At 35.8% G+C, this 144,179-nt stretch overlaps 1 protein-coding gene across 7 annotated transcripts; it reads left to right on the top strand.

Annotated features, from left to right (window-relative positions):
- The first annotated feature begins 48,603 nt into the window (after nucleotides 1-48,603).
- Nucleotides 48,604-128,419, top strand: CD36 (CD36 molecule (CD36 blood group)). Of its 7 annotated transcripts, none has more exons than XM_054494803.2 (16): nucleotides 48,604-48,791; nucleotides 86,457-86,628; nucleotides 95,737-95,830; nucleotides 96,301-96,509; nucleotides 106,226-106,386; nucleotides 111,203-111,350; nucleotides 113,120-113,299; nucleotides 114,480-114,571; nucleotides 117,790-117,836; nucleotides 121,237-121,306; nucleotides 122,225-122,412; nucleotides 123,140-123,258; nucleotides 123,956-124,029; nucleotides 124,612-124,666; nucleotides 125,351-125,515; nucleotides 127,786-128,419. In XM_054494803.2, the coding sequence occupies exons 4-15, from the start codon at nucleotides 96,390-96,392 to the stop codon at nucleotides 125,513-125,515; spliced, it is 1,419 nt and encodes a 472-aa protein (XP_054350778.1). In that variant the 5' UTR covers nucleotides 48,604-48,791; nucleotides 86,457-86,628; nucleotides 95,737-95,830; nucleotides 96,301-96,389; the 3' UTR covers nucleotides 127,786-128,419. The 7 variants fall into 7 exon arrangements, with proteins under 7 accessions (XP_054350778.1, XP_054350776.1, XP_054350780.1 ...); XM_063667672.1 differs by lacking the exon at nucleotides 48,604-48,791 and adding an exon at nucleotides 82,948-82,969; XM_054494801.2 differs by lacking the exon at nucleotides 86,457-86,628.
- Nucleotides 128,420-144,179: the final 15,760 nt, after the last annotated feature.

Here is a 144,179-nt window from a genome sequence, read left to right as displayed (position 1 = left end):
CTAAATAGTATATATTGTACCCAATATATCATTTTGTATCCCTCATCCCGCTCCCCATTTCCCCTCTTCTGAGTCTCCAATGTCCATTATATCACTTTGTAAGCCTTTGTGTACTCATAGCTTAGCTCCCACTTATAAGTGAGAACATACAGTATTTAGTTTTCCATTCCTGAGTTACTTCACTTAGAATAATGACCTCCAGTCCCATTCAAGTTGCTGCACAAGACATTATTTTATTTTTATTTTATGGCTAAATAGTATTCCACAATGTATATAAACCACATTGTCTTTATCCATTCATCAGCTGATGGGCACTTAGGTTAGTTCCATATCTTTGCAGTTGTGAATTGTCCTGTGATAACATATGCATGCAGGTGTCTTTTTTATATAATGAATTCTTTTCCATACCCAGTACTGGGATTGATGGACCCAATGGTAGATGATATGCTTTGGCTCTGTGTCCCCACTCAAATCTCATCTCAAATTGTAATCCCCACATGTCAAGGGAGGGACCTGGTGGAGGTGACTGGATCATGGGGGGCGTGTTCCTCCATGCTGTTTTCCTGATAGTGAGTTCTCGCAAGATCTGGTGGTTTAAAAGTGTGGCACTTTCTTTGTCTCTCTCCTGCTGCTGTGTAAGATGTGCCTTGCTTCGCCTTCGCCTTCTGAAATGATTGTAAGTTTCCTGAGGGCTCCCCAGTTATGCAGAACTGTGAGTCCACTAAACCTCTTTCCTTTATAAATTACCCAGTCTCAGGTATTTCTTTACAGCAGTGTGAAAATGGACTTATACAGTAGATCTGTTTTTAGTTCTTTGAGAAATCTCCATACTGTTTTCCATAGAGATTGTACTAATTTACATTCATAACAGCAGTGTATAAGCATTCCCTTTTGACCACACATAGGCCAACATCTATTGTTTTTTGACTTTTTAATGCGATTCTGGCTGTAGTAAGGTGATATCTCATATTGGTTTTAATGTGCGTTTCTCTGATGTTTCATAATGTCAAGTATTTTTTCACGTTTGTTGACCATTTGAAATTCTTCTTTTCAGAACTGTCTATTCATGTATTTGGCCACTTTTAAATGAGACTTTTTGCTTTTTTTCTTGCTAATTTGTTTGAGTTCCTTGTAGATGCTAGATATTGGTCCTTTGTCAGATGCATAGTTTAGAAATATTGTCTCCCATTGTGTGGGTTGTCTGTTTACTCTGATGATCATTTATTTTGTTGTGCAGAGGCTTTTTAGTTTAATTAGATCCCATTTATTTATTTATTTTTGGTTTTGTTGCATTTGCTTTTGAAGTCTCAGGCATAAATTCTTTGCCTAGTCTAATGTCCATAAGAGTTTTTTCTAGGTTTTCTTCTAGAATTTTTATGGTTTCAGGTATTAGATTTAAGTCTTTACTCCATCTTTATTTGATTTCTGTATTTGGTGAGAAATAGGAATCCAGTTTTGTTCTTCTACATGTGGCTATCCAGTTTTCCCAGTACCTTTTATAGATTAGGATGTCCTTTCTCCCATTTAGGCTTCTGTATGCCTTGTTGAAGATTGGTTAGTTGTAAGTATTTGGCTTTATTTCTGTATTTTCTATTCTGTTTCATTGGTCTATGTCTCCACTTTTACACAAGTACTATGCTGTTTTGGTCATTATAGCCTTGTAGTATCATTTGAAGTCAGGTACTGTGATGCCTCCAGATTTGTTCTTTGTGCTTAGAATTGTTTTGGTTATTCAGGCTCTTTGTTGGTTCCATATTGATTTTAAGACTGTTTTATCTAATTGTGTGAAAAATGATGTCAGTATTTTGATAGGAATTGCACTGAATATGTAGATTGCTTTGGGTGGTGTGATCATTTTTATGATATTGATTCTTCCAATCCATGAGCATGGGGTGCATTTCTATTGGTTTGTTTCATCTATAATTTCTTTCAGCTGTGTTTAGTAGCTCTCCTTATATAGGTTTATTACAACCTTGGTTAAGTATATTCCTAGGTTTCTTTTGCAGCTATTGTTAAAATGATTGAGTTCTTGATTTGATTCTCAGCTTGGTCATTACTGGTGTCTAACAGTGCTGCTGACTTGTATCCACTGATTTTGTAACAATAGACTTTACAGAATTCATTTATCAAATCTAGGACTTTCTTGGAGGAGTCTTCAGCGTTTTCTAGGTATACAACCATATAATCAGTAAACAGAGACAGTTTAAGACTTCCTCTTTTCCAATGTGGATGCCTTTTATTTCTTTCTCTTGCCTGATTTCTCTGCCTAGGACTTCCAGTACCATGTTGAATAGAAGTGGTAAAAGTGGGCATCCTTGTCTTGTTTCAGTTATTAGGTGGAATGCTTTCAACTTTTCCCCATTCGGTGTGACGTTGGCTGTAGGTTTGTCATATATGGCTTTTATTATTTTTGAGGTATATAATTTGTATGGCTAGTTTTTTGAGGGTTTTTTAATCATAAAGGGATACTGGATTTCATCAAATGCTGTTTCTACATCTATGAAGTTTGTCATATAAATTTTCTTTTTAATTCTGTTTATGCGATGAATCACATATATTGATTTGTGTATGCTGAAATATCCCTGCATCTCTGGGATGATAGTCACTTGATCATGGTGATTGTTTTTGATGTGCTGTTGGATTCAGTTTGCTAGTATTTTGTTGAGGAGTTTTGCATCTATGTTCATCAGAGATATTTGTCTGTAGTTTTCCTTTTTTCGTTATGTCATTTCCTGGATTTGGTATCATGATGATACTGGCTTCATAGAATGAGTTAGGGAGGACTCCCTCTTTCTCAATCTTTTGGAATAGTTTCAATCAATTGGTATCAATTCTTCTTTGAATGTCTGCTAGAAATCAGCTGTGAATCAGGCCTTCTTTTTTTGGTAAGTGTTCTGTCACTGATTGAATCTCACTGTTTGCAACTGATCTGTTCAGGATTTCTATTTCTCCCTGTGTCAAACTAGGAGGGCCATATGTATCCAGGAATTTATTTATTTCCTCTAGATTTTCTAGTTTGTGTGTACAGAGGTGTTTATAGTATTTTCACATGATTTTTTTGTATTTCTGTGCTGTCAGTTGTAATGTCTCCCTTTTTTTCTAATGAGCTTATTTGAATCTTCTCTTTTCTTGGTTAATTTAGTTAATGATCTTTTGTTTCCTCATCTTCAAAGAACCAACTCTTCGTTTCATTACCTATATATGTTTTTTCTTTCAATTTCATGAAGTTCTGCTCTGATCTTTGTTATTTCATTTCTTCTGCTAGCTTTAGATTTGGTTTCTTCTTGTTTCTCTAGTTCTTGAGGTGTGATATTAGTTGTCAATTTGTGATCTTTCAGACTTCTTAATGTAGGCATTTAGCACTCTAAACTTCTCTCTTAGTGCTGCTTTTGCTGTATCCCAGATGTTTTGATAATTTGTGTCACTGTTATTGATTCAAATAATTTTTCAATTTCTATCTTGATTTCATTGTTAACCCAAAAATCATTTAAGAGCAGATTGTTTAATTTCCATGTATTTGTATAGCTTTGAGGATTCTTTCTGAAATTGATTTCTAGTTTTATTTCACTGTGGTCTGAGAAGACACTTGATATGATTTCAATTTTTAAAAATGTATTGAGACTCGTTTTTGTGGCCTGTCATATGGTGTGTCCTGGAGAATGTTCTATGTGCTGATGAAACAAATGTAAACTCTTCAGTTCTTAGGCAGAATGTTCTGTATATATCTGTTAGGTCCATTTGTTCTAGAGTGAAGTTTAAATCCAGTGTATCTTTGTTGACTTTCTGCCTTGATGATCTGTCTAGTGATGTCAGTGGGGTGTTCAAGACCTCACTATTTTTTTTTATTTGACAAATTCCTTTTACATTTTATTTGAAAGAATGAAAGACCAAGAATAAACAAACTATTACTGAAGAAGATCAAGGTAGAGAGATATGCCCACACAAATCAAGATCTCATATAAACAATAGTAATTAGGACAGTGGAGTCTTGACATAGTGATAAATAAGTCAAAAAAGAAAATAGAGAATCAATGTTTTTAATTTACTAAATTATGTCATGGTATATGTAACATTTGACAATTATTATTAAACATTGTGTTTTTGAGACTTACCCATGTTGATACATTTAGATGTAGTTAATTGATTTAATCTATATAATATACCATCATGTGAACAGACCTTAATTTTTCCAGTCATCCCATGATGTTCCTTTAGGTTGGTCTCACTTTTCCACTTACACAATAGCTTGATGAACCTTCTTGTTCTTTATGCACAGACATAAAGTCATGTCAAAAATAATGTTGTCTGTAGGTAAGATATATTTGTCTTCAAAATTATGAAGTAGTACTAAGGTGTTTTACAAAGGAATTACAGTAATTTGCATTCTGATGAGAGGTCATCTTAACTTATACCTTCACCAATTTTGTATTTTGAAGATTTTTCATTCTTGGCTGCTTCATGGAATAAAAGTATATTTTATTTTTGCTTTAATTTTATTTATCGGGTTACAAATGCAATTGAGTATAACTATCAATTATTCAGAATTCCCCTTAGTGAATTACCTTATTGCTACCTTTTGCCCTTTTTTCTATCTTCCCTGAATGCATATCCTTCTTGTCTCTCTGGTTTTTTTTTTCTTTTTTATTATAAAATAATCAGATGTAATTTTATTTTTTCTAACACATAAAATCCATGATTTTTTTAACTTTTAATTTTAGGGGATATATGTGCAGGTCTGTTACATAGGTAAACTTGCGTCATGGGGGTTTGTTGTACAGATTATTTCATCAGCCAGGTATTAAGCCTAGTATCCATGACTTATTTTACCTGATCCTCTCCCTCCTCCCACCCTTCACACTTCGATAGGCCCTATGTGTGTTTTTCCCCTCTGTGTGTCCATGTTTCCTCATCATTTAGCTTATACTTATAAGTGGGAACATGTAGTATTTGGTTTTCTGTTCCCACATTAATTTGCTAAGGATAATGGTCTCCAGCTCTACCCATGTCCCTGCAAAGGACATGATCTCGTTCTTTTTCATGACTGCATAGTATTCCATGGTGTATTATGTACCACTGTTTTTTTAATCCAGTCTATCATTGATGAGCACTTAAGTTCATTTCATGTTTTTGCTTTTGCGAATAGTGTTTCAGTGAACATACACATGCATGTGTCTTTATAATAGAATGATTTATATTCTTTTCGGTATATACCCAGTAATATGATTGCTGGGTCAAATTATATTTTTGTCTTTAGGTCTTTGAGGAATCACTATGCTGTCATTCACAATGGTTGAACTAACTTACACTCCCACCAACAGTGTATAATCATTACTTCTTCTCTAAAACTTTGCCACCATCTGTTGTGTTTTGACTTTTTAATAACAGCCATTCTGACTAGCATGAGATGATATCTCATTGTGGTTTTGATTTGCATTTTTTCATGATTATTGGCTACATGTATGTCTTATTTTGAAAAGTGCCTGTTCATGTCATTTGCCCACTTTTTAATTTTGTGGTTTCTTTTTTTCTTATAAGTTTAAGTTCCTTATAGATGCTGAATATTAATATTAGACGTTTGTCAGATGCATAGTTTGCAAAAATTTTCTCCCAGTCTGTAGGTTGTCTGTTTATTCTGTTGGTCATTTCTTTTGCTGTGCAGAAGCTCTTTAGTTTAATTAGATCACATTTGTCATTTTTTGCTTTTGTTGCAATTGCTTTTGGTGTCTTTGTTATGAAATCTTTGCCCATGCCCATGTTCTGAATGGTATTGTCTAGGCTGTTTTCCAAAGTTTTTATAGTTTTGGGTTTTACATTTAAGTATTTAATCCATCTTGAGTTGATTTTTATATATGGTGCATAAAAGGGGTCCAGTTTCAATCTTCTGCATATGGCTAGCCAGTTATCTCAGCACCATTTATTGAATAGGGAATCCTTTCCCCAGTGCTTGTTTTTTGTCACGTTTGTCAAAGATCAGACAGTTGTAGGTGTGCAGTCTTATTTCTGGGTTCTCTATTCTATTCCATTGGACTATGTGTCTGTTTTGTACCAGTACCATGCTGTTTTGGTTACTGTAGACCTGTAGGATAGTTTGAAGTTGGGTAGCATGATGCTTCCAACTTTGTTCTTTTTGCTTAGGATTGCTTTGGTTATTCAGGCTTTATTTCTCCATATGAATTTTAAAATAGCTTTTTCTAGTTCTGTGAAGAATGCCAATTGTAGTTTAATAGGCATAGTACTGAATCTATAAATCACTTTAGGAAGTATGGCCATTTTAATAATATTAATTCTTCCTATCCATGAGCATGGAATGTTTTTCCATTTGTTTTTGTCATCCCTGATTTCTTTGAGCAGTGGTTTGTAGTTCTTGTTGTAGAGATATTTCACGTCCCTAGTTTTTCTAGGTATTTTATTTTTTTTTGTGGCAGTTGTGACTGGGAGTTCATTCCTGATATGCCTCTCAGCTTGACCGTTTTTGGTGTATAGAAATGCTAATGATTTTTGCACCTCGATTTTGTATCCTGAGGTATTACTGAAGTTGCTTATCAGCTTAAGAAGATTTTGGGCTGAGACTATGGGTTTTTCTAGATATAGGATCAATGTCATCTGCAAACAGAGATAGTTTGACTTCCTCTCTTCCTATTTGGATGGCCTCTGTTTTTTCTGATGCCCGATTGCCCTGGCCAGAACTTCCAATACTATGTAGAATAGGAGTGGTGAGAGAGGACATCCTTGTCTTGTGACAGTTTTCAAGGGGAATGCTTCCAGTTTTTGCCCCTTCAGTATAATGTTGGCTGTGGCCTTGTCATATATTGCTGTTATTATTTTGAGGTATGTTCCTTTAATACCAAGTTTATTGAGAGTTTTTAACATGAATAGCTATTGACTTTTATGAAAAGCCTTTTCCACATCTTTTGAGACAATCAGGTGGTTTTTGTCTTCAGTTCTGTTTCTGTGATGAATCACATTTATTGATTTGTGTATGTTGAACCAACCTTGCATCCCAGGGATAAAGCCTACTTGATTGTGTTAGATAAGCTTTTTGATGTGCAGCTGGATTCAGTTTGAAGCACTTTGTTGAGGATTTTTGCATTGATGTTTATCAAGGATATCGGCCTGAAATTTTCTTTCTTTGTTGTATCTCTGCCAGCTCTTGGTTTCAGGATGATGCTGGCCTCACAGAATGAGGTAGGGAGAAGTCCTTCCTCCTCAATTTTTTGGAATAGTTTCAGTAAAAATGGTATCATCTCTTCTTTGTACATCTGAATGTATCAGCTGTGAATCCGTCTGTTCCTCAGCTTTTTTTGGTTGGTAGGTTATTTATTCATAGCACTTTATTGTTCTGTTCAAGGATTCAGTTTCTTCCTGGTTACATCTTAGGAGGATGGATATGTCCAGGAATTTATCTATTTCTTTTAAATTTTCTAGCTGATATGCATAGAAGTGTTCAGAATATTCTCTGATGGCTGTTTGTATTTCCATGGGGTCAGTGGTAATATCCCCCATGTTGTTTCTGATTGTGCTTATTTGAATCATCTCTATTTTCTTCTTTTGTTAGTCTAGTTAGCAGTCTATTTTATTCGTTTTTGCACCAAAAAAAAAAAAGCTCCTGGATTCATTGATCTTTTGAATGGTGTTTTTTGTCTCTATCTTCTTGAGTTTAACTCTGATTTTGGTTATTTTTTGTCTCCTGCTAGCTTTGGGATTTGTTTGTTCATGGTTCTCTAATTCTTTTAGTTGTGATGTTAGATTGTTAACTTGAGATCTTTCTAACTTTTTGATGTGGGCATTTAGTGTTATAAATTTCCCTCTTAACACTGCCTTAGCTGTGTCCCAGAGATTCTAGTATGTTGTGTCTTTGTTCTCATTTGTCTCAAAGAGCTTCTTGACTTCTGTCTTTATTTCATTATTTACCTAAAAGTCATTCAGAATTAACTGGGTGTGGTGACACATGCCTGTAATCCCAGCTGCTCAGGAGGCTGAGTAAGGAGAATTGCTTGAACCCAGGAGGTGGAGGTTACAGTGAGCTGAGATTGCACCACTGAACTCCAGCCTGGGGAACAGAGCGAGACCCTGTCTCAAACAAACAAAAAAACAAACAAACAAAAACAAAAGTCATTCAGAAGCAGGTCATTTGATTTTCATATAATTGTATGGTTTTGAGTGAATTTCTTAGTCTTGATTTGTAATTTCATTGTGCTGTCCAAGAGACTGTTTGTTATGATTTCAGTTCTTTTACATATGTTGAGGAGTGTTTTATTCTGACAATGTGATTGATTTTAAAGTATGTGCCACTGGCAATGAGAAGAATGTATATTCTGCTGTTTTTGGGTGGTGAGTTCTGTGTGTCCCTAGGTCCATTTGATCCAGAGCTGAGTTCATGTCCTGAATATCTTTGTTAATTTTCTCTCTCAGTGAAGTGTCTAATATTGTCAGTGGGATGTTAAACTCTCCCACTATTATTAGGTGGAAGTTTAAGTTTCTTTGATGGTCTCTAAGAACTTGCTTTATGTATCTAGGTGCTCCTGTGTGGGAACATATATATTTAGGATAGTTAGATTTTCTTGTTGGATTGAACCCTTTACCATTACATAATGCCCTTGTCTTTTTTTTTTAATCTTTTTTGGTTTAAAGTCTGTTTTATCAGAAACTAGGATTGCAACCCTGCTTTTTTCTGTTTTTCATTTGCTTGGTAGATTTTTCTCCATCCCTTTATTTTGAACCTATGTATGTCATTGCATGTGAGATGGGTCTCTTGAAGACAGCATACCAATGGGTCTTGGTTCTTTATTCAGCTTGCCACTTTGTGTCTTTTAATTAGGACATTTAGCCCATTTACATTTAAGGTTATTATTGATATGTGTGGATTTGAATCTGTCATAATGATGTTAGCTGGTTATTTTTCAGACTTGTTTATGTGGTTGCTTTATAGTGTCAGGGGTCTTTGTACTTCAGTGTGTTTTTCTAGTGGCTGGTAAAGGTCTTTCCTTTCCATATTTAGTGCTTCCTTCAGGAGCTCTTGCAAGGCAGGCTTGGTCATGACGAATTCCCTCAGCATTTGCTTGCCTGAAAAGGATCTTATTTCTTCTTCACTTATAAAGCTTAGTTTGGCCACATGAAATTCTGGATTGGAATTTCTTTTCTTTAAGAATGTTGAATATTAGCCCCCAATCTCTTCTGGCTTGTAGGGTTCAACGGAGAGGTCTGCTGTTAGTCTGACAGGCTTACCTTAGTAGGTGACCTGGCCTTTCTCTCTGGCTGCCTTTTAACATTTTTTCTTTCATTTTGACCTTGGAGAATCTGATGACTGTGTGTCTTGGGGATGATCTTCTGATGGAGTATCTTACTGGGGATCTCTCCATTTCCTGAATTTGAAAGATGGTCTTTCTAGCTATGTTGGGGAAGTTCTCATGGATGATATCCTAAAATATGTTTTCCAAGTTGGTTCTATTCTTCCCATCTCTTTCAGGTACACCAATCAGTCATAGGCTCAGCCTCTTTACATGATCCCATATGTCTTGGAGGTTTTATTCCTTTTTTTTTTCCACTCTTTTTCCCTCTTCTTGTCTGCCTGTCTTAGAAGGACAATCTTCAAGCTCTGAGATTCTTTCCTCTGCTTGTTCTATTCTGCTATGAATACTTGTGATTGCATTATGAAATTCTTGTAGTGTGTTTTTTCAGCTCTGTCAGACTGGTTATTTTCTTCTCTATACTGGCTATTTGTCTGTCAGCTCCTGCAATGTTTTATTATATCTTTCACTTCCTTGCACTGGGTTATAGTGTATTCTTGTAGCTCAGTGAACTTTGTTCCTATCCATGTTCTGAATTCTACTTCTATCATTTCAGCCATCTGAGCCTCAGCCCAATTTTGAACCCTTACTGGAGAGGTGATGCAGTCATTTGGAGGAAAGGGGGCACTCTAGCTTTATTAGTTTTCAGCATTCTTGTGCTGATTATTTCTCATCTCTGTGGGCTTATCTACCTTCAAACTTTGAGGTTGCTGACTTTTGGATGGGTTTTTTTTTTTCTTTTATCTTATCTGATGACCTTAAGGGTTTGATTGTGATATAAGGTGGATTCAGCTAACTGGCTTCACTTCTGGAGGATTTTAGGGAGTGAACTTTCAGCTCCCAACTCCTGGACTGCATGCTATAATTCTGGGAGACTTGTATTGAGCCCTGACTTTGTTTTCTGGCTCCTTGAGGTTTGAAGTTTACTACGCCAGGGGGACCAAGGTGACCAAGGTGCAGCAGCCACAACCAAGTGCTAGTGGGTGTAGGGGTGCCTGCCTCCTATTCTTGGGCATTCACCACAGTGGCAGATGCAAGGCAGTTGGAGGGGGAGCGGGTGGTACCCCTGATGGAGACTGTGTATGCTGTTGCACAGGATGTGGTGTTGGTTTGGGATGGAGTGCTGGCCACCTGTGTGGGAGGATCCCCTGTTCTCTGTGCACCATTAGCACAAAAGCAGGGTGCTGGCAGGGATGGGGCTTGCTGGCTATATGCCCACCAAGGCTCCTTTTGCAATGCCGGTCCACAGGAGTCAGAGGAAATATTGCACTCCCACATACTGGTGGGGCAACTAAAGCAAAACCCGCCTGTACAAACTTGTGCCAGCAAAGTGATGTGGGGAAATGCCATGGGCACAGGGGAAGCTGCAGTATGGGTAGAAAATGTGAGGGCTGGTGCATGGCCTTAGGGGTTGCCTTGCTGGAACTCTTCACTGGTCAGGCATGGTCCACCGGCACAGAAGCTATGGTATGGGCCCCCAGGGCACCCAAGACTTCCTTGTAAGTAGGTGTGGCCAGGCTGGGGCCCCAAGAGAGGCCAGCAGACTAAGGAGCTCTCAGGTCAGACCAGCCCTATCTGATGTACAAGACTTCCCTGCAGAGATCAGGTTTGATAATTCCCCAAGGGCTAATGTCTTTTATAGAGCAAGTCGAGCCTAGGGGGATGGCCATCCCTGGCCACTTCCCAACTACAGACTCTCCTGCACCAAACCCTCTGGGCACAACATGAGCTGGCTTGCTGATCCATCACTTTACTTGTCTCCTGGGGGCTCAACTCCAGAAAGATGCAGGTTAGCAATTGCTCAGTGTAATCAGCCCTGTTTTGTGCTGTGGGCCCAAGCCAGGGGTTCCCTCTCTGGTGACAAGAATTGTGGGTATATGGGACCCTACTCTGGGAGATGGACTTGCCTTGTCTCTTTGGTTCGACTGCAGCCTATTGGAGGTGTGGACAAGGTACTTAGGGTCTTCGCTCCTTTATTAGTCCAAGGGTAGCAAGAATGTTTCCACTGCAGAGGCAGTGGCAGAGAGGCTTTCACTTGCCTCTAAAGGCTCTGTCTGGGGAGCTGCTGAGTTGCTACTGGCTCAGTCACTCTGGCAGAAAGTGGCTAGAGGCCCAGACCTGGAGGACCTGCCTGGTGAGGAGACAGGGGAACAGGTATCCATGTAACAGTCTGGCCACTTTTCCTTAGGGAAAAGTGCTGTGCTATGCTGGGGTTCTACTCTAGTCCCTAGTCACCTCAGATTTTCTAGTACCCGGAGATATCAATGAAGGCTGTGAAACAGGAAAGATGGCAGCCTGCCCCTCCCTCTGGGAGCTGTGTCCCAGGGAGGTATGGGCCTGTTGTCAGCCCAAACACACATGTAGGAGGTAGCTGGAGACCCAAGTTGGGAGGTCTCACCCAGTCAGGAGAAATGGGATCAGGGACCCACATAAAAAGGTAGTCTGGCCATGTTTTTGTAAAGCAGCTGTGTTGTGCTTAGGGTCCTCTTCAGCCCCCAGTCACCTCAGACACTCTGAAGCCTGAAGGCTGGAACGGCTAAGTCACCCAAACAGCAAAAATAGAGGCCCACCCTTCTCCCTGGGAGCTCTGTCCCAGGGAGGCCTGAAACCTCTGTCAGCTGGAGAAGACTGGTGGGGATAGGTGGAGACCCATTAGGAGGGTCCACCCAGTGATGAGGAATGGGTTTGAGGCCTGCTTTAGAAAGCAGTCTGGCCACATTTTTGTAGGGCAGCTGTGCTGTGCTGGGGTACCACTTCAACCCTGGTCAGCTTGGGTTCTCCAAAGCCTGAAGGCTGGAAAGGCTAAGTTGCCCAAACAGCAAAGATGGCGGCCTGCCCCTCCCTCTGGGAGCTCTGTCCCAGGGAGTTTTTAAATCTCTGTTGGCCAGAGAACAGTGGTGGGGGTGGCTGGAGGCCCTGGTTGGGAAGTCCCACCTAGTGATGAGTAATGGGTTTGGGGACCCACTTAAAGAAGCAGTCTGACTATGTTTTGGTAGAGCAGCTGTGCTGTGCTGGGGGAGTCCCTTTTGCTCTCAGTTGGTTTGGACTCTCCAAAGCCCAAAGGCCATAATGGCTAAGTCACCCAAACAGCAGAGATGGTGGCCTGCCTCTGTCCCTGGGAGCTGAGTCCCAGGGAAGCACAATGCTGTTACCAATGGCTGGCTGGAATTCCAAGACAGCGTGTCTTATTCTGCAACATGCTGTGGAAGCAGAACCTGCAAACCATTACTGCTCAGCCCCTTGGATTCGGCCTCTTTCCTAGGGGTATTTACAGGGGTCTAACCTCCCACTTTGACAAAGTTGCAGCTAATTTTGCTGGGATGCCCAGAAAGCCAGAGTATCTAAAGCTCCCGGGTCTCCATGCATGCATGAGTGGCTCTTTTGCTGAGACAGATAGCTCTGTGTGTCAAACTGAAGGCCCCGGTGGGCTGGGTTCATGAGGGGACCTCCTGACCTGAGAGTTACAAAGATCCATGGGAGAAGCATGGGTTTCCAGGGTCGCACATTCATTTACTGCTTCTCAGGGCAGGGGAGCTTCCCTTTGGCTCCCTGAGTGGGCCTTCACCCACCCTTGCCTTTCTCCATTCTCCTTGGGCTGAATTGTTTCCTTGATTAGTTCCAAAGTGAGTACCTGGATGTTAGGTGTTGTATTTACTTACCTCTTCCGTTCCTCTCCATGAGAGCCACATACATTAACTACTTCTAGTCGGCCTTCTTGGCCACTCTCCCCCAACCCCACTATTATTATGTTGCTGTCTATCTCTTTTCTTAGGTCTAGTGAGTTTTCAAAAAATCACCTCATTAACATAAACTCAGATGTGGTTAAAAAGAGATTATTATGAATAATAGAAAATGCTCCTTTACCTTTATTGCTCTTATCACTTAGGAAATTCTGAGTGTTTTAGAAACTCTGCGCCAGAAATAGGACAAAGACCAAATGTATATTTTTAAAATTACAAATCACAATATCACTGTGTCTAACTAGGCTTAGAATACTTGTACTTTATACTTACCTGGTCCAATTTGCATAATGTTATATTCTCTTTCACTGTAGAAACAGAGTGACATTCTGCAGAATGTAAGGATGATTATGCATCCTGTGTACTGTATTATGAAAGAGACAGAGAGCAAGCAATTTAACATAGCCTGGTCCATGATCATAGCCTGCTGCCCTTCCTATGTAAGAGCATAATGATTTTTTTATTGTATTTATTGATGGGGATTGCCATATATATATATATATATATATATATATATATATATGTCAGATCAATAGATATACACTAAGTACCATATGTTGTGTTCATGTGTTCAAATAAAAACAACACATCCACATTGCAGCTGCATTGGAGCTCACCTGGTTAAGTCTATGGTAGACCATTGCCAGCCATAGTTTTTGCAAAAGCCATTCAAATGAATTAAATGGGAATGTCAGGATAACCATCACACGTAAACTTTTGAGGAGGGTACTAAACCTTGCAATTCTACTCAGAATATGATTTTGTTTCTGAAGTCTCAGAAGTGAGAAATTCTATGGGCCTTCTCTTGTTTTTTCTTATCCTATGCTAACGACTCATTCCACAGGCCAAGGAACCAATATAAAAGTTTTGTCAGTTGCAGAATGTATCCACCCCAGTTTAGCACTTAGAGATCAAGGAAATAACCACAGAGCGTCTTGGACTTGGGCTTTAGAGTCTTTTTCTCACCTGGATCTACTTCAACCCACACCCTAACTGGGGAGTCATGCTTCCTTTTATGTCTCCAGGTTATCAATGACAAATTATATCTTGAGGCCCTGAAAAGGTCTAGGTAATTCCCCCACCTTTTGTACAACTATTCTGGTAAATGGCTTGAGGTCCCCTTGGAGAAAGATTGGTGGAGTATTTTATTGTACATGTTTGCTGCAGCATTGCAGGCTCTCCTTTAAACACAGTCACCTCAGAAAAATATGTCACCATGTTCAGCCCCTACACACGGGAGGAAAGGAATTAATATCCATCTCTTGAAGGCAGAAGTATCAAAAACTTGGTAGGCAAACTTTAAACAAACAAAATGTCTGATTTTAGTTGTTTCAGAAAATATCCCAAAGGTACTCTTTAATGTGTATACTCTCTACTATCCTGTTTGTATGTTTTATTTTTCCTAGAATTTATGGAAACAGCACAAATAAAGTAAACTCCTGACTTTTTTCTTTTTGGCTGGATATTACACTTTTTGTATGTTTAGAATAGATTATTATTTCCAGCAGGATCACCAGATTATTTCAGGAGGAAATAATCTATTTTAAACTTAGGTACTCCAATAACCAGATCAATGTTTTAATATTCTAGTTGTCAAGGTATTTTTTTATTGTTTATTTTACTTTTGTCAATCTCTCTGCAGCACACTTAGCCTACTAAACAGAGTCTCCAAGTAATGACCCAGCCATCTGTATATATATTTTAAAACTTCATACTTAATTTTTGCTGTACTTGGTTGAAAACTGTTAGAGTTTATTAATTTTCTCTTTGTTCTAAACTATCACTTTCAAAGTGTTGTTTTGATTATATTTTCCTGGTTCACTAAAACATGTGAAATATGCATGGAGATGATGGCTTAGGGGCTTTGTAAATAATACTAATTTCAATTTAAGTGATTATTGTTTGTGTAACATAATTATCATCTCTGGGTCTCTGTGGCCTTCACACAGTGAGGTCATCAATTCCTGGTGTTGATTGCTTTACATAATGAAATGTTTTCTGTATTTTGTTCTTAGAATCTAAGTCTGTAGGGGAAAGGAGATAAACGTTACTGAGGGTTTGAATTGTATAAACTCTGTAATTTTAAGTTATGGCTTTTTAGGCCTAAGCTTTTCATCCTATGAATACTTTTCAATATTACCCAGGGTAGTCATAGAAATATTTGAAGCTTAAAAATATGAGTCTGTTGATTTGTGGAGAATCATTTTGTATTTCTGTAAAAGTTTTTGTAAAATTTTTGAAATTAATCTTTATGAACCTAGAGTAGAAACTAGGAAAAAGAGAGAAAATTTGTCATGTATTCTACATTAGGCCAATCTGACTACATTAATATTACTCAGTATTATTCAATGCTTGTAATATCCTGAGTTTTTTTATTATATTTGTTTAAGGAAAATTAGCAAATGTTTAAAAAATAAGATGGCATAAATTAATTAATTAAAAAAAAACAGCATAGAACCTTTAAAACAAAGGTGCAAACTCTGTCTTATTTCTGCCTGCTCCTACTCCCATCTCTCATAGCCTCCTTTAACTATTTCTAGTTTTATTTGTTATTGTAGTTACCCTCACAATTTATGTACAGATAGAATAATGTGATAGCTAATAAAGTGGAATCTGGAACTAAACTATTGGATTCAAATCCTGACTTACCCATTTATTAGCTTAACAATTTTGAGCATAACTTTTGGTGTTTCCATTTTGTCATCAAAAAATAGAGATGAAAGTATCAACTTTAAAAGTTCTAGTACTTTAAAATATTTTAGAATAGTGTTTGACATGTAGAATAGGTATTAGCTAGTCTTATTACCTCCAGATTTCTAAATATTATAGTTATATCACTATTTTTTGAATTATATGTTTAGAATATTTTCTACTGATAAATGAAGATTTAACTCACATAACCCAGCTCGTCTGGCTGCTCCCTGCAGCTATTTCTATGTATATTCAGGGCATGATTCCCCGGGTTCTACTTTATTTTTCTGTAATTTCCTATCCCTTTACCACTTTCCAGAAGTGTGTTGAAACCTTCCATAAACTGAAAGTTCTTATTTTGTTCATTTTATTAGCTTTTAAATAATACGAAATATTGACTCTTTAATGTGTATACCCAGTATCTTGAGTTTACAAGCCATAAATTTTTTTGGGTATCAAGATACCCAGTATCTTGAGTTTACAAGCCATAAATTTTTTTAAAGAAATCAAGGGTGAGATAGAGGGGTAAATGATGTGCTTTAATTTTTTTATTGGTATATAATATTCACACATTTGTATGGATTTGTATGATTTTTTTTACATGCATAGAATTTGTAATGATCAAGTCAGGGTATTTAGGGTATCCATCTCCTAGAACATTTATCATTTCTATATGTTGGGAACATTTCAAATTCTCTCTTCTAGTCGTTTTAAAATTGCTTGAATCATTGTTAACTGTAGTCTTCCTACTCTGCTATGGAATATTAAAACGTATTTTTTCTATCTAACTGTATGTTCATACACATTAACGAACCCTTCTTCATCCTACCTCCTCCAAAGCCCCTCCCAGCTTTTGGTAATTATTGTTTTACTCTCTACTATTGTGAGGTCAATATTTTTAGCTTGGACATATGAGTGAAAACATGTGATATTTGTCTTTCTGTGCTTGGCTTATTTCACTTAACATAAAAACCTCCAATTCTATCCATGTTGCTGCAAATGACAGGATGTCATTCTTTTTTATGACTGATTAGCATTCCATTATGTATCTATACCAGATTTCCTTTATCCATTCATCTGTTGATGGACATTTAGGTTGATTCCGTATCTTTGCTACTGTGAATAGTGCTGCAATAAACAGAGGGAATGCAAGTATTTCTTTGATCTACTAGTTTCCTTTCCTTTGGATACATACCCAGTAGTGGGATTGCTAGATCATATGGTAGTTCTGTTTTTTAGTTTTGTGAGAAATATCTATACCTTTATCCATAATGGTGTACTAATTTGCATTCCTACCAACAGTGTACAAGAGCTCCCTTTTCACTGCACCCTCTTCAGCATGTTATTTTTTGTCTTTTTAATAATAGCCATTCTAACTGGGGTAAGATAATAGTTCATTGTGGTTTTGACCTGCGTTTCCTTGATGATTAGTAATGTTGAGAATTTTTTCATATTCATGTTGTCCACTTGTATTTTTTTAATAAATATCTATTCGTGTTCTTTGCTCAATATTTAAGAGATTATTTATTTATTTTATTGAGTTGCTTGAGTTTCTTGTATATTGTTTATTTTATTTTATTTATTTATTTTTTGAGGCGGAGTCTCGCTCTGTCGCCCAGGCTGGACTGCAGTGGCACCATCTCAGCTCACTACAAGCCCCGCCTCCTGGGTTCACGCCATTCTCCTGCCTCAGCCTCCTGAGTAGCTGGGACTACAGGTGCCTGCCACCACGCCTGGCTAATTTTTTGTGTTTTTAGTAGAGACGGGGTTTTACCATGTTAGCCAGGATGGTCTCGATCTCCTGACCTCGTGATCTGCCCGCCTCGGCCTCCCAAAGTGCTGGGATTACAGGCGTGAGCCACCACGCCTGGCCTATTCTGTTTCTTTTGTTTGTTTGTTTGTTTTTGAGACGGAGTTTTACTTTTGTTACCCAAGCTGGAATCTAATGGTGCAATCTCAGCTCACTGCAACCTCTGCCTCCTGGGTTCAAGAGATTCTTCTGCCTCAGGCTCCTGAATAACTGGGATTACAGGTGCCCAACACCACGTCTGGCTAAATTTTGTATTTTTACTAGAGATGGGGTTTCACCATATTGGCCAGGCTGGTCTCGAACTCCTGAACTCAGGTGATCCACCTGCCTCGGCCTCCCAAAATGCTGTGATTATAGGCCTGAGCCACAACTCCCCGCAAGTTTCTTGTTTATCCTGGATGTGAGCCCCTTGTCATATGAGTAGTTTGGAAATATTTTATCCCATTCAACTGGTTGTCTCTTTATTCTGTTGATTGTTGTCTTCATTGTGCAGAAGCTTTTAGTTTAATATACTCCCATTTGTCTATTTTTGTTTTGTTACTTGTGCTTTTGAAATCTTAGCCATAAGATCTTTGCCTAGATCAATGTTGTGTAGTGTTTTTTTCCATCTTTTCTTCTGGTGGTTTTATAGTTTTGGGTCTTAGGTTAAGGCTTTAATCCATTTTGGGTTAATTTTTATATATGATGAGAGACAGTGTCTAGTTTCAATTTTCAGCAAATGGGTATTTAGTTTCCCCAGCACCACGTATTGAAGAGAGTATCCTTTCCCCAGTGTATGTTCCTGGTGCCTTTGTTGAAAATTAGTTGACCACAAACATGTGGATTGTTTTCTGGGTTCTCCGTTCTATTCTATTGGTCTATGTGTCCATTTTCATACCAATACCATGCTCTTTAGGTTATTATGGAGTTGTAATGTATTTTGAAGTCAAGTAGTGTGATGTCTCCAGCTTTGTTCATTTTGCTTAGGCTTGCTTTGGCTCTTTGAGCTCTTTTTTGGTTCCTACAAATTTTAGGATATTTTTTCCTGTTTTTGTGAAAAGTGTTCATTGGCATTTTGATAGACTCCATTGAATTTGTAGAACTCTTTGGGCAGTGTGGTCATTTTAACAATATTAGTCTGGGTTCATGAGCACAGGATGCCTTTCCACTTGTTCGTATCCTCTTTAATTTCCTTCATCAGTATTTTGTAGCTTTTCTTGCAGAGATCTTTTACCTCCTTGGTCATATTTATTCCTAGTTATTTTATTATTTTTTATAGCTATTATAAGTGGGATTATCTTTTTATTTCTTTTTCAGTTTTATTATTATTGGTGTATAGAATGCTACTGATTTTTGTATGTTGCTTTGTATCCTTAAACTTTACTAAATTTATTTATCTGATTTAAGAGCTTTTTCATGGAGTCTTTAGTTTTTTCCATATATAAGATTATCTCATATGCAAAGAGAGACAATTTGACTTCCTCTTTTCTAATTTGAATGCCTTTTACTTCTTTCTCTTTCTTGATTGCCCTGTCAAGGACTTCCAGTACTATGTTAAATAGGAGTAGTGGAAGTGGGCATCTTTGTGTTGGTCCAGTTCTTAGAGGGAAGGCTTTCAGCTTTTGCCCATTCAGTGTGATGTTAGCTGTGGGTTTTTCATTTATGGCCTTTATTATGTTAAGGTATGTTCCATCTCTGCCCGATTCTTTGAGAGTTTTTATTTTGAAAGGATGTCGAATTTTATGAAATGCTGCTTCTGTGTCTTTTGAGGTGATCATATGGTTTTTGTCCTTCATTCTGTTGATGTGATGTATTATATTTATTGACTGCATATGTTGAACCATCTTTGTATTCTTGGGATAAATCCCACTTGATCATGGTGTACTATTATTTTTTATGGGCTACTGGATTCAGTTTGCTAGGATTTTGTTGAGGAATTTTGCATATATGTTTATCAGAGATATTGACCTGTAGTTTCCTTTGTGTGTGTGTGTGTCTTTGTCTGGTTTGGGTATCAGGGTAATGCAGGCCTTATGGAATGAGTTAGGAAGAATTCCCTCCTCTTCAATTTTTTGGAATAGTGTGAGAACTGGTGTTAGTTCTTCTTTACAAGTTTGGTAGAATTAGAAAGTAATCTAGTCCTGGGATCTCCTTTGTTGGGAGCCATTTTGTTACTGATTCAATCTTTTTACTTGTTATTGATTGGTTTACATTTTATCTTTCTTCCGGATTCAAAACTGGCAGGTTGTATATATCAAGGAATTTATGTGATTTCCCTAGGTTTTCCAATTTGTGAGCATAGAGGTATTCAGAGTAGTTTTGGATGATCACTTGTATTTCTGTCATGCCAGTTATAATGTCTCCTTTTTCATTTCTGATTTTGTTTATTTAGATCTCTGTTGTTGTTTTTTTTTCTTGGCTAGTCTAGTCAGTGGTTTATCCATTTTGTTTATCTTTTCATTTTTTAGACTCCATTTTGTTTAGCTCTGATCTTTATTGTTTCTTCCTTCTATTTCTGAGTATGGCTTTTCTAGTTCTTTGAGGTGCATCATTAGGTTATTTACTTGAAACTTCTCTATTTATTTGATGTAAGCATTCATTGCCATGTAGTTTCCTTTCAGCGCTGCTTTTGATGTATCCTATAGGTTTTGGTATGTTGTATTTCCATTTTCATTTGTTTCAGATTTTATTTTTATTTTTTTCTTTATTTGTTTATTGACCCAGTGGTCATTCAGGAGCATGTTGTTTAATTTCCATGTATCTGTAGTTTCCAAAGTTCCTGTTTTTTACTGATTTCTAGTTCTATTTCATTATGCTCTGAGAAGATTTTGGTATAATTTTGATTTTCAAAAATTTGTTGAAACTTGCTCTGTGTTCTAACCTATGGTCTATCCTGAAGAATGTTCCATGTGCTGATAAAAAGAATGTATATTCTGCAGCTGTTGAATAAAATGTTCTATAGATGTATTTTATGTTCATTTGGTCTAAAGTATAGTTTAAATATAATGTTTATTCATTAATTTTCTGTCTAGATAATCTATCTACTGCTGAGAGATCTCTCCCTTTAGATCTAATAATATTTGTTTTAGGTGCTCCAGTGTTGGGTACATGTATAATTAGAATTTTTATATCCTCTTGCTGAGTTTATCCCTTTGTCACTGTATAATGATCTTCTTTGTCTCTTTTGACTCTTTTTAACCTATAATCTGTTTTACTTGATATAATTATAGCTACTCTTCCTTGCTGTTTGCATGGAATATCATTTTTTCAAATCCCTTTACTTTGTCTATATGTGTCTTTACAGTTGAAGTGAGTTTATTGTAAGCAGCATATAGTTGGGCCATTTTAAAAAATACATTCAGCCTATCTATAACTTTTAAGTGGAAAATGTAATCTATTTACATTCGTGGTTATAACTGATATGTGAGGACTTATTCCTGTCATTTTATTCATTGTTTTCTGGTTGTTTTGTATATCTTTGTTCCTTTCTTTCTGTTTTATTGTTTATAATTGTGATTTGATGGTTTTTTGTAGTGGTAACAATTGGACCTTTCTTTTCCACATTTGTGTGTCTGTTTTGTGGGCAGCGTGCTCAGGCATTGTGGTAAGTAGTGCCAGGCTGGGAGGGCCAGTCTTCAGAACCCCCAGTGGTGTGCATAGGTGGAGGCTGTGATGTGCGGGGTGAGGTGATTCCCAGGACCCCAGCAGAGTACTCAGATGGTAGCAGCAGTGGTAGCAGTGGGTAGGGAGAGCCTTTCCTCAGGGCACACGCAAGTACACTCTGGCCCTGCTGCTGGGGTAGTGGGGCAGGGTTGTTGTTGGTGATAGCGACCATCAACAGGCAGTTCTCAAGTTTTAGGGAACATGTGCCTCGTCCTCTAGCAGTGGTGGAAATGGTGGCAGCTGCAGCAGCAGCAGGGAGAGCAAGTTTCCATGGTATATGTAAGTGTCTGCAGTCCTGCTGATGGGGAGATAGGGTTGCTGTCAGAGGTCCCAGTCCCGGGCAGGCAGGATACAGTCTCTGAAAGAGTATGCGCCTCGGTTCCCTTTCTCTCAGGGTCAGTCTCCCAGCGTACCACACTGTTTGTTACATGGGGTGCAGGAGACTGTGTGTGCCAGAACACTAGAGACCCTGACGCTATGCTGGGTCCAAACATCATTGCGCCACTGCATCCCTGTAGGTGGATATGGGGAGATGTTAGTTGGGCTCCAGGGGTGTGGAGATGCAGAGGCTGTTGACCCCCAAGGGTGTGGAGATGCAGAGGCTGTTGACCCCTACCCAAAGGGCAGGATGCAGCCTGGTGGAGTCTGGGCTTTCAAATGGTGCTGTGTTGCAATTGCTTAGGACTTTGGAGGTGTGTGGGACCCAGCCTATGCTCCCTCTATGAAGTAATCCTATTGCATGGTCTCCAGGAAGCTCCCTAAGCTAGTCTCAGGGCCTGTGAGGATCAGGGCCCTCTCTCATGTCTAGGGTTGCAGAAGTCTGCAATAGGAATGTGGACTGCTGCGGATCTCTCACTTATACTTTCCCTGCACTAGGGAGCCTCTTTGAGCCCCCAGCCAATCACAGGTAAGCTGGCTGTCTCACTTCCATCTCCTTCCATGTCTCAAATATTTCTTGTCACTTCTCTGTTGAATTCCAGTGTCTGCTATTAAATGCTCTATTCAAAGTAGAATTGTCTTCTTGTTCTTTTGGTTCTTCTTTGTGGAGGAGATGAATGCCAGATGTCTCTCTTCAGCCATCTTGAAGCCCTTTCAACGTGTAATTTTAAGTGAATAGGGAAAGATAGAAAAACTTGTGCAAAATTACATTAAAAGTAATTTAAAGTAATTTTGATGCTCAACTTCCATATGTAAAATGAAGTAGTTGAACAAGATGACTTCTAAGATCCTTCAAACTGGAACATTCCATCACTATAAAATGGGTGTTATTTTCCTTATCAACCTCTACTTTTTTTCATTAACTATGGTAGCCTTATCAGTTTCAATAAAGCACAGTCTATGCATACTGCTTTTCCTTTTGTTCCAAACGGAGGGACCGGCTGAAGCCATGGCAGAAGAACATAAATAGTGAGGATTTCATGGACATTTATTAGTTCCCCAAATTAATACTTTTATAATTTCTTATGCCTGTCGTTACTGCAATCTCTGAACATAAATTGTGAAGATTTCATGGACACTTATCACTTCCCCAATCAATATCCTTGTGATTTCCTATGCCTGTCTTTACTTTAATCTCTTAATCCCGTCATCTTCGTAAACTGAGGAGGATGTATGTCGCCTCAGGACCCTGTGATGATTGCATTAACTGCACAAATTGTTTGTAGAGCATGTGTGTTTGAACAATATGATATCTGGGCACCTTGAAAAAAGAATAGGATAACAGCAATGTTCAGGAAACAAGAGGGATAACCTTAAACTCTGACGGCTGGTGAGCCAGGTGGAACACAGCCATATTTCTCTTCTTTCAAAAGCAAATGGGAGAAATATTGCTGAATTCCTTTTCTCAGCAAGAAACATCCCTGAGAAAGAGAATGCGTTCCTGAGGGGAGGCCTCTGAAAAGGCTGTTTTGGGGACCGCTGTCTTTTATGGTCATAGCGGAGGGATGAAATAAACCCCGGTCTCCTGTAGCGCTACCAGGCTTATTAGGACGAGGAAATTCCCGCCTAATAAATTTTGGTCATACTGTTGTCTGCTCTCAAACCCTGTCTCCTGATAAGATGTTATCAATGACAATGCGTGCCCGAAACTTCATTAGCAATTTCAATTTCGCCCCAGTCCTGTGGTCCTGTGATCTCTCCCTGCCTCCATTTGCCTTGTGATATTCTATTACCTTGTGAAGCATGTGATCTCTGTGACCCACACCCTATTTGTACACTCCCTCCGCTTTTGAAAATCGCTAATAAAAACTTGCTGGTTTTGCTGCTTGGGGGGCATCACGGAACCTGCCGACATGTGACGTCTCCCCCAGACACCCAGCTTTAAAGTTTCTCTCTTTTGTACTCTGTCCCTTTATTTCTCAGACCAGCTGACACTTAGGGAAAATAAAAAAGAACCTAAGTGAAATATCGGGGGTGAATTTCCCTCAATAAAGTAGTTGAACAAGATAACTTCCAAGATCCTTCAAACTGGAACATTCCATCATTATAAAATGGGCATTATTTTCTTATAAACCTTTACTTTTTTTTCATTAACTATGGTGGCCTAATCAGTTTCAATAAAGCACAGTCTATGCATACTGCTTTTCCTTTTGTTTCCTTACTAGTATTCATGTCTGTACAGTAAATTTGAAAGATAACATAGCCTTCTACACTGGTATCTTAGCTGAGTCCCTTGCTTCCACTCTTTCTCTTATATTGTCCTACTTTGAAATTGCTTCCAAACACTCATTGGATAAAATCACAACTCTTACCATGGCCTACAAACCTTTTCTAATTTGATTTGTCTTTCTTCTATTTCATCTTCTATCAATCTCTTCTTCTTTACTATATCCTCATAATACTCATCTTCTTAGTCTTTATCCAAAGCTTTTCCAAAGGTTTCCAAAAGCCTTTTCCTGGGTATTAACACTTGTAGTGTCCTCTGCCTAGAATGGTCTCGCAATCTTTCTAATTGCCTGTTGAATCATGATGACTTATTAAGGCAGATGATTTACTTTGTATTAAAGAACATTCTTAAGATAATTCTAAAACCATGCTTAATGCCTTATATTATTCAGTAATGTTTGTACAAACGAAATCAATTTGTATTTTAAATTAACAAACCATACCTTCAGTGATGGTCACCACCCAACCATATCTACTTATGTACTACGTACATATTAATTATTCCAGCTGTGTGTTTACTTTTCTAATACTTCTATTCTTCTAGCCATTTTTAGTGGTTTGTCCTGAATTAAGTTATCCAAATTTTATTTAGTGTAGAAGAACCCAAATTTCAAAGACAGGACAATGAATATGATTAATAGTGTCCATGAAGAAGTTCCTTTATAAGACATTAATTTTCTGCTCACTAATATTTGTTGCAACCTAAGTTTTTTAGAAATACCAAAACACTGGTGATATATAGTATAAGTTTTACCAGAAGCTTATTAGTTGGCAGAAATAAATGTGATAGGTTCCATATTATGCTTAGGGAGATGCACTTTACATTAAAATGAAAGTTAATAACAATATATTGTATCCTTGGAAAATGCAAAAGAGCAGATATTAAGTGTTCTTGCCACAAAATAATCATGTGAGATATGGTGCATGTTAATTAGCTAGATTTAGCCATTCCACAGTGTGTGTGTGTGTGTGTGTGTGTGTGTGTGTGTGCAACATGATGTGCATCATGTAAAACATGATGTTTTGAAGTATATTGATATATATCTATATATATCTCAATATATATATTTTTGAAGCATAGATGTACTTCAAAACATCATGTTGCACATAATATATATAATAACTGTCAATTTAAAACAAACAAAATTGAGAAAATATTTGAAAGTAAAACCAACAAAACCGAAAACCTATGCCTCTATTATTGTTTCCTTTATGTCAATAAATTGTTTTGGTTTTATAGTGTCATCTGTTCAGTTTACAATGCTTCTATGTCACATCAAGTAATAGTAGCAGAATATTAGGAGGAGTGGTTATTCAGTTCTAGTTTCAAAGCTTAGAAGAAAAGACACTGCATTGTACTGCAGGTCAGTATCAAGGAGATCAGGTTGAGTCAAGAGTACAATAATAGAAAAGGCTGGTGGAATTGAGGATTTGAATTGTAGAGCTCTCTGTAGGCATAAGGCAAGACGTGAAAATAGATATCCTGGAAGCAACTGAAATTTCAGGCTATCAATAATTGTAGAAAGGATAGAAATGCACAAAGATTGAAGAAAATAGTGAAGCTCAGGAATGGGCAAGGCTGGTTAGATCTTAATAAACATGACAGTGAGAAGCTTGGACCCCATTATCAAGAAAGAGGGGAACTCTTTATATTCACTGAGGAAAGGAGCCTGAGTTTAAAAGGGGAAGAAAGAAGGAGCCCTTGAGTTATGAGTGATTGGAGAACATTTCATTACTGTCTGGGAGATTTACTTACTAAGTCCTTACCTCCTAACCACCTGGTAGGAGTTAGCAGAAATAGGGCTCAGATAAGGTGCCTTCAATGTTAGTGGGTATGTTTGTAGTAAATATGACCTTACAGCCACAAAACGAAGAATGCAAAGGAGGCCACATTTCTTTATATTAACTCTGATTATATTCTGAGTACCCATGCCCCTGGGCTGGAGGTTAATTCAGTCTCTGTGATCATGAAGTTTCTCTTCCTTCCCGTCCAAGTCATGGATAAGTCCTGAAGTTTAATCTGCACTTAAACCCCTGGAGGCTGCTCTTGTCTTCCCTTCTCACTGATGGTTATTAAATGTTCAATGACCAAGTCTTCTTGGTGCTCTGAGTTTCTGGAATTCTGTTGCCTCAAAAATCCTTTATTGAAACCAGGAATTTTGATACTTCTCAAGGCTCAGCTTGAAACCATTTTGATCCTACCACTTCCCCAAGGCTAATGAAGCTAGAGGAAGGTTTTCTTTTGGGGCCTTTTGGAGTCCTGCCCCTCCACCCTCCACCAAAGTCAACTTCTCCCATTTCCTCTTCATGATATCAGGAATGTTTTCTCTTTGAGAGAGGGCAGTGCTCTTTCTTGCTGAAGACTTTCTCAACCAAGTTTCTCATCTGATTCACAAAACAATTCTCCAAAAGACAGTGTCGTAGAAATACTATTCTAGATGTACAAGAAAGAAATTATCGCACATAATGGATGAAAATCAGGGCTTGATTTTCTCGTGCAACCTCAGGACACTGTGTGTGCCAGAGCACTAGAGATAAAACCTAATAGTCTTTTTCAGGTGCAAAAAGACTATTAGCGATCTGGTGGTTTCTTCCTTTACATCACACTATCTGCACACATCACAGGGCCCCACGTTGATGGAAGACCCAGGACTATGCTTTTCCATTTTAAATCAGTTTCCACCATCTTGGCAGCCTGCTTTCAGGGAGTCTGAAGTAGTGTCATCTCTCTGCCTTTCCAAAGTGTTCAGTGGCATTCAGACTTAACTGTCCAACTGATAGGCCTGAGGCTATGATTATAAAGTTGTTTCCATCAGTGCGAGCCACCACTACCTGCTCCTGTGGTTCTTTTATCTTCTATTCCTTCTGTAATGTGTCTCCCCTTATTAGTGGGAACCCAGGTCTTTGTCATCTTACCAGTCTCATGTCTCCTTCTTAGAAGCTGGAGATTGTTCCCACAATTCTCACTCTTAAAAATATTCCATACTTTTAAAATTTTTCTCCAGGTCATTAGCATCACTTTTTCAGTGAGCATTAGCTTTTACAAAAGACAGTAAGAGCAGTTGGCCTCAAGCAGCTTTTGTTTTTATCCCATAAAAATGAATATTTTTGACAAGGAAATTCAAAGGCCTTAGTATCTACTTGGAAGAGGGATAAAAGGAGATACAGAAGGGACAGATACAAATTAATATCTCAGAAAATTCTGTTTCTACAAAATTTGGAGCTTCATATAGGCAAGGAAAAGAGAGAATATGCTATTCTGTGACTTAGTGGGGGACCAGGCCAGTAATGGGCCAGGATTTTTGAGTTGTGATGATAGAACAGAGAGTTCTGAGTCCTTACATCATGGTGCCCGATGCCAGAGGGCAAATGTTAGAAAATCAGCCAAGATGATTTACAGGTCAAAGTATTATAGTGTGTCTGAGTCTAAGGATTAAAGATAGTGCTCTTAAGAGAAAAATTTGAATGTAAGAACCAAGTAAAACAGATGTCAGAATATTAACAGTATGGTATAGTTGGTTGGAACAAAAAAATTCCAGAGATATAAGGTTAGTGCTGATGAAGGCAGCAATCCCATTTTCCATTTTTATGATGGAAAACATTTTTTAAAGCCCAAGGAGAAGGGAGCCTACTGTGCATTTGTGTCTTGATTTCATAGGGTTCAGAAAAGCAAGTTACCCCATTTGGTTGCAATGTAGGCCCCTGATACCAGGTATATCACAGTGGGTATCAAACATGTAGGTGTTAATGGAGTTGTGAGTCCCTAGATGGGACGTACCAAAGAGTAAGGAACATCTGACTGGTGGATATCAGCCTCAAGGCTTGCTCTCTTGTGTGAGCCTAACAACAGCCCCTACCATCAACTCACACAAGAAATACTCACAAGTATTTGGTTTGAATGGTATTCACTGGATTGAATAAAATATTCCAAATGAGACAGTCTATGTAAAGCCTTCATATCTGGTGCAAATAGATAATCCATATTCTTGTATTAGGCATAGAATGTATTAGAGAATGTGCAAAGCAGCTATCTAAGACCTTGTTAGGAGAAAATAAGTGATTTTTCTGGTACAGAATCTAATACCTAGAAGGATTTATGAAGACAAAATTATGGACCCCAGTACTCAAAACCAGAGTACCAAAGTAAAAGCAACATCAACAGCAAGGCCTGTTATAGAGGCAGCATAATTGCTCCCTGATCCAGAACATGAGACACTCCTGTGACCTAGAGGTGTGAGCCAGCCCAGTCCAGCATATTGGAAGTGACTGAGCCTCTGATGAAATAAGTGTTCCCATCTACAAATGCTAGGGTGACACGGTGTGTGAGAACCTGAAGAACCAATCTAGTCACATATGGTTATTTCAAGGAGGATGGAGAGTATCGCTTGGAGCCTAAGAGTGTTGATATGCCAATTTAAAAATAGGTTTGTCTTACACTAAAAATATCTGGATTCCAAAAGGAGTGTGATCTTACTTCTAATCAGAAAAACTTGACAGTAAAGAGAAACACGCATGTACTCATATACACAATGGCAGCTATGCTTCTGATAATAAAGTCCTTAAAAATTTTTTAACTGAATTTTTAATGTCGTTAACTGAGATAAGTGAACACAATGTGAAATTCTCAGAAAAATATGTTCTTACAAATTATCTTCCCAGACAGTTACATTGAATACATTCATCTTGCACAAAAGTTGCCTGATAGAAATGTTGGGGCATATATAGAGGGCTACATTAAAATGAGGAAGTAATGACCCCATCTTCTAGAGTATTTTCACCTTTACACAGCCACATTTGTTCATTTATACAGATGTGGAATCATGGATTGTCATCTAGCAAAATAGACAATATTTTTATTTATCCATTTATTCTAGAAATACGCAGCACATTTTATATTCCAGGCATGGGGAGTACAAGAATTATAGTCTATATTTTTTGCCTTTAAGAAGTTCACAGTCTGGTGAAAAAAACAGGCCCAGAGAGAGAGAGCAGCATTAATACAAAATAGCATGACAACTGCAGGAACAGAAATACGCACAGGAAGCACTCAGGACAGGAAGATTCCAGTTTTAGGGGTCCAGGAAGATACCTTTTAGGAAGTAACACTTGAGTCTAGAGGGGTTAGTAGAACTACAGCTGGGAAACTAAAGACTCTTTTGCACATCAAAGCATTATTTATAGAAAACAGCAAAATAGCAAACATATTTATATTGTTTTTTTCAATATTAATATTACTAAACTGAAGTCTCTTCACACAACAAATATTCATGGGTGGTTATTACATGCAATCAACCATGCTAAATGATGTTTTAAGTATTCCAAATTAAAACTGTTAAAACATATACATTATTGCTTGGAAAACAGAGAGTCTCTAAGGGCTCAATCTAACAATAAAACTTGGTCATAAATATATAAAGTCACACACTTACTAGAATTATAGAATATTTAACATTGAAAAGAATATAGCAGAAGAAGCAATGAAATGTATGTATTTTGCCTTCATGTTCACTTATCTCAGTTAACCACATTAAAAAAATCAGTTTAAAAGCTAACAATTGAGATGAAACACATCACAATCTAAAGAGCGTGAAAGAGCCTCATTGAAAAATGAAGTTTATGATGGCTTTAGCCAAACAAAGTAAACCTACAGGTAACAATAAAATAATTCTCAAGTTCTTCCAGATAAATAACAGAATACTTCAGCCACCCATGAAGAACATCTTAAAACCACATGGTTCCATTAAAATAGAAAACATTCCAAAATGTGTGGATCTTGATAATATGGGTTAAAATAATTAAAATATAAGTGATATGTAACTCTCAAAAGGTAACCGAATGTCTTAGTTAATAGAAAGTAATTAAATCAAATTTATACAAAATTAATTTACCCACTTCAAATCAAGAATATGTAATTTGTGATATACTATTGAGAACTGTGAGGCAAATATATAATTTTTACTGAAAGTAGTTCTCCTACCCCTGTGCCTGCCTTGTCCCCATTCCCACTCATACAGACCTTAAAAAAAGTTTCCTGGATTTGGGCCTGGGCTGCATCAGGCTTTAAATATTAGACAACCCAAGGAAACCTGAATGCAGAGTCTAGAGTGACATTGTGTCTTGTGTGTGACTGTTTTCCTTCTCTGCATTATAATTCCAGCTCTGTACTTTCCTACCTTGAAATCTTACCTTCCCAGCTTCTTCCCACACAGTTCTCTTTGATCGCTTTTTTTTTTTTTTGCCATTAACACCTGATCTCAGACCCTTTGTCTTCCTTTGAATTGAGCAGTATAGTGCTATAATAATTTAAAACATGGCTTTAGCTATGAAATAAAGAGAGCCCTTTCTCTAAATAAAACTGAGCCTTAACGTACTGATATCTCTATGACCCATGATTAAGCTTTGCCTACCATAAAAATGGAATGAACAGTGGAAGTGTATCTTTTCAAAAGAAGGAACAAATGGAAACGACTCAAGAGCTCCTGGTCGTGGGAAAGAGGAAAGGCCGATAGTAAAATAGTGAAATTTCACAAGAATGGGAGGCAAAGAAGTCAAAATAGACTTCCATTTTTTTCTGATTTCTTCTTAGGAAGAGCCCTGGGTGTTTGAGTCTTGCGAGACTTTAATTCTGGGTGGTCACAGCTGTACTGAGCTCCTGCTCGGTCCCAAGTGTTACAGGCACTGTGCCATGCCACAGTGAACAAGGCTGCAAGATCAGCAGGCCAAATCAGGCCAAATATATTTGTTTCCGTTTAACAGAAAAGAGAACCCAGGGAGCTTGCCCAAGTGATTTACCTGAGGTTCTTAGGGATGGTTTTGACAGAACTGCATCAAGAATGAACTTGTCATTTCTGACAGCACGGATAAACCTGGAGAGAACTGTTAAGTAAAATAAACCAGACACAGAAAGACCAATACTGCACAATCTCACTTACACGTGGAATCTTAAAAAGTTGAACTCGGAAGTAGAGAGAGTAGAAGGGTGATTACCGGGGGGCTTGGGGAGTTCTTGGTTAAAAGATACAAAGTGTCAGTTAGACACCGGGAATGTTTGGGACTTATACAGCATGTGGATGATAGTTAATAACAATGTATTGTATTTTTGAAAACTGCCCAGAGAGTAGATTTTGAGGGTTCTCACCACAAAACACGGATAAGTATGTGCAGTGATGAATATGTTAATAGACCAGATTTAATCATTCCCCAATGTATAAATATATCAAAACATCATGTTGTACCTTATGAATATATAAAATTTAAAAAAATAAATACTTCACTATATACAACAAAAAAATAGAATTCAGAATTTCTCATTGCTCTTTGTGAACAGTAACTACCATTTAGACCTTAGACATATGATTTTTTTAAGACATTGTCATATTTTCTTCCATCTTGTATCCATTTGTCTTTGTTTCTGTTACTGCTTCACCATTTTTCTCTGTCCTTTCCTCTATTTTCAAGCACTTTTTGCACTTTGCTGCTGATATTGTATGTGTTGCTCAATCATTTTAAATACATAGACCCAGTCAGAAATTCCCATGATAATCTCTATCCTAAGCATGCTGGCCACGATGCCAGGAAGGCAGGAGGTGTGTCAGCACATTGCCTAAGTGCCTTGATCATGTGATCAGATACTATGGCACAGGTCAAAGGGAATAGAGGAAGCCCAAGGAACAAGGCAAAGTAAAGGGGAAAGGAAGAACTCACAGAAGAGCGACCACATAGCACTGGAAGCCCAATAGATACAACCATGCTGTTATAGTTTGCTGATAGAAAGAGGTTTCAATAACACTCTGAATCTAATCATGTCAGAAGTTATCAGGCCACTTGATCCATGATCAAAAGCAAGAAATAGATACGTATTTTGCAACATAGAGCATGCACCCTGAAGTGTGTGTGTGTGTGTGTGTGTATGTGTGGAGGTGGGGGCGTTGTCTGGTGAACTCATTGATATCGTTTGTACTTCATTTTTATCTGAAATTCATTGCAGGTTTTATCCCAAAGAATTATAGGAGGATTAGGAAAGTCTTAGAATGTTCTTTCATACAATCTCTGAAATGCCACTTTTAAAAAATTGAAAGGAAAGGGGTTCCCCATTCATATTGGATTTTTCCTATTTTACACACCATTGTCTTCTGATCACCTCCAAAATCACTTTCAATTATCTTTACATATTTGGCAAAAAAAATGGGCAATCAGTACACTCTACTTTTATGTACAACAAACATTAGAAAATGACTGTGGTGAGGGATCGTTGAGAAAGGCACTAAGGTATCTTATCTGTCTCTCGTCAAAGAGCCTGAAGATTATGACATTTTAAAAAATAATCTCTGTTGTCAGAAGCTTTAATGTTATCAGTTACCTGCACCCAAGACTTTGGAAATAGTGTTAGTATTGCAAAAAGAGACATTCTGGGAATGATGTGTACAAAAGATGTTGGAATTTAGGATGTAAGCTCATTCTGTTTATTTACAGCTTGATTTCTCTAGGAAGGAAATGTATTCTCTTTTCATTTACAGAATCTTCCAGATAAAAGACAATTGTTCGTAAGCCATTCTGCTTGCTCTCTTCATCAAGTTCTTGGCCTTTGAAACTAGTTTTTTATCAAAGCTGTATAACTCTTGGATTTTGTAGATGATTTGGGAGAGGAAGGTACAAGAAGGAAAAAAACTGATCCAAGTCTATGAAGGCAATGATTTGAAGTACTGTTTTGCATAAGTCTGTAAGGAATCTTCAGTTGGGTTAATTGGTTAATTCCCCCCAAAGTGAATGAATACTAATTTTAAACTGAAGTAATACTCATAAGATAACTGTAAAAAACAATTTGTGATACAATGTTTCTTATACTAACATATGTAAATAAACATTTGCATTTTTATTGCTATACTCTTACATAAACTAAAAGTGTAAATATAACTCTGGCAGGTAATCTAAAGTGATATTTCCTTGGAATAATATTCAAACCGTTGTCTTTATATTGTGCTTCTAGTCACGATTTTCCATTTTACATATTAATAGTTTTTGTTATTGTCTCTATAAAGCTGAACACACTCTTTATAGATAATTAGGCAAATAATTAAATGGAAAACATATATATATCATGTATTCTGCTATCTAAGGATGATCACTCGATTTACCTTTGTATCTTTCTTTTCAGTGAGATACTTATTATTACTTGAAAGTGGCACTTTGCAAAGAGCAACTATTGCATAGCATCAAAAAATTAAAAAAAAAAAAATGGGCCGGGCGCAGTAGCTCATGTTTATAATCCCAACATTTTGGGAGGCCAAGGCGGGTGGATCACCTGAGGTCAGGAGTTCGAGACAGCCTGACCAACATGGAGAAACCTTGTCTCTACTAAAAATACAAAATTAGTGGGGCGTGGTGGTGCATGCTTGTAATCACAGCTACTCAGGAGGCTGAGGCAGGAGAACCACTTCAACCCAGCAGGCGGAAGTTGCAGTGAGCCAAGATCGCGTCATTGCACTCCAGCATGGGCAACAAGAGCAAAACTCAGTCTTAAAAAAAATAAAATAAAATAAAATAAAATAATAATAATAATAATAATAATAAATGTTATTAAAATTTAAAAGGGATCATAGATTTAACATAGTTGTACTTCCTAAATTCATCATGACAATCTAATCCTCTTCACTCATTTAGTCTTTGCTTCTGCTGGATTCACTTTTTTATTTGGTTGGGGGAGAATTTTTCTGATTTTCCAAATACCTTTTGCTATATTGCTTTTTGTCTGCTATTCCTAGATATCGATGATAGCAAATATCTGCAGAGCATAGTAAAAACTTTGACTCAAATTTCAGGTCTTTTGTGCATGTCAAGTTCAAATTTATATAGTGATGAGTTCAAGGCCAAGTTTAGAATCCATGTAATTACAATCTAACCTTTCAGGGCCCAGGATTCTAACACCTTTCATTCATAGATGAGAAAATGTGGCTTAGGTGCGGTGGGTCATACCTGTAATCCCAGTGACACAGGAGGCTGAAGCAGGAGGATTGCTTGAGCCCAGGAGTTTGAGACCAGCCTGGGCAATATAGTGAGACCCCATATTTACAAAAAAGTAAAAATAAAACTTAGCTGAGAATGGTGGCACATCATGTCTGTAATTTCAGTGATGAGAGTCTGAGGTGGGAGGATCACTTGAACCTAAGAGGTCAAGGCTACAGTGAGCTATATTGCACCACTGCACTCTAGCCTGAGTGACAGAGTGAACCCTATCTGAAAAAAAATGGGGTCTTTGATCTCAAAGGTTAATTGAGGCAGCTGAGTATTAAGAAGTCATTTGAGTGACAGTGTTTGGAAAATATCTGACGGTGTATGACAGATTCATGGATAATCTATTAGACAATTATTCCCCATTCAGAGCTGAAGTTGTAAGGGTAAAAGCAGCTGATAACCAAGATAAGGAAGGATATTACAATCAAACAACATTTTGACCTTTGGTGTCACTTGGTCTGGGAACAAGGATAAAGAATAATACCTGGATAATAAATAAGATAGCTTCCTCATCTAGTCAATAATCTGCACTGTAGTGCTCTTTACATGAGAGATTTAATGAGGCTTAAATGAAATGGTTAATGTGTTAGCTCTCTGACTGCTAATCAGATATATTATTGGGAACTTACTACTAAACACAATGATGACTGCAAAGCCATAATCATTTCTTTCCAGGGGCTTCTAATTTGTTGGCTAATGATAACTATAAGCTGTAAGGGAGGCGTAGAAGTAGTGGTGGTACAAGAATAGGTATAAACTGCACAATGAGGGAACATAAGCCCTAAGTTATGCTTTGGACATAAAAACTCAGTGTGGTCAAAAGACCAAGAGTCTGATGGAGTCGGCTTCTAATTGCCGTAGAATCCTGAGCAAAGCATTTAGCTTTGTGTGTGACTTGAGGTGGCTCTATTAATTTCCATTTGTTTTGAATTAATTACTTTATGCATGTGTGTATCAGTCTGATTTTCATAATCACAACTCATCCAAAGATTTTCTCAAAAGTCAGACTTACCTAGAAAATCTATACCAAAGAAGTCACAAAAAATGGCTCGACGTTGGAGAGAATGCTGAGATCTAAGGGAAAAGATACAACAGATCACAAGAAATTATTATGAACAATTATATGCTAGCAATTTGGAAAAACCTAGATGAAATGGATAAATTACTGAACATGTGCAATCTACCAAGATTGAATTATTAAGAAATCAAAAATCTGAACACATCTGTCTCTCAATTGCCTGTACTGGTACCTAGAAATGTGTTTTATTGCATTCCGTATTGAAACAATTCATTCAGTCAATTTCATGGAAAGCCTTCAATGTAACAGGCCCTAAGATGAACAAGGGTAAACTGGCTAACGCTGAGTCATGACCTGCAAATAACTATGCCAAACCTCCAAGGGAATTTATATTGTAATGTGCCAAAGCTTCTATTTAGCATTAAGGCAATGGAATAGAGTTTTTATTTGAGGTATCATCAAGAAAAGTAGATGTGACAGTTTTGGACTCAGTGTTGTATATGATCTCTTTGATCCTGCAGATGTTTTAACACTACAATTAGCACACAGTAGCTAAATAAATCCGATCAGTTCTGTGTTGTGAATTGGCATGCATGTAATACAAACATAAAATTAAGCGACTGTTTTTTCCTACTGACTTCGGACCTTGGTCATTGCAATTCTTATGTAATGTCTGATTTAGCCTCCAAATTCCAATATTCAAATATCCATTTATATCGTGTCTGTCCTCTATGTTAAGGTTTTTAGATTGAATATCTAAAAGTGATTTACTGCCCAAATGGCAAAATGTGGATAAACATTGAAGCTGAGGTATGATCACCTGGGTGCATTTTACCATTATCTCTACTCTCTAGAATGTCCACAACATCAAGTTAAAAGACAAAAAATAATAATAAAAGATATTTTTAGATATTGTCTTTATGAACAAAATGAGTAAAAAGTTGACGTTTAACTGCGCAGGAAGAAAAGTTTACAGAAAGACTGAGCAGGCCTAACTGTATCTGCTGTCCATCAAAAAACACAAGTATCACAAATATTTTCTGCTTTATGAATTTTGCTTGCATTTAATGCTTTACATGAAAGACAATCAGTCTCCTATGTTTCTAAGTTTCCTGGAAGGGGTAATGTCATATAAACCTTAATCAAGAGTTAGACCTTGAAATCTTAGCTGCTTAAATCACCCATTTCTATATTGTGGTCATTGTTATTAACTTAAAATTCAAATCCCACAGTTCTGTGTTTCATTTTTAGCACATCACTTCTGGTAGGGACCAGATGTTTCCTTTAGACTAGGTTATGGCTTCTTATTTGCTTCTCTTTTTTATCTTAAAATTTATACCTACTAATAGCTTCCATGCGGTCATTTGCAGGACATTACAGTATAGAGTCCTTGAGCTGGCAGCTTGGAATAATGTTTTAGGGACAAGGAAGGAAGCTCTAAGGGAAAAGTGTGGAAACGGAAAGAGAAGGAGACAGACACAGTATATGGAGATACCAGATGAAGCTAAGAAAAAAATAAACAGCACACTCCAACTTGCTTAACTGTGATCTCCATGCAAAAAAACAAAAAAAAAAGTCTTATGGGGAAACATTCCAATATGCATTGTAAGTGTACCTTAGTATTCAGGTAAACTTTTAATAATTGTCTTTAAAATATAGCTGAGTATTTCCATGGCTTAATATTCTCCTTGTACTATTAAATTTGTCTATTATGTATCATTTAAGGGAAAAAGCAAAAACACAGACAGTGTTACTCTCTGTACTTCTTTTGATGTAAACAAAACGAAATATATAACTTCTAGATAAAAAGCAAACTAAAAATATTAGTGAAAGTCCCCAACCCTAATTTTAGGAGCTCCAAAATTGCTTACAAGTGTGTTCTGTAATGCAAAAGATGTTCAAGTTTATGGATCAATTAGGACATTAAGATAATAAACCAGAATTAAGACCAAGTATTAGCATATACTTTACATACTAATTTTGGTCAGAAACATTCCATCAAAGACTAAAATTTTGTATTACATCTACAAACAGTAAGGCAAGGGTTAATGTCACTATCCTGAGCTCACTTCTTTCAAGAATCTATGACTACAGTCCCTAATTTTGATAATATATCAAACAAGTATGAACAGAAAATGTATAAGCTTTCTTTATCATCGAAGAGACTATAGCAATGAGTTATTAAATGGCTATTTGAAATGTATCTCACACACAAATATAAAGATATCTTGTTATATAATATTAGGTCCTAGGTTTTATGCTAAAAATGTTTCAATTTTGATAGAGATGAAATCTCTTCTCCTATACCCTCATATTTATGACTGATTTCTGGCTATATGTTGTGTCACCTCCTGAACCATGGACATGACCACTGATTATAATCTGAATTTGGTAATAAGATACATGAACTTGACATGCCCACCACCCCGTATCTTCCTCTAATTGTAAATTGTTACAAAGAATATACAATATTTGCTAAAATAAAAGTATTTCTTAGAGATACCTAGATCATACCCTCAAAATAGTATGGCAAAACATATTCAATTTATACACTTAGAGTTCCAAGGTAAAGTATACAAATCTGGCAATTTGATGCCAATTTGTGAATAAGGAAATGGGAGATCATGGAAAATAAGGAATTGCAAAGTTTAAAATAATAATAATAGAAACATCAAGGCAAAAGATACCACAGGTATCTTGAATATCATTCTAAGGTTCTTTTTTTACAAATCTGAGACACTTAGGTTTTCAAGGACAGTTGAAAATAATGAAGCAAAGAGCAATTATAAGCCAAGATATGCCAAACATGAAGAGAATAAACCTTTGCACTAACCTTTCATACCCTTTCAGTGTCTCCTTAATTCCTACTGAATGGATACCTTGGCCAAGCATTTAACATTTTCTGTGATATTTCCTCAGTTTTCTTTTTCTTTTTTCCCAAATTTGAAAATTCTTTCCTACTTCTTGAGTTGGCAGAGCTTCAGGCAAACTTAATGCCTCTCTGCTTCATGTACATATCCCATATGTTTAAGGGCCTCCAAGTCTTTTTTTAAACTGTTTGCTCTGCCTAGAAGCTCATTTCTTTCCCTTTCCACATGTTCAAATCCTATCAATTTTTTCAAAGCTTTACATAATATCTTATTATCTCTGCATTTCCTCATCTCCTTCTGAGATGTCAAAGCAAATTATTTATGCATACTTACGGTTTAATAATTAGCTACTTTCTATTATAACTATCATCTATCTACTATTGTACTACAGTTTTTCCCAACCACTGGTTTCCAATATTCAGGGATTAACAATAACAGAAATGGTAAATGTGTCTGTTTCCATTTCGATTTTAAAATCAATTTGGACTCTAGCTGCTTGAAAAGGAAATCAGCAGTTTCAGATCCTCTTAGTGGTTGTCAAATGAGCACACATTCAACTTATCAAACTGAACAGTCCTAGCTATAAGGATACCTTCAAACATTATTCAATTTTAAATCGTTATTTTTATAGTTATTTTAGATATCATTGGTTAAAGGTATTGACAAATATAAGTATATTGAAAACCACAATTGAAAGTAGAGAAATCTCTGTCTGTAAATTTGCAACACCATCTTTCTCGGATTTGAAAATTGCATTCAGTTGATTCATATTCCAACAAAGCAAGAAGCACTGTCTCTGGTATTTCAAAACCAATTATCAGAAAGAAAATGTACCTCATATATATACATATATATATATATACACATATATTGTATAAAAACAATTCACATGGATGGAGAAGTATATTTATTATATTTATTAAGCAGACTGCACCTTCTTTCTTACCTCATAATTAAGAAATTAAATACCAGAAATACGAAAAACAAAATAATACAATTTAAGGTGTGAAATACAAAAATTTAAATAGCAATTCATAAAAGAAGTGTTTATCTATATTTGATGGCCAAAAAGGTAGTTAAATTTCAGGTTACTTTTCGTTATATATTTGGTACTAAAACACAATACATTAAAACTTAATTTATGTGTTAACACATTATCCTTTTACTAGCTGATTATTTTAGAGTAAAATTTATTTATTAGTATGAAAGAATCAAATTTAGCTCTTAATTGGGGTATTATTAAAGAATACATAATCCTTAACAATTTACTAATATAATTAAAAATCTAACTTTATCTTATAATGTTAAAATTAATAATATTTTTAAGAACTAGAGGGTTTATGTATAAATATAAAAATGGGCCACAGGTCAGAAAATGTTTGGAAATATTAGTTGAAAATAAGAATAACAAAAACTAAATATAATAAATGCTTTACACTTACTGAGAAACGTAATATATCAATCAATCAATAGATGAGTAAATACATAAAGTGGAAGGAGAAAATAGCCCCTGAGGTCATCCTCTAGAAGTTGAGGATAACATCTGGCTGATAGCCAGCAATGAAGGAGAACCTCAGTCTTACTACCTTAAGGAACTGAATTCTGTCAACAATATTCTGAGCTTAGAAGAGGACTCTAAGTGCCAAATCAGAATTCAGCTCCACCAAAACTTTGATTTTAGTCTTGTGAGACACTGAGAAGAGAATCCAGCCATTCCATGCCCAACTCCTGACACACGGAACTATGAGGTAATTAATGGGTATGACTTTAAACCACTCAGTTTGTGGTAATTTGTTATGCAGCAACAGAAAATGAATACATTAGGGTTGCTATTTTATTTGTTTCCTATTCATTCCTATCATTTTGTGTATCATGACGAACAATTTTTTTTTTTGAGACGGAGTCTCGCTCTGTCGCCCAGGCTGGAGTTCAGTGGCGCGATCTCGGCTCACTGCAAGCTCCGCCTCCCGGGTTCATGCCATTCTCCTCCTGCCTCAGCCTCCCAAGTAGCTGGGACTACAGGTGCCCGCCACCACGCCGGGCTAATTTTTTGTATTTTTAGTAGAGACGGGGTTTCATCGTGTTAGCCAGGACGGTCTCTATCTCCTCACCTCATGATCTGCCCGCCTCTGCCTCCCAAAGTGCTGGGATTACAGGCGTGAGACACCGCGTCCGGCCAATTTTAAGCTATGTATCGGACTATAGATTTTTCATTCTTCACATATTATTTCATAGAATTAAGGTTCATCATTAAACTGTAAACATTTTTCATTGTGAATTAATGTGATAAGTAAATATATGAGAAATAGTTTATTCAACTGGCCAACAGATATTTCTGGTGTGTTTTCTGTGTGCTGAGTAGCCTTCTAAGCAGTGTGGATATGGCAGTGAAGAAGACAGTAAAATTTCCCTGGCCTCAAGGAGCTGACATTTTCATGTGAAAGATATTAAAGAATTTTAAAATACCAGACAAACTAATGTGCGATAAAATCAGGTGGCATAAAAAAATAAATGCAATAAAGTGGGTTAGATGATAGGGTATGACGACAAGTTATTCGAAATAATGGCTAAATGAAGACAGGGAGCAGAACAGGCACACAAGTGTCTTGGGGCAAAGGATTCTAAGTAGACTGAACAGCCAGTGAAAGGTCCACAGGCGGAATATAGTTCGGCATTTTCCATAAGGGGCTGTGTATTTTGGTAGAGTACATGAAGTGAAATATGGTAAGAGATAAGGATAGAGAACTAGTCAAGGGCCAAATCATGTGACATGTTATAGATTCTGAATATCTGAAGATAATCTCTACTTCTGAACCCTTTATTGGAATGCTTTGAAGACATTTAATATTTTAATATTTACTTTTTCCTTTTTTTGAGATGCTCTGTTGCCCAGGCTCAAGTGCAGTGGCGCAATCATAGCTCTCTGCAGCCTTGACTTCCCAGGCTCAAGTGACCCTCCCATCTTAGCCTGCCAAGTAGCTGGGACTACAGGCACATGCCACTGCATCTGGCTACTTTTGTTTATTTTTTGTAGAGACAGGTCTTGCTATGTTGCCAGGGGTCTGGTCTCAAACTCCTAAGCTTAAGAAATCCTCCTGCCTCAGCTTCCCAAAGTGCTGGAATTACAGGCATGAGCCACCACACCCTGGCCTAATGTTTATTTTTTATAAAGACAAACATAATGAAGTTATCTTAGAGTTTAGTGCATGAAGAAATATGACGTCTTCTGAAGGACTGCTACATCTTCCTGTATCTGATGAGAGCTTTGAAACACAAAGCAGTTCCTTTGTGGTCCTGGCTGCCAGGAGACACCAAGCTTGAGCTCCAGTGAACTAACAGTCCTTAGCTAAGGTTTTGGGGAAAATTCGTCTCCTCTCCTTCATGACTATTTTCTTTGTTATTTATTTTATGTCACCAACGATTTTATATTGTTCACTGCTGTTTCAAATACCTTTGGAAATAAGTACAATTTTTAAAAATCCATAAAATCACCACATTTGCCAATCTGGAATATTTCTAAAACTATGATTCACATGAAGTCCATTTATTAAATGATTGTTTAGTATCTGGGAACTCTCTGTTAAATTAAATGAATAAGCCCCCAATTACACCAATGAGGTTAAATATGTTGCTAAGTATGATAAAATAAGATTTAAATGGACAGGTAAAATAAAGCCTGGTATGTAATATTATGGGAGGTCAATACAGGAAGGGTTTTTACTGTCTAAGGGGAAATGAAGAAGACAGCACAGAGATAAGGTGCCTCCACTGAATCTTAAGGTAACACCACTGTGTGCTACTGAATATGGTAATGCTTGCTGTACACTGCCCAACACTAAAGGGTGTCATTCATATTATATATTATCAAATAGTATCCAATTTGGTACTACTTATTATTAACATATTAATAGAATATATTATGAAATATACAATGTTATACAGCAAGCATACTTATATATCATGTATGATGTATCATATATATATCATACATTATACATGATATATATGATATACATGTCCTATATATAATGTATATACATGTTATGACAATTTTCTTGCAGGGCGCAGTAAAATGCCATGAAGAAATGGCTTCTTTTATTTGCACAGTTATCCTATGGGCCAACGGTAGCACAAGCAGTGATTTTTAAACATGGAAATACCCATTAATTTAGATTTGATTTGACCAGGTTGTATATTGGACATGTTATTATTTTTTTCAATGCTTCAAGTATACACACCTTGTTAAGAATCACTGAATCTGGAGAGTAACATTTAGTAGAGAATGGAAAATTCTAGATATAAGAACTATTTGAAGCAGTGAGAGATGAAAAGTGAGAATGCAGGGACAATTTCATTGAAGAACAGATGATTCAAAATAGAAACAATAGGTGAGGGCCTTAAATACTGAGGAGTTTGAAGTCCATTATCTGGGCAATGAGGATTATTAATGTTTTATTTTAAATAAGTCAAATAATCAAGTTTGGGATTTAGGAAGATTAATCTGATAAATGAGAAGGGAGCAAATCTTCATGCAGGAAGACCAAGTAGGTCATGATGGCAGTGGTCAACGTGGTGGTGATTAAAACCTGACTTAAGCAGATGCAGTGAAAAATAAAACACAGGAGACGAATAGAAAAAAAGTATGGTGAAGGTAAAACTGTTAGAAATTGGAAGATGGTTGGGTGTATGGGTGACAATTTCAAGCTGAGTGACAGTAGGTATGGTGATGAAATTTATGGAGATTGAGAACACAGACAGGGAGGGGGAGATGTGTGTTTAAGGCACCTGAGTAGAGACAGCCACAAAAGGTTGACATGCAGTTACACCACAGTGAGTCAATCACACCAGAGTATCCAAGAGTTCAAGGCCCAGATCCATAAAGATCTAGGTCCAAGTCTGGCCATGTGGGGCACCATAACAGTGGAGTAAATTACTTAACTTTTCTAAGCCTCTATTTAAGTTGTAAAGCAGTAAATATTAGTATCACCCCAAGAGTTAAAAAAAATTGAGATAATAAACACTGTACCATTATGTAGAAAAGTCATAACAATGCTAACTAATCTTATAATTAGGATAAAATTTAGGGGTCAAAAATTAGAATTTGGAATTAATTGTGCAGAGGTGCTAAATTAGACCCACAGAAAAAAATACATTATCAAGGAAGAGAAGATATAGGAAGAAAAGAAAAAAATATAGCCTAGACCTTGATAGATACCTATACTTAGAATGTAGGTAGAGCAGTGGGAATCCAGAAGTAGACGGGGAAACAGCAGCCAAGAAGGTCACTTTCTAATCTTTACATTAAAAAATAGGCAAAAATGAAAGAGTAGATATATGAACTGTATTATAAGGGCTGGAGGTCTCAATTGCAGAGCTTTGCTAGAACTTTTCAATCTACCTCAGAACCATAGTACTTAATCCTCCCATGTTTTGCTCTAAGAAAGAGGATGGAGCTATAGTTCACTAGATACAGCTTTGTACAATGCTTGTCAAAAAATTACAATAAGAATTGTTTGATCGTTACTGATTACTAGCTGATAACATCAGAACAAAGTTTCATAAACATAAGTGCTACAGCATGGAAGCAATAATGATAACAAACCAAGGCTCTGTGTCTGATTTAAAGAACAGTGGGACATCTGCTTGGCTGCTACCATAATTGGCTACCAGCCTGTTGTTTTGTTGTGCTGGAAGAGGGACTCTATGTCCTGTGGATATTATTTGTTCTTGGTCCAGGGGGACCCAAGTTTCCATTAGATTACAAGCTCTATGCACATAGCCAGATGTGTGCCAGACTCTTGCATAATTTCTGTAAATCCTGCTTAACTTTTTTCCTTTTAGTATTGGGTTTCTTTTAGTTTCCTTTGGTCCTTTCTTTGTGAGAATTAACTGGTATCTCCCTGGACTCACAGTGTCTACAGTGTCACTTGGCGTGTTGTAACTCTCCCTGCCATAGCCTTTTGAAAGCCTCCTATGATAACGAAACTAAACAGATATACTGACATTTCAATATCACTATTCATTCGTGTTGACATTGGATTCAATTCTATTCACTCATTCATTTATTCTTTCATTCAGGAAATATCTTTTCAGCACCTGCTGTATGCCAGTCATGTAGCTAGATGTGTTCTCATATGTTATCCAAAGAATGAGTGTTCATGGTAGCATATAGAATGATTTCTAGAATAGCTCCCATTTAAAGACTTCTTCAATTAATCTCACTCTCATTTCCTCACACACCACTACCACCACTAAACCTGTTGATATTACTTTCTAAATATGTCTTAAATCTATCGTTTTTCTCCACTTTTTTCTGCATCGTTTTTAGGCCATATTACCATTACAGTCAATCATAATTGCCTTACTGGTTTCTCCACCTGAATTCTTATCTCTCTTCAACCCATTAACCATGCTGCTGTTGGAGACTTTTTCTTTTCAGTGTAACTCGGATCCAATCATGAATCTTTCCAGATTAAAATACTTCAAAGACTTCTTGTTGTTCCTGGGATAAATCCTTACAAACTACTGTGATATCTGGCCCATCTCTAAACCTCCTGCATCATCTCTTATTTTCCCTGTTCTCTGTCATCCAGGGGCATTGGCCTTCTGCTTTCTGCTTTCAGTTATTTAAACCTGCTGTGCTCTTAGCTGTCCCTGGCAGGCTCATTGCAGTTGCTGCTCCCTTACCTTTGAATGCTTTCCTTAATTCTTTGCCAGTTAAAACTGACTCATTTTTAGATATTGATTTATTTAGCTCAATGTACATAAAGCTACTTTAGCTAAATAAACTAATATCTAAAAATCTTGTATGTATATGTACATGGGAATGTACGTATACGTATTTGTGTGTGTATATGTGTATGTATGTGTGTATATACATATATGTACACACATATATACATACATATGCACACACAAATATATATACATACATTCCCATATGCATATACATATATCCATACATATCCATATATTTAAATATATACATTATATATCCATATACATACATATATATATACATATGTATGTATATATATATGCATGCATCTATTAGGGAAGCCTCTCTGATCTCTCAGTCTAGCTTATCACATTGCAACTTTTTTCCCTTCACTAAACAATAATATACTTGAGAGCACAAATTTTGGCTCTTTACCACTTTTTCCCCAAAGGAGTAGCACAAAACATATATGTAAATAGAATTGCAATATATCTTGCTTTCGAATGAAAAATGATTAACTGATAACCCAACCATCTTAAAAGGGAAGAATGCTGTTTTGGGACTATACTGTTTCTTGCAAATTCTTGTCAAGGCTTTTATAATTAATGAAGATGACAATAGAATGGAGGAAATAAATAAGGATATTAATTTAGCAATAATTTTAGGCTTCAAAGATTTGAAACATTACTCCATTAAATTATTTTAATAGCATTTATTTCCATTAATCTTCATTATTTTTGAAGACCAAACACAAAGTTAGCACTCTTCCCTAAAGTCAGCTTTTTCAAACATATATAATGTTATTTTACTTTTAAATTGGCAGATAAAATTGTGAGTATTTATTGTATAAAACATGATGTGTTTTGAACTATGCATAGATTGTAGAATGACTAAATCTAGCTAGTTAACATATAAATTACCTCACATAGTTATCATGTATGTGGTACAAACACTTAAAATTCACTCTCTTAGCATTGTTTGAGAAAACAATATATATATATATATATTGAAGTCAGTTGTGAGCAGCAATGGCAATAAAAACTTTACCTTAATCTGATGTTTAGAATAAGGTCATTTCACATATGCTAGATTAGAGAAAAGCAAGTTAAGCTGAGAAGATTAATAGTAAACCTTTGTCATAGCTCTCCTGTAGAAAAATGCTTCTAATGAAGGATGTGTTTGGGTGAAATTGTTCGTTCCATGATAACAAACAAGTAAGCAAACAAAAACCTTGGTAAGAAGAGTGCACTAATAGAATCACTTACAAATTAACCCTCAAGTATCTTTCAGAGCCTGAATTTATACTTTAGGCAAGCTAATAATGATACAAAGGAATTTTTTCAAATATGTTTTTCCTAAACACAAGTTAGCAAGGTTAATGTGTAAGCATCTTGTTGAATAATACTCATTGTTTTCAAGTGGGCAGAGGGGTTTATGCCAGAATTTCTCTAGAAGGCCACAAACTGTTCCTTCCCAGTTGCGTTTCAGAGCCAGGGGTTCAAGAACAGTTCACCATTAACTTTTACACAATGGACAGAAATATACAAGTAAGAGGCAAATCTTTGATTTAAAATTTTAATTTTTAAGCATCATACTATTAATTTTAGAAGTCCTAAACACACTCAGCATTACATACACAAGGATGAAGTAAATGTCATTAATAATACTTAAAGCACATTGGATGATGGCAATGGAATAGAGAGGAGAATTATCTGAAAGAGGAATAGCACTCAGAAGACTTCAGAGAAACAGGACATGGGAAGTGCTGGGTAGGAATGAAAACATGAATCCTACTACTGCCTGTATATTGATGATGCTTTGCATATGTACAGATGAACTTAATTGCTTGTTTTGAGAAAAAGATGTTCACACAGAAATGGGAAATTCTATGATACTGTCTTGTGAAGGACATTCTGTCAACAGCTGGAAACAGCTACTATTAGCAACAGGATTGTTGGTTCAACTTTAATGGCTTAAAGTTAGGCCAGACAACCAATTGGAAAAAAAAAAAAAAAAGTCCTAAGTTTCAATGGACATTCTGTGATGAAATGTTCAGGTTTGAAGACAGTTGGTGAAGAAAACTTCTAGGGATTCCCTAAATGGAGGGAGTCAATGGTCTTGTCTCAGTGATTTACCACAGAGCCATCGTGCTTTTTAGCACAATCCACCACAACTTTTCCCTCTCCCTCACCACCTATCCCTATAAGCTCATGCCCAGCAGGGAGTAAACAATTTAATGATAATGCATATATGATTCGTGGAAAGGAAATACAGGATTTCCTATTCTTACGGGACATAATCCATATTTGAAGATAGCAGTGCTTACAATGTCAGAGGCAGTCTATGATATTTACTCTGTTCATAGAAAATATGCATAGCTGTGTTCACTGAATTTTTAACATGCCTTCTTCTTTGATAAAATAATATGTTTAAAAGTTCCTAGTTCAAATAATAGAGAAACCTTTTGCACACAGGGAACAACATTTTTTTCCTTAATTAAAAATTTCACATTCTACAATATTTGGAAATATGTGACCCTACTTTTCATGTAAAGACAATCTGACCTAAAGGGCCAACTCCTTGCCACCTGATTGTCCCTTTCTCTGTCACATATCAGACCTCTGACTGGCTGAGAGGTAGCCATCAGGGCTGGCCTTCCAGGATCTGGAAGATCAAAGTCTGCTCACACAAACTGGCAAGGAGAACGCGAAATGCATAAATGCAAGAAATGAGAAATCTCCCTGGCTGGAATGGTGGCTTACAGATTCCTCTCTCTTTTTCCTGTGTTAGGGACATAATGCTTCTGGGAATGTCCTGGTGTCATAGCAATACTCTTTAGGGACCATTTCTGTGCTTTCTGTAACTTTGTTTAAGCAACAAAAAAGCAAAAAAGCTTTGGACTTGCTCAAAGGGTGGCTAATCTGATACAGATAAAGGGTGGATGAAACTCATTTTTAGCCTGTAACTATGTTGTAGAATGGAAAAGAAAACTTGCTTTTGGGTCAAAATTTTGTGGATTAGACTCTCAAATGAATCAGTTACTCACCATGTGTCCATTGTCAAAACTTATCCTTTTAGTTGCAGTTTCTTCTCTGGAAAGTGAGCGTAAAATATTAATTTGAAAGCTTATTTTGGGATTAGAAAAGGAGAATGAATTAGATGGTATCTACATCATAAAGGGTCAGGCACATGAACAGTGCTCAATACGTAGGACCTATTATTAAAATATGATGAAAATACTGGTTATGGTAATTTGACAAAACAACCTTTTTTTATGGATAGTGGTTACTACTTGATACAGAATAGTTTTATTTAAAGAGTGGTAACTCTAGTCTGTCATTTCCCTTTAATGTGATTCTGTAAAATAAATTTTAATTGAAAATATTTAAATATCAGGAGAGAAATATGACTTTTCCAGTTTCTCTGTTCACTTCGTTTTAGTATAGAATTAGAGATTCTTAATATATAAATCCTAGAAAGTAATTTAGAAATCTTGTCATTATATCTTCAGAGTAATAACTTTCATCACAGGGTCTGTTTGGGCTGAGAGTAGAGCTTTATTCATGTTTACCGGAAGTCCCAAGCAAAAATTTTTTAAACCAAGTACATTCTACAATTCTTCAAAAAGATTCAAAAAACAATAATTTAAACCAAAGAACTCTGGCAGTGTATGGCACTTTCTGCCTCATTAAATGAGGCAAACAAAAAATGACCAAACGACTACTGAAAACATAGAGGAGAAAAAATACTAAGAAAGTTTACAGGGACTTTCCAGTAACAAAAGTTACTGGAACAAAAATCTGTTTTGTTGACTCAATAGTAATCAATATTAACTTTTGTGTTGTTTTATACTTAAGACAGGAAAACCTGAGCCTTTCTCTTTACTATCAGAGCAAATGGCAATCATGAAGTGAAGCAAATTGATTATTGATTACTGATTACTTGAATTTCTATGTTTCATAAGTAGAGCAACCATCTGTTAACAGGAATAACAGGTTTTAGCAGGGAAAGGATTAAGGGTTTTATTTTCCTCAACTGAGGCCCAAAATGAGTGAGATTTTTCAAGTTAACTTTCATTCCATTTGGCTCAGGTGTCAGGGATCTATATTTAACTTGTGTTAGGCATGTGTCCGAAGTGCTGGAAGTCTCAGGATGTCAATGGCTTTCAGATGTCAGGATAACCGTAAGGATAGATGAAGGGTTGAGATCCTGTGCCTCATTTCTGAGTTCTCAGCTGCTATGCCGTGGAAATCCTGTTTACTTTCTGCATCTCCTCCTGCAAGACTCTGGAGCCAGTCTTGAGGTCCTACATCTGCGAAAGCAAGCTCTTCTAGAAGTTGGTGAGCAGAATGCTTTTTGTTTAGAAGTGTGGCTATAAATGTCTTTGCAGTTGATGCACTCTCATCTAGTAAGTAACTATTATTTTTGGGCTCTCTAAAAAGGTAATCACTATCTGATATAATAGTTTAGTCTGTGATGCTTCTTTTAACATATTTGTAAGTTTTAACCAAATGGTTAAAGAAATTTGCTTTTTAACCCTTAAACCTCACGTATCCACAAGTCTCTAAATTCCATAGGATGCTATGGATTTCTAGTTGCCTAGTTCATGTCTTTTACTTAGAAAACATCAGAAAACCCAAGCTGCTCATGATTTCAAAAAGTGTAATTGTACCTGAAACTTCTTTTCCTTTAGATTTCTTATTTATGTTTTCTGATAGGTTTTTAAGAAGATTAATCTTTTCAAAAGGATGCTCTAAAAATCTGGCCATTTTGATTATCCTCTTCCAACTTGGAAAAAATATGTATTTAAAATGAGACTAGAATTTGAATGACCTTCTTTCATGGAACTCTGAAAATGTTTTTTGGCTTGCTGTCACAACTGAGAAATATATTTAAAAAATAATCTAAAAGACCAATCTTAACAATTTGACTCCTAGACAGAAGAAAATAAAAATCTTTTTATACATAAAACTTACTAATCATTAGTGATCATAGAAATTTTCTTGAGTGTGGGTGCCACATGTCTTATTTGTGGGGTGGGGGGAGATTTTGTTACATAGCAGAATTTTTGTTATATGGTGTGTTTCATAATGTGGCTATATAAGATCAGACAACACCGCCAGGAATGACAGAGTTGTTACTTATACAGAAAGTCAACTTAAGTTATGCATATTTCGAAACACAATTAAGGTTGATACAAAAAAAAAAAAAAACAATTCCTTCTGTTTCTCCATGCTATTCTGCTATTCTACAAGCCCTGGAAAAGAATTAGATAGGCTTCTTTGCCTTTACAAAAAAGGTCACTTTCTTTTATTATTTGGGGAATGGTTGCTTGGTGCTAGACTGCATTCTGGGGAACCATTTAAGGCTAATACTTCCAAAGGGGTAAACTTGTTCACACTCCTTGAGAGAACTCACAATTCAGATGGGATCTCTATCTCAAAGAGAAATAGGCAATCTATCTTGTTTTCAGGTATAACTGACTAAATAATAAAAGTGGATTTGTGGGGCAATATATGAGACTTCTGTAATCCTGACAAGAGGAAAGGAAAAATATTTTCAAATGATGTACTATGCAAATACTAATTATTTGGAATCTGATGCTTTTGTAAAGGATAATGACAACTGTGTAATTAACTGTTCTAAGAGTTCAAGAAAGAAAACACCTGAGGATAATAAAACAGTTTTCACCTGGGAAAAAGATAAGCTCTGGAACTCAAGAATTACGGTCAGGAAAAAAAAAAAAAAAAAAGAGCTTTAAACTGCTGACAAATCATTGAAAAAGACTGCTTAAGGTTGTAGAGTGGGATGATTAAATGGAAGGAAATGTTTCAGAGCAAAGAAATATAATATAAAGTTGTTGATGTGACTGTGGTTCATTTTGCTTTTGGCACAAATTACTGATTAAGATGACTACCTAAGGAATTTAATCTGATATTCTTAGTATTCACAAAATAATAAAGCTTCAGGTTAAATTATTTTGAAAAATAAAGAAATGCTATAAAATGAGTGCACCTCAGATAAAAATTGTGAAGCGCATTATTACTTTATTGCAACCTGTGAGGAGCAAGAGGAGGTACTACAGGTAGGGGAATGAGGTTGGGTTTCCATATCATGTGACTAGAATCCTCAGTCATGTCTAATCCACAGTGGTTCAATCACAAACAATAAATGCTCATCAGGAAAAGTAAATGATCGCAAACAAATATAAGCGTGCAATGAATATAAAAAGAATATAGTCGAGTGAATAGTTTTAGTGTGTTGTTGTATGTAGAAGTACAGTAATTGGCTAAGCCACTGGATTTTTTTTTTTTTTTTTTTAGCAAAGTATGCTGTTGGTTCCACAATAAGCTTTCAAGTCATTTCTTTATGGAAAAGGGTATAGTGAATTTTGATTTGTATCTTCTGACAAACCATGTGGAGAAGTAACACTTTTAGATATGTGCTTGTCGGTACCCTGCTAAATAGCTAAAGATGTTTTGAAACATACTCAGAGACCTTTGTCACACAAACACTATAGTACAAAGAAGGAAATGACAGAAAATTGGCAAGCATTAGAGGGGACATAGGAGACAGCTTGGCTCATTAACCAAGGACTCCGGACTGTGCTCAAATGGAAAAGCATTGTTTGCCCTTCAGTGCTTGTGATGTTTAAAGGTGAAATGAGGATAGTTTTTAAAAATAAATTATTATTAGTTTCATCTCTTCATTAATGTTGTTCCTTCTCATTAAGTCTTATAAATATTACTTTTCTCATTTTAATTTTTAGAAAATTAAAAAAAATACATTAGTCGTGTCATGTTTTGCGACCATGACTTAATAAGAACACTTCAGTCTAATTGAAATTCATTTGGAGGTTCCTTTGGTCCCGTGTTGGAACTTCACTGTAACTTTATTTAAAATGTAGCAAATGCCATTGCAAGATCTACTTCTTGTATTTCATTCTGGTCAATTTTAGAAATGAAGTAATAAAAATTAGTGTGTTCAATACAATGGTCTCAGAAAATAGAACCCAAAGCATACTATCTTTCCAGAGAAGATACAAAATTTTAAGTAAACTGGATATCTACTTTAAGACTGAGCCCTCAAACATGAAATACCTATTTTGTTTGAATACATGATGGAGTTGCTGTCTTTCAAATATCTTTATTCATTAACTTACTCTTTCAAAAACATTTAATGAACACCTACACTGCTTTAGGAAATGCTATTAGAAGCAATATTGTGCTAAACATTTATAAGAATCTAGGATCATTTTACAGGTGGTTTTCTGAAACTTGTTCATATAGAATGAAACTTCTGATGAAGATTAACAAACAAAAACTGTTAGTAAATGGTGAAAGCATATTCATCATTTTATGAACACTTTTCCCCATGACCCCACAACAACAGCTCCCTTAAAGTGTTATCAGTCTCTGGGGGAAAAAAATGGACCAAATGAGTGACAGTTATATTTCTAGAAGGACTAGAAGGAAGATACTGGCAGAGTTGTTTCCATTGCTTGCTCTAAGCTTCTCGTTTTTGCATCATTTACTCTTAAAATGCTAAGTAACTTCACACAACATAGGAAGCCTCTCCAGAATAAAATATCTGTAGTATGGACTCTAAGCTTTAGGACTGATAACTTCCTAAAATTATTTCTTCTTGAACTATTTCATCTGAAATGGGGAATAAATACTAGTCTTGATTTTATCTTGGTCTCTTGGGGAGACCTTTAATTTCTATTAGCCCCATCCTTTTCAGAGCTGTTTGGGCAATAGGTACATCTAAGCAGATGCATAGACAAGGAATTACAGTGCAGAAAGGTATGAGCTGTGATAAGCTTAATATACAGGGATAAGAGCATTCCTTACAGACCTTTGCTATTGCCTAGAGTTGGAGCATCTTGCCTGCATATAAACTCCATAAAGGTAATGGAGCTATTCCATTTGTAACTACTTGTGTTAGTAACAGCAATGTCCCAGTGCCTGACTCATACATAATAAGCACTCAATAGAGAGATTTTATTCATTTATTTAAAATATTGTCTAAATATTTCCTAAATCAAAATATTCATCTTCTACTAAGGACTATGACTAAAATTTTAAGAATTTTGAATCACATAAATAACTTAGATACATTTCTTTCTTATGTTTAGCACTTTTTCTAAAAATATCCAAATTGATGTAGAGCTCTACTATAACATAATACATAGATCTGTGCAACTTTCTTTTTTGTATTAAATTCTCAGGTAGGTAGTTTAATGGAATGTTACTACTGCTGTTCTTCCCAGAATGTCTGGCTGGGTTTGTTTATTTTTACAATATAGGACAGATCCTCTACTCACAAAATGAACTATGGGATTTAACAGAGAAATATTCTATAATTTACAAGACGCTAAATATATAAACTCACAGATGCTGAGAATGTCTCAGTGAATCAATTCATGAAGTTCATTCATTTCACCTAATGCCTCTCAATGATGTCCTAGTCCTTTTCCCCAGTCTGCATGCAAAACTTAGATGTGCTTGCTACTGTGCTCAGTCTCTTAGATGTCTTTGCCGCATGTACTGAGTTTTGGATGAAGCCAGAGAGAAACATTTAGCTCAGTCAGTTTCACTCTGGGTCCAAGGGTCATCTTGGAGATTTGCTAATCTTTCCTCCAGGAAAGGGTTGTGATTTCTCCACTTTTCACTTCATGAACAACCACAGCATGCACAGTACTGTTCTTTGCTAGCCTAGTCACGTATCCCCTCAAAACCCTCTCTGAAGTTGGGGGATGGTTACCAGCTGGTGGTAAAAGTACAGGCATCACCCATTTTCTTTCTCCATCCCTTAGTTCCTTTCTGACCTAGACAGCTGCTTGAATGTTCCTTCCCCTTCAGTCTTCCAACCTTTGTGTATTGTATCCTTGTACTGCAGCCTTGTTATAATCATTCCACAAAATTCTATATGGTTTACCAGCTGAAGGTGGGAAACACAGGATTAAGCAAAGTGAAAAATAAATCCTATTATTAAAAGGCAAACAGGAAGCTTACTATAATTCCTCCCATTATCTTCTCCACCCCATTAATATTCCTCTTGAGTATTAAAGGTAGCATTTTGTTCTCTCAACTCTCCCATGCAAAACTTCTGTACATAGTAACAGCAAGAGAGTTTCTGAAGCTGAAATCCTGTAGAATAAATAAAAGCAACTGAAACAATCTGAATGGTCTTTTGAAAAAAAGAAGAAAAAGAAAAGCACTTAATTATTTACCATGGCAAAGCAACAGCTATGAAGCTTGCCTTTTCTTTTTTTCTGAGGCTTAGGGCTGGACGTCTACTTTCAGCCGCTCTCCCAATGTTTACATTTTTTTCATAGCAAAAGCTACAAACAGGAGAAGTGGGGATAGTTCCTAGCACCCTCTAAAACTAAGATCTACTACTGATTTTTTACAAATAAGGATGTGGAGGCTTGTAGAAGTTAGAGACCTTTTATGTCCTTGTCTAGCCATATTGCTTTCCTCAGTTTCCATTTCTGCAGATTTTGTAGGTTCCCATTCCCCATCCCCACTTTCTAAGTGATATTATCAATTTTCATGACTTCATTTGTAATCTGTATGTTGAGGAGACCCCAATCTACATCTTAGGGCTCCAATCACTCTTCTCAACTTCAGACCCATATATCTCCATGCCAGTAGGTCAAGTTCTCGAGTTGAAAGTATCTAAACTCTTTTTGTTGTTGTTGTTGTTGTTGTTGTCGTTGTTGAGAATGAGTCTCATTCTGTCGCCCAGGCTGGAGTATGGTGGCGCAATTTCGGCTCACTGCAACCTCCTTCTCCCAGGTTCAAGCGATTCTCCTGCCTCATCCTCCCGAGTGCTGGGACTACAGGTGCCCGCCGCCACGCCCAGCTAATTTTTTGTATTTTTGGTAGAGATGGGGTTTCACTGTGTTAGCCCAGATGGTCTCCATCTCCTGACCTCGTGATCTGCCCGCCTTGGCCTCTCAAAGTGCTGGGATTACAGGCGTGAGCCATATAACCTTGTTAATGTGTTCTGATTCAAGACGTACATTTTTATGTTCAAAATTAAATTATAATCCCCAAATGAGTGTCTTTTACTAGGCTTGAATTTGTCCCAGCATTCAATAATATATATGCATATAACATATACCCTGCAAATTATTTTAAAATAAAATGGTTAAATTTTAATAGCTATTTCTTACCTATGTGGTACCTTCAAAGCACTCTAAAAATAATTATGCAAAGTGCCTAGTATTTAATGAGAAGTAAATTACTGGTTGAGGCTTACTCTCTAGTGTTAGACTGCATATGTTTGAAACTTAGATCTCTAACTTCCCAGCTCTGTGACCTCTGACAAGTTAGTAAACTTCTTTGTACCTCTGCTTCCCTATCTGTAACACATGCATAATAAACATGCCTACCTCATAGGGTAACTGTTCAAGATAAGCAACTTAATGCATATAAAATACTCATACAAGTGTCTTGCATATGGTAAGTGCCATAGAAGGGTTAAATATTATTTAAGTTCTACAATAATTTTAAAGTAGATAGTGTTATCTTCATTTTACAAATGAGTAAACAGACTTGGGGAGATTAAAAAATTGGCTCAGGATCTTGCAGCCAGTTAGTGAAAATGCCAATATTAAACCCTGATAGGACTAACTTCACACCACCCCTAAACCTGGTCCTATATTTCCCCTCCAGGTTAATAGTACCTCCTTTTGTCTTGTTAGCATCAAGTGTAAAACCTGAGACTTACAATTTTTTCCTCTCTACCTAGCTAATTAGTCACCAAGCCTTAGCTATTCATGCTACCTTCTAAATATCTTCCATATCCACCAAATATTTCTGAAATCTTTCCCACATTTCCCACCCCCACCCCCATAGCCACTTTTTAAGCCCAACTACATAATTTCCTTTCTAGATTATTTTGATAGGCATCCTCTGGCCTTCCCTCCAATCCATTCTCCATGCTGGTGCCAAGGCCATCTCCTAAACCCAAATTTTATCACGCGCTCCTTCTCTAAAAATCCTTGAGTAGTCCTATGTTGCTTTCAAGATAAACCCACAAGAGAATGAATTCCAGGTAATCGAGGCACACATATAATATAAAGTTTGGTATAGTATGTGTTACATTAGGGCTTCATGTTTGTGATCATTTGTGGCCACTTTTCTTGTGTCTTGTTCTTCCAAAACTCATACACTGTACCGAATCCTTACTGAAACATGTTTCCCAAGTTGTATGTTTATTATTTTGTATGTTTCTTTATGTATCTCTATATGGGGAAGTGCCTGTGATCCACTATACCCTCTCCCACTCTGTACCCGGAGCTGCATAATGCAGTCCTGGCGTAAGGAACCACTTCCTCCACCACTGTCCTTTAACACCTTCTCTCCCTCACCATTCACTCTTCCCACCTAAGTATAGATGTCACAGCCTATTAGAATAGTCTGTTTATGAATCTGCCTTCCTAGACCTGCTGGGAGCTACTTGAGCAGGATGTCAGGTTTTTGTTTTGTTGATTCTCACGTTTTCTCCCAATCAGAAGTCCAAACTAAGAATACTTTAGGAATGTATTTAAGTTTACTCTTGCAAGGGCTACTGATTGATAAAATATTTGCCAATGTAATTGGGGAGAATAAAAGCATATATAAATAAAACAAAGTTGATGATTCAAACTATGATAGCAGAATAATTTCACACGTAATCTGAAGATTTCAACAACAAGAGCTTGATAGGAGACATAATACAGTATTAGAGTCAGAAAAAAATAGTTACAAAAAGCCTGAGTTAGTATTTGCCTGTCTTCTGGCTTGTGATCTGTTGGTGAAGGGAGCCAGATCAGAATTTGGTTCAGGTTACAAGTATGATCACCCAGCAGGTGCTTGCTATGTAGGCAAAGGGTTGAGGGCAAGATAAGATTAGGAAAGGACATGGACTGTGACGGGTGAGCCAAGCTCTGGGTCTGATCTAGGTTTAAAGCCTTCCTTGGAAAACAAGGACTGGCAAGTGAATACTGGAAACTGAAGAGTGAGAAGTATTATCCAAAAGCACACAGCTCACTTTTAACAGCTGATTAAATGAGACTAGATTTATTACAGTAGTTCTCAAAAATTGGCATGAGAATGATAAAAAATATTTAACTTGGTATTCACAATGCCTTTTTAAAAATTGTTACTATATCGTCACTGTAATTATCATCATCATTACTCTTATTTTGAGTTTTCCTGTTCTATATTTGTGCTCTGTATGTCTCACCTCAGACTACCTAAGATTTTTAATCCCTTCTAGGAAGTTATTTAAAATCCACCTACAATTATTTTGGTAGCCATTTACTGAGAGGGTAATTTAGCTTCCTAATATTATGGTATTTTTATGTCATCTTTTGTAAATACAAGAATAGTATATCTTCAATGTAGTCGCTGAGACTTCTTTCCTTCAGTGAAGTTTTAGTGAAACAGAATTTTCCTCTATCTTCTTTTGAACAGATTTTAAACAGTTATTTTAATTTTATTTATTTATTTATTTTTTATCTTTTATCTTTTTCGAGACGGAGTCTTGCTCTGTCTCACCCAGGCTGCAGGGCGGTGGCATGATCTCGGCTCACTGCAACCTCTGCCTCCCGGGTTCAAGCGATTCTCCTGCCTCAGCCTCCCCAGTAGTCGGGACTACAGGTGCCCGCCACCACGCCCGGCTAATTTTTTGGATTTTTAGTAGAGATGGGTTTCACTGTGTTAGCCAGGCTGGTCTCTATCTCCTGACTTCGTGATCTGCCTGCCTCGGCCTCCCAAAGTGCTGGGATTACAGGCCTGAGCCACGGCACCCGGCCAGATTTTTTTACTTTTTAGAGACAGGGTCTAGCTCTGTCAGTCAGGCTGGAGTGCAGTGGCACAATCATAGCTCACTGTAATCTCAAACTCCTGGCTTTAAGTAGTCTTACCCACTCAGCCACCCAAGAAGCTGGGACTACAGGTACACACCACCATGCCCAGCTAATTTTTGTGGTGGTTTCTTTTTGTAGAGGCAGGGTCTCTCTATGTTGCACAGGCTGGTCTCAAACTCCTGGCCTCAAGCAATCCTCCCTCTTGGGCCCCACAAACCACTGGGATTATAGGCATGAGCCACTGCACCCTGCCTTGAACAGAATTATAATAAAGCTCTTGGGTGTTTTGTGGCCTTTCAGCAGATGCTCTGCCCTCCTGTTGTGACCTGGCCATGTTTCTTGTCTCAGCCTGCTTTTTTCTCCCATACATGACACAGAGGCCCTAACCTCAAAATCGTTGTCCCGTGTCATTTTGCACACCCATAATAATCTCTCCTATTTCTCATCACTGTGGCATCTTCTAATTTTTCTTCTTTGAGTTTCTCTTTAGTCATCTTGAAAATTCTGAGAGATTGTGCTAGCATATACATGAGAGCCTCCTGATAGCACTGGAGTTAGGAGCCAAGTTTCTTAGGTGCTTTATTACTGCCAATGTCCTTTCTTTAACCAAAGACCAACAGGAACACACCTGTAGTGAAACAAGTTCATTACTCATTGAAAAGAGAGGGAAGTGTACCATAGGGAACTGACAGTGACCCGGTAAGAAGATGTTAGGAAAAATCTATTCTAGAATTTGGACTTTGGTTGGTTGGTTGGGGAGGGTTGAGGGGGTGATACTGAAGGAAATAGAGATTTGCTCTGAATTGGATGTTGTCAGGAGGCAGGATAATTTTATGATTGGGTGTCTTAATCTTGGAGGAGGGAAGACTAGACTGAAGCTAAAGCTGTAATTGATAAAGAAGCAGAGTCATTTATAGTAAGTGGGAAGGGAATGTGTAGTATCTGTGGCTTGAACAGTGTTCATAATCGTTCTGGGTTCAGACATAAAAGGTCTCATTTTGTCTTGACTCATCATGATTACAGAATGATTTTATCTAAAGTAAATGTTCTTTGAATTGTTTGTGTTCAGCAGAACAAACACCAAGGCCAAGCAGTGAGTGCTGGGCCTGTACCCAGAAACAGCAAGACTTAACTAATAATATCAGGCCAGCTCCTGGGTGATGGGCTGTTTTCTCTTTACATTACAAAGTTGTTTGTTACTTCAGTAATTAAACGTGCACACCTGAAATCCAATTTCCACTACTTTGATGATTGTTGAAATAAGATTCTTTTGAATGTCCTTCTTAAGCTCTATAATATGCTCAATACACTGAGTCCTGTAATACAAAATATCATTCCTGTTATGCTAGCAACCTGAAAAATCACAAGAGATCAGTCCCTGTATAAAAATGATAATGTGCACAAATTGTTTGGGGGAATTTATTCTTTTCTTTGCACATATACCATAAAAACTAATTTGTTACATAAATGAAAAAATTATGCCATTGGCACATATAAAATACAATGAAATGAAATTTTAATTTCTCAAAGCTTCTTATGAAGAAATTAAGGGGTCTTTCTACTTAATATATAGATGAATAGCGTGCTAATCAGATTGTAGAATCCTGCAGTTGGGAATTATCTTAAAATGTATTTCTGAAAGTATGCACCTCTATGGAACTTATATAAATGTGGTTAAATATATATACTCAACTTTCTATTTAGATATTCCAGATACCACCTGAAATCGAACAGATAATCTGACTTTTTCTATTATACAACCATAGAATTTCTTTTGTTGTTTTTATTTCTTTAATTTTCCATATTGACAGATATAATTGTGTGTATTCACTGTGTCTTAAATGTACAAGCATTGTGGAATGGACTCAATCTAGCTATTTAACATGCATGTTATATCACATAGTTATTATTTTTGTGGTGAGAGCACTTTACATCCACTAAGCATTTTTTGAGAATTCAAATAGACTTTCATCATAAGCTTTGCTTAAATAAAAAATCTAGTAAGTGATTCAAGTCTGTGATTGAATAATATTCCATATACTTAGGTAGTATATGGATTCAAAATGAGTAGAAATATTGACAAACATCTCATGCTAATAATCTACTTTGTAACTTCTCATAAATCTGTAGAGGAAGTAGTAGTAGAAGAGGGGAGATAAGGCTATAAATAAACTTGATTCCATAAGTCACACAAAGAAGAAGTATCTTTTCTTTATGGTAACGTAATATTTAAGACATTTGTAATATTCATAACTGTACTACTTTCTTTACATTATACATATATGCTTTTTAAACATGAGCTGAATGATAAATTCAAAGTTTCAGTGCCATATGTAAAATTAAGTTTCTCTATTCTTTTTTTTTTTTTGCAGGGAGGTGGGGGTTGCTCTTAAAATATGATAAAGGCAATAGAAGAGAAATAGTGTGTTTTAACCTCTGCTGTATTTATCGTAGTATCTTGTTAATAAGCTACTTTGATTCTACTTTATAGAGATTTTTCCTTTAGTTACTCTTGAAGATATCATCTAAACCAAGAAAGATGTTCATTCTTCTCTTTCTCCATAAGGTCTATCTTTTCACAAGATCCTACTTCATCTTTCCTATTTTGGAATAAAACATGTAGCTCTGTTTTATGTGAGCCAGAAATAATTTACTGAACAGGAAACTGTAGTTAAGAAGTAAAAATCACAGTTAAAAATTTTAACTTTTAATGGGACAAAGAGGCTTGAATCTTTTACAGATGAGAGATGCTTGTCATGGGCCTAAGAGATGGGGTTTATTTAAGTCTAGTCAGCACTTTTGATTCTTAAATTTGAATAGTTCAAAAGTTAAATTAAAATAGGATCCTGATAACTGAGTTGATTCCTTGTTAACAGTAATAAAAGGTGAATATTATCAACAAATATAAAATACCTACTAGTTACTTGGGAAGTTAAGATAGTACTTTTGGAGTCTATTTGATGCAGAACCAAATGCATATAATTAGCTAATGTGCTTTTGGATGTCTATATTTTGTAATATTACTATCTGAAAAGTTGTTACAGATAAACATTTATTATTTTTCTGAAAGTCAAAGGGATATTTTGTATGCCCAGCTTAGCAGCAGTTGTCTATTTGAAATGAAAATAAAGGAGCATTAATGCCAATCAGATTTCTTACTAGAAATATTCCTGTACTTGATATTTTTCCACAAACTCTTAACACATCACAGATATTCTTAAACTACTTGTATAAATTATACTAGAATAAAATGGGCATCATTCTCTTTTTTGTTTACATCAAATGTTTGTTTCCCCAGAGCACATCCGTGTTGTGGAGAAACAATGGGGATTGTTTTTAATTGCAAAAACTACCCAGATTATTTCTTGGAGAGCCTCCTTGTTTTCCACTGGGTTTAAACATAGGTTCTCTTTCACTCTTTATCCTACATTTTTAGACCATCATAATGTATTTATATTTTATACACCCACTGGCCAACAAGAGAATCTATATATATATGTTCATTAAAAAGCAGGTTCGTACAATTAGTTTACTCATTCCTTCTTCCTGATAAGGTTCTTCTTTACTTGAGTCCAGTTCCTGACTCCAGAATAAAAACGAAATTATCAATGTCTCTTGTACATTAGTCTGTGATTTTTTGCAGTGGAGCCCTTTGTGTCTTAATCTTTGCTTCCCCTTCTTCGAGGCTCCATCTTTCCCTCAAATTCCCCACCATGACATTGAAGTACTTCCCCGATTCTGCCCTTCCTTGGAAACCAAATCTGAGTTCCTGACCCCAATTCCAATGCACCAGTTTATAATGTGAAGTGGGAAATTGGGGGATTAAATATTTCCTGATATCAGTTGAAAACTGTGGGTGCCCTTGTTATTTGCTCTGCTACTTGTTAGCTTTATACTGTATTTGTCGCTTCGACGAATGTCAATATAAAAGAAATGCTAAGTCCTTTGTTCCTTTGACCTTTAGTGTTTTTTTTCCCTCTGCTTGCATAGGGGCGTATCCAGTTTTCATTACTTCTCTTCTGTCTACCCCTGCTGTTATGTTCCAGAATGCCACCAAGATGAAAGCTAACCAAAAGTATTTCTCCCGCTTGTGATAATGACTCTTAGGGCTTGCTTTTCAATTTTACAGCCCTCTTTGCCATGGCTGCCACTATAAACTGCAAGCACATTCCCATTAATTCAAACTCTGCCTAGAATGAGACCACATTCCCTTCATTAGGCTGAATACAAGTTTTAGTTCAGGGTCTTGTGTCTTTCCTGCATTCATTTATTAGTCATCCAGCTGAATTTCTCAACCCAATTTATTGCTTTTCATGTGACCTTTTAAAAGTACAAACTCGTATCCTGTCACTCCTCCAACTTATAATTATTTAATTGTTCTATTCTGCTTACAGAATAAAGTTCAATCTCCTTAGAATATCATGCAGGGGGCTTCAAGGTCTGGTATCCACCCATTTTCCTCACTTTTTGCAACTTCCCTGAAAACCATTTTTGTACTTTTGCAAGCATATCACTTCCTTTTTGCCTCTGAATTTATGCATTTTGTTCCTTCTGCTTCTATTGCCCTTTTTCCATCTTCTGTGATTAGAAAATATCTATTCATCCATTGAAGCCCTTCTGTTATTTTACAATCTATCTTCTATCAACAAAATCACAATCTATTCAAGACCATATTTTATTCATCTTTGCATGCCAGTGCCATGCTCAAAGCCTGGAGTATGATTAAAGGTCAGTTAGTGTTTGAATGAATAAGTTAGTTCTTTAGCACGTCTCCTTTCTCTTAACTCACAACTTGGAACTGTATTATTTCTTTACTCTTCAGAATTTCTCCCAAAAAATTCTAAGGCGGGAAGCTTCATGAAAACTCTTGGAGTTTTCTCTAATAGTCTTACAAAACAAATGGAAGACTCTTTCTTGGTTTCCATGATAGCTTTCTTTGTTTCAGATTGGTTAATTTTATATTTCACTTTTCATTTGTCAGGATAATTCTGTTTTTAGGAAGGATAGGAGCTTGGACTTAATTTTATTTTGAATTTTGATTTAATTTTGATTTGATTTTAAAGCCTTAATGGATAACAGTTTCTTCCTTTAAAGAAATCTATCTTTCCAGGCAATAGGAGATCTTGTGGTATTTCTTTGTTCTTTAGAGTTGATTCTATAGATACTCCTTGACTCTTTGTTAGGGTTATATCCCAATAAAGCTACTGTAAGTTAAAAACATGAAAATATCATTGTAAAAATGCATTTAATACATCTGATCTACTGGATATCATAGCTCAGCCTAGCTTATCTTAAATGTGCTCAGAACACTTACATTAGCCCACATTTGGGCAAAATCATCTAATACAGAGCGTATTTTAGAATAAAATGTGGAGTATGTCATGTAATTAATCAAATCTAGCATTGAACTATGGTTTCTACTGAATGTATATTGCTTTTACACCATTGTGAAGTTGAAGGGTTGTAAGTTGAATCGTTGTAAGTTGGGGACCATCTGTGTGTGTGTGTGTGCATGCACACACACACACACACAATTTGAGCAGATAATTGTGTTTTCAAGATGGTATGACAGTCCAATATTTTAAAGTAATTTCTCTAGAGAAAAGTTATTATTTGACAAATATTATGAAAATAAATCTCAAACATTTTCTTAAGTCTCCAGTTGTTATCAGTTGGGATGATTTTGCCTGCAAGTAACAAAGTCCAAAAGAAGCAGTTTCTTGGGTACTTTTTATTTTGTTCATATAATAAGGAGTCAACAGACTGAATTAACCAGCTTGGAATCATCCTTAGGCTCACTGATATTACTTAATTCATAGGGCTCTAGGTTGGTTTTTCTTACTGTTGTCCTACAAGTGCAAAGTGGCTACAGCAATTGTAAGGATCATGTCTTTATATAACAATGCCTAACGACAGTAAGAAACAAGTTTCTGTCTTGTTTCAGTCTTCTAAAACAGAAAACTATCACTGCAGCTCTGTAGCTGACTTGTTTTTATGCCTCAATGTCAGCATTTTGTTATATGCTTGGTATACATCTCATTACCAAGGAGAACTGTGGCTAAGACTAATCAATATTCAACCTCTGTAGCTTGGAAGGGGTTTTATAATCACATAGACATGAAACATCTAATACAAAATCAGAGCTCAGTGAGGAGAGATGAGGTGGAAAGAGTGGAAGTAACTTCTGTCACAGTAGGTCCTATTCTAATTTACATGAGTTCAATTTTTGAAAATTAAAATATATGTGTCCTCACACACAGGGGAACAACACACACGGGGGCCTTTCAGAGGGTGGACAGTGGAGGGAGAGAATCAGGAAAAATCACTAATGCTTACTAGGCTTAATACCTGGGTGACAAAATAATCTATAGAACAAACCTCCATGACACAGTTTACCCATGTAACAAACCTGCACGTGTACCCCTGAACTTAAAAGTTAAAAATAATAATAAAAATAAAATATATGTATCCTCAAAATAATTTTTAAAAAGTAAAATTGCCGTGAAGGGCCAGGCGCGGTGGCTCACACCTGTAATCCCAGCACTTTGGGAGCCTGAGGTGGGTGGATCATCTGAGGTCAGGAGTTCGAAACCAGCCTGGCCAACATGGCAAAACCCCATCACTAATAAAAATAAATATATTAGCCGGGCATGGTGGCAGGTGCTTGTAGTCCCAGCTACTTGGGAGACAGAAGCAAGAGAATTGCTTAAACCCATAAGGCAAAGCTTGCAGTGAGCCGAGATTGTGCCACTGCACTCCAGTCTGAACGATAGAGCGAGACTCTGTCTCCAAAAAAAAAAAAAAAAAAAAATTGTTGTGAGAAAAACAAGCTCTTCAAACGTACATTGGATGCTGAAGTTTCTGTTTCTCACTTGGCTATGATATTCTTTTCAATTCCATCTGTGCTGCGGTCTTCTAGGGGTTTGTCATTAGAGAAAGGTCAGACTGATAAGATAGTAAAGTGACAAAAGTTGGTCATGCCTAAATTCATTGCAAAAATTACTTAGTTTAGGGCAGAATTTTATTCCATTTATGTAAAGATGATCACTATTTTCTATCATGCATAGTACATGTTCTTTCATGAATATTGTTAGGAGAAATTTTCTAAATTTCATATATGCTTTTGGTTTTTTTATATTATTTCATATGGATAGTAATAGTTTATAGTGTGATATATATATATTTAGACCCTGCATTCAGGGTCTGAATGCCAGCATTTAACTCTTAGCTCAGCATTGTTTGACCTTGAGCAATTTAGCTAACCTCACAGAGCATCATTTTTGCCATTTGTAATACTGTGAAAATAGTGACACTTAAAGAGTGTTGTGAAGATCAGTTTAGGTGGTCCTATAATGTTTCCAGAATAGGGTCTTGTTTGTGGTAAGCACTGTCTGGTCTGCAGTAAACACTCTCAGCATTAGCTACTAGTGTAAAAGAATACAACTTGGGTTTTTCAATAAATATGCTTCTGAAAAGAATATCATTATTTCACAAATTAATTATGAAGCGATATTACAAGGAATAAAAAGGGTGATGTGATATTTAAAAAGTCAATCAATACACAACAAAACTATGTCACCTGTCCTCCAGTCAGATTCTGCACCTAAGTGCAATGACTTTTAAAGCACTCACCAGGCTGGGCATAGTGGTTCACGCCTGTAGTCCCAGCACTTTGGGAGGCCGAGACGGGTGGATCACCTGAGGTCTTAGGTTCGAAAACAGCCTGGCCAACATGGTGAAACCCCATCTCTACTAAAAATAAAACAACAACAAAACAATTAGCCGGGTGTGGTGGCATGCACCTGTAGTCCCAGCTGCTCAGGAGGCTGAGGCAAGAGAACTGCTTGAACCCAGGCAGCAGAGGTTGGCAGTAAGCTGAGATCGCACCATGGCACTCCAGTCTGGGTGACAGAGCAAGACTGTCTCAACTTAAAAAAAGGCACTCACCAGAAACAGCTTTGGTTCTACTTAGCCCAAAGGAGGAAGGGGCACAAGATACCATTTAGGTGGATTTTGCAATTAAATTTAAATTATTACTTCCCCAGTAGCCTCATTCTAGGAGGTTTCTCATATATCTGAAAATTTATTCATGGGCTTAAACATTGGAACTCAAATAAGTTCAGGGCAAAAGGAGTCTACTCTGTGGTCCAGGGACCTTGGGGATCGCTTATTTGACAGGGGAGAGCAAGAGGTTTTTTTTTTTTAATGTGTATTTTTGTCTAATCCAGTGAGTGGGTTACACATGGAGGGAGTGGGCTGCCCTCACTCTGGCTTCTGCTCCTGGTAAAGTTAGTAGAGCTTGGAAATGAAAGTCAACAGAAAAGCATTATATTTATGTGGCACTTGAAAAATAGATTTTAAAATGAGTGATATGGGATTGCCAAAAGACTTTTAAAGTGAGGAGAATAAAGGAGATTAGAAGAAAGCACTTCTAAAAAGCTGACTTCCGTGACAGAGTGCTACAATATAAGCTATCCAGATTTTAGGAATGTTTTAGGGTGAAAAAGAAAATTTTATTTAAAATATTTTAATCTTTGCTTTCAAATGGAAAAAATATTCTGTATTTAATTCCTTTTAAGAATGTCTTACTTTCTATTTTATTGTGAATTGTTATTTATACAATCTCGGGTTTCTCATTTTCTCAGGCCTGAATATAAGCGTTTGATTTTTCTCACCCCTAACATTCACAGTAAGATGATAAGCATTTATCCATAGTAAGAGGCAATGAAATATACTAAACTCTTTGTAATGTTTACATAACAAAAGAGCAAAGGAATTCATAACTGCCATAAATATTTCCTAATATTTTAAGCTTGAATAGTTTTAGATTTAAAAATCATTAAAATGCTTTCAAACTTATATATAGACCTTTAACTTTGCTTTCATTATTTTCAAATTAAACTTGGATATGTTTATATAGTAAGTCAGCTCTAAAGTTACCAAATAATAAAGATGGTTATAAAATGCATCCAGTAAGTTCTTCACTTCGTAGCGTTAGGTAAAATTTTTGTGCTGTGAAGCAGAATTTTTAGACTCTATTAGTGCTTCTTCATATAAGTCAACATAGAACTTTTAGCAGTTTAAAACTAATTGCTTTTGAATTGTAAGATGAAAATTACACCATTTTTCCTAATAATGCCTGAACACAGCAGATGCTCAATTAATTTGAAATGACTTACTTATTTTGAAGTTACCACGACAACTTTTTAATGTTTTCTTTCTCAAAGTCCCTGGCCTCTGGTAAAAATTGCTACATCTTTCTATGGATGGGGAAATATCCTGTGCCTTTATCCCTCCACTGCATTGGCCAATAGATGGTAATTGATCTCTGACTCTTGTTTGAGACAGAGGCTGGAATATCATTTTCTCTACAGAGCTTGCCATCTCTCCTAAAACCTTATCCCTCTGTAGATTGTGCTATAAACTTTCCATGATAGTATCTATTGTGCTAGTTTATAATTTTCTGAATATCAGTCTAAGCTTATTACCATTAAGCTAGTGTCTTACTGATTTTATTTATGTTTAAATTCTCTGTACCCAGAAATATCTGGTTTCAAGAAGAATTAGTTTATTAAAATAAATGACTATGTGAATAAACGTTTTAACTGAAATCTGTATATGGAAATAATGAAAAATTTTAAAGCATCAAAGTTGTATAGACAAATGCAACTGTTGAGAGATTTATATTGACAAAAGGCAAGGATTTAGACATGAACCAGAAAATGCTTGTACTTTACCGTGCATTCTGTCTTAGTCAGTTTTATGTTCCTATAAGGAAATACCTGAGACTGGGTAATTTATAAAGAAAAGAGTTTTATTTGTGGCTCATGGTTCTGCAGGCTGTACAAGAAACATGGCACCAGCATCTGCTTCTGATAGCAGCTTCAGGAAGTTTCCACCCATGACAGCAGGGGAAGAGCAGGCATTACATGGAGAGAGAGGGAAGGAAGGTGCCAGACTCTTTTTAACAACTGGATACCGTGGGAACTATTTAATAATAGAGTAAGAACTTATTCACTACCAGGAGGACATCACCAAGCCATTCATGAGGGATCCATTCCCATGACCCAGAGAGCTCCCATTTGGCCCCACCTCTAACATTGGGGATCAAATTTCAACAAGGATTCAGAGGGGACGACTATTCAAACTATATCATATCCTTATGTTTTCCTACTAATCTTTGATATCGCCAGCCAACTGGCTGCATAACGTCAAGGTCATCTACTGCATACTACTGGCATACCTCATTTTGTTGTGCTTTGCAGTTATTACTATTTTACAAATTGAAGGTTTGTGGAAACCTTGCTTTGAGCAAGTCTATTGGTGTCATTTTTTTCAAAAGCATGAGCTCAATTCATGTCTCTGTGTCACATTTTGGTCATTTTTGCAGTATCTCAAACTTTTTTGTTATTATATCTGTTGTGGTGATTTGTCATCAGTAATTTTTTATGTTACTATTTTTTGCTTTGGGACACCACAAACTGTACCATATAAGACAGCAAACATAATATTGTTTGTGTTCTGACTGCTACACTGTTCCCCTTTCTCATTCCCTCTCCTGGAGCCACCCTAGTCCCTGAGACATGACTATATTGAAACTAGGTCAATTTATAACCCTACAATGGCCTCTAATGTTCAAGTGAATGGAAGTGTCACACATCTCTTACTTTAAATAAAAAAACTAGAAACGATTAAACTTAGTGAGGAAGGCATGTTGAAAGCTAAGATAGGATGAAAACTAGGCCTCTGACACCAAACAGTTAGCTAAGTTGTGAATGCAAAGAAGAAGTTCTTGAAGGAAATTAAAAGTGCTACCCCAGTGAACACACAAAGGATAAGAAAGTCAAACTGCCTTATTGCTGATATAGAGAAAGTTTGAGTGGTCTGGATACATTAAATCAGCTACAATATTCCTGGAAGACAGAGCCCAATCCAGAGGAAGGTCTTTACTCACTTTGATTCTGTGAAAGTAAAAGAGGTGAGGAAGCTGCAGAAGAAAAGTGTGAAACTCACAGAGGTTGATTCATGAGGTTTAAGGAAAGAAGCTGTCTCCATAACATAAAAGTGCAAGATAAAACATCAAGTGAAGAAGCTGCAGCAAGTTATCTGGAAGATCTAGCTAAGATCATTAGTGAAGGTGGCTACACTAAACAATAGATTTTCAATGCAGACAAAACAGCCTTCCATTGGAAAAAGGTGCCATTTAGGACTTCCATAGCTGGAGAGGAGAAGTCAATGCCTGGTTTCAAACCTTCAAAGGACAGGCTGACTCTCTAGTTAGGGGCTAATGCAGCTGGTGACTTTAAATTGAAATCAATGCTTACAACCATTATAAAAATCCTAGGGCCATTCAGAATGATTCAAAGTCTACTCTGCTTGAGCTCTATAAATGGAACAACAAAGCCTGGATGCCAGCACATCCTTTTACAACATAGTTTACTGAATAATTTAAGCCCACTGTTGAGACCTACTGCTCAGGACAAAAGGATTTCTTTCAAAATACAACTGATGATTAACAATGCAGCTGGTCATCTGAGAGCTTTGATGGGTATGTCCAATAAAATTAATGTTGTTTTCATGCCTGCTAACACAGCATCCGTTTTGTAGCCCAGAGATCAGAGTCATTTTGACTTTCAAGACTTATTACTTAAGAAATAGGAGGTGGGTGGTCACTCGAGGTCAGGAGTTTAAGACTAGCCTGGCCAACATTGCAAAACTCTGTCTCTACTAAAAACACAAAACTTAGCCAGGCATGATGGTACACACCTGTAGTCCCAGCTACTCGAGAGGCTGAGGCAGGAGAATCGCTTGAACCCAGGAGGCAGAGATTGCAGTGAGCCTATTTTGCACCACTGCACTCCAGCCTGGGTGACAGAGTAAGACTCTGTCTGAAAACAGAAAAAAAAAAAAAAGGCTATAATTTCCATGGATAGTAATTCATGTGATGGATCTGGACAAAGTAAATTGAAAACCAACTGAAAGTAATTCACCATTCCAGATGCCATTGATAATATTTGTGATTCATAGGAAAGGTTGAAATATCAACATCAACAGGAGTTTGGAAGAAGTTGATTGCAACCATCATGGATGACTGAGGGTTACAAGACTTCAGAGAAGGAAATAACTATAGATGTGGTGAAAATAGCAAGAAAACTAGAATTAGAAGTGAAGCCTGAAGATGTGACTGCATTGGTGCAATCTCATGATAAAACTTCAGTGAAGGAGAAGTAGCTTTTCTAATTGAGCAAAGAAAGTGGTTTTTTTTGTTTTTTGTTTTTTTTTTTTTTAGATGAAATCTCCTGGGGAAGATGCTATGAACACTGTTGACATGATGTGTAGGGAAAAACTCTCTAAACCATGTTTTTCCTCTGCCTCATGCCACAACAATCATCACAAAAGCAGAGTTCCATGACAGGAAGTGTGGGGGTTTTCCACACACACGCCAAGCAGCAAACACCAGCTGGATGTCATCCAACTCAATTCCGACACTATCTACATGGAAACAGTTAGATCCCACAGGTTGGAAGCTTAGTCCCCAAGATTGCCCCCTTCTTTCAACACTAGTCACAAGTCCAAGTCTCCAGGACTACCGACCAGCTTCAAGTTGGGGTTCTCATTACCCTCTCTTTGGGTTTGATTAATTTGCTTGAAGCAGCTCACAGAAGTCAGGGAAGTACTTATTTATGTTTACCAGTTTATTATAAAAGATACAAATGAAGAGATGGATCAGGCAAGGTATGGGGGAAGGTGTGTGGAGCTTCCATGCCCTCCCTGGAATGTCACCCTCTAGGAACCTCCAAGCATTCAGCAATCAAGAAGCTCACCAAACCCAGTCCTCTTGAGTTTTTATGGAAGCTTCCTGACTTCAGCATTCCTTCCCCCAGGATATAGGGTGGGATCCTGTCTGGGGAGAATCTTGAGACTAACAATCAGAAGGGAGGGGAAAGATTAGGGTCCTGCCTTGGGGCAAGTGAAAGGGCTGGGGGGAGATTCTGTTTTCTGAGGCCTGATATACATGATAACAAAAAGTCTGTAACTAGGGCTAAGGGAAATATGAACCAGAAAAGGTGGACAAAAACCAATATATATCATAACACCACACGTGACAACAAAGAATTTAGAGTATTACATAAAGTTGGTTGATGAAGCAGTGGCAGGGTTTGAGAGGATTGTCCCAGTTTTAAAAGAAGTTCTACTTTGGGTAAAATGCTATCAGACAGCATCGCATGCTATAGAAAAGGCAAATGATTTTTCCAAGTGATGTGGCAAACTTTATTGTCTCATTTTAAGAAATTGCCACAGCAACCCTGACCTTCAGCAACCACCACCTAGATCAGTCAGTAGCCACCAATATCCAGGCAAGATTCTCTACCAGCAAAAAGATTATTATAATTGTTAGCTTTTTTTTTTTTAGCAATAAGGTATTTTAAAATTAAAGTATGTACATTTTTTAATGGTATGGCACACTTAACAGACTACAGTGTAGGGTAAACATACTTTTCTATGCAGTGGGAAACAAAATTTGTGTGACTCAGTTTATTGTGATATTCACTGTATTATAGCAGTCTGAAACCAAATTTCCAGTATCTGCAGAGGATGCCTATATTCTGGGCATGTTTACATTTATCTAATTTTCTTAACATTTTCTAGTGTTATCTCATCTGTAAACATGTGACTAGCAACAATTTATAGAATGCTTTGGAACAAATAATACATGGAAGCATTTAACATGATAGCTGACTCGTGGTAATATGTGAATAAATATTTGTCCCCTTCCGTATCCTTTGATAGAATTTTTCAAGTTGTCTCACATGTGAGGAACAAAATAAATAAATGTATTAGAACAAAAATAAGGTATTATGTTTAATAATTTAAATAATTTAAAGGTCATTTATATATATTTTTTAAAAATCCAAAGAACATTAGAGAATCAAAATAACTTTAAAAATTAACTTCATACTAGTAACAGGGCACTAGTAACAGTGTATGGAAATAAAAAAGAGGTATAAATTATTCCAGTTATCCAGGAGCTTAATATTAAGTTAACTAGTGAGAGTGGCAAGAGGCAGCGAAATGCCTAGGCAGATAGCGGCAGGTGCCCGCTGAAATCCCGCCTCTAGCCGAAGATAGTTTAAAGCCTGAAAGCCACGCTACAAGTTAAACCCTCAGACTGCATTGAGAACTTGTCTTCCTGTTTGGCGTGCTTTCCTCTGATTGATCCCCACCCTTCACCTATTTTATATATACCTTCCCTTTCCAAATTGGTTTTTTACACTGTCGTGCCCACCTTTGAGTGGTGTCTTGGTTTAACCTTTTTTACAACCAGCATACACTCCCCATTCTGAGTCCGTAAAAGGCCCCAGACCCAGCCACATGGGGGACTTTCCCACCTTCAGGTAGGGGGATCACCCCTGCATTTCCTCTCTGCTGAAAGCTGTTCCATCACTCAATAAAATTATTCTCTGTCTTCCTCACCCTTCAATATTCAACATATCCTCATTCTTCTGGGGCACGAGACAAGAGCTTGGGAACCACTGAATGCTGGAATAAGCTGGGACACGCCAGTGTGGCCAAGAGAGGCCCAGGTGGGGCATGGCTCGCCGAGGGTCCCCAGCTTTCAAAGTGACCAAGAAGAAAAATCCTACATCACTAGCATTGCTGAAGGAGAACAAAGAAGAATAATGGCATCCACCAAAAATGAAAGCAATACTGTCTCAAACATTACAGCAGAACTTGGAGAAAGGTGTTAAAAAGAGATAAAAAGTGGAAATAGAAAAAGGAGCAAAACAAAGCAATATTCTAGTGAAATTTTAAAAAATAATCATTAGGATGATTTAGAACAAGTGTTTGTAACTCTGGGGGTCTCTGAGCCCTCATTTGTAGGACTAGATGTCTGCAGTGAGAAAATAAGAAAGGAAAGAGAAGAAATGTATTCTACACAGAAGTAGGGGAAAGTTCCTTAAACTATGAGTCACGGCTATTTATATCCGAACAAATGTGCATTTCCTATTAGTCCAGGAGATTTTGTGGTCTTCTACCCATGCATTTATATAAAGAATTGTCCTCTGTGTATAAGCTGCATCTCTAGAATATGAACTCCTTGAAACTACCTAACAATGCTTAATTACTTAGGCCAATTTGGACAGACAGTATTATTGGGTTGTCTTGGTAAATATTGGTAACTTCAATAACCAAAATCTATAGCTAGACAACAGGCAATCTCTGAACTAAACTTTAGACAACAGTCCTTGGTAGACTTTTTTTTTTTTTTTTTTTTTTTACTCTGTTATGTAAAAGTAGAGACTTATCTAGTAATAATTCTAGCCAGTTCATAAATCTCTGATACCATTAATTTCTCTATTTAAGATCTCATTGTTAGCATTTATTATGCCAATCTTCTGTTCTAAAGAGATAAAAAATAACTAAATTTTGGACTTCTATTAAAGGCTAGGGACCAGCTCTAGAATGAATGTTCTCAACCAGGGTGACTGTCCACTTCATGAAAGTAGACTAAAAGTACCAAACTCTCATATATACACAATAATATATATCAAAGTATTTGAAGTACATTATAGAAATCCTCACAGTAGGGGTCACGTTTTCTTCCACTTTGTGGCAGAGTTCTGAGCACATAGTGAGCATGTGATAAATATTAATTCAGTATGTGAGTGTATGAGGATGTATGTCATCAATATTCTTTGACTGCCTTAAGTGTTCTGGGAAAAAGCCATATTTTTGTCTCATTTAGCATATACTGTAATTAATACTTATTTTTAGGGTATATTTATTTTTGTTTTAATTTATTTGATTTGTGTTGCTTATATAATATTGTACCCATCAAATATTGCTTAATTCTTTCATATTGCAAAATGAACAGCTATTATAAGCCTGAACTTGTTAGTCTTGCTGGGCCCTGCCCAAGGTTGCCCTCATCTCCAGCTTTCCACAAACTGAAATATTCACTAATGCTTTGCTTCTTCTCCCAGACCAGTATACATGTTGTTATGTGGTTCCTAGGAGGACTGTAAAGTCCTCTAACAAAGACACAGGATGGAATGAATCAAGGGAATTACTATGAGAAAGTAGGGATATCCCTGGAGAGAGGACTGTTTCTGTGTGCTTTTAGACGTCACGGAGTAATTGTTTCTTTTTTTAAAGGAAAGAACCAGGGTGAAGAGCAGCTCATTTTTAAGCTGGAGAGGTTAACAAACACTGGCTGCAGGATTTACTTTGGTTTAGGAATACCACTGTCTCACAGGAGTGTCAATCAAAATTCCACAGCCATTCTTCGACACTAGGAGGTGGGACTGACTGATGTACAGCAGTGATTTGACCCAGCACTTGGGGCAAACACAACCAGAGTCTTCGGTGTTAATTCCCTGGTCTTCCCAACTAGCATTCTGAAAGTGCATTAACATTTGTGGCCTTGTGCTCTTTCATCGGACTTCTAATGGTAATTATGCCTGTGTAATCACAGTAAAGTTACCTAATCTAAATATGTAAGATTTCACACTTTGCTTGCAGTACCTAAAATTTCCTACTTTGATCTGATTTTTGCTTTGTTCTTGTCCAGTTTAATATATATTTGCACTTCTCTCTCTTCTCTCAGGGAGTAAAATTTATGGGGTATTGTAGGCATTTAGGCAGCCTGTTTCAAACTTTTAAATAATAAGTTGTATCTAAAAGAAAGTAGAGGGATGAGTCAAATGATTTTTACTATGAGTTCTCAGTAATTGTTACGTTAATAAGTGGTAAGAAGGCATTCAAAAATATTTGAAATAATCTAAGCGCTCCAACATACACATGCTTATATGCATGCAACAGTGGAGGAATATCTTAATAGGGCAAATTCGTGTGCAGCCATCTTTTATTCTTAGGAATATATATATCCTGCCACACATGGTAATCCCAGCACTTTGAGGCCAGGAGTTCGAGACCAGCCTGGAAAATAAGGCAAAACGCTGTCTCCTGTCTCCACCAAAAATACAGTAATACAATAGTAGGATATACTTCCTAGTATATCCTAGGAAGACTGTTAAGTTATAGATAGTCATTTTTTAGCCAAAGATGTATTATAATGAATATGATTATAAAAATTTAGATTCTCTTATATTAATATTGTAAGACAGAGTGGTTGACTTCTCAATGTTGGAGCAAGCAGAATCTATCCTCCCCTGCTTTTGATGTTCAGTAGTGACAAGTAGAGATCACACGCAGTCTCTGCTGCTGGCATTCCTAGCATGGTCACAGTGACTACTGTGACTTGTTTGAGAGGTGACTTTGAACATTTATTTTACTTTCAGGTTAGATAATTTAGTCGTTGTATTGGCTTGGGCTAGTGAATCTTTGTTACAACAGCCAATAGGATATATGAAGTAGTGTTTTAAAAAATTAGCCATTAAAGACAGTTTTCAATTTGCAAACATTTCTAACATGTTTTCCATGGTAAGAATTAGCTACACAGAATGATACTGGGAAATATAGAAAAATGGGGGGTACTGGAACTAGGTAAAATTTTACAGATTACAGGTATAATTGTTTTGCTGGTCACACATTATTTCTATTGGTTACATTTTATTTGGACTTGTATTGTGATACATTGTTCTGCAGAAACAAACTATATGCCTTAACTTTGTTGTGATTATCTAAAACAGTTGGAAACTGAGCCTGATGTATTAAAAGAGAGTACAGGAGGCCATGGTTTGCTGCAGTGGGCATTGTGTGAAGATGAGGGACTGAAGAAGGTGTTTATAGACAGACGCAGGAAATGCTAATGTATGCTCATTCAAAAAATCATAACCTTGCCTGTATTTCAGATCTATGCAATTCTATTTGTCATTTGGATGGCTAGTATTGTGACTCAAGTATTCTAGACAAGCTGTGATTAAATATTTCAACAGAAGACCTCAAGGAATTACTGATTTATAATTACCCACGTTACCTATGCTACAATAATTAGAAACAAAAAAATCGAAGGGATGTACTATATAGTAATGCTACTAAACAGATATATGTTTATATTAAAAGGCAAGGAATTTATGAAGGCTAGTATTTTGTAAATGACTGTCTCTAAAGAATTGGATGATATGTTGCATTTTGTTCATTGATACAACAAATATTTGTCTGCCCAATACATACCAGGCACTGACCATTTTCTGTAACTAATTTCATCCACTTAGCACTGTGAATAATCCAATAATTCCCCAGGACAAATATTATTATTCAATAAATTAAATGAGTGTCAATACAGGGGGGTATTTTATGGAAATCACTGCTCTCCTGGGTAATCAGGGGATCTGCCATTGAGTTTGGTAGTACAAATTTTTGTATTTTTCCTTAAGGGATGATGAAAGATCAGTGGACTCCTAACTATCTGCAGTCTGTGGAGTCTCAGGTTGCTTAGAAACTCAGTGACTATGGGCTTGCTATGGCAACCCAATTTATCAGTGACTGCAGAACTAACTTAGCTGGCATTGTGGCAAATCTCCATATTTTGCTGGTAAGAATATTCAGATAAGTTCTTCTATCATACTAGTATTTATATTATTTACACTATTGAGCTAAATATTTATCAAATTTTGAAAATAATAAATTATGATTTATAATGGTCTAGAACTACATGAAAATGAAGCTTAAATTCTGAATATATTTTTAGATTTCCAATTTACACTGTCTGCCGGTTACCAGGCCATTGCCTTAGCTTAAATCTACAGTATGTGATTTATGATTTGTACTATATTTAAAGCATGAGAAAACAAAACTAGTACAGTCTATTATCTATGTGCCAATAAAAATGGTCTGCAAATTTAGCTTTAATACTTCTATCCAATTAATAGATAAATTTATGTATATATAGTATAATTTAATAATTTTGTTTTACATTACACTCTTTATTCATATATAAGTGTAAGATTTTACAGTATTATGTATTTTTAAAATCTTATGTCTTAATAAACCATGTAATCTGATACACAAATGTATTAGAAAACCAATTTACTTGAAAAGCACATTTTTGCAATCGTGGGAAAGACATTAGGGAACATATTCTCAACCTTTGTTTCAGTATTTGTTCCCTGTAGTACATTTACAAAAATTTTGCCCTTTCTGATTTTAGTCATGCTTTTAGGTTCTATTGTTTTACATACTAACAAGTTCTATTGTTTTACACTATATATAAACTACAATCTTCTCTGTACCTCTTCATATGTAAGTACTGCGTTCATCTTATCTCCCTATTGATTCCAACTTTTTGTTTTTATCACAGTCAATAACAGAAGCAGAGCCAGCATTCTCTCCTGAGACAGACCATTACAAGGTTCTATTTATTGTCCTTTTCTCCTGGGTTTTGGCATTTATGCATTTTGTTTTGGTATTTAAGACTTCATCATATTAAAGGTTCTCTTGAGATTGAAAGAATCAGTCTGACTCAGGTTTTTACAGGACAGTGCTACATTTGCTTATATTTTAAATTTTTTCTTTATATTTTATCCATTGCCTCATAATTCTGCAAATGATGAAATTATTTTTGAATTCTCTAGTACATCAGTTCAACTAGGCTATGCCCCTGTGGTTGACGATATGTCTCATCTCACAGATGGAAACAAGTACAAAGAGAGAACTTAGGTTATTTTCTTGGAATTAATTCTCATTGGAACAGAAAAGCCAATTCCCAGGGGTCCTTGCTTAAGCCTCCAATTAGTACACCATATTGACCCCCTCCCTTAAAAGAGGGGCTTTTTTTGCTTAGACTACAGACCCACTGCTCTTTAACAGAATAAATGAGCAGTCCAGAACACTAAACAACCCAAAGGAATCAAACTCTTATCAAGGGATCATGTGTGTTAGCCTTTAAGGAGATAGTAGATTGGCATGTAAAAAAAAATTAGGTGGTAGAGTACAAATATTCAGAAGACTTGGAGAGGATTTTCAACAGGCAAAAGCAAAACAATACAACTATTTAATGATACACATTTAGTGTTTAATCATGCTTTTTGGTGTGACTGAATTATTTTAATACATTTTACAAAACTTTATTTTAATCAATATGTCTGTTTCTGTCAATGGATACATAAACACAACTGGTACATTGCATCATTTAAAATATTGGGGAAAAGCTCATTGTGTAGAAGCACGTCATTCATTCTTGTATTATAGTTAATAAATATCTATGAAAGGGAAGAATTAAAGCCCTTTATAAGAATTTTTCTAATGTGGAATAATCAAACTATTTACCTGTTTACTATATTGAGCTTTTGCTTAAAAAAGAGTACATCTGTTCTTTATTCCATTACATGCATGATGTCTATTAAACATAAAAAATGCACATCTGGAAAATCATCAGTGCATTTAAACTTGATCAGATACTGGAATAAACAAAGGTACTTCCTCTCCTGCAAAAGTATTTAACATATACATGCATGACTTTTAAAAATCTATGCTGTGATACATAGAGTTACCGTTTATTCAGCATCAATTAAAAAAACATTTGAGCACCTATTAGGTATCAGGCACTATTTAAAACTCTGGAATATAATGCTAAACACCACCAGCATGATCCCTGGTAATATGTTATAGGGAGTTTCATTGTGACCTACCCTCTTGCTGCTTATGAATGAACAAATGATGAATTGAGCTATTTTGGAATCCTTTCTATAAGTGGAACACCAAAATATTCTAAAGCTATATAAATGAGTAAAATACAGTCGTATGGTATATGTGCTTCATGCTATATTAATATCTATATTTGTTACCTAGAGTGTAGAAAACCATATTGCAGAAACACTTTTTTTCTCCTGCTTTAAGAGACCCGGTTAAGACATGTTTCTTGACTGCACTCATGAGTTAGAAGTTTGATTAAGTGTTTTAGTTTATTAAAAATACCTGTGATCTAATGCCTATGTTTTAAATAGAATCACAAGGCATCAGCTTGGGTGCTTTCAACCTGTGAACCAAAAATACCTAAGACAGATCCCAGTTAATTTAGTCGCATGTGCCCACGGTAGTCAGAGCACAGTTTGGTTTTATGCATTTTAGGAAGACCTGAGACATCAATCAACATATGTAAGATGAACATTGGTTCAGTCTGGAAAGGTGGGACAACACAAAGCAAATGCAGGACAACTCAAAGTTGGCAGGGGGTCTCAGGTCATAGGTAGATAATAGACAAATGGTTGCACTCTTTTGAGTTTCTGACTAGCTTCTCCAAAGAAGGCAATCAGATAAGCTTTTATCTCAGTGAGCAGAGGAATGACTTTGAATAGAATGGGAGGCAGGTTTGCCCTAAGCAGTTCCTAGATTGACTTTTCCTTTTAGCTTAGTGACTTTGGGGTCCCAAGATTTATTCTCCCTTCACAAACCTAAATTAGCTGAATCAATAGGAGGACAGGTTTGCCCACAGAATTGAAAACTCCAGTGTTAGCACTCTTCCGGCACAGGTGGATCAGATTGCTGGCTCTTCTTAACTTTCTCTGCTCTCTCCTTATTTGGATGGTAGGTTTGACACAGGCTGGCTTTCCTTGAGGTTGTAAGAGGGCCTCCAGCAGCATGGCTGTAGGCTTCCTCCTTATACATAAGCAGTGGGGATTGGAATAGAGAATAGATGATGATAGAAAAAATCAATTCCCACTGCTGTTCAACAAAGGAGCACATTTTCATGAGTTCTGGGCAAATGTATGTTCTTATAACACTCTCTATTTAATTAAATGGGAATATTAAATAGTACCTTGACATTTTTAGAGGCAATACCACATTAATAACTCCACATCAACATATGGAGAAACTTTCCAATCTTTCCCTCTGAACTTAGTGTTAAAGGGCATCTCTGGAAACTAACCAGCCAAGACTTTCCGGAAAACAAGGTGCTCCTCACTACACAAGATGAATTATAGATGTGGAGTTGTGAAGTCTTGAAATGTTGCTTTCTTTCCTCTGGAAAATGCTTAAGCATATTGAATTAGCCCTTAGAGGTTATAATTCAGTTAACTGAGATGGCTGAATTTTGTCAGATTTATTCATTGTTCTTCATGTGTACAAATAGAAGCAAATCCCTCAACATACACCTTAACACTCATGTATTGGATTATTCTAAAATAGAAATTGCCTATTTTTAGTTTAAATCTTATTCATCTAGATTGTCTGGAGACTGATATATTCAATAGTAGCCTTTTTTTTTTTTTTTTTGGTATCATGAAAAAAAGTATTCTAGGTAATTAATTTGCATCAAAAGACTTAAAAAGAAAACCACTGCTATATTTCTTTTATTTTTCACCTAACCTAGATGACATGGCAGATAAGCCAGGGAAAAGATAGTAAATAGCACAAATTTCATCTTCATTTTTTGAATTTTAATAGTTTAAAGAATTAAAATATTTAATAATTAGGGTGCTAAATGTGAGGTTGAGAGACTAAGTAGCAGAATAAGGTTTAGTTTTGGCTGAAATATTTTTTGATGATATTTGCAGATCCATTATTGTGTGTCAAACTGTCATTGGGGTGGTATGCCCATCAAAACAAGTATCTGTTAAGTAGATAAAATGAGCACATCCATAAAAGGAGTAGAAGAGCTAATGAACTTACAGTTTCTTCTAATTTAGAGATATTTGTGTTTTTCTTTGTGGAATTGTGTGAAGTTGATTTGGAGACAGTTACAAATTTACATACCTAAAACCAGGTACCCTTTTGAAACAAAATTAAGATAAAAATGAGATGTCAAATAGCCAAAAATCAACAGACAAATGTAGGATAATCAAAGAAGAAAAAATTAAGAGAAAAGTCTATACCGCAATCTTATTGTAAAAACCAGTCTTTTGGGATGTGCTTCTCTATAGCATGGGAAATACTTGATGCTTTTAATTTGGGATTCCAGAAATGGTGTGGTTTCCATGTTTTTATGGATTTATTTCACCTCAAATTTTTGTTCACTGCAGGCTCCTTTCCTCCTGCCTATTGTGATTACCCAATTTTCCCGGAGGGGTTGTTGAAAATGAGAGGAAAACAGGCCTAGCAATGATCTCGGATCAAGTCCAGAAAATGTTCTTAGTCCTTGGAATACATTACATAGAGGATGGCACTCCAAGCCTTGTAAATGCAGCTTGGGAAAATAAATATGCTTAGAGTATTCACTCTGAACACGAAAGCACAGTGTGGTTAACAACAGGAGAATTGCAGAGTATGCCGAAACGTATAAAACATAAACATTTCAGTTTAGATTTATTATCTTTACCCATGAATTGGGGCACTGTAGAACAGGACAGTTTGCATACCTACATAACACAGCTGAGAGACCTTGGGCTCCAAAAGCCAACAAAACATCATGTCCGAGAAGTCTCTGAGGATCTAAGTACAAATTGAGCAGTGCAAAAGTAGCAGGGCTAGTGGTGTCTTTTGAGAGTGACATTCTGTAGCAAATTAAGATTCCATACCTACTATTGTTTACTTAATTCACAACCCCAGAATACAAAAGAAAAGTGACATTCAGAATCTGAAATGGGATGATCACAGTAAACATGTTTGAGTCCTTCCTTGTTTGCTGGAGAACAATGAGGATGACAGACACTTCATAAAGGCAGGGCTCGTGATAACTAAACCTACATAAGAGAGTTAGAAGGATGAAAGATTTCTTTCTGCATAACCACAAGGTAAAGTATTTTATCAAGTCCATTGTAATTGCTCCATAATGTGAAGCAAATTTTAAATGCTGCTACTTAAGTTTCAAGGCTAAAATGAAGTTTAATAGGTAAGTTAGACTTCTCTATTATTCAAAATTTAAATGTGGAAATTCCAAAGTGAAGGTTTTACTCTACTGCTGATAAGTTTGCAATTTTTTTAATTCAAGAAGATAACCAGCTATCACAAAGACACATACAGGACAGTTGAAGGGTTTCAATGTTTTAGAATGATTCTGAAGTTCTAAGATATTTGTCTCATGTATTATAGAATAGTAGTGTGTCACTTTTCATTATCTGAATTCTAATATTTTCTAGAATATACTCATGTAAACATGATATAAACAAAGTGATTTAAATAATTCATAACATTTCCAGAAAAACATTTCTGGAAGTTTTATATATATTTTATATATATACATAAATGATGTAAATAATGTACAAAACACACATATTTGTATTTTTTTACAAAGTATTGTATAATGCTTTGTTATATAAAGTATTGTATAATGCTTTGTTAAAACCAAAAATGCATTTAGTGTAAGATGTTCCCACTGTTAATTCTATAGAAATCTAAGATTTCTATAGAAATCTTAGAAATCTTAAGAATATGTGTCCAGTTATTGCAAGGTATTCATTTGAGAAGTGTAGAACTCCAAACTAAACCTGTTGGTCTCTTGGAAGACAGAAAACTGAAGCTTGTCCAGGAGCAAAACCTTCCCTTAAGGTTTTTGAGAACCAACCTGGAAAATGATGTTATGATTTCACTATAGAATTTGATAGATTGTTGTATATTCCTTTGAAATTATTAGCAGAAGCTGCTGTGCCACTCAAGTGCAGGGTTTGTGCCAAATAATTCTGTGAAGTCTCAGGGCAGAATGATCACTTCTCCATTCAAAAAAAAAAAACAGAACAAGAAGGGTATCAGAGATGTATTATTTCCTGTGTTTCTTTTAAATTATTTTTGTATGCTTCTTAGAAACTTCACCCCACAAGCTTTAAAAAAAATGTAATCAGGCATGCTTCTGTGTCCCTGGAAAACGTTTGTGTGTCTGTACACATGCACGTCTGTATATGTATTTCAGTCTTTCAGGAAGCTAATGCCCAAGTGTTCTGTATCTTTAAACTTGAGGTAACAGATGATCAGCTGGTGCAGATGTCAATATAATTTTTTAAAAGATAGACTTGCCAGTGTGGTTTAATGTGTTTATTTATTAAATGGAACAAAAAATCATTTTATGTCATCCTTCATCTGATTTCTTTATATTTTTCTGTTTTAATATATTCATCATGCTGATCAATTTTTTATGGATTAAACAAAATAAGAAAAACCTGGTATTTTAGCATTTTAAAAGACATCGTGATGGCCAAGCCTAGAGCCAATGCAAAGTTAAATTATTTCTCTGAATCTTCTCAAAATTATTTATTTTAAAGACTCCACTTTAGGGACTACCTTTTTAATCCAGGGCTATTACAATATTTCTCAGAACTAAAATTTGTGGTACCCTTAATTACAATGAATTTTTTCTTTCTGCCTGGTAAAATTCCAAATTAATTAATTGCTATTTTCTTCTCAACGTTTAAAAAATTTGGTGCTCATCAACTAAATGCTTGTTTTGGCTATGAATTATTGATTTTTTTCCTGCTATTTCATCACACCATGCTTTGAGACCTAGTTATTCTTTTACCTAAATGTTTCTGTTTTTTCCTCTAATAATTTCCTATCTACTCTATGAACACAATTTACCTAACTATGCTGATCAGGGCATTTCCTTATGTTTCTTACCATCACTTAAATGTTGACTAATATTTTTTCCTACTTAGAGAATTGTTTCTGCAAGCTGTTCAAGTCAGAATTAGGTCTGCCAACATTTTTAGATGGCCTGTAAAATTTACATAATGATTTGGCCATGCCCACATGAGAATTACCTACATATACAGAAGTGCTCTCTTTAATCTGTTACAAGCATGACTTCTATGAAACCTATGGGTAAGATTATTTTCTCCTTTTAATGCAGTATGTTTGTTTTTATCCTGGCTTTTGATTCATTAGGCCATGTGGTTTTAGTCTAAACTAAATTACTCTGATATTCGGACTTTCACCTTTAATAATGTTGAGGAAATTTTCTTTTAAAGGTGATATTAGAAATCTCCATTTCAGTCTTTCAGCATTTCACTAGCATTACATGATGCTCTTGTCTTTTGCAATTTAATATTCAAATTACATAGGTATTTTTTATTACTGCATGTGAAGTCCTTCCTCAACTTATAAAGCAGTTAGAACATACTAATACTTTAATACTTCTATAAGTAACGAGCTAGCAACTGAAAAATGTTCATATATTATACATATATAAGCATAAGTGTGTATGTGCCTAAATGTATGTATGTATACATTTCCATGATTAGTATTCCCTAAAGATTAAAGTGATCAAATAAATGTTGCCTAGTTTTACATTGGTAACTAATGTTATGAGATAGTTCCTAGGTCAGTAGAATGAAATGTTATGTTTTATTTAATCTAAAATAATTCCGTTGATTGCCACCTACATATGTTCACTGTTCATTTTCTATTGTGTCTAGACATTATTTTGCTCTTAATGTAATATCAGGTTAAAATTATTCAACTTATGCAAAGATTTGGAGAAAAATATGTAAAATTAGATTTTGATCAAGGATAAATGTATCTTTTTTTTTTTTTTTTCTTTTAAGAAAAGAGTATAGGCCCTTCAGTCAGTCAGTTTGGGTTCCAGCCCTTGTTCTGCCAAGTACTAGCTGTGTGAACTCAGCTAGTCATCTAAAGAGCCTCGTAAGGAGAGATGATTAGTCAGCAAGTAATGCATGTGAAATACTTAGCTCCACACCTGGCAGGTAGTAAGCCCCTACTATGTGTTGACTGTGTTATTGTATGATCATCTTCATTGTTCTTTGCTCTTCAAGTCTTTGTTCACCCATTCAATCTAGAATTACAATGCAAGTTATACTAAAATGCTTCTTTTCATTTGCTGAACTGTTAAAAAAATAGCTTAGTTTTCTTTTAAATGGTATCTACGACTATAAGATATTCTTGTATCTGCATATAACCTTATATTTTAAAGTTTAAATCTACTATCTGATCTTCAGCTTAAAGGTAGGCAGACTTTATAGGTTATCCCATTTAACAAGAAAGGACAACAGGAATACAATGATTATTATGTCTTGCCTAGTTCACAAATCATATTGCTAATAAAGGAATCACATGGGCCATGTGATTCCTCTTCCAGAACTCTTGTTACCCATCTGTCATTTGCTTCTCAAATATGTTGCAATATTTGTTACTCAACTTACTGTACTCTTCCTCTTTTATTTCACAAGTGTTACATTCCATGAAACAGCTTGTCCAAAAGTACTGTTAAAAGGATTTTTTTTAACTATGCAAATGCTAAAAGAAAGTTTATTTTTTTTTTGTATGCTCAAAGTGGATAAAGTCTTTCAAAGCATGATACAATCCTCAAAAGGAAATGACTCAAAGTTTATGGAATAAAAATGTAAACATTTCTGTAAGTTACACATACAAACAGAAAAGTAAAAATTGTCAAATTAAAAAAAATTGTCAAATGTCCGAAGACTATTTTCCTACTAATTATTATGAAAGGGACAAGTAATTTATGGAAAAAAAAGGTGAAAAGGATACTGTTACAAATGTTTTAAAATAAAAATGGCTAATATACTTTAGAAAATTATAAAATTACTGGGAAGGTTAACACACACTTAACATTTGTTACTTCTGAGGAATACAATTGGGGATTGAGGCTTCTCATTGTATACTTTTCTATAATTTTCAATATTTCTTTCTCTCCATACTTAATACATTTTCTAAAATAAAATTGTGCATAATAGCCAGTGATGGCCATAGCAATTATTTGTTGTTGTTTTTGTTTTTGTTTTTTGAGACAGAGTCTCACTCTATTGCCCAGGCTGGAGTATAGTGGCACAATCTCAGCTCACTGCAACCTCCGCCTCCCAGGTTCAAGCAATTTTCCTGTCTCAGCCTCCTGAGTAGTTCGGATTACAGGCATGCGCCACCACACCTGGCTAATTTTTGTATTTTTAGTAGAAAGGAGGTTTCACCATGTTGGTCAAGCTAGTCTCAAACTCCTGACCTCAAGTGATCTGCCCACCTCAGCCTCCCAAAGTGCTGGGATTACAGGTGTGAGCCACCAAGCCCAGCCACAATTATTTGTTAAACAAAAACTATGTCAGGCTCTGTGCTAAATCCTTCATATTATCACTTTTAATCTTTGCAGCAATTCTGTGAGGGAGATATTTCTACCATGTTTAAGAGAGGTAAAGTAGTTAGCAATAAGTCATGCACTTAGGAAGTGATGGATTCGAAATTCAGACTCAGATTCCATTCATTTTCCTAGCAGATGTTCTTAATTCGAATCAAACCATTACATATCCATGGTATGAACAAGCAGCATAATAGTCTCTCATTTCCACTCATTCTCACTACTTATAAAGCATTATGATGGTTATAATAGTCTTGTGTGTGTCTGTTTATTCAACTTATTACCAACTATGAGCTTATTCTGTACTATTGGGGTTCAGTGGTAAATTAAACAGACAAGCATCCCCCTCCTCAAAAACCCAACATTCTAGCAGGTGCAAAGACAGGTGCAAAGTTCAGTAGTGAATTAAACAGACAAGCATCCCCTTCCTCAAAAACCCAACATTCTAGCAGGTGCAAAGACAGGACAAAAACAAAAGTCAATTGGCAGAATTTCTTCGATAGTGATAAGTGACCTGTGGAAAATAAAGCAGAGAACGGAGAGGGGAGGAGGCTTGTAGGAAGTGGGGGTGATGAAATGGGGAGTGTTGAGTGCCTAGAAATTTTCAGGCTCCTGTCAAGTATTGTACACTACTCATCTCTTAGCTCTTATTATTACTCTTCTATTTAGTTTTCTCTATTCTTTGATTGTGAAAATGAGAGCAATGAATATGTTAATTAACTTGATTATGGCAATCATTTTACAGTGTATACACATGTCAAAATGATTCATACCTCGATAAATCTGGAAAAAGAAGAACAAGCAGTTAACTTCCAATTGCAAGTCAATGTAACTAGGGCCCGGTAGCCTGAGGATTTAAACTTACACCCTTCCAATTTCTAACCCTATGTGATCTCTTGCAAAAAAAAAATAATAATAATAATAATTCCCAAAAAAGTGTCTAAACTGACTGAAGTAGATTGAAAATTATATCCTGTCATTCTAATAAGTTAATCTAGTGTTATAGTGGATTTACATAAAGCAAGGTATATGCTCAAGTAAAACACATCCCTTCAAAATATGGTGGGTGCATAGTCTTTCAAAAAAATGAAAACCCCAACGCTCTTTACTTTAAAATGAGTACAGCATTTTGCTGTGTTATTGTTTAAGGTCTATATTTTTCTCAAAATCCACGGTTGCAGATTTGACTCAGCTGTGTGCTTTCAGGTCTTGTATGCTAAGCTACTCAGGAACTGTTGTCTATGGGATTGAACACTTAACAGCTGTCTCTGGGAATGTAAATTTGATTCTTTGGACTGCTCATGGGACTCTGTGACATTTTCCTCTCCAGTGAAAGCAGATTTGAATGGCATTAGGCTACTGATTAAATAATACCCAAGTAAGTTTAATGTCAACTTAGGCATCTATTTTGCATGTATTTTTTCTGAAATAATCTTTCTCTAATTGCGGTCATATTTTCATTATACTTTAGTCCTTTAATGTGTTTAAAATATGCTCTTTTAAATAGGTCTTATTTGAACCCTTTTGTTGGTAATCTCTTTCTGAATTGTCATATTAGAGTCTGAATGTGTGAGAATTAAGGTTGAGAGATAAATAAAGTAGCTTAAATACAAAATAGCTATCTACAAAATAGATATTCTTAACCAAAATAATATTCATCTTTATACTACCATTTTATATCATGCCACCAAGATAAAAGGTCACAGTTATTTAAGGGAATTACCTTCTTAAGTTTCATGAAATCACTGTGAGTTATTCTTTTCTAACTGAAAGCATAAATTATAACGAGATTGCACACGGTCATTTCTACCTTATCCTAATTAAGTGGCCTGAGATTTGAAAAAAAAGTGATACTTACAATATTTGTATGACTTATTTTTTAAATATGTCAGTAAAAACTTCCCTGGGGAAAAAAATGCTTGAGGAGAAAAGAGTGTTTGGGGTTCTTTTTCAGTTGTATGGCACTGCTTGCAAATGAAAGGATTCGTTGTGTGCCTCACATGCCCAAAAAGGACAGCACAAGCGTTCTAAGGACTGGTTTAAATATGATCTAATGAACTAAATATATTTCTGCCTGGTATTTTTAGGTTGCTTTACTTCTAAGGTTGTTTGAATGAATTTATCCAGCTCTCCTATCAAATACATGCCAGGTTAACCCTGTGAAGGTTTTCCTGTATGATTCTGAGAATTTCTTTATAAGAACAGGGTCTTGATAGTGAAGGTTCTTTCCCCAAAGTGCAAGGCCTTCTATTTTGATTCAATATCAACATAATGCTTTTTTTTTTGAAAGTGACTTAAGTACTAAAGATTATCCTCAATAGTAATTCTACTTAGACATATTTTGGTTGAAGAAATTTAAGGAATTTATTTTTTGTACGAGGACTGTGCTGTGATCATGAAATTTTTGCAAAACTAACAGAAAATGATAAACAGTTAAGAACTTCCAGCTAGAACAATAGGCTGTTTCCTTTTTTTAAGTCAGTTTGTCATCCTTGCTGATTGACAGTCTCCAGTTGTTTTCAAAATTATTAGTCTCACAGTATTTCAGAATTACGCTGTACAAAAAAGTACATTAAATTTAAACTTAATGAAATAAGTTTCGCAAGCTCAGTCAAGACAGGGAAGTGAGAATATGATTATTCTTCCAAATTTACTCTTTCCACCCACGGTCTCAGTTCAGCATCTGAGAATATGTTAGGGGAAGCTCAGCAAGTCAGTTCCTTTTGTTTTTCTGGCCTCTGACTTACTTGGATGGGAAATAGCCAAAAAAAAAAAAAAATGCTGAATATCTCAGATATAGGTAATAGGTCTTCACCAGAACATAAAAATAGACCCTTATTAGCCATATCAGTAATGTGCTGTGTGGGGGATTTTTTTTTTCTTTCAATTCCTCTGGCAACAAACCACACACTGGGATCTGACATTGTAAAGTGCTTTTTTTTTTTCTTTTTTTTGGGGGGGGAGGGGGGTGTGGTTGCATATTTAAACTCTCACGCATTTATGTAATGAGGACTGCAGTGTAGGACTTTTCTGCAGAATACCATTTGATCCTATTAAGAATTGTCCAAATGTTGGAGCATTTGATTGAAAAATCCTTCTTAGCCATTTTAAAGGTAAGTTGTATGATTTTTCTTTAAATAAAAAATATTAAGGGATTTTTCCCATCACCCAGATGATGGGAGGTGACACTACTGTATAAATACTCCTAAGAAGTTATATAACGAGGACAGGAAAAAAGGTAGTAACTGTTTTCTTAGTCACTAGGCTTTATCTAAAAATCAGGTTTGCATTATTTTAAAGTTATCAACCTTCCTATATTTTATGCTTAAACCATACCCAATGGCATTTCATGTCATATGTATCAGTTAATATTTAAAGTGATTTACAATCCAATTTGGATTATTATAAAACTTTCATTTTATACTTAGGCTATTTATACATGATGTTTAAATGATGAAGATCATTATAGTGCAGACCAATATAATGAGGTTAGATGTTATAAATGACTTACACCTCTTATGTCAACATATTGTCTAATATGCAATTGTTAACTACTTATTACTTTACAGAGTCATTAGCTTGTTTAATTTTCAATCTGAATTGCACAACTTTTGGTATACCTGACTTGCTCTACATGATCAAATGCAATGTGTATTTTGGATATGTGCTTTTTAAGTTCTTTTCTGTAATGAACAAAGATATTGTCATTGTTACTGGGAATAGCAAAGTATATTACTTTTAAATAATCTGAAATTTAATTAGTGTAAATTAGTAGAATAAAAATAAATCAAAGTTAATGTTCTTTTCAATTCAGGAAGCTTATTACAAATAGTACTGAATTATTAGATGATGACGCCAAGTTGAAGTAAAGGAGAAATCAATCTGGAGGAGTTAAGTAAAAGCCTCAAATTAATTATATATTAACTAAAATTATAAATAACTGTAAATGGCATAAATTCTCTAGAGTACATCCCAGTTTCTGAAATCATCAAGTAGCATATTGAAACCTGTTTTGTAAAGATTTGCATGTACTTTTTAGTCTTTTTCTGTGTGGTTTTAAGTCAGTAATGTGTGTTGAAGCTAAGAAAATATTGCTTTAAATATTGGTTCACAAGGAAGCCAAAGTGAAATATTTAAAAATGTTTGTTATATAGAAAGTCCAGTGGTCCTTTGGAGTTTACAAGAAAATAAGAACTAAAGTAGAAATCATTTAATTTACCAGACTCATTAGTGAACCAGAACAATAAACCAAACAGAGAACCATGAGATAATGGGTTAGCCTGGGAAGAATATTAACTACAATTGGAGGTACTTGCACAGAGTGTACTGAATTTGGAATTTACCTTGGAAGTTATAGTTGCCACCCTATTTTTTTTACGGAATTTTTTTAACCTTGTTTACTTTAACACATTTGAATCCTGCATGTGTGTGTATTTCCTGTGTGTTTCCTGAAAAGGAAAGTTTAAGATAATTCTGTAACTATCAGATAGTTATTTCTGTAACTATCCTAGCATCTAATCAGAAGATGTTTTTGTTCACTGGCCCAAGATGTGTCTAAAACTTGCAAGTAGCATTCTTCTAAACTAGTAGCTGTCTTTCCATTCGCATATTTTAATTCCATACATATATGATCACATTTCATTATAACCTATTTTGCAAATAATCATTTCTACTTTTGTAAAATATACACATTTATTAGATTTTTAAAACACTTGGCCAATATGAAATAACACTTTACTGTTATGGTTTGAAATGATACTTCATAGTAATATTTCAAAATAACAATAACATTTTCTACAATATAAATATTTATATATTATTTTACTTCATTTCATTTAATACTTGCAACCTTATTTGATGTAAGTAAACTCATTTTAGAGAAAACTGTATCACAGACAGACTTCAATACTAACACCCAGAACTGAATCTACATTTCTTGGCTTCAAGGCCCAGCATTTTTGGCATTACAAACCTTATAGTGTCTGTTTATAGTAGAATTTGGGGTGTGGAAAAAAGACATTAGCATTCTTGTCTAAGGTTCAAAAATTAAGAATGGGTCTAGATAATACTCTTTAAGTCAGTGTGAACTTAAGAGAATAATTTCAAACCTATAGTAATCCCTGGTTCATAAGTCTTTAAAAGATGGGACTTGTTTCTAGAAGGATCCCAAGTATAATATGTAAAGTCCGATGTATTTATTGCATTAATTTTTAAAGACTTCCATCAAAACAAGTTTCAAATTGCAATATTTGAGAAGCATATAATTATTTTGTGTTACAGATGTCTATCAAGATTTTTCCTATTTTACATTTTTACCATCATATATTCTGATAGGATGGAAATGGAAATGAGATAACTTCAGTAAGATAAGATGCTGGAGATCTCATAGTCCAGTTATTTGAAAATTATTTGTGGAGCCCACAGGTTCTTTGGAGATGACTCAGAGCCCAAGTGAAGTGTGACTGGAAAAGGGAAGAGGCACAGTTTCTGCTCCTTTCTTTTACCAAATAGCTCTTCTTTGAACTATCTTTGTATATTGGTATTATGCATAAAATTTACCTTGAAAGGAGAATTCTATCTCTAAACACAATTTTATAAAGAATGACCTAATGACCTTATGTTGATGAAACATAATCATAGTTAAATGATTGTTTTACACCTATTTCTACTACCTTGAATTAGAATCTACATTTTTACTCATGTCTAGGGAACTGTGTCTTTATAAACATACATAGTTATGATAAGAATGTGAAAAAAGTTTAATTTTAAAAACTAACTTCTATACTCATGCAAACTGTTGAATGAATTCCCCCAAGTCCTCCAAAAACTAGATTTTATGGAAAGATGCTGTATTTTTTAGGAAGGGAAAACTCTCTGTATCAAGAGAATGGAAAACAGGAGAGTGTGGTCTGGTTTTCTATCCTAAGAAAAAGTGGGAGGAAGGCTTATAGATAGAAAAAAAAAGAAATTTTAGCTATCTACTGATCAGTAAGAAAATGTCATTTAGGTCTGACAAGTATCTATTGTACAAGTACCCTGGAAATCTAAAACTTTTCAAATTTCATAGTTTACATCCCAGCAGATGTTCCTACAGGGCCATGCCTTTTCTGGGTGGAGTTTCCGAGGGAACACAGCTTTATAAACACAAGGGATTAATTATAGATGCTCTGGGGACTTGCTCTAATATTCTGAACTATTTACTGAAGAGGCTTTTTATATCTCAGTCTAATGCAGGCTTTGCAAAAAGCTTAGTCTCTGTTTCTACTGGATTCCCAATATAGTGGAAGGGTATTTTGCTTAAAAGTTCATTACAGAAACACTGTTGACCCGATAACCAAAAAAAAAAAAAAAAGTTATATTTTTCCTCCCTCTTTCAAAGATGACCCAATAGAATAGGGTCAACTCATGAATTCTACAAAAGGAATAGGATTTATAATCTATAAACTGGACAGAAGGCAACTGAGCTGCCTATAGAATCAAGAAAGGCATGTAATTAGTTGCCTATTAAAACATGTCTTCTTATTTTCCCTTTCTTCTTTACACAAGTCTCAATTAGTTTTCTGTATCTTGGCTTTCTAAATTTAAGTACTTTAAGCAGGAAGTAAATTATTACTGATACAGTATCAATATCTTGTCTGTTTCTTATAAAGGACAAGTAACAATTAGTAAAGAATAAAATTTGATCTACAATTAGCAAATGAAATTAATTACCTATTTTCATATATAAGGAGTTGTGTTATTAAGAAAACTGAGTAAGCATGACCCAAATTTTTTATGCTCTAGACAGCTAAATTTGGTGGAATGGTGGAGACAAACTACATTCTTTCTCTGAAGATAAATATAGGTGGAAAAGCTGTTGACTACAATGTGCTATTTAACATGAACTTTTTTCTTTTGTATTTGGTGCACATCTTACGTAGTATGGTTGGTCCTCCTTTGCCTCAGGTGAATAAAACTAATTACAATTTTGTCATATGCAGCTTAAGGATAGAGTATGATTATAATAACAATACTTCATTACTCATGGTGTCAAGGCACTGAGTGATAATAAATGAACCCAACTAGTGTCACGTATTTTGCCTATTCTTAGCAAAAAGGTAGAAACTTAAATAAGAGGCAATCAATCAGTTGAAAATTTGAAAAATAGACAAGTTCAGTTCATCTAGCTCTTTTTTCAAAATATCAGCACATGGATTGAAGTTTTGTTAGATTAATACTTGTAATTTTGCTTATATATCATCCTGACCAATGTTAGATTGAGAACTGTCTAACCATAGAATTCAACAGAATAAATTACTTGATACTTCTGTTTTCTAATGTATGTGACTCTACAGCAGTGGGATGTGTACACTATCTCACTTCAGTTTTAAGTTCAAAGCAGAGAGAGCTAGGCAGTACCCAGGCCTGTCCATTGCTCAACATATCTAGGCTCAGAGTCCATAGAAGTTATAATAATCAGTTTTCAGGTCTAGAGAGGGAGCCATTGGAGAGCATGCACTACTCCCTGGTTTCTTCAGTGGTTACTGTTGGAACTCTTTACCCCTCGCAGAAACTCTTCTCTGTAGTGCATGGAGCTACTTGAATAAAGAAGAATGACTTGGGAAAAGGCCAGATAGATTCACAACTAGGTTGTGGCATAGAATCTGGAGAAGGGCTAATATATGCACATATACCTATTCTAACAGCAATAGAGTTATAATTTTAAATCATTTTGTATCACATTTGTCAGAGTTGCAAATGACATTAATATTGAACGAGTAATTTTTAGTGAAGTTTATGTGGAACATAAAATAACTTTCCCAGAGAGATAACTTAATCCTTGAGTTATGCATGTTTTAAATAGATTTTCATACTATATTAACAAAACTGGAATATGACACTGGGGGTTTCCTGCTGCATTTTTTATGTGGGCTCATAAAGCTGTGGGTTTCTACAGAGGTTCTCCTAGAGCTTCCTAACAGTGAGGATAAAGAGTGTCAGGCAGGAACAGGGAGACAAATTTAAGAAACAGAGTCTCTGGGTTTCTTAACTGCTGTGGAATCAGTCATTTTACCTAATGGACTTCCACGTAAGAATTGAAGAACCAGTTCAGCTGCTTAAATTAAAAAATGCTGATCTCATTTTATCATCTCATTTTACGCATGAGGAAATTGAGGTGTAGAGAGATTACACGGCTTGCCCGCTTTCATTTAGCAAGACAGTGACAAATCAGTCTTTGGTTTAATCTTGTCCCCTAATCTCAATTGAACCAGCTGGGATCGCTATATTTTAATTGCTTCCTTAAGTATAACTTGCCGAAAATATTTGGGGATGGTCTATGAAATGGGCATTCAATAAAATATTATGTACCTAATAAACTACCCTAAATCTCATTATCAGTTCACAACATACAGAACACTAGCATGACATTCTCTAGTTAGCGATTACTATGGTTGCTTAAAAGATGGTTTCAAGAAAAGTTTCAAGTGCTTTACAATTATGCATTGCAAAGGAAATTCTATTCGACAATATCCAGTCCTGATTACCAGCATTAAATTACTCATTCCATTGCATTAGGACAGCCATGGACAAAGCCATATGAGGTAGCATGGTATATGATTTCCAAGGGCTGGGAAAGCTATTGTTACCACTCCACCCTGAACGATTAATAAAAAGCCAGCCCTACTTGCTCAGTGAGACAGAAAATTCCACGGGAAAAACAAATCACTTGTTTAGACTTATGTGCATTCCCTTTACATTGGAGAAAAATGACACTAAAGAACTAGTCAGTCTTCTTAATCACAAAGACCTTGATGTAAATGAATTTTATTGCATCCTATGGTTTATACTGGAAAGTATCCTATGTATAAGGGAATAAGCAAAGGGGAATACCAAAGGTTAAGGGAACATATGTAAATAATAAAATTGCCAAGAAAAAAATTTGTAACATTTATTCCTACATTTTTGGGGAAAATATCATTTTCTTATTCTTTTCTTAGCTCTACAAGTAATATTTTTAAAAAACTATATGATTACTAAAGTGGAAGTAAATACTAATAAAATCATAAGAGTGGTACCTCTGTTGCAAGAGAGCTGTGGAGGGAAAACCTGAAATTATAACAAACCACAATTATTAATACACTCACAACATTAACAACAATATTCTATGTGCCCTTTTTTCACTGTAGCCTTCATTCCGTTGGCACATATGTTTTCTTTGGCCATGAGCATTTCAAAGTAGAGAATAATTGTTTATAAACTATAAAGCGCATTCTGACTATAAATGACAGGCCAACCCCATTATTGACAAAATGTCATTGCAACAACAAAAAAGTTCAAATAAATGTGTTTTCAAATACTAGTTAGAATTAACTCTTATTATTACAGTAGAATCCACTCATTTCACAAATTGTGTTCTTTCTTCCAATCTTTTTTTTTTTTTTTTTTTTTTTTGAGATGGAGTTTTGTTCTTGTTGCCCAGGCTGGAGTGCAATGGCGTGATCTCGGCTCACCACAACCTCCACCTCCTGGGTTCAAGCGATTCTCCTGCCTCAGCCTCCGGAGTAGCTGGGATTACAAGCATGTGCCACCACACCCGGCTAACTTTGTATGTTTAGTAGAGATGGGGTTTCTCTGTGTTGGTCGGGCTGGTCTCAAACTCCCAACCTCAGGTGATCCACCTGCCTCAGCCTCCCAAAGTGCTAGGATGACAGGCGTGAGCCACCACGCCCGGCTCTCCCAATTTTTATATAATAATCACATACTATGGCCGGGCATGGTGGCTCACGCCTGTCATCCCAGCACTTTGGGAGGCTGAGGTGGGTGGATCACAAGGTCAGGAGTTCCAGACCAGCCTGACCAACATGGTGAAACACCATCTCTACTAAAAATACAAAAATTAGCTGGGCATGGTGGTGTGCACCTGTAATCCCAGCTACTCAGGAGGCTGAGTCAGGAGAATTGCTTGAACCCAGGAGGCAGAGTTTGCAGTGAGCCAAGATCGTGCCATTGCACTCCAGCCTGGGTGACAGAGAAGGACTCCGTCTCAAAAAATAATAATAATCACATACTTTATGAAGATACCAAACATTAGATTGACAAACATATACTAACACAAACTACCTAATTTTAACAGAATTAGCATGAATCAACTGCAAATGACAAAATAAACTATATTGTAGTTGAATGTGTAGGGAAAAAATTCTTCAGTAAGAAAGCAATGCCATGGTTGAAACAAGACATCCTCTACATTTTATATTTTCTTCAAATTCTTTACACCTGTAGTCTATCCAAAGTCATTAATAAAACAAAATAAGATACACTTATTTTAAAAATTCCATGTTTTAAACAGTTTTTAGGACAAGCAATTCAGGCCTGAACTCAGTATTCATGAAAATTAGACTTTCTTTTAACAGTTATTTTAAGTATGGTGATATTAGACAGTGTCCCAGTATAAAATTTCTGAGAATATTTTTTCTATTTACCCATGCTTTTCTCATTTTCACAGACAGCTTTCCAATGATTAGACGAATTGATTCTTTCTGTGACTCATCAGTTCATTTCCTGTAAAATTCATGTCTTGCTGTTGATTTGTGAATAAGGTATAGTAAATAAAACATCTGTTACCATACTTGCTTATCATTTAATGGAAAACACATCAGTCAACCCACATTCTGTTCGCAGGAGAACTCCAGAAAGGGTGTGGAAGGTTGTGTTGGGTGGAGAAACCACATAGTGAGGATGCAACTAAGTTGCTGAGACAAGGGAAGAGAGATGAGGGTGAGAGTTCTCCTTAGATAAGATTTCAATATGTTAATCATGCGTAGAAAGAAAATTTAAAAGGAGGAATATGAAGAAATTTAGATATGACATTATAAGTTCTGCCACTGGTAGGCATTAGAAGCAAGAAAAGGGAGGTGGACCGAGGAAGCCACTTTGGTGAAACAAAAAGAAAAGCATTTGTTTATTTAAAACTGGCAAAATGATCTGTTTCAGTGGGTGTTTTCTTTGTACTTTGATCTTTTTGTACTGATATTTAAGCTTCTGTTTTATGATCTCTTTCTAATGATAGAACCAGAGCTTGTAGAAACCACCTTAATCATATCCAGGAGTTTGCAAGAAACAGGTGCTTAACACTAATTCACCTCCTGAACAAGAAAAATGGGCTGTGATCGGAACTGTGGGCTCATCGCTGGGGCTGTCATTGGTGCCATCCTGGCTGTGTTTGGAGGTATTCTAATGCCAGTTGGAGATCTGCTTATCCAGAAGACAATTAAAAAGGTACAAGTAGTCCAAAGAATATGGCTTGTCGTTTTGATTCATTCTAACTTCTCTTTTTTTGCTTTGTATTTACCTGCTTTATATTTCATGGTAACTGATAATTTTGTATCTTTGACATGAAGGTAATTATGAACCACTGCAACTCTATATGAGGTGACTTTATGTGAAATGTTAGAAGTATAACGTATATTTAACATGACTCCGTTGCTATCTTAAATATAAATACCAAATTCTATTAAAAGCTGTCTACAGGTATGCATATTAGTAGAAATAATTGTTTTAAGTTATGTCCAAAGAGCATGTTGGCATGCTTTTGAATAGGAAATAACAGTATATTTTGTAAAAGCACATTTATAAAAGAAGTTGCACTTTAGTTAATACTGAGAAAAGTAAAACTGTGTGTGTGTGTGTGTGTGTGTGTGTGTGTGTAATGTGTTTAATATTGAAACATAAATCCTTATTAAATTGTTAGGTTAACTTGTTTGGTAATACACTGTTTAGTAATCCACTGTTTAGTAATCCACTATTTTTATATATGTGTAATAATCTCATTATCTGATAAATATTTTCTAATTTATGAAGCTTCATATTTGAATCTTAGAAAATACTTTCAGAAATATGCAGAACATATCTTAGTATATAACAAATTGACTGTAGTGTGAAAAAACAGAATGATTGAATAGATGGGCTTTGCACAACAACCTAGAATTCATCTCCCACCCTAGCTTATTCGAATTAGCTACACACTCACTCATCAGAAACGTTGATTGATAGGGAGAAGAAAAGAATAAAGGGAAGCAGATCTGCTGACGTTCTAAATCAGGGATGGCAAATTCAAATGGCTGCAGGAGTTTGGATACAGGGGTTAAACAAAATTTAAGGTGCCAAGAACAAGATAAAATGAGGAACAGGAACTGCTGTGAACTAGACTGTGTGTTTACTGCCTGAAGGCATAAATGTTCATTTTATTAAACATAATACTGGCCAAATAAAATGAGTTCTGCCTTCAACTCTCTACCTGGTTAGGATGGCAATGACCTAGACAAAGGGTTAGTAAGCATAGTGCACAATGGAGAACAGCAGGAATTGAATTTTTATTAAATTTTTATTGCTATATTGTTACTATTTTTAATATTTTTGATCCACAGTTGGTTGAATCTGCAGAGGTGGAACCCATGAATACAGAGGGCTGACTGTATTGTGTTTATTGCTAACATATTGCAGAACTTCAGCCTCATGCATTTAATTGAAAAATCATATATAAATTAGATAGTATCCCCTGCCTTGGAATTCTTAGTTTTCTTGATAGTATTTTTGATATAGGCCAATGGAAACAGACAGGTAATAGTGAGGTGTGGGGCTTATCTAACAGTGGGATGGAGCGGCCATTGATCTGACATCCTTCCTACTCATAAACTATGTTCTCACCCAGATCTTATGCAGAGAAAGGACAAGATCAGTGTCTGTATTAACATGTAGACTATAACATCATTTGGAAAAGTTTTCCAAATTCAAAAATCACAATAATCTTCCAATGCACAGCAATTTAGAGTATTTTTTTTTTGCTGACACATAATTATTGATCAATACTGAGTATTGATGATTTAATTTTTTTCTTTGTCATACAACAAAACTGGTACATGTAGGTTCTTTTGCATAGCATGTGAGGTGCTAGCGTTTAATTCCTTAATATTTATCTTTATGCTCATAATAGTTAACCATGAGAAAGTAAGTTTTCTGACATCAAAATGTGCTTTTGTATAATGACTAACAGAATAATATAATCTCATCTATTGTAAGCTATAACCAGGGAAAGATGTATTATAATAAAAAATACTGAGACCTATGAGACTCTAGAATTGAATTGGAAAAGTAAATGCTGTAATACTTTGAAAAAGAAATCTCTCAGAGTATTCAAGAAACTTCAGGAAAAAGGTAGGACGTGATTCAGATTTTAAAGAAGTGTAGAATTTTGAAAGTCTCAAATAACTGCAGTAATCATGTTAAAGGACTGATTGATAGTATGAAAAACCCTGTGAAAATGCTACCAAATGCAGTGAAGATGGAAGGAAGAAGGTAGAGAATATGCCCATAATACTGGATTAACAGCAGAAAAGAATAGAAGTTAACATGGGGTTAGAGTTAGGAAGCAAGCTTAGAACATCAGGCAGAAAAATACTTAATTGATGATACGATACACAATAGTCGTCGGTATGTTTTTCAGCAAGTGTAAGATATAATAAAACCTGCATTTAGAGATTAGATGGCTAACATTTAATTCTTACTAAGAGTTTCCTATATACTAGTTCACTTAATCTTCAAAAATATCTGTGAGAAGTTGCTGTTATTTTACCCATTTTACAGGCGCAAGTCCTTAAATCAACTTGCCAACTCACCTAGCCAATAGGGAAAGAAGTCATTCTCCAAACGTAAGCAATCTGTAGGAAGAGCCTAGATGAAAAACCTAGCCTTGTATACTACTCTACAGCAGAAAGGTTGCAAAGTGAGGATACCAGAGATAGGAAAACAAACAAAAAACTGTAGGATATGACCACTTTCAAGGAGAATATAAGATTCCCTTTTAGAAAGATATTTGCATAATCTGCACATTATATAACAAAAGGCACACTGGTCTGGCATGGTTGAGTATATAGAAAAAAAACCTGATAGATAATAGGATGAAATGGAAGCTTGGAGAGACAGATTAAATTAGAGAGAGGAGTAAAAGCATAAAACTCAAGACGTCCAGTGAGTTATTGATAGAAGGTATGTATATACCTTACAAAGTAAAACAGAGGTTTTATAAGTGATGTGTTATGAACATCAATCTGTGTTTCAAAGGTCAGAGTTCAAATAGATTTGATCATTGCTATAGAGATTAAAAATAAAACTAAAGAGTAGATTTACTTTTAGAGAGTTTTAATGGAGAGAGGAAAAAGCAGAATTATTATTACAGAATTTGTAATAATTCAGAGGTAGGAAGACAAAAGTAGAAAAGGAAAAGAACAATCTTATATGAAGAAACAAACAAAGAGTACAATCCTAGAAGTTAATAGGAGGCCAGAATTCAAGGAAAGAAAGCATAAAATGTTCTCAGGCAGATGAAAATTAAGAAAATAATGATTAGAACATGGTCACCAATAATTTTGAAAGTATACTTTGAGTAGGGTAATAAAGAAGGGGGAATTAAATCAATGGAGTGCTTTTCCTTCTTGTTTTTGAAATAAGAATTATCTGTGCAATCTTTTACAAGGAGAAGAGAAGATTCAGACTTCCTAGCATAGATTCAAACTCAAGGAGGTGGTACAACAGAGATTTATAAAAACTGTCAAATGACAGTGCACATTGTAAGCCCCCTACAAGTCCGTAGACTAAGACTCATCATCAGAATCCTTACATTGGTCAAGATGTATGGCACATTTAAGGCTAAGCTTCATTTTGCTCTCAGATTCCTACACAACCATGTTGACCTGGTCAATTTTAGTCATATGAAGTAGGTGGAATATTGTTTGAATAGACTGTTTCTTTTTTCTTCAGTTTACAGACTATTTTTTAAATGATATTGGCGTATGTATATCTTTGGCATACAGTAGGGGTCAAATATTTGAATTTTGTGTAAACCTAGAGAGCCAAGTGTCTTACTGCTGCCTCAGAAATACTTAGGGTAATGCTATTTCACAAACATATGAGTTTTGGTACTGTTTACTTCTTATTTGTGTACCATTAAAACTCATTTAATATTACTTTGTTTAACTGACTAATAGCAAATTAAGAAAGCTATTGTATACAAGTGATATTTCAAAAAAAGAATTAAACTGCTTAATTGAGAATGATGAGAAAATCATTTCATACTTAGTGTAGAGTTGGAGTGCTGTGATACCTTCCAATTCTGAAAGATGTCATCATTTGAAATAGTCTAAAACAGTTTAGAAACCTTATTTGTACTTTATTTTTGCTCTTTATTTTCAAGGGATGTCTCTGGTATCCTCATGCTTTTTATGGATTGTAGCTGCAATCTTTCTTACCAGTATTTTTTAGCATGATTCTTAATAGAGTTGTGTGCAGCCAGCAAGTTTATGCAGTCTTTCCAAAAAAAAAAAAAAAAAAAAAAAAAAACACTAAAAATCAATAGCAAAAGCTGCCATGAAAGTAGAAACTATCAAAGCACTGTGGAAAAGGGTCAAAATTCTGCCACCATTTACAAAAGATAATTTATCATTTGACATTATTAATGTCAGTTGATAAAAAGTTTAGTGAATATTGTATAACATAACATAGGTAGTTGTATGCTAAGCAGATTAATGCAGGAACAGAAAACCAAATACCACATGTTCTCACTTATAAGTAGGAGCTAAATATTGAATACACATGGATATAAAGAAGGGAACAATAGACACCTAGGGCTAATTGAGGGTGGGAGGGGGGAGGAGGGGGGAGGATCAAAAAACTACCTATCAGGTACTATGCTTATTACCTGCGTGAAGAAATAATCCGTATGCCAAACCTCCATGACACACAATTTACCTATACAACAAACTTGCACATGTACCTCTGAACCTAAAATAAAAGTTGGAAGAAAAAAACTAAAATTTAAATAAGTTCTATAGTTCTAACTATAGAGCACCAAAAAGGAATTATAGGTTTCTTTGTTCCTATTAGAGAACTAATATTAAATATCATCATTCAATTATACCATTTTTCCTTCTCCCATTCTTGAAAACAATGATCCTTCTGTAGCTTGTAAGAAATGGTTTCAGACAAAATAAATTGAAATAATGATTCATTAAAATGGCTATACTTGGCTGGGCATGGTGGCTCATGCCTATAATCCTAGTACTTTGGGAGGCTGAGACGGGTGGATCACTTGAGCTCAGGAGTTTGAGACCAGCCTGGGCAACATGGCAAAACCCCATCTCTATGAATAATACAAAAAAATTAGCTGGGCATGGTGGCACATACCTGTAGTCCTAGCTTTTGTGGGGCTGAAGTGGGAGGATCCCTTGAGCCCAGGAGGTTGAGGTTGCAGTGAGCTAAGGTCGTGCCTCTGCACTCCAGCCTGGGTGACAAAATGAGACCCTGTCTCCCCCCCAAAAAAATTATGTTTGAATTAATAGTCCATATTTTAATCATATAATTTGTTTATATTAACTTTATAATGTATGCTTCTAGTATTTCCAGACATAATAAAATAATTTGTACTTTTTCATAGTATCTAAAAGCTCAAAAAGAAATGACTAAAAATATTAAAGATGGTAAGGTTTGTTTTATATTTAATAACGTAAGAACAACCCAAAATATTGAAATTAAAATAGCAGTATAAAAATGAATTAAACACTATGTATATGTGCATATATCTGTAATAACAAATGTCACTTAAGGACAATATTTCAAGAAATAGACAAGCATATATGTTTCTTCTGCTAGTCCAATTTAATATCAACATAGTTTACTTTTCATGCCAAACACAAAATCTTCCATTTTAGGTACTTACATAAATTCTTGGAGGCTAATTTCTAGGTTTCAGAAACATATTAAAGCTTACTACTCCAATACATTTCACCAAATTTTATTCTGGGTTTTAGTTGATGATGATGGTCTGAAACTAAAGCCATTTTCAGATTCTCTGCATAACTGTCACTACAATTCTAATTCATTCTTAACTTACACACACTTGCATAATGCAAAAACATTAGAATTTCTTTAAACATGGGGAAATGATTCTTTTTAGGCCCAATTACAAGCAAATGGTAGCAGTTAATGGGAAGGATGGAAGTATGTTTCTGGTTTTTAAGGAAGTTTTTACTTTACTAGAAAGAGAAATATTAAAATGATTAAATAACAGAAAAATAATTGTCACAGGATATTATATAAGTTATTGGCACATGACTGGCTTAGACAGTAAATGCTATGAACCAAGCAATTAAAGCGGAATGAGAAGTAAATGGTATTAGAGTTCTTCCTCTAAAAGATGGATAGAATTTGTAAAATACTAATAGCTGACGTTTATTGAATGTCTGGTTTGTACTAACACTGTTCTAAGTGTTCGCGTTTCTTGATCCCCATACAACCTATGAGGATAAATATTTAAGCCACATGAAGATGCTAAAATTCAACTTTTTTTGATTTTCAAAAATACTAAGTCTATATGGTTCAACCTAACATTACTGTTATAATTTCACAGATAAGGAAAGTGAGGTACAAAGAAATTAAATAATCTGCTCAAACTTAAATGATTATTATTATTATTATTAAGTGATCAAACTCATAGCATCTAATTTCATTGTTGGCCACTTCAGTCTATGCTTTAGGGAAGAAGCCACTATACTTTGTTAGGGTGGGGATAGGGTAAAAAAATCTAACTCATAGATTAAAATCTGCTAAACATACTTCTGTCTCTTGGTAGAAACTTGTAAAGTCCTTGAAAAGTGAAACAAAATGTTTTCTACATTTGTACTCTACTCCATGCATAGCAAAGTATGGAGGACATTTTAATAATGCAAGTTGTCAGTCATGTAGATGATTATTGCTGTTGCATGAAAACAGTATTCAAGTGAGTGCATGACTACATATGGGATATTAAGGTCCCAACAAACATCTGTTTTCAAATTAATGTAGCAGAATAGAAGTTTCAAGGTCAGTGCTTTCAACCCAGCTATAGACCACGCTATGTGAGAGTCACCAGGTTGAAATCCAGTTGTTGTTGGGGCTGGGTAGTCTGCATGCTTAGAGTCAGGGACAAATACACACATAACACATTAGCCAAGTGAGAAAATCTTATATCACTTTTTCCGTGTACATACTTACCAGCTGTGTACTTCAAATTTAGTAAAATATTTGCAAAATAGTCTAGATAGTCCAAATCCAATTTAAAATCAAGTTCTTTTAAATTCACAAAGGACATAACATCTTTTGTTTCTTGTGACTTATTTAGTCTTGGTACTCAAGGAGTGACTACAATTTAATACATATAGTAGTGGTAGCGTCAGAAGCATATTATTCCTACTTTGACTACTTCAATATTTTTCTCTGTGTCTCTAAACAAATCATGATGCTATGGAAACTATACAAAATTGAAGTGAAAGGACCTGATTTTTTTATTATCTGCTAGTAAATTTGTCACATAACATTGAGTCAGACATCTCTTTTCTCTAGAACCCATTTTCCACCTCTAAAAAAATGGACTGGGTTAGATGGTCCTGATTCTAACTGTTGATAATCCAACACATTCATTTCAACCCTGTGTTTCACGTTTGCCTTATTTGTTGCTAGAGATTTTTTTTTAAGGGAAAAGTGATTTGTGGCCTTTAGAAAAAAAGGTCTCATACACATACAATGTCTTCTGGTGTTTAGATGGACACTCATTGTAGAGTTAGGAAGGCATTCAGTCCTGTCAAGCACATTCTGTCACACACTCTCTTCAATTCTGTAAGAGTTTATTGAGTTTCTTTCATTAAGAGATATTAGGTCGGTGCAAAAGTAATTGTGATTTTTGTCATTAAAATCGCAAAAACCGTAATTACTTGTGTACAAACCTAATATGTACCTTGAGAGGCACTTGATGAATAACAGGTATTGTTTTTGAGCATTAAGATTCTAAAAGAGTGAGGATAATAATGTTTGTGTTTGTGTGTTCTCCCTTCTTAAGTCTCTTGAAATGGAGAAATCAACCGTTTTCAGCTTCTATTTAGCTTTGAGCTTCAACATCCTCACCAAACATATTTACATTTAGAAGAATATCCATAATGCTTTAAGCAATTTTGTCTTAATATTAGACTTAGTATGGAAATAAGCCTTTTTGGGAGCAAATAAAACGTTATTCAAGGACAATTTGTTGTAAAAAGTAATAAAGATTCCATCACTCTAGCAGGTCCAATGTACCCCATATAAGTGGATTACAGCAGCGTAGGATTTTGTAATTCCATTTTAACTTGGTGCCCAGTTCTTCTCTAAGGAATTCCCTTATTCCCTACATTAAGCAATGAGTAAAATATCCTGAAGATATGAAACTTAATTTGACTTCTACCAACTAAGTGCAGAGGGTGACAGAAAAAAAAAAAAAAAAAAAAAACAGTCATAGCATGGTGTAAAGGAGGACTAGTCTAAGGGTCAGGGATGAGGATTTTTGTCATAAATTCACTACTGTTTGCCTAGGCTGCCCTTTGGCCAGCCACCTGGTTTCTCAGAGCCTCAGTGTGCTCTACTGGAAAATATGATCATGTTCAATGTCCTTTCCTAATCTGTCATTCTGTGAAGTGGTGCTTCCAGGTGAAGGAAACAAATAGGTCAGAATGTTCCTGTGGTCATTGTTCTCTTTAGGCTCATTTTCCATGAAATAGTTGTATTCCTCTTCCTGTAGCACACTCAGGTTAAGTTGGAGCTCTTTAACCTGGGCATTCTTCCCAATACTTCATTAGAAATACCGCCTGCTTCAAAATCACCTTTGTTTGCACTATCTACTACAGCGTAATAGACTTCTGGCTCAGAGAGGGAAAGCTGTGGAAGAAAACTAGAAGAATATTTATGTTAACTCCCTTATTTTACGGATAATGCAATTGACCCTAGGGAGGTCTGATGACTCTCCACCCAGTCCCAAAGCTCCTAAAGCAAGGAATCGAGTTCCTAATGTAGGATTTTTAATTCTCTTATTGGTGTATTTTCCACTTGTCTATTTTTAGCGAAAGGAGCATCAGTGATTTTTAGTGGATTTCACAAAGGAGTAATAGGACAGCTTCCTTGTCCTATTTTTTTTCTTTAAAAACTACAACCCAATAATGATGAGTGAGGCTGCTGTAATTTTTGGAAACATATGCTAATGGGTTGTTGCAAATATATTGAAAGTGAGGGGCTGTGTGCAGTGGCTCACACCTGTAATTCCAGCCTTTTGGGAGTCCAGGTCAGGTGGATTGCTTCAGCTCCGGAGTTCAAGATCAGCCTGACCAATATGGTGAAATCCTGTTTTCTACTAAAACTACAAAAACTAGGTGGGCATGGTGGCACAGGTGAGAGGATCACTTAAGCCTGGGAGGTCGAGGCTGCAAGGAGCCAAGATTGTACCACTGTACTCCAGCCTGGGTGACAGAGCAATATCTTGTCTCAAAAAAAAAAAAAAAAAAAAAGGGTTAGGGAAGCCAGATTGAGCAGGATTTTGAAGACAAGGTGTCAAATTTGATTTGTGTTCTTCATGTAGATATTTTTATTTTCTTAATGTAGTAAGTGTTAAGTACCATCCTCTGAAGTGTCCAACTCTTGAAGGAAAAGAAAAAGCTTCCAATACCACTAGATTTTTCACTCAGTTTTTGTGTTTTGTTTCATCAATGCAACTTTGGGGCAGAGAAGAAGTTAATGTTCAACTCAGTAAGAACTTTTTTGAACTTCGGTAAAATTTGCTTAATAAATTATGTTAACTGTTGCAATATTTTCAAAGGGTCACTCTAAAGCTTGCCAAAGGGTCACTTTAAAGTTTGCCTTAAAATCAACAGTCATGTCTTCAGTATTACACACTGATTCTCTTTGTAAAAGGCTAAAAAGACTGCTGTAATAATAATTTGTTGAAAACATTTCTGCTGCAAGTGTATGGTAAGGTTGCAAAGGTTCTCATGAATGAGATACTTGGGCTTGGTCCTTTTATTCTGGCTGACTTAAGGCTACAAACAATCTTCCAGAAGTGCCTGTACTTACTACAAAGACATAACCCAAACTTATTTTCTTTTTCATAGCAAGTTGTCCTCGAAGAAGGTACAATTGCTTTTAAAAATTGGGTTAAAACAGGCACAGAAGTTTACAGACAGTTTTGGATCTTTGATGTGCAAAATCCACAGGAAGTGATGATGAACAGCAGCAACATTCAAGTTAAGCAAAGAGGTCCTTATACGTACCGGTGAGTGAGTCCCCACAAATATGAGGCACTCTTACCTTGACCATGTATTTCTGAGAAGTCTTCTACTTGGCAAATGTCATTGTATTGAAATGTACTTATTATTTTCTTGCCAAAAATATACTTTAAAATATTTTCCTGTCTGAATAGAATCCTAATCTAAGAATTTAATGATTATGAGGTATTTATTTTGAAAAAACTGGAAGATATATACATTATCCAAATATTTATTAGACAATATATAGAAAAGATAAACAGATTTTATTATAAACTTACCAGTATCAAATAACTTCCCTATGTTTATGAAGTTAGTGTTTTGTTATTGTGGCATATATTCTCAACAACTCTGAAATATTCCTGCTGAGCAAAAAAAAAAAAAAAAAAAGTCAGTTTTCACATCTTAAAATGTAAAGCATATTTTAACAGTGGTTCTCAAAGTGTAGCTGGGCCACAGCAAAGTGCTGGGCCAGCTGCATCAGCATCAACAGGGAATCGGGAAACATGCAAATCCCTCCACCCCATCCCAGACCAAATGAATGAAAGAGTTGAGGCCCACTAAAGAGTTTTACAAACCCTGGGTGATTTGAATACACAATTTTGAGAACCACCGTGCTAAATTCATTTTTCCTAACTGCGGTACCTACTCAAGATTTATATTCAAATTAACTTCCAGGTCATATGGATGTTTACATTGATCTATTTTAGTTTCACTCTTATATTTCCTCTAGTGTTGAGACTGAATATTTTATATCTTTCCTCTGCCTTCCCTAATAGTTTAACACACTTTTGAACAGAATCTTAGAGTATTAGAACTAGAGGAAATGATGAGCCAGAATCTGTCATTTTGTGAATTAAAAATGCCTGATCCAGTGGATGTGAGGTCACTTGTCCCTGTTCACACAGATGTAGGTACTGGCAGCTCCTAGATTTTGGTATACATTTTCTTCTATTTCAATTATAGACACTCTGTCTTTTTCACTAAAAAGGGAAAAAAGGGGGAGATTGAGGTGCCAAAAACACCACCTTAACCAAGGATTAGGAATATATTTATGGTATCCATATGGAAACATAGTTATGTTCTGCTATAGAATTTGTTACCTAAATGTGTATTTTCCCTCACGAATAATCACAACTAGTTATACAGCATGATTAGTTCTTATCACAAAGTTTTGTATTTCTAATGATTTTTTATAATTTGTAGTTTTAGTATCTTATCTGTTTTGGTTATCAGATGATTGTATAATTTTCCTTCCTCCCCCAATGCATTACTATGCTTCCACATTGAAAATTCACACCCAAAATAAAATGAAATAACAGGCATGGTGAGGGTGGTGCCTACTACCATAGCACATGACATATAAGCCACAGAGGGCCTTGGTGCATGTCCAGTCTTAGCAGTTTTACCCGAATCAGCTGTCTCTGTGCGCATCTGTGACAATTCATAATTTTGTCAATGAAGACTTAGTTTTTATGGCTACAAAAAAATCTTACCTTAGAATTTTTTTCATGGTCTTAAAGTTTTTATATTATTAGCAAGAGTCTATACAAATATCTTGTTGCAAAGAATGTTGTTAGGTGTACCATATATATATATATGTGTATATATATACCATATATACCATATATATACCGTATATACCAGATATACCATATATACACACATATATGTACCATATATATACACACATATATGTACCATATATACACACATATATGTACCATATATACACACACATATATGTACCATATATACACACACATATATGTACCATATATACACACATATGTACCATATATACACACATATATGTACCATATATATACACACATATGTACCATATATACACACACATATATGTACCATATATACACACACACATATGTACCATATATACACACACACATATGTACCATATATACACACACACATATGTACCATATATACACACATATGTACCATATATATACACACATATATGTACCATATATACACACATATATGTACCATATATACACACATATATGTACCATATATATACACATATATGTACCATATATATATATGTTTCATAGGTGTATATATACTTATGAAAATCTAGAATTCACATATGACCTAAGGAGAGTATCAGCATAATTGTTTAAGAAATAGAACCTAAGTGAACTGAGTAAGTGTGAGGAAAAAAAATAGTTGTTAGAATTTGAGAACTCATGATTTTTTTGTTTTTTGTTTGTTTGGGGGAGGTTATATTTTTCACTTCTATTTTTAACTTGATTTATTTTTTGAGGCAAGGTCTTGTTCTGTCACCCACTCTAGAGTGCAGTGGCACGATCACAGTTCACTGCATCCTCAACCTCCTAGGCTCAAGTGATCCTCCCACCTCAGCCTCCTGAGTAGCTGGGACCACAGGCACATGCCACTACACCCAGCTAATTTTTATGGGTTTTGTTTTGTAGACAGGGTTTCACCACATTGCCCATGCTGGCTTCAAACTCCTGGGCTCAAGCAATCCACATGCCTTGGCCTTGCAAAGTGTTGGGATTACAGGTGTGACCCACCATGCCCGACCATATTTTTCACTTTTAAATATATTATTTGGAATATGAGAAAACATATTATTGAAATAGTTCTCCTCTGGTAGTTGACAGCTAATCTATATTTTATTCTTAAAGCCTTTAACCTATCTCTCTAAGGGACAAAAAGGGGATGTGTTAGATATATTTGATTTGCTTAGAGAAGCAGTGGAGCAAAGACTGGAGAAGAACAGTTGCATTTACAGCTAAATTTTAGAATCCATAAATAGCTCTTTCTATAACAATTTTAAAGGGATTCCTGATTAACTATAGGTCATCTTGTCTCATCATGTCACCAAAATAGTCTTTTATTGTTTGCCTGAGTGCCTTAAATAATGGAAAAACAAGCAGTACCTTTTAGAAAAAAGTTAACACTTTGATAGTGCATGTGTTGAGCTAAACATGCTTTTTCATAATTAATTATACCCTTAATCCATCTGGCATTGGAAGTATGTGAGAATGTCCCTCCTCAAACAGAACCACAGGCTGTATTTGGCCAATGTCTGCTAAAGTAAGCTTGATTACACTTTGACAAGATATGACCTGAATCAAAGCACGAAATTGCTTGGGTTGAGATCTTATGTGTGTTTCTACCTACATCATCTCTATGAAGATGCTATAATTCCTTCAGAATATTCTTAGATCCGTAATTCATTTTTTGAGTTACTTTGCTTTGGAAAGAATATAAAGTAATATTGAGAAAAGTATAAATTCCTTCCCTTGACCTTATAAACAAACATGTTCCAAAACTTCCATACAATCTAACTTTTAAACAAAAAATTCAGTAATTATGTTTCCTTTTTAAAACAACATTCTAAAGGCAGGGCTGTTTTAAGGATTTGTCTTTTAGTGACTGCCATCTACTGGTATAATGTTGTCAGTACACTTTAGGTAATGTGACAATTATGTTGCTATTGTTTTAATATTTGTGCATATTTCTGAAAATTGAAGTACTTTGATTTGAAATATTAGTGATACGCACACTAATTTAAAATACAATTGTCCTGAGTGCTGTTTCAGATTTTTATATTCTTTGTCTGCAGTACTTCAAGAATAGTAGTTTTGATAAAATTATATTAAAAATATTTCTAGCCAACTTTGAATCCTCTTTTTAAAGAATCTGAGACATTTGTTTAGTAAATACATTTACTGAGAACTCATTATATACCAGGCATGATGCTTAGAGATACAAAACACTCATAAACCCCCACCCTGTAGGAATTTACATTTTTATTATAATGGAATGAAATGGGTTTTAAAAAAATTCAGTCCAATTGTTTAAGTCTTTACATTGGCTATCTACTCACTTCACAGGCATTCAAATATGACAGTGCAATTATGATATGTATCTTATTTCTTCTCAGTGAATATCTTCCACTTGTGAAATGTATTTTTCCTGTAATAATCACCCTTCACCGCGTTCCTAAAATGTAGTTGGTACTTTGCAGCCTAGATATGTTAGAGTCAGGAGATTAGAACTAGCAAAAGTATTCAATATACTTGAGGGGTTGGGGAAGTTAGTCTGTAACCCTTAAAAATGGAAATTATATTCTTATCTCTAATTCTCATTAAAGAAGTCCTGAAAAAGGGAAAAAGCAGTGCTGGATAGGCTTTGTATTTTGATCATTCTTTCTAATATAAGAAAATGTGCTCTAAATATTCCCCTGCTGAAGCCCCTGTACTTTTTCCTCCTTATCCTCAGGATAAAGTCTCATTTGAGTATTAGATGCAACTCTTTTATGTTTGCGATCTTGCTTGTTTCAGTAACTTTATTTCCACTACTCTCCTCACCTCTTACTCTGTAATCCAACCACACTCAAATATCTGCATTTCCCAAAATATATTATGTTCGTTCTTATGCATGCTACCATCTGCCGTACTTTACCTAACTAAACTTGTATTTGTTACATAGACCATTTATGTAGACTTGTACTAAAAAGTATTTTAACCCTCACCCCTACCCTGACCATTCTAAATCTGGATCTGTTTTGTGTTTTCCCCTGGAGTCTCTATTATAACAATATTCCTTCTCTCCCACTATTTTAATTTCCATTTTGCCAGTTTAAGACCCTTTCTGATTAGTTTGCTAGAGACCCTGGCTGATTTCTCATTTTAACACCATTGCTTGCATAGTATCTGGCATATTCTATATGTTCAAAAATAATTTGTTGAATGAATGAATGACATTTGAGATCTAATGTTCACATATGACAAATGTTTTGAATTTTGTTTACTGCTGTTTCTTTAGAGTTCGTTTTCTAGCCAAGGAAAATGTAACCCAGGACCCTGAGGACAACACAGTCTCTTTCCTGCAGCCCAATGGTGCCATCTTCGAACCTTCACTATCAGTTGGAACAGAGGCTGACAACTTCACAGTTCTCAATCTGGCTGTGGCAGTAAGTAGACAAACAACAAAGTTGTCTATTTTAAAATACTCTAGAACTCACTGTAATTAATCCTATCATTAGAATTATTAGGTTTTACTTGTTTTTCCATTTTTATCAAAACGTATTCCTGTATCATTATTTTGAATGGAGGCATGGTCATTTGGAAAGTGACAAAATCGTAAGAATCGACTGCATTAGAAGACCACTTTATTTTTTTCATTATTTTTTGTTGAAACATTCTCTATATTTAATTTCAATTTTATAATAGATTACAGGAATATGCTTAAGAAACAAGTACAACATTTGTTTCAGTATGTCTTTAAATGATAGACTTTTAAGTACGTAAGCAACTATATAATAAAAGGTTTCCAAATGCAGCCTGTAAGAAATCAGGCAAATTTTACTATAAGCAATAAACCATTCCAAGCTTTCCAGACGGTCTCCATAGCTGTACCAGTGGTCAATAACCTTTAACCAAACAAAACAAACAAACAAAAGCACTTTGCAATTTGTTGCTGCAAAATGGGGAGAGAAAAGAGTATATAAACTTGATGGAATCACAACTGTCAATATAATTTAAGGGAAAATAAAGTCGATAAGGTTGATGGTGTCTATTGTTTGGAAAGTCGAATTAGGCTGTTTGCTTGGGGCTCTAGACACCACACCACTGAACAAACATAAAATTCCGCAGAGTCTAGCTATCCGCCAACAGGGGGTGCCGTCCAAACTCATGGCAAATAAAGGGCATTTGGTGCTCACCATTCGCAACAGGCAGGCATTTATGTGGATGAAGTATAATTTCTTCAGCAAGCTCAGCAAAAACTCTTAAGGGGCAAAAATGAACTCTGCATTTTAAGAAAAATAGAAAATGAAAACACAAAATCCTAAAAAGTATATGAAGGCTCTGCATCAGCACACTGGCATCAAACCACACATCCACAGCACATCCTAATTCTATGGGAAACAATCCTTGCTTATCGGAGGTGCATGTCTAAATTCAATAGCTTACCAATATCCTCTTGGGAGTAGGCCAAAAGGAAACAGAAAACCCCCATTAAAAAAAGAAGTTTCTTTTCCTAAACATTTTCCTGAAGCTGAAATTGAAGTGGAGAGGACGTCAGTTGTCCTCGTCGAAGTCGTAGTCCTCCTCATCCTCCCCAACCTGGGACACCGGGGTCTTCACCCTGCAGATGCTGTACAGAGACCTGTTGGAGCTTGTGGCCAGCATTTCATCCGCACCATTGGTCAGGTCACTGGCAGAGAGCCTCCTGCCGTTAGACGTGGAACCTGCCGTTGGGATGAACACGCCTGCATCAATTGCGCCATTTCTGTCACGTGTGGCTCCAGCGCCTTTGGGACCAGACTTCTGGCTTTTTTTTTTTTTTAAGTTCTGGGACACATGTGCTGAACGTGCAGGATTGTTATATAGGTATACATGTGCCATGGTGGCTTGCTGCACCTATCAACCCATCATCTAGTTTTTAAGCCCCATATGCATTAATGCATTAGGTATTTGAGAAGACCTCTTTAAGTGTATCATTAAATAAACAGAGCTTAACTTGGAATGTCTTCTTCTTGTGGCTGGCACTGAGGCAAAGAAATGTAATCATCTAGGAATTAGACGAATTGCATTTTGAGTTTTGGCAGGATCTGGCAGTAATTTTAAAGATAAGCTTTAAAAAGTTTTTGTATTAAGCTCAATATTAGCATTTAATGCATTTATTTGTTAAAATCTAATATTGTATTCTTGTCTTAAACAGTGACTTTTTTTTTTGTAGGCTGCATCCCATATCTATCAAAATCCATTTGTTCAAGTGGTACTCAATTCACTTATTAACAAGTCAAAATCTTCTATGTTCCAAGTCAGAACTTTGAGAGAACTGTTATGGGGCTATAAGGATCCATTTTTGAGTTTGGTTCCATACCCTGTTACTACCACAGTTGGTCTATTTTATCCTGTAAGTACCAAATATGAATGGCAATATTATTACATTTTAATTGAATTAATTCAATGGCATTGGCAAGGCATAATTTTATAATTTAGCTCATTAGTCTTACCGCTGATCTGGAGACATAGATGCTAACTTTTTAAAAAGTCCGCTTCTCATTATAGCTTCAGCTTTCCTAGTTGGGAAATTCATCTGAATTTAACAATTAAATTTAAACCTGAAGAATAGATTTAATAAGGTTTCTGCTCATTTATAAATATACAATTTTTTTTTTAATTAGCCGGTAAGCTAGTCTGTAAATCTTTGAGCACTGTTTTTGGCTTTCATTTCCCTTTTCACATAATCAAGTTTAATACCATATTTTTATTTGTTTTAAATATACTCCTCATTCCTCCTTTTCTAGACCTTTTACAACTTTAATTTATATTTAAAAGTTAGTCTAATGTTCACATCTCAATACTTAAATAAGAATTTTTAGTAGTTTACAATGTCATGAAATGGCAGCTTGAAGATTAAGGAAAATGTGAACTTGATGGCGTACTTCATTACAGCTTAATGTTTTGAATTACAAATAGGATAAGCTAACTACTGAATTGGAAGTTGACCTATGACTTCATTTGGCACTATATGTGAATATTATGTTCTCTAGTTCATTGTTTTAGATACTGTTAGGATTACAAGGTTATATATCAATTAGAAATGAATGTAGAAAGCCATAATGAATCAAATTCATTCTCATTTTAACTCAATACTCATAGCTCTTTCTTTGGCTAATGCTTTAACTTTTGGATGTCTGATTTTTATCATTTTAGTAACCACTTATTAATGATCATAACATTTAGAATACCCCTAGAAATCACTGTTCTTATAGGTTTGTTCAATGTCCCTCACCTCAACATAGTAAGAATAGTGATCAAAATGCCCTCTTTGGCTTAATTATGACAAAGAGTGCTAGAGTTCACATCATGTCAGCTTCTGATATGTATCTTCTTTGTCGCAGCATCTAGCACTTATTTCTAGGCACCTTTCACAATTTTTTAAGGCCAATAATTTAAAAAATACATTGTAGATGTATTTCAAGTCATTTGAGTAACCAGTGATTGAGAAATGTGAAAGTGAGTTGTGTATTGTATAACTTTGAAAAAATGACTTGTTCTAGAAGTAACATTTTCCCATACATATATTTCAGTACAACAATACTGCAGATGGAGTTTATAAAGTTTTCAATGGAAAAGATAACATAAATAAAGTTGCCATAATCGACACATATAAAGGTAAAAGGTAAGTATTCTGGTAAAATGTGCATGTATATTACTAGGGTACTCTTAAGCAGGAATAGTGTTCATTTAACATCTCATAACACATAGGCATCAACCTATAGAACAGACCTGGTTATAATTCAGCTCTGGGAACTCCTGTTCTGCTAGGTATTCACTCTTTAGTTGTGGTAACTGGTGAGTTCACACCAGTGCATAACTGCTGACTATCAGCTCCACTTTAAGGTTTGGTTCACCTTTCTGCACAGGTTATGGTTATGTTACATAAATCCCCAAAGGGACTATTTTTTCATCTCTGCTACATATCCAGCATTACAGTATAATTATTCTTACAATTAGATAACCATAAATGAAAAGGCAAAAAAAAACCAACACATCAACTGATTGTGTAGTAGATGGAAACTTTTTTTTTTTTACTTTTTAAATTGAGCATATCGAATTCCATAATCTAGTGGCATGACCTAAATGTGTGTATAAAGATGGAAGCTTAATGAATCCAGGCAAGTGCTTTCATGACCTTCCCCCTGCAAGTAGTCTTTAAATAATTTTCCATATTGATAACTCAGCTTTTTTGACTTTATCAATGCAAAAATAGAATGAATATTTCAAGTGCTGTTCTACAATGTAAATACAAAATGTGAAAATGAAGACTTTGCCACCTTTAAAGTGGTAAAATAACAAATCAGCTTCCTAAGCCATTATTTCCTTTTTTTTTTCCCTAGCTCCAGCCTATTCACCTAAAGAATTTATAATTTATCATATATGTAAACTAGGAAGAGCCCTAATAAATATCAGGGGAACACACCTTATACAAAAATCAATTCAAGATGGATTAAAGACTTAAACGTTAGACCTAAAACCATAAAAACCCTAGAAGAAAACCTAGGCATTACCATTCAGGACATAGGCATGGGCAAGGACTTCAGGTCTAAAACACCAAAAGCAATGGCAACAAAAGCCAAAATTGACAAATGGGATCTAATTAAACTCAAGAGCCTCTGTACAGCAAAAGAAACTACCATCAGAGTGAACAGGCAACCTACAAAATGGGAGAACATTTTCACAACCTACTCATCTGACAAAGGGCTAATATCCAGAATCTACAATGAACTCCAACAAATTTACAAGAAAAAAACAACCCCATCAAAAAGTGGGTGAAGGACATGAACAGACACTTCTCAAAAGAAGACATTTATGCAGCCAAAAAACACATGAAAAAATGCTCACCATCTCTGGCCATCAGAGAAATGCAAATCAAAACCCCAATGAGATACCATCTCACACCAGTTAGAATGGCAATCATTAAAAAGTCAGGAAACAACAGGTGCTGGAGAGGATGTGGAGAAATAGGAACACTTTTACACTGTTGGTGGGACTGTAAACTAGTTCAACCCTTGTGGAAGTCAGTGTGGCGATTCCTCAGGGATCTAGAACTAGAAATTCCATTTGACCCAGCCAGCCCATTACTGGGTATATACCCAAAGGACTATAAATCATGCTGCTATAAAGACACATGCACACGTATGTTTATTGCGGCACTATTCACAATAGCAAAGACTTGGAACCAACCCAAATGTCCAACAATGATAGACTGGATTAAGAAAATGTGGCACATATACACCATGGAATACTATGCAGCCATAAAAAATGATGAGTTCATGTCCTTTGTAGGGACATGGATGAAATTGGAAATCATCCTTCTCAGTAAACTAAACTATCGCAAGAACAAAAAACCAAACACCGCATATTCTCACTCATAGGTAGGAATTGAACAATGAGAACACATGGACACAGGAAGGGGAACATCACACTCTGGGGACTGTTGTGGGGTAGGGGGAGGGATAGCATTAGGAGATATACCTAATGCTAGATGACGAGTTAGTGGGTGTAGCGCACCAGCATGGCACATGTATACATATGTAACTAACCTGCACATTGCGCACATGTACCCTAAAACCTAAAGTATAATAATAATAAATAAATAAATAAATAAATGAAGGAAAAAAATAAAAACCAAAAGCCTGAAAAAAAAAAAAGTTAAAAAAAAAAATCAGGGGAACAAGCTTTCTTCTCCATAAAGTTAACAATTGTGTATTCGACTAGTTTTTTTCTGAAAAAGAATAAAGTGATCAAAACCAAAAGAGATAAAATGTTTTTATTAATATAAAGTAACCCCTACCTCAAACTGAGTCTATCTAATGAATGCTTTTAACAGCTAAATATTACTAGTGGAGTACTTTTTCTTCTAAAGAGTCCACAGTTACATATTTTTATAGAAAAGTCAGTAGAGGGGGAAAAAAACACTTCTAAGTATTCACTTAAGAGGAAATCACAGCAATTTTTTATATTGAGAAATAACGAGCATTTCACTCTACTTTAATATTACAGAGAGATGTGGAGGGGAGTTGCAAAGCGTTCCTAATTAGAGTAAGAATTTCACATCACTTTAAGATTATAAGGTTGATTTAACTCATGGCAAGACTGAACATGATTAACCACTAATTTTGTTTAAAAAGTAAGCAACGGCTTATCTTGACATGTCACTGTCAGGAGTGGGAAAAAAAGTTTTTCCATCACCAAAAAGTGAGGATGCAGGGAAACTATTACTATTGTTTTTATCACTTTCAGATATATATATAGCTTATTTGGACAGCAAAGTATAAATTAATAAACTCTTTTCTACTTTATTGCCAGTCCATGAGAGAATTAAAGGGAGGAAGGGGCAAGAATATAAATTAATCATCTACATGTTTTGAATGTTTGCTGATCCAAACATCTGCTTGTTTCCTCTTCCCTGCTTCTCTCTTCTGCCTGCCTTGTACTGAGCTTACATCAGTTACCCACTTAACACTTTCCTTCTATTCATTCTGAACACTTATACTACTGAGTAATTCATGTATCCCATTGGAAAAAAAAAATTCTCCCCTAAGTAGAGATCTAAGTTTCTGATAAATGTTTTTACTTTTTTTCTTATTCCGAGATGTTTCTAATTAACACCTGGCAGTTTTTATTTTGTGATCTGGCCACCTAATGGCATCAGGTACATTGCAATAAGATAAAAGGTTCAAACAAAACATGAACAGAATTAAACATTTCTTAAACTTAGTACTTGTCACATTTAAATGCATCATATTAACAGAAGTATTGAATTATAATAGAAGTAATATAAGAAAGGTATTCTTTAAATGAGAATGTTTATTCATTGTCATTTTCTATTCCTAGGAATCTCTCCTATTGGGAAAGTTATTGCGACATGATTAATGGTACAGGTAAGAATATTTGTTTTGTGGTCATCACAATGAATCCACCTCCCTTTCCCACAAATCCACCGTTACACTGACAGTGTTCTGAAAGTTGAGGGTGTGTGTTTACTTGCCTTTATATCCCCACAACAAAATTCAGAGTCACTATTTGTATATAGGCTAAATGTCTGTTCAATGTGATGGGATTTGTAAAGATTAATCATAAAAAATCAGCCCTTACTGCATGATTCAGAGAAATGTTTGCTTTGTAAAAACTTAACTGCCATCCTGGCAACAGAAGTAAGTGGTAAAAAACAACAACAAAAAACACTTTAGTTACATTTCAAATATTTTATAAATAGTATACAGATAAGTTAGAATTGAAAGAATAAAAAAAAGCTAATTACAAAAGAGAAAACATATCTAAGCAAGGCTTATAGCTGAGATAGAATAAAGTTGCAAGACAGAACCATCCATTTTTGGATAAGGTGGTCAGAATGAGAGAAAACAAGAACAAAGTCAGATGTTTTCTTAACTGTGAAAAAATATGTAAAAAATGAGCATTCATAAACTTTGATTTAGGGTATGGTTAGATCAGGCTTATTCTCCTTCAGGAAAAGCAAAGTACAGATATGCCTATTAGTTTAAGAATTAAGATTTTTAAAAAGCAATGGAAGGCTGGTCACAGTGGCTCATGCCTATAATCCCAGCAGTTTGGGAGACCAAGGCAGGTAGATAGCTTGTGCCCAGGAGGTTGAGACCAGCCTGGGCAACATGGCAAAACCCCATCTCTACAAAAAAAAAAATACAAATATTAGCTGAGCGTGCTGGCACACGCTTTTAGTTCCAGCTACTTGGGAGGCTGAGGCAGGAGGATCACTTGATCCCAGGAGGTGGAGGCTGCAGTAAGCTATAATTGTGCCTCTGCACTCTAGCCTGGGCAATAGTGTGAGACCCTGTCTCAAAAAAAAAAAAAAAAAGTGGTGGGAATCGAATACCATGAAGTAATTAATATCAGAGGCAAGCTTTCAACTACTAGGAAACAAAAGCACAAAGTTTAGAAAATTAGGGAATATCCCATAGGAAAATGATATAATAAAGATAAAGACACTTAAGTAAAAATGAAGTACAGAGAATGTTTACTTTGCCAAAGGTATGATTATTGACTTCGTATGCATATTTAATTCTATTGTTGCCTTGTAGGAAAAAAACAGAAAACAAAACAAAAAAACCAGCAAAAACATTGTTGGATTTGCAGGTTGGTTTTTGTTGTTTTTTTTTTTTTTGTTGTTGTTGTTTTTGACACATAGTCTTGGCTCTGTTGCCAGGCTGGAGTGCAGTGGTGCGATCTCGGCTCACTGCAATCTCTGCCTCCTGGAGTTCAAGTGATTCTCCTGCCTCAATCTCCTGAGTAGCTGGGACTACAGGCGTGCGCCACCACACTCAGCTAATTTTTGTATTTTTAGTAGAGACAGGGTTTCACCATGTTGGCCAGGATGGTCTTGATCTCTTGACCTTGTGATCCGCCCCCCTCGGCCTCCCAAAGTGCTGGGATTACAGGCTTGAGCCACCGCGCCTGGCCAAGGCTTTGCAGGGTTTTGAGCCATAGGAGTGGGCAAATAAGCTATTTTCTAAGTAAAGCATTTCTGGAAATAAATTTTCAAGTCCTCAATACTACCAATGCTAGTAGTTGTATAAGCAGAATACTTAGTCTTAGATGCAGAGATAAATATACTGTGTTATTCCTAGTAAAGGATTCTTTATGGGTTTAAGGAGAAAAATCTTTAAAAAGAAGATTCATTGACAATAATAGAAATGCATGAGCATCAGGCATGATGTTAAAAATATCTACAGGGAAAATAGGCCTGATACAAACTAGGAAAAGAGGGAATTTGGACAGAGCAGGGGATGGTCCCTGTGAGAGAGATTCTTGCTTATGGCACTAGGAAAAAGAAAGTAATAAAACAGTAAGGTTCTAATGTGTTTTCATCGCAATTTAGAAGTGCATCCTCTTTACCTTTTTCAGTAAGTTTGAAAAGACTTAAAATGAAAGTATTGGTATACATTTAGAATATTTCTTTTGGGAGGACAAAAAAAAAGTTCTGCAAATATCTGCTATGTTGCAGTCATTGTCCATGGTAGTTGCTGGGTATAATTAGGACATAATCTTCAATGATATTTTAGATAATGATCTTAAAAGCTTTTCAATGCATTTTTCTTTAATTATTAAGGAAATGGAAAAGAAGTTGTTGGCAATGTCCATATGGGGGCTTATATTTTACTTGTCACAAGAGTGTAAATTAATGAAAACAAGGTCACAAGGTTGACACACTTGCCAGAGAAAGAACCTACAATGCATAATCAAAGATGAGACTTACCATTTAAAACTCATTCAATGATGGCTCATATTAGTGATATTCATGTGAGAAGTACATGGAGGAGTTAACTACTTCTTCATATATCCAATGTTTGCCATGGATCATAGCTGTAGCAAAAAGTAAATTCAATAAATGACTTTTTTATACACTTTCAAAGCATTTGAAGTTCTGTTTAGTGAGAGAACTTTAGTAAATACTTTTAGAAGTATTAATCAGCCATTAGGACAAATGAGAAAAAAAATCACTACAAATAAATGTGGACATGGCAGGAGATCCAAATGAACTTCACTGGAAGAAAAGTGCCACTCTACTGGTGGGGCAGGGCATTTCAAAAAACAAACACAATGTTAGCATTAACATTTCATGTTTAGGTTTCTTTTATTTTGTACCACTAAATATGTATAGTATGTAGATTTGTTGTTGACAATAGCAGCCGCCAGCCATATGTAACTGTTAAGGACTCAAAATATGGCTAGTGTGATTTGAAACGTGCTGTAAATATACAATACACAGTGGATTTTGAGATTTTAAGAATTTAAAATATTTTATAATGGTTACATGTTAAAATATTTTGGATATTAATAAGTTAAATATAGTTTTGTTTTGTTTGAGACAAAGTTTTCCACTTGTCGCCCAGGCTGGAGTGCAATGGCATGATCTTGGCTCACTGCAATATCCCCCTCCCGGGTGCAAGCAATTATCCTGCCTCAGCCTCCCAAGTAGCTGGGATTACAAGCGCCTACCACCACACCCAGCTAATTTTGTGTATTTTTAGTAGAGACGGGGTTTCACTATGTTGGCCAGGCTGGTCTCGAACTCCTGACCTCAGGTGATCCACCCGCCTTGGCCTTCCAAAGTGCTGAGCTTGCAGGCATGAGCCAGCATGCCTGGCCAGTTATTTCTTTTTACCTTTTAAAAATGTGGCTGCTAGATAAATTACTTAGGCAGTTTGCATTATATTTCTATGGACTACACTGGAGGAGAGATTTCCAGGTTTTTTTCTAGAACACATATTACATCTAATCATTTGCCACTCGATTTTTAAACAGATGCAGCCTCATTTCCACCTTTTGTTGAGAAAAGCCAGGTATTGCAGTTCTTTTCTTCTGATATTTGCAGGTAAGACAGATACTGAAGTATGTCTGAGTCAGACCCCAGGTGACAAAATGCAGACCAAGAAACTTAAACACAGCATACGAAATTCATAATGTTTATTAACTCTTTGCAAAATATTCTTCTGCATCCTCCAATTTTTAATAGTACAAATCTTTTTTTTTTTTTTTTTGCCATTTCTATCTAAGCAAGAACCATTTTGCCTTTTAAAAACTAAACTAGTAGTCTATTAACGATGAAGTCCAGAAGGGCATGCCCAATCTTTCTAAAGACATACAGAGAAGATGATGCAAATGTAACAGAACTGTGTTAATGTGCTCTGCTCAAATTTGTGGGGCCCAGTACTGGAACCCAAGCTCTGTCCCTAAAGACTGCATGATTGTGGGTAGGCATTTAACATCTCTGAATTTTTTTCTTATCTGTACAATTTAAGACAGCAGTATTTCTTCATATATGTGTATCTGGGGATAAGAAAAAAATGTGTATTGAACCCTATGATAGACACTTGGTAAATGATGGAAATGTACCAGGTATATATCCAGCATGTATATGCATACACTCCAGTGAGTAGTCTTTCTTTCCAGGATTAATTAAGCTGTGAAAGAAACTATTTCATTTAAACTGATCACAAATAAAGTATTTGAAGGAAGTCCTATAAATATTTACTCTATTGGAGAAATTGCCTGTGAGAAGTAACTTGGGTATAAATAAATATGGTACTTCACAAATAAGAATAGTTCATGCTTGGCTATTGAGTTTTAGCATGTGTTAAAATTTCCCAATCAATTACTTTTTTTCTAAGAATGAAACAAGAATTTAAAAGAGTATATGATGTTTCTAAGTTAAAGCAAGAATAAGAAAAAATTAATCTCCAGAATGTAAGTTCAGGTTCCTGGAATGCAGCTCTTTTTTCTCTGTATTTAGGTCAATCTATGCTGTATTTGAATCCGACGTTAATCTGAAAGGAATCCCTGTGTATAGATTTGTTCTTCCATCCAAGGCCTTTGCCTCTCCAGTTCAAAACCCAGACAACTATTGTTTCTGCACAGAAAAAATTATCTCAAAAAATTGTACATCATATGGTGTGCTAGACATCAGCAAATGCAAAGAAGGTGAGTAAATATCCTCAGTAGCACAGTCCATATCATAATTTGTGATATTCTTTAAAGTCAGACCTTTACCATAATCCTTTAGCAACCAAAATTTAAAATTAAAGTAAGAAAGTAATTAGGGCAGAAGAATGGTGGCAGAAAATTTTAGTGCTGACTTTGTATTTTGGGAAGATCCCACTTGTGTTTCAGTGTTACAAAATTTAGTTAAAACCACACCAGTATTTCCTTGTGGCTGCTTTTAGATTTATGGTGAAATGAAAATAATTCCGAGAACACATTAAGCATCCTGTTATCCATCTGTCCTAACTTTTTTCACTAGAAAATGGTAGAGGTAAATGTATTTTCAGTATGTATCTAAAGCTAGAGTTAAACATAAAATTTGAAGACTAATTTATCCTGTACATATTTATCATACTAACATGGGTGTGGAAGAAGAAAGAAAAAACTAGTGTTAAATAAATTCTTCATCCATAGACATATTACTGCCTGAAAGCTGAACATATATAGTTGAAACTTTGGGTTCATCAACAAAACTTTACATATTGAAAATTAATACTGAAGGAGTTTACAGTAGAAATCAATTGACATAATTCTTCCCCACCCATGTTAAAAACCAAATATGTATTTTTTAATGCAAGAAGCTTTAGTTTTGTGGAAATATTTTTTGAGTTATATGTGAAAGGAAGGAAGTTATTAATTCCAATTGACTCTTAAAACTTGTCTTCAGGGAGACCTGTGTACATTTCACTTCCTCATTTTCTGTATGCAAGTCCTGATGTTTCAGAACCTATTGATGGATTAAACCCAAATGAAGAAGAACATAGGACATACTTGGATATTGAACCTGTAAGAAAACACATTATTGATCTGATTTGGTTGATATTTTTAAAAATACAATTGAAATAAAAATAATCTGGTCAATAACACTAATCATATTTATTGAATCACATTCTTGAAAGTTACTGAAACTTATGTCGATTTCTTCCTATTGTTGTTTATGAAGTGATTCTAATTGGCTTAAAATAATTTTATATAAATATTTATGCTTATATGAGGAGTTATTGTATATTATGCAAAATTCAAAGAGTATATGTGAGTTTGACTATACTTATTGTCAAAATCTATAAAATTGTTGTAGCGCAACAGTTTTAATCTTTATTTTTGTATTTTTCTTTTCAAAAAGTAAATGAAATTCTAGGATTTTAGTAGTCATGTTTTAGTTGAAACAATGACACATGGATTCTAACTGAATATATATTTGACCAGGAATTATCTGCGATCTTATATTTTGTTGCTGATTTTTAAAACCATTTCAAGTAAATCACAAATCTAACTAAAACCTTGACATTCGATTGGGCAAATAAATTGTGTGTATCTATATGGATGCATGTGTATATAAATATAACTGTATATACAGTTTTAAAAGTTTCAATTAGTCCTGTTTAAGTTACTACCTTCTCTTCTGCTGTAAGAAAAATAAGTTTTGAATAGTATAAAAGAATGTTTTTAAAAGTTGGTAATTATTTAGTTGTTCTCTTTTTAGATAACTGGATTCACTTTACAATTTGCAAAACGGCTGCAGGTCAACCTATTGGTCAAGCCATCAAAAAAAATTCAGTGAGTCTCTTGAAAATGGTTATTTTGATATGATCTGTAGTATCTTCTTGTAAGAACATGAGTAAATCTATGTAAGTAAGTGGAAATAACATCTGATATCAACTTACCTTTAGCTTAATGTCACCAATCATTATTAAATGCTTATGACAAATTTCACCTATGCCTTAGTACCATATCTCATGTTTATTGAAATGGTACTTGCACAGATTTTTGAAATGGTACTTGCACAGATTTTTGAATGGTTTTATGGTTTTATTTGAGCATTTGATAGCATCTCTCATTTTGTTAGCTGCCCAAATATTTCTGTGACAATAATTTTTGGAATTCATATTTTAGTTCCCCAAGAATTTATTGAAAGGGAAAATCCGCACTTGGGAAAAAAATCAATGTGATTAGAAGACATATAAGAGCAAAGAAAGTCAAAAACAACTATATTAAAATTTAAATGAGTCATTACAGGAACAAAATCAAATTAGCAACAGCAACTAATTTATGAACATTTATTTTAAAGTTTGTTATATATAAATATTAGTTTATATGTTCATAATTTATGTTCATAATCATTTTCAATGTATATTACAGAGTATTAAAGAATCTGAAGAGGAACTATATTGTGCCTATTCTTTGGCTTAATGAGGTTTGTATTTTCAGCTGTTAGTCATTAAAAACAAACTTCTTTGTATATAAACAAGCTCTTGATGTTTCAAAAGAATGTGTAGTATATAAAGCTATATGTATTTCCGTTACCCATATACATTTATTAAACCTATTTGAGATGATCTAATTGCACAAAAACATCAAGTTTGTGTTAGTTTTCAGTTTTTAGAAAACATTTCCTATCATTTAAGATTTTCTTCAAAAATGCATCTATTAAACACATTTTCTTGTTGTAACATTTGTCTCAGGACAGTCTACCCTATTGCCTGACAAGGTATTTTTAGTATAAATCCATGCATTGATAGCTATAAAAATAGGAAAAGCATTGAATAAGTCTTTGGAGCAAATGGAACTGTTGACCCTTTGATAGTTCTGAAGAGCAAACGAATCCTAATACATTGAAGAGTACCATACTCTATCTATCTCTATCTGGCACTTAATTTCAAATGAATCCTAGTACATTGAAGAGTACCGTACTCTATCTATCTCTATCTGGCACTTAATTGCCTTTCTTGACTTGCAAAAGGAATTCCATTGACTTGTCTTATAGATACTGATGACTAACACCAATAGAGGTGTTAGAAAAAAGGGTGATAGGCAATTGAAGGGTTTATTTTGTTTTACTAATGTACCCAAATAATGTTGGTTATTAACTTGATTACAGACTGGGACCATTGGTGATGAGAAGGCAAACATGTTCAGAAGTCAAGTAACTGGAAAAATAAACCTCCTTGGCCTGATAGAAATGATCTTACTCAGTGTTGGTGTGGTGATGTTTGTTGCTTTTATGATTTCATATTGTGCGTGCAGATCAAAAACAATAAAATAAGTAAGTATATACCAAAAAATATTGCTTCAATAATATTAGCTTATATATTACTTGTTTTCATTTTATCAAAGAGAAGTTATATATTAGGCCATATATATTTCTAGACATGTCTAGCCAATGATCATTTTTAAATATAAGTAAATAAACCTATAAATATTATCAAGCAGATCACTAAAGTATATCTTCAATTCTGGGAGAAATGAGATAAAAGATGTACTTGTGACCATTGTAACACAAATATAGCACTTGTGCCAAACTTGTCCAAAATTGACTGGTTCATTTCTCAATTATATAGCTAGTTATATATTATCTGATATTTAAAAATAATTGACTAGGAAATGGTTTCATAAGAACAGGATTGCTGCATGTAGACATGCTGGCCATGCATTTTCCAAATCCAGAAAAGTCCTGAACTAAAATTTGAATATAATAGTATCAGAAAATAGGGGAAAATAGTGTTCAACATAGTAAAACCAAGTACTCAGAGTTGTGTACAAGAGTTTTGGCAGAATTGTAGAGAGACTTTAGGCCTCTATGCTTTAGGTATTAGTGTCCATGCAGAATTGTAGAGAGACTTTAGGCCTCTATGCTTTAGATATTAGTGTCCATGCACTCTTATACATAAAGATGAATGAATGCCTGAACTTTGCTAAAGGAAAACCTTTTTTTAGTTATCACAGGTAGCATTGGTGTTGCCTGTGGGGGAGAATTTTTTACTTTCTCCCTATTTTTCTTCAGCCCACCTCAAGGCAATGTAAATAAAAGCCGTATGTGTGCTATAATAACTTATTTAGTTGTTTACTGTGTGCCAGTACCATGCTAAAGATTCTATATCTCAGATTTTCCAATAGCCTGGATTCATCAGCATCCATTCTATCTTCTAGAGATGTTTCATGAAATCATACATTTTAATTGTTTATTACCAAAGCATAAATCAGTGAAAGTGGAATTTGGGGACCAATAATTTCCTTTTGTGAGATTGAGAGCTTGTGTTTGAAAAAGCAACCTAATTTTTGGTTCTAATCACTTCTACCACTATTTAGTCACCAAAAAGACAATGATTCTGCGTCCAAACTATTTGGACAGAATGTCTTCAAAATGCTAGCCTAAAATGTTCACATTATAAAAAGTTAAACATTACCTCCAATACCTGTCAGTAGCCTACTGACAAATTATGATTAAACAAAGGTATTTGTAATAGAAAAGATCATCCGCTGAAAAATAAAACAAAATAACAAAAAAACTTATCCTAATGGGAAAGCATGCTTAATAAAAGGAAATGCAGAAGTTGTAAACATGTTTTGTAAGTATTCAGTATTAAAATTATATGACACATTTTTATGATTGCTTGATGATCCTTGGATGTCAGATTCCTTGGGTCTATTTATAGTTAATTATAATGAAAAATTCAAGGCTTGCTGGAGCAACTTTGTCAACAAATATATTAGTTTTGCTTATATATTTGGTTTTTATGAGGAAAAATTACTACCCTTTTTTACAAGCAGAGAATAAACTGTTGATTACTTGATTTACTAGATTTAGAAGAATCACAAAAGATGTAGATTTTCTTAAGCAAAATTCAGCCTTAATATCCTAAAAATTATATCTTTGGGCAGATTTGTGAACAATAGGAACAAGTAAGAAGACAGGTATGCAAGAAGGAGCAAAGTGTAAGATGGTGGAGCTTTAATGTGTGGTTTTACTCAGGGGGTCACAAGGAAAATAACCCAATGGTCCTTTTGAAAGTAGTACATACACCTTTGAATGGAAGTTTGTCTGAAGGGTGTGGAAATGCTGGTCCAGGGCAGATGCGCTTTAGCTACCATTCCTTGCCTGGTGTGTGCTGGTCTTGAGGCACCCTTCTTATGTGCCTTTCTGGAATGGGAATGTGTTTTGCCTTACTGGTGAAGTCCATTAGAGAACTTCTCTCTGAAGCTAGAGAAATTGAACTGATTAATAAAAAGTATGATATCTAAGATATACTGCCACTCTACAGGCAGTAAATGATCCTTCACATTTATGCATCAGCTACATTATGACCCTTGGTAATACTGATCAACAGGATGAAAATTGGATATGCTTTACTTTTACAAAACACACCTTATCTTTTAGTTGAAGAAATGGTGGCACTATTTCTTTTTTTGCACTAAGCAACTGCACATTTCAAAAGGATTATTGAGATGTTATGAAAATCTCTACCTTGCACAAAAAACCCCAGCAGCTTTTAAAATTCATCACTTCCACAACTGAATTGATTTCCGTTTCTACAGACCTGGCTCAAGCACAAACCAATTTCTTTGTGTCGTTCTGATTCAATAATTGGTTTCTGGGTGGCCAATTCAGAAGAAGAGTGGACATGCTCAACAAATCCTAGGCCCTGCATTCCTGTCATCCTCATCCGGGGGAAACACCATCATCCTAGTAGCTGCCCTATTCAATTGCAACAGTCTCCAGGACCATCAGCGTATTGCATTTCATGTGCACCAAATATTTTGAAAGACATTTATAAATAATTGGCTTATGACTCATATTTCTCTATGAATACCTTCATACAGCCGGTATAACTCTTTTCTTTATGGACTTATATGTTTTGTCACTGATCCTGCAAATGGACATCATTTTAGCACACTTTAGCGGTTTATATTTTAAGGACCTTCATTCTCTGTTCTGTACCTCTTTTGGAAATCGAGTAAATTTTGCTTTTTTTTTTTTCACTCAGTTGCAACTTACACTTGGCGTCTTCAGAATGCTTTTCTAGCATTAAGAGATGTAAATGATAAAGGAATTATTGTATGAAATATTACAAAGCGTAGAATATGCATTGTTATTCATTATAATATTTTTTGCTATCATAATTGCCTCATAAAGACTGGTTTCAACCATTAAAATATGTTCTTCCTTAAATTCCTGTGCTTTTTCTAGTTCCTGTTGTGTCATAAAATGTTTATCCTAATTTTCTGTCTGAAGTATATTTTATCTGAATCCACATTTCTTTATAAATCCATAGTTCTTGCTGAAATATGCTTTCTAAATTTCGACCACTTTGTTCTAGGCTAATTTTTTTAAGCTAATTGGATGAAGAACAAAAAGACATTTGGTTTCATCCTCTACAGCAGTAGGACAATTGCAAAGGTTTTTCCTTTTTCATAAGGAGACACATTAATAGGTAATTCTGCTTTTTTTAGCAGGGGTTCACTTATTTCTGAGAGCATTAGTCCTCCTAAAAAGCTCCAGCATAGAAAGGGAAGACAAACCAAATTCTATCTATCTTGTGTTTTACCCACAGAAGGATACAGGACAAAGGAATAGTAACTGGCCTGTTTGGATACTAAAATTGAAAATAACTTAGCCTCCTTATGATAGCCGCCAGGGTAAATGTAGAGCATTACTATAGAAAAGCCACAAAACAAGAATCTACCTGTTTGGAAAGATCTTTTGCATCTCTGAAGGTGCTTAAAGCATACTTAGTGCCTTTCCTTTTAACTGGGAGGATAAAAGTATCTGTCCAAGATATTAATATGTAAGATAACATTGTAGACATGTTCTTCTGATAATACAAGGTTTATTCTATTTGCATTAGGATATTTGTGGACATGTCCATCTAATATAAAGTTTTTTAATCATTGAGACATGTAGGGCTGAGTTATATAATGTAGAAACTTCTAAAGATAATTGGATGAGAATATACATATTGACCTGTATATTATGACTAATCATGACTCAGATCTTAATACAGGGATGTTCTCATAGCATTTAGATATCAGAAAAGGTTTTGACCTATATGTCTTTAATATTGTTTGAATACGTGTATAATCTTTATCATTCCTCAGTGTTTCATTTCTCAAATTCTGTAAAAGGACTACAAGAGGAAAGACAATTCATATACAAAGACAATGAGATTAAAAATATGCAGTAGGAAAAATACTTAAAGAAGGGGAGATTTTTTTTACATGAAATCTGGGCTTTGGATGCATGTGTGTGTGCATGCACACATATGCACTGTGGTGGGAGTGGGGCAATTTGGGGAATATGTTACATGTGTGACTTTGTTTTGCTCTGGTGAAGTGAATATTGTTCAGAAAGGGTAAATGTTTGGACACTTGCAATTGCTCATGGATGAATTTATATGTTTTAGTCATAGAAAAATTGTACCCTTTGATAGAAGCACATTTTCTTTCCAAAGTTGGTTATTAACCACAGAATTATAGCAGTTATTCATAACTTAAGTTTGAAAATCAATAGCATCTGCAAACGGATTAACAGATTAGAGAATCAACAGCATCGGAAAATAGGTTAATGCATATTGCTTCTAACAAGTGCATGAAGAAATAGAAGAAGCTATGTAGCTTTCAGTTCTGACAGAAAGGGGTAAAGGAGGGTATCATTTCAATAAAAAAATATAGCTATGCACACAACAGTTATCTCCGAAAATATTTGTATTAAGATGTATACATGGCCAGGCATGGTGGCTCATGCCTGTAATCCCAGCACTTTGGGAGGCAGGTGGATCACGAGGTCAGGAGATCAAGACCATCCTGGCCAACATGGTGAAACCTCATCTCTACTAAAAACACAAAAATGAGCCGTGTGTGGTGGCCCATGCCTGTAGTCCCAGCTGCTCAGGAGACTGAGGCAGGAGAATCTCTTGAGCCTAGGAAGCGGAGGTTGCAGTGAACTGAGATCGCGTCACTGCACTCCAGCCTGGTGACAGAGCGAGATTCCATCTCAAAAAAAAAAAAAAAAGTATACACGTACAAATTTCTTAACCTGTTATCAATGTCTGAGCTACATAATTAACTTTCTAGTTGGAGTTTGTTTTAGGTGTGTACCAACTGACATTTCAGTTTTTCTGTTTGAAGTCCAATGTATTAGTGACTCTGTGACTGCTCTCTTCACCTGCCTCTTGTGTCCTGTCTACAATTCTAAATGGATTTTGAACTCAATGTTGTCGCTTCTGGTTTCCTGCATGTACCAACAGCATTACCTGTGACTTTTTTTTCCTGAGCTATTTTCACTGAGCTGAGCTAATAAACTAAAACTGAGTTATGTTTTATATTTGTATCAAATACATAAAAGGAACACTGCTTTTTCCTTTTGTGGCTCAAAGGTAGCTGCATTTTAAAATATTTGTGAAAATAAAAACTTCTGTTATTAGAAAAATGATTTTGCTTATTTTTATTTTTGAATGTAGTTGACTTCCATATTGTTTGACATTGTTACTATAGTTTTATATGAACTATTATCCTTTCATGACTTATTTACATATCACTCCTATTTCCTTTTTCCAACTGTTCCCAGATGCTAGTAGTACAATCTACACATTGCAAAACATTTCATTCTGCATACTCATGAAGGGGGCTGTTGACATAGGATAAATATAAATATTTTAAAATTTTGCTTTAATTACGTGAATCTTAGACAAACAGCCTCAACATCACCTGGGAACTTGTTAAAAATGCAGAATCTCTGGTTCTACCTCAGACCCACTGAATAAGAATCCACAGCTTAACAGGATCTTTAAGAGATTCACAGACACTCGAAATTTTGGAAAAGCCCTGATTTAAGTCACTGAAGTTTGACTAGCTTTGAGAGTTTTATTTGACCTGTTGCTGGTATTAGTTTGATGTATTAACAGAAGGACATAAACATACTGAGATGAGGGGGAAGTTCATCAGACCTGAAAATGTTGCTATAAATAGCCCACTAAGTTTTATAATTTGCCCTGTTGAGCTTGTAAATATTTTCAAACAGTAATAAAACTAATCTATATGGCAGAGTAGAGGGTGAAGTGGTATTAAACTTTATACTCCTTTGATTTGCTGGAATATGTTATTTGATCTACTTGACAGTATTAATGACAAATATATATACTACGTGTAAAGTAAGGAATAGGTTAGGAGCAGGTAAGGGATACTAAAATTGGAGACAGGTCCTAGACTTTATCTGATATAAAAATTATTCATCTGAATAAAGAGATTCTTCAGGATCCAGTAGCTTTCTCTTTTATAAATGTATACTGAATAATAGCACTGGAGTTTTACTCTGAGCACAAAACTGGGCTAGACTGCTAGATGGCCTGCTTGCCACATGTCTGCAGTGGAGTAGGGAGCAGGAGCAAGGGAGGGGATAAAGAGAAGAAAATTCAAAGAAGAGTATTTACAGTGGAGAAAGTCTATACTGTTATATAGAAGTGAATGAGGAAGGCTGAGCACAGTGTCTCATGCAGGTAATCCCAGCACTCTGGGAGGCCGAGGTGGGAGTATAGCTTGAGGACAGGAGTTTGTGACTAGACTGGGCAACATAGCAAGACCCCGTCTCTACAAAAATATTTAAAAATTAGCTGCGTCTGATGGCATATATCTGTAGTCCCAGCTATTTGGGAGGCTGAGGCAGGAGGATCCCTTGAGCCCAGGAGTTTCAGGCTGTTGTGAGCTATGATCACGCCACTGCATTCCAGCCTGGGCAACAGAGTGAAACCCCATCTCTAAAACAAAGAGTCAATGAGGCCAGTATGAAAGAGCTGAACTTGGAACTACCTAGGCTTAAAGTGACAGTTTGGCCGCTGTTCCTCTGCCCTAATCTTGTCTTCATTCTACATGGTTGAGGACTAGGGCATTTGTGGAAAGAGGAACCTACATAACAGAGAAGGCTCTGAAGTAAGTGGTGAGTAATTTCACATACTCTGCCACATTAGCATTAAAGAATGGAATTCAGTTATTGGAGACTTCTGCAGAATCATCTTAGAATGGAAATACACACGAAAAGGATTTATGTATCTTTGGATATAGACTAGGGAGCAGTACTTTATCCAAAGCAGCTTTATCCAAAGCAGTACTTTGGATAGACTAGGGAGCAGTACTTTATTTGAGAGCAGAACCAATTTGAAATACCAGTGTAGGTTAAGGTTGGATATGTCCTCGTAGATACGTGAAAAATTATTTTTAAATGCCGCTGTGATGAGTTTGTGAAACTATATCTATACTGGCTAATTTAGGAATGTTTCTTTATCCACTTTCATTGCCTTTCCATCTTAGCACTGCAGCCAGCATATTCACAGTTTGTTTAGTAGAAGTACAAGTCAGCCACAAGGGCATCAGCAGAGTAATCAAATGCACAGTAGGATTACTTGGATTCTGAAATTTCTCTTGCAGATAATCTCTTGCCGGAAAGTATTGCTCTGCTATTTCTGTTTTACATATTATTTAAGGACATTTGGCTTTGCTAATAAAGGAAACAAATGACAAACATAGATGAAACTAAGTTTAAGGAAGTAGAGTAACATGTCAGATATCAAAGAAAGCATTTATTGGACATAGGAAGAGATGGAATTGTCAAATATACTTAAGCCACTAAATGTGCATAACATACTACATTTATATGGGTCAAAGAGAGGTATCCCACTTGTGCCCCTGCTGGCAACATGAAGAAAACAAATGACAGACATGTCTGTTCAGCAGGCCTCTGGTTCTCTACAGCAGTGGCCAGGTATACTTTCCCCTGTGTCTCTCCAATATAACAACAATTAATTTTGACACCAGTCCCCTTCTGTATTTTGGACTCCCTTGCTTATACTCCAAATCTGGTTTTAGTAACCTCACCATTAAAAGAGAAAGTTGATGCAACAGAGAGACAGAACATATGAATATTATGTACTTCAGGATTCATATATAGTGGGACTTCTACCCTCCTTGGTACTCTGTCCTAAACTTGTAAATCTATGTGTTCTCTTTGCCCTAGCTTCTCACTGTGTATTTGAAGTTGATCAATACATTGTGATATTTAATAATCTTGAGTTGTTCTACAATTTTTTTGTTCCTTTAGGAGAGAGCTCTCGGATAGTGCCTGGTAGTGTAATTGGGGGCTAACATTCCCTTTAAGTAATTTACAATGCAACACTATGGTTTTCATGTTGGGTTTAAATACAAAAAGTTTGTTTATAATAATTCAGCATGCAAAATATGAATTTCAGCAGGCTTGCTAACTAAATAATGAATTATAAATATCATATGCAGTCTAAGGCCTGAATGGCAAATACATTTCTTTTACCAATCATTTGATAATTGCTTGAAATCATTTAGTAGAAAAAGTCTTAATTGGTTAAGAATTATGCATAGACAGGTCTAAGATCTGTGTGGACAAAAGGCCAAAAGAGTTAGCAAGCTCTATCTTGGGAAATGTAATAGAGAAAATCTATAGTCCTTAGGGGAAGGGAAGTCTCTAAAGGTAATTATGAAATGGGCAAGTTGATGTGAGGGTTTAAACATTGATACCATTAAACGAGTTAAACTTTTATAGTCAACTATTATAATTCATTGCCAGACTGTAGAACTATCTACTAACAAAAACTCTCTAAGTTCAATATGTATTAATAGTAGGGTTCACTTCTAAACATTAAAGCTACATTTGACTCAGTTTAATACACATGTTGAATAAAATATTTATCTGATAAAAATGTAACTAAGCAAGAAAACAGTTATTGGCAAATTTTCTGTAAAGTACCAAATAGAAAATATTTTAGGCCATATAGGCCATACAGGCTCTGTGACAACTACTTGGCACTGTCATTGTAGCACAAAAAAAAAATAGCCACGGACAATATATAACAAATGGTCATGGCTGTGTTCCAATAAATCTTTATATATGTGTGTGTATATATATACATATATATCAGATATGTGTGTGTATATATATACATATATATCAGATATATGTGTGTATATATATATGTGTGTGTATATATATGCATATATATATACACACATTGTATATACACACACATATATATACATATATAAACATATATACATATATTTTCCGTGGCTATTTTTTTTTTGTGCTACAATGACAGTGCCAAGTAGTTGTCACAGAGCCTGTATGGCCTATACATACATATATGTATGTATATAGACATATATACACACACACACACACACATATATATATACGATAAGCTCTATTTGGCACACAAGCCACAGTTTGTTGGTTCCTAGACCAGAAAGTGCTGAAACTTTGTAGATTTTGATACAATGGATAATTATTTGAGTGACTTGATTAGTCTGAAAGTTTCCTATTGTATTAGCCAATCATAGCTATATAAAGGATATACCATTCAGAATTCGGGCTACTAAAAAACAGATGTTCTTTAGTTGATTGAATTTCCTTGCCATGCGAGAAATGGAACTCTTCACTTTTGGGGATTAAAGTCCAGGTTACCATCCAAATGAAGCTATTCTGCTTAATATTATCTCTATGATTAAGAACTGTTTAAGTCATGAAGTCCTTGCCCATGCCTATGTCCTGAATGGAATTGCCTAGCTTTTCTTCTAGGTTTTTTATGGTTTTAGTTCTAACATTTAAGTCTTTAATCCATCTTGAATAAATTTTTGTATAAGGTGTAAGGAAGGGATCCTTTCAGCTTTCTACATATGCCTAGCCAGTTTTCCCAGCACCACTTATTAAATAGGGAATCCTTTCCCCATTTCTTGTTTTCATCAGGTTTGTCAAAGATCAGATGGTTGTAGATGTGTGGTATTATTTCCGAGGGCTCTGTTCTGATCCATTGGTCTATATATCTGTTTTGGTACCAGTACCACACTGTTTTGGTTACCGTAGCCTTGTAGTATAGTTTAAAGTCAGGTAGTGTGGTGCCTCCAGCTTTGTTCTCTTGGTTTAGGATTGTCTTGGCAATGGGGGCTCTTTTTTGGTTCCATATGAACTTTAAAGTAGTTTTTTCCAATTCTGTGAAGAAAGTCATTGGTAGCTTGACGGGGATGGCATTGAATCTATAAATTACCTTGGGCAATAAGGTCATTTTCACGATACAGATTCTTCCTATCCATGAGCACGGAATGTTATTCCATTGGTTTGTGTCCTCTTTTATTTCGTTGAGCAGTGGTTTGTGGTTCTCCTTGAAGAGGTCCTTCACATCCCTTGTAAGTTGGATTCCTAGGTATTTTATTCTCTTTGAAGCAATTGTGAATGGGAATTCCCTCATGATTTGGCTCTCTCTTTGTCTGTTATTGGTGTATAGGAATGCTTGTGATTTTTGCACATGGATTTTGTATCCTGAGACTTTGCTGAAGTTGTTTATCAGATTAAGGAGAGTTTGGGCTGAGACGATGCGGTTTTCTAAGTATACAATCATGTCATCTGCAAACAGGGACAATTTGACTTCCTCTTTTCCTAATTGAATACCGCTTATTTCCTTCTTCTGCCTGATTGCCCTGGCCAGAACTTCCAACACTGTGTTGAATAGGAGTAGTGAGAGAGGGCATCCCTGTCTTGTGCCAGTTTTCAAAGAGAATGCTTCCAGTTTTTGCCCATTCAGTATGATATTGGCTGTGGGTTTTTCATAAATAGCTCTTATTATTTTGAAATACATCCCATCAATACCTAGTTTATTGAGAGTTTTTAGCATGGAGGGCTGATGAATTAAAACACCAAAAGCGATGGCAACAAAAGCCAAAATAGAAACTTGAGATCTAATTAAACTAAAGAGCTTCTGCACGGAACAAGAAACCACCATCAGAGGGAAGAGGCAACCTACAGAATGGGAGAAAATTTTTGCAATCTACCCATCTGACAAAGGGCTAATATCCAGAATCTACAAAGAACTTAAACAAATTTACGAGAAAAAATCAAACAACCCCATCAAAAAGTGGGCAGAGGATATGAACAGACACTTCTCAAAAGAAGACATTTATGCAGCCAACAGACACATGAAAAAATGCTCATCATCACTGGTCATCAGAGAAATGCAAATCAAAACCACAATGAGATACCATCTCACACCAGCTAGAATGGAGATCATTAAAAAGTCAGGAAACAACAGATGCTGGAGAGGATGTGGAGAAATAGGAACACTTTTACACTGTTGGTGGGACTGTAAACTAGTTCAACCATTGTGGAAGACAGTGTGGCAAATCCTCAAGAATCTAGAACTAGAAATACCATTTGATGCAGCCATCCCATTACTGGGTATATACTCAAAGGATTATAAATCATGCTGCTATAAAGACACATGCACACGTATGTTTATTGTGGCACTATTCACAATAGCAAAGACCTGGAACCAACCCAAATGTCCATCAATGATAGACTGGATTAAGAAAATGTGGCACATATACACCATGGAATACTATGCAGCCATAAAAAAGGATGAGTTCATGTCCTTTGTAGGGACATGGATGAAACTGGAAACCATTATTCTGAGCAAACTATCGCAAGGACAAAAAACCAAACACCGCATGTTCTCACTCATAGGTGGGAATTGAATAATGAGAACACTTGGACAGAGGGTAGGGAACATCACACACTGGGACCTGTCATGGGGTGGGGGCATGGGGGAGGGATAACATTAGGAGAAATACCTAATGTAAATGATGAGTTAATGGGTGCAGCACACCAACATGGCACATGTATACATATGTAACAAACATGTGCACACTGTGCACATGTACCCTAGAACTTAAAGTATAATAATAATAATAATAATAATAATAAGCAATGTTTAAATCTTGAATTGGCAGGGCACTGCCATCTCCTCAGATATTCTATATACTTGTTGTACACTTAAAATCTTGATTTGCTTTTCTTTTTATAGGAAGACATTTGCAAATTTAGGTTTTTGTATTTTAAAAAATACTTCCTCAATTAGGTCTTTTATTATTATATCTATTATAATTGTTCTGGTTTCTACATTGACTAAATATAAAATCCCTAGGTTACATTTCTTTTTTCTTAGTGTGATGGATACAAATATACTTCTTGTGGCTGGGTTTGAATTCCAGGCCCACACCTCACTCTGTACTTTTGAGAAAGTTAACCCCTCTGGTGTCTTAGTTTCTTCCTCTGTAAAATGAAGATACTAGCACCTTCATTACAGAGTGGCTTTGAGGATTAAATTAGTTGATGCATTTAAAGTGCTTCTACCAGTGAATAAAATAGAGTAAGCACTCAAATGTTAAGACCATGCAACTTTGATGAATCATAGCGACTATGAATTGATTGCTTAATAACCCACATTTCTCCTTTCCCCAAATCAGTAGCCCTAGAAAAATTGCTCAAAGTCCTCAATCTTCAGGAAAGTGGTGAATGTTGAATACTACCATGTTGCGATGATAATGGATGTCCTGGATTTGAATTTACCCTATTAATAAGTTAGTCTGTACTATGTCATGGATGTTGGCAGAATACACATGATAATCCTGGGACAAAAACAGAAGACTTTGTTATTTACAGCACAGTAAAAACATGAGCATCAGTGTCTTTTCCATCAGTTGCCCCCATTTTAAGTCTTGCAGGGGCCATGCAATAGGGCCCAGGTGGATGCTCCACACCTAGTGGGTTTGTATCACAGCTGAGGAACACTGAGGTTCCATAATCCACCACTTGGAGAAAAAGCAGTAAGCAAACCATCCTCTTGTTTAAGAGTAGGGCTAAGACATTGCTTCATCCCTCCTAGTTTGTCACTAGAAACATATACCTAAGAATAGGCCCATGCAAGGAGAAATTAGGACCTTCCTTTCTGGGCATACCCAGCAAGACATGTAGGAAAATAAGCCCAAGGACAACTGTCTTTTCCAACAGTATTCCAGGCATGATATTTCATTAAAGGTTAATTTTTTTTGCCCTTTCTAGATTTATGAAAAATTTTGGTAAATTCAGTTAACAACATTAAACTGATGTCTTCTTAGAAGGCTTCTCAGCTCCATTACTGTATTATAAATATCTAAGAGGAAAAGTTAGCGTTCAGTGTTTAGTAAAGTTTTATGACCGTGGATTCCTTTTCCTTAAGAATAATTGCTTAGGAAGGCAGGGTACATTTTTTAAAAGAACAGTCTTGGCTGTTACTATTTTCCTTGCTTCTCATTTATTTCCTGACTTCTCTTTTTAATCACTGTAAGATAGCCATAGATTTATTCGAGGCATGATTATAAAGTACCTATGCCAATAAGGATACATATAAAGTACCCAATATTTGAAATGCTGATGGTGTTCCCTATTCTGTGGCTTTCACTGACATGCTTACCTTAATCATCTGACCTTAGTATTGACTGCATTGTTTTATCTTTGTGTACCACATGATACATTTCTGGACTACACAGATACTCTTTGTAAACAGAACACCAAACATTCCTTTAATTGTCTGCTATACTATTCTAAGATTCTTCTCTCACTCTTATATGTCAGATATCTTACTATTTAATCTTTCTTTATATTCAATACTTCATTCTCTGGCAAACTTTATTCAACATCTTAAAATGTTGGTGTTAATCTATCATTACTTACAGGAGTCATCTGTTAATGCCATGAAAACTTTGCTCATAAAAAGAATTTAAGTAGCACTGATAGCTGTTGCAGAGACAGCGGTGGTCCCTAAACATCTTTTCTGTCCCCTGCATATTTCAGACCCCTACAATTAAAAGGAATAATGCAATAAATTCTGGCCAGTTGTCTGCGGATGGAAGTACAGGCAATGAACATCAGGAGCATTTAAGAGCTTTCACATCTTTGTCAACTGTTGCTATAACTGGCAGTACAGAAGAGATCACAGACTGCCATCAGCTTGGCTTCTTGAGTGACTGTGTAGAGGGCACCGCCAGGTCACAAATTTGAGACATGAGATATGAGAAGAAAGATTTTCTTCAGTTATGTTATTGCAAAAAGTGTATTGGTTTTACCATATTTTAAATAATAAAAGATCCTCCCCCAAACTGAAAGGTTTTCAGGTTGTCTTTGGAGCTACTAATAACCTTTGTAAAACCTGTGTTAATAAATTTTGAAACTTTGTATATCCTGATATTTGAGAATTTAAAATATGCTCTAGCAATGTTTACTAAATGGTATCCTTTAGAACTCTAATTTTGGGATATGATAACAGATACTTTATGGAAAATTTGGTCCACTGGTGAAATATTTGGGTGGGTTGCTACATATATAAACATGATACATGTTCCAATACATCATTATTCTTTTAAGCCAATGTTTCTAAACTTAAGGATAGAATATATATTTTTTCTATTAGATATTTGAAGGGTTGACTTACAGGATTTGGGAAATGCCAAAATAGAGAAAAGTTTACTATTTCTCAGAAGAGCTGCCATGTGATAGAAGGATTCTGCATATTCCATATAGGTTAAGAATTCTAGGAAATATGGGTACAATACAAAGAAGATAAACCTGAACCTTAAATTCTGAATCATGGTGAAAAATTCTGTTACACATAAAATTTTGAAGCAGCAAAAGGGAGAGAAATACAAAACACATTATATATACATGCATATATATACATTCACATGCATACATATGTACACACACATATATATATATACATGCTCATGTATCTGGAGATGAAAGTCTTACTCTACAGAAGCCACTCTTGAAAGTCTGGAAGAGATGACTGCACCACCACATATGCAGACATTAATAAAGAGACACGCAAAAATGAAAAAAGCAGGAAACATGACACCACCTAAGGAACACATTAATTCTTCACTAACTGACCCAAAAGAAATGGAAATTTATGAATTCCCTGAGAAGGAATTCAAAACAATAATCTTAAGGAAATTCAGCAAGATGTAAGACAATACATAGTCAAGGAAATCAGAAAACAATTCATGATCTGAATGAGAAATTCAACAAAAAGATAGATGACATAAAAAAGAAGCAAACAGAAATATTGGAGATGAAGAATTCAATCAATGGAAGAGAGGCAATTAATAGCTTCAACAGCAGACTGGATCAATCCTTAAAAAAAGAATCTGAATTTGAAGATACACTTTTTGAAATGAGTCAGAAAAAAGGAAAAAATGAAAAAGAGTAAAGACACCTATGGGAATTACAGAACACCATTAAGCAAACACATATTCATATTACAGGATTTCAAGAAGCAGAACAGTTAAAGAAAGGACAGTCAGATTATTTAATGAAATAATTGCTGAAAACTTTCCTTCTTAGGAGAGATAGGGCAACTAGATCCATGAAACTCAAAGGTGCTTGAATAGATTCAACACAAAGCTGTCCTGAGACACATTATAATCAAACTGTCAACAGTGAATTACAAAGAGAATTCTAAAAGCAACAATAGAAGAGTATCAAATCGGGCACTTTGGCAAGATGACTGAGTAGGAACAGCTCTGGTCTGCGGTTCTCAGCAAGATCAACGCCAAAGGTGGGTAATTTCTGCATTCCAACTGAGGTAACTGGCTAATCTTGTTGGGACTGGTTAGACAGTGGGTGCAGCCCACAGAAGGCAAACCAAAGCAGGGTGGGGCATTGTCTCAACCAGGAAGCACAAGGGGTCAGGGAACTCCCTCCCCTAGCCAAGGGAAGTCATGAGGGACTGTGCCATGAGGAACAGTATGCTCCGGCCCAGATACTACGCTTTTCCCATGGCCTTCACAACCCAGAAACCAGGAGATTCCTTCAGGTGCCTACACCACCAGGGCCCTGGGTTTCAAGCACAAAACTGGGCGGCCATTTGGGCAGACACCGAGCTAGCTGCAGGAGTCTTTTTTCATACCCCATTGGTGCCTGGAACAGCAGCAAGACAGAACCGTTGACTCCACTGGAAAGGGGGCTGAAACCAGGGAGCCAAGTGGTCTAGCTGGGCAGATCCCATCCCCCACGAATCTCAGCAAGCTAAGATCCACTGGCTTGAAATTCTCGCTGCCAGCATAGCAGTCTGAAGTCGACCTGGGATGCTGGAACGTGGTGGGACGAGGGGTGTTCACCATTATTGAGGCTTCAATAGGTGGTTTTCCCCTTAGAGTATAAACAAAGATGCCTGGAAGTTCAAATGGGGTGGAGCCCACCACAGCTTAGCAAAGCCACTGTAGCGAGAGTGCCTCTCCAGATTCCTCCTCTCTGGGCAGGGCATCTTTGAAAAAAAGGCAGCAGCCCCACTCAGGGGCTTATAGATAAAACCCCCATCTCCCTGGGACAGAGCACCTGGGGGAAGGGGCAGCTATAGGCATAGCTTCAGCAGACTTAAATGTCCCTGCCTGCCAGCACTGAAGAGAGCAGCAGATCTCCCAGCACAGCATTCAAGTTTTGCTAAGGTACAGACTGCCTCCTCAAGTGGTTCCCTGACCCCCATGTATCCTGACTGGGACACGCCTCCCAGCAGGGGTCGACAGACATCTTATAAAGGAGAGCTCTGGCTGGCATCTGGAGGGTGCCCCTCTGGGATGAAGCTTCATCCCAAGCAGCAATCTTTGCTATTCTGCAGCCTTTGCTGGTGACACCCAGGAAAACAGGGTCTGGAGTGGACCTCCAGCAAACTCCAGCAGACCTGCAGCAGAAGGGCCTGTTAGATGGAAAACTAACAAACAGAAAGGAATAGCATCAACATCAACAAAAAGGATATCCACTCAGAAACCCAATTCGAAGCTCACCAACATGAAAGACCAAAGGTAGATAAATCCACAAAGATGAGGAAAACCCAACGCAAAAAGGCAAAAATTCCAAAAACCAGAATGCCTCTTCTCCTCCAAAGGATCACATCTCCTCACCAGCAAGGGAACAAAACTGGACAGAGAATGGGTTTAATGAAGGGACAGAAGTAGGGTTCAGAAGGTGGTTAATAACAAACTCCTCCAAGCTAAAGGAGCATATTCTAACCCAATGCAAGGAAGCGAAGAACCAAGAAAAAAGGTCAGAGGAATTGCTAACTACATATGTAACTTACCTGCACATTGCGCACATGTACCATAAAACCTAAAGTATAATAATAATAATAATAATAATAAAAGAAAAAAAAAAAAAGAATAACCAGTTTAGAGAAGAACATAAATGACCCGATGGAGCTGAAAAACACAGCATGAGAACTTCGTGAAGCATACGCAAGTATCAATAGCTGAATCAATCAAGTGGAAGAAGGGATATCAGAGATGGAAGACCAACTTAATGAAATAAAGTGTGAAGACAAGATTAGAGAAAAAAGAATGAAAAGGAATGAACAAAGCCTCCAAGAAATACGGGACTATGTGAAAAGACCAAACCTACGTTTGAGTGGTGTACCTGAAAGTGACAGGGAGAATGGAATCAAGTTGGAAAACACTCTTCAGGGTATTATCCAGGAGAACGTCCCCAACCTAGCAAGACAGGCCAACATTCAAATTCAGAAAATACAGAGAACACCACAAAGATACTCCTCGAGAAGAGCAACCCCAAGACACATAATCATCAGATTCACCAAGGTTGAAATGAAGGAAAAAATGTTAAGGGCAGCAAGAGAGAAAGGTTGGGTTACCCACAAAGGGAAACCCATCAGACTAACAGTGGATCTCTCTGCAGAAACCCTACAAGCCAGAAGAGAGTGGGGGCCAATATTCTACATTCTTAAAGCATTTTCAACCCAGAATTTCATATACAGCCAAACTAAGTTTCATAAGTGAAGGAGAAATAAAATCCTTGACAGATAAGCAAATGCTGAGAGATCTTGTCACCACCAGGCCTGCCTTACAAAACTCCTGAAGGAAGCAGTAAACATGGAAAGGAGAAACTGGTACCAGCCACTGCAAAAACATGCCAAATTGTAAATACCATCAACACTATGAAGAAACTGCATCAACTAATGGACAAAATAACCAGCTAGCATCATAATGACAGGATCAGATTCACACATAACAATATTAACCTTAAAGGTAAATGGGCTAAATGCCCCAATTAAGACACAGGCCGGCAAATTGTATAAAGACTCAAGACCCATCGGTGTGCTGTATTCAGGAGACCCATCTTATGTGCAAAGACACACGTAGGCTCAAAATAAAGGGATGGAGGAATATTTACCAAGCTAATGGAAAGCGAAGAAAAAGCAGGGGTTGCAATCCTAGTCTCTGATAAAACAGACTGTAAGTCAACAAAGATCAAAAGAGACAAAGAAGGCCATTACATAATGGTAAAGGGAACAATTCAACAAGAAGAGCTAACTATCCTAAATACATATGCACCCAATACAGGAGCACCCAGATTCACAAAGCAAGTTCTTAGAGACCTACATTAGACTCTCACACAATAACAGGGGACTTTAACACCCCGCTGTCAATATTAGACAGATCAACAAGACAGAAAATTGACAAGGATATTCAGGACTTGAACTCAGCTCTGGACCAAGAGGACCTGATAGACATCTATGAAACTCTCCATCCAAAATCAACAGAATATACATTCTCCTCAGCACCACATTCCACTTATTCTAAAATTGACCACATAATTGGAAGTAAAACACTCCTCAGCAAATGCAAAAGAACAGAAATCATAACAAACAGTCTCTCAGACCACAGTGCAATCAAATTAGAACTCAGGATTAAGAAACTCACTCAAAAATCGCACAACTACATGGAACCTGAACAACCTGCTCCTTAATGACTACTGGGTAAATAACAAAATTAAGGCAGATATAGATAAGTTATTTGAAACCAATGAGAACAAAGACACAACTTACCAGAATCTCTGGGACACAGCTAAAACAGTGTTTGGAGGGAAATTTATAGCACTAAATGCCCACAGGAGAAAGTGGGAAAGATCTAAAATTGACACCCTAACATCACAATTGAAAGAACTAGAGAAGCAAGAGCCAACAAATTCAAAAGCTAGCAGAAGACAAGAAATAATTAAGATCAGAGCAGAACTGAAGGAGACAGAGACACGAAAAACCCTT

This window comes from Pongo pygmaeus, chromosome 6 (genome assembly GCF_028885625.2).
Source record: "Pongo pygmaeus isolate AG05252 chromosome 6, NHGRI_mPonPyg2-v2.0_pri, whole genome shotgun sequence".
In the NCBI taxonomy this organism is placed as follows: domain Eukaryota; kingdom Metazoa; phylum Chordata; class Mammalia; order Primates; family Hominidae; genus Pongo; species Pongo pygmaeus.
The sequence above is the reverse complement of the archived record's forward strand: the minus strand, read 5'-3'. Positions and strand labels throughout refer to the sequence as shown.

What these genes read in the sequence shown, in the direction of transcription:
- CD36 (XM_054494805.2), top strand. Translation starts at nt 96,390, where the DNA reads ATGGGCTGTGATCGGAACTGTGGGCTCATCGCTGGGGCTGTCATTGGT. An exon ending in TCCAGAAGACAATTAAAAAG is followed by an intron (nt 96,510 to 106,225) that starts GTACAAGTAGTC and finishes TCTTTTTCATAG; the next exon opens with CAAGTTGTCCTCGAAGAAGG. An exon ending in CTATTCTTTGGCTTAATGAG is followed by an intron (nt 124,667 to 125,350) that starts GTTTGTATTTTC and finishes ACTTGATTACAG; the next exon opens with ACTGGGACCATTGGTGATGA.